A 105,067-nucleotide genomic window follows, 5' to 3' on the forward strand; every position below is an offset into this window, starting at 1 on the left:
AAATCGAGGGTTTTGTTCTTCAGCTTATGATGTTTGAATGAAGGACCACACGGAGGTTAAAGGGGAGCACGTTGAGTTGATTTTATAATGTGTTTAATAGATACCTCCCTCGATTTAAAATTTCATTTCATTCCAGCCAATTAAACGAACATCGTCCATCTCATGATTTGAATTTACTTTAAATTAGATTAGTAGATGTTACCAAATTCAGAAAGTAGTAACTGAACAAAACTATTCCACCTTAGGCAAGAGAATACAAACTGAGGGAACTTATCCCCCGTGCAGACACCTATTCCAATGATAATTTTTTGTTACTCTAATTTTTAGTGCGCGATCCAGCGGTGCGACCTTTTTTATTTAGAAAAACAGCTTATTGGTTAGTGCCTCTGTCATGAAATTTGACGTGTGATGTTCGGTGGCCTGCGGTTTGTCTTTATTATAATGAGGTGGTGACATGTTTTGGTCAAGTAGATAAAAACATAAGGTTTGAGAGGGTAACCTCTGAGAGTAGCCTCTGAGCTCCACTCCAGAAGCCTGAGTTTCATCACAAGGTTTGGACGGACGAACCGAATATCTTGCAATGTTTGATTCATGTAAATTGCCTCGCAGGTCATTGATTAAGTGGCAATTGTGCTGTCGAGTGCAACATGACACATCTTATAGAATACAACAAGCGAACTCGCTCGATCTTGATGATTAATTAATTCTGAAAATCAATTTTGGCCTCTATTGTTGATCAGCAATTTGAATTTTTCGCTTTATGATCAGTTTGGTAGAGAATTAATAGCGGATGACTGTTTACAAGAGCCCCTATGGTTTGAGAGAAAATGAAAACATCAATACCGTGACAAACTGATGGTGACCTCGTCTGAGCGGCAGTTACGGGCGATTTCTTATCGATTCACGTATCTGTGTGCCGAAATATTTATATAGCTTGGTGATTGATTAGTGAATAGAAAGTAGAAATATTTTGAGAATTGGAGGAATTCATTAAATAAATCTTAAACATCCAATTATATAGCTCTTTCCGGCACCTTATAAATCACAGCTAAATGAACAGAGAGATGACCGGTTCGATCTCATTGCCGAAATATTGATTTTCTGACTTTAAATTTTTACGATTTTAGGGACCGTTCAATTTTTAAAAGGTAGGGGGGGCTGGTGGGATCTGGGGGGTCACCAAAAAAAAAGGCCTTAAAAGGGGGGCCATCTAAAAAGAATAAGGTAAAAGGGGGGTCACGTAGAATATTTTAGTAATGCCTTGAGATGGGATATGGGGGGGTCACCGAGAAAATTTACCTGTATAGGGGGGTCATGGGAAAAAATTAGCCACAACAACAACAATTAATCACTTATAGAGCGCTATTTACAATGACAGATCAACAGCGCTTTACAATCGATCCTAACCCGCCCATCCCACCCCAGGTGAGGACATCCATCACATAGTAATCTCGTGCGTGGGAAATTAACGTCTCCTACCCCTAACCCTGTACGAGACAGGACCTCCATTTATTCGTCCCTATCTGAGAAGACTAGAATATCTAACCATTTCTTGATGTTATAGAAAGGTAGCATATTCTTTTCAATTATTTTAAGACCTTGAGTGTTGGTCCGGCCGGGGCTCGAACCCTCGACCTCCCGCACAACAGTCCAGCGCTCTATCCATTGAGCTAACCGGGAGGTTAGCTCAATGGATAGAGCGCGATTAAACGACTGAGGGGGTCATGGAACTTTTCAATGAAAGTTAAAAAAATCTCACCAGCCACCCCTACCTCATAAAACGGAACGGTCCCTTAACTAGTTCAAGCTACAGTTAGGTAAGATTTTTTGTTGATTCATACATATGTCTGCCCATAAATCATTGAAGATAAGTAATCAAATGGTGAGCCAATTCATACTTTTTTTTTCGAGAATGAGAGGTTACAGTTTTTAAAACTAGTTTAAAACTTGGACGCCGGAAAGTGCAGTGAAATATGATATCAAGATCGTTGACCGCATTACATGGAAGCTAGCAATAAGAATAACTTCCCACCCACCTTGGCGCGAAAGTTTAAATAGACTTAAAAGAAAATATGATGTGTCAGGGGGATAAGCTCTCTCAGCTTATGACTTCTTGGCCTCCAGACAATTTTACATTAGTGAACAGCTCCCGTGCGGGTAAGGCCAGGCTAAACTTTGGAGAGGCAATGGAGATACATTTCATGATGATAAAATAGCACTAAAAATCATATCAAGATGTAGGAAAACACTTTTATTTATTGTGCAGAATATTATCTTACGGATCATAAACGTTAAATTTTGTTGTGGTAATTGTTGATTGTAGGGACTTGTCCGCCAACCAATTAAAGAATCTATCTTCAGGAGTTTTTGCCGGCCATAGTTTCTCCCAGCTTTCTTTTCTCACGCTGTAAGTCAGACTCCTAAACTTTGATTTTATATTTTTTTAAAGAAAACAAAAGTAGATCAAGGTCTACAAATTTCACAGGTAAGTGTCCTGATTACATTAGAGGAGCTTAGGGTGGATGAATGCCGCTCTGACTCCTCCCCAACCCTTAAGATGTTGCTTACAGTAATGAGAGCGAAGGAGCCGAACATGTATGTGCAGTGAAAACCATCAAACGACGTAAAATTAGAATCCATCGCTTCTCTCTGTCATTAATAAAAAACATTGTTTCTTTATAATCGTGCATACCGTAAAAATGAGGATATTAGGAAACTTTACCCGTTCCTGGGTGTGATCGTTCGGGTGAAGAGAAGTATCAAAAGAGATAATGTCATCTTCTGAGACAAAGGTTTTGTGAACGTGGACGTAAGTCAACCAGAATCAATTACATATAGTCACGCGTTTTTTCAATGAATAGAGTTCGGCTCTTTAAAATTGATAATATGAGCTGACTGGCGAACGAGCACCGGTTAAACATCAGTCATTTACTTCTGGATATCATTAATGAGCAGCAACTGGCTTAATTAGTCTTCGTATTTCCTGGAAAAATGCAAGTCTAATATCAATCCAACTAGACGCTCTTGATGCGTTAACATCCTTGTATCAGCATTTTCACCTAATGCTCTGTGCGAAACATTCAAACAGACACAACGCCTTTGTAATGAAACTTTGTTTTGCATTAAAATAAACGAATCAGCTGAAAGTTGTTAGGTGCTCGCCTTTATTCCTGTCAGGTTTTATAACAGTGTAGGTAACCAGTGTCACGTATTTTTTGTCACGCCTTCTTTTTTGGCATCAAATCAATTGGACTAAAACCTTGATAGCTGAACTTCTCTTTGTGGTTTATTCTCTTTGAAGTAGCATCGCGTAGTGATACCTCATGGTGAAATAGCTCAAAGTTTGTCTAAACGGACTTTGTACGAGTGTATGACAACTAAGAAACCTCAGATTCGAAATCAGGCGTTCCGCCGTCACAACTTTCGCATTCCAGGATGTTTTACTACATTATGCCTCCGCTGTATTTAAGAAGTGGAGGGGAGATCGCATACAATTAGAAACTATTTCTCTCGATGGCAAGAGAAGCGTTGTTTCAAAGTCATTTCACCTTTGAAGAGGGAAATCTCCGATTATGAAGTCGTCCTGTACAAACATTCCATTGGAGAGGTTTGGTTCAAAGGATCCTCACTTTCTCTTACATCTAGGATGAAGGCGCCAACCATAGTCTTGTTTCACACCCGCACCCGCACCATACTACTCGTAGATCCAAAAACCCAGCAATAAGACGGTGGGAATTAAAAGTAGTGAAAGAGGATTTTAAAATTTTCCTTAGCTTAATTGTAGGTAAGGAGATAAAGTTGTAAAAGAACTTCTTTTTTGATGGCATCATATGTTATGCGTCCTGTGGATAAGCCATCTGACAGGTTGACTCACATTGTGCCAACCAGTGGTGAAGAAGTTCGGAGTACTGCGCGTTTGCAATGCCCAATGGTCTAGTTGGAGGCATGTATGTTCCCTAAAGTTGACTCACGCCTTTGCATCAGCATTTTACCACTTTGAACATTGTCACAAAATATGAATGACATGCCAACGAACTTCATTACCCCGTATGGTCGTTATCGCTACCTTCAGCTAGCGCCTTTAACTTCTTAAGTGAGAAATTTGATAAGTTTCTCCACAAAGAATCCCAGTAGGAAGTGAAAGTGAATATGATGTTGTTATTCGTCGCACAGTTGATGCGGGCCATTGCAGGACAAGGATAGGAAATTCAACAATAAGAGGCAAGAACTGAAATAGATACAATTCCCGTTCCATGGCCACTTAATGAAGTAAAAATACGTCGTTTGAACTTAAGCTATTTCAAGGTTGTTCACGGTTGTGCTCGAGCACAACTTAAGAGCAACAGTCGACTTCTGTAATCTTTCCCTCATGACAGCTTTTACGAGTTCGGCTCCCAATTATCCAGTTTTTTTGACACAAGATTACTCAGGCACCCAGTGCTTCTTAAAAAGCAGAACTTTTCAAGAAAAAGACTTATTTATATAAAATCATCTACATACCAACGATAAACAACAAGGTAATGCTCTATAATAAACTTACGTATATAAGAACGATCCTTCGCAGTAAAGCACTATTTGAGCAATAGTGGAAATCAGACCTGAAAAAAATTTCAGGCCTGTACGGGATTCGAACCACTGACCTCTGCGATACTAGTGCAGCGCTCTACCAATTGAGCTAACAAGCCAACTGGGAGCAGTCCCGTACAGGCCTGAAATTTTTTTCAGGTCTGATTTTCACTATTGCTCAAATAGTGCTTTACTGCGAAGGATCGTTCTCATATACGTCTCATAACCGCAGTTCACACATATGTTTCATATGTTTGTTGTTGTTTGATTTATCATCTATGGGTTTATATCGAATTAATTTGATGGCCTGCTCCCAGTTGGCTTGTTAGCTCAATTGGTAGAGCGCTGCACTAGTATCGCAGAGGTCAGTGGTTCGAGTCCCGTACAGGCCTGAAATTTTTTTCAGGTCTGATTTTCACTATTGCTCAAATAGTGCTTTACTGCGAAGGATCGTTCTCATATACGTCTCATAACCGCAGTTCACACATATGTTTCATATGTTTGTTGTTGACTGTTGTAGGTGTTCATTAGGATTTCTTTTCAGAAATATGGTGGGAGAATTTAGGTTGGATCAAATAGCAAGATAATAGTAGTTTTGTTCAGGGATGTCCAGATTAATTAGCATTTGTTCAAAAGTGATGTTATCCACCTCTTTCATATCATTCTAATGCTTACTGATATGTTTGCAATTTTCTTTATGTTTTCTAATATGTCACTTTCAGAAACATCACTGCCAATACAATGTAAAATGCTGGTGCATTTCATTGGAGGCTGTGAATAATTAAATCTGCATTCCATCTTTGATTTTTTTACGCGAGTTGGAGAGTGCTTATGAATCGGTTTGTTGACAAGCAGTCCCAGTTCTGGATCATTGACTGATTTTTCACAAGTGATTATTTGATCAATAATACACTGGTGCATCTTCAAGTCAAATTAGTATACAAATATGTGGTGAACCTCTCTGCTGGTATTCAAATCTGAAACAAGCCTGACATTTTTCCTAAGGGAGCAGCATTGCTCATTAGAAAGCACCTTAAAAACTGATTGAATCGGTAACTAAAATGTTGTGCACATGTCACCCGGTCACTCTGAATCAACCTTGACTTTTCCTCCCAGTTTAAATTATCTAATAATTTAAATTATCTGAATCTGAATAATCTTTAACATCAGCAAACTTTCCAAGTATTTTAACGAGATGTACCCATTGTGTTTCAGCTGATAAAAAAACTACAAAAGAAGTTTTCTGGACCAAATAGTGAGATTTAAAATGGTTCAAAACGAAGGAATCTCAACGCTAACAATTATACGTAGCAGTGTTGAAACTGCCTTAATTAGTGCCCTTTTCGCATTAATTAACACAAATTAGACAAACAAGTACCTTAATTATGTGGCGCTTCTTTGCGCTCATCATTGCATGAAACACCGACAGGAGGGTCTTGGACGTTTTCAGAGGATCGCTCAGTTCGTTCCGCCATACTGAACACATGAAATAAAGCCTTCCAAGGGAACTTCACGCTCTTATTGGAACTCAGAGCGAGGTTTAAAAATAGCTAGGCCGAGATTCCCAGTGAGGAGAAATGCACGTGCCCATTCGCAACTATTATTTTGTAAATTGAGTAGATTTTAGGCCGTGTCTGATTGGAATTGTAATTAATCGGGCTTTCGTTGGAAAGCCCGAGTCTTAAATTGCAAGCCGTTGTTAGTCGCCAAAAGGGGGGTCATGGTCCCAGGCGTTCCTTGCTTAAACTGCGGAAACTGGGGATGAGAGTGTGACAACTTTAGGTACGTTGTCACGAACTCGCTCTTTGTAAATAACATAATTTACAGAATGCTGTGTTTGGTGTAGACCATGTGGCGAAGATTCCTTTCTTATACGCTCATCTCACATACAAACGCACACGCCGTTTGTGGTGGGCCCACGCTAAATGATGTCGGGCGTTTTCGGAATGGTCCGGTCCACGAATTCTATAGCTCGAAAGCTAGCCAAATGTGCAAAGTTCATACTAGTTCTTGCGAGATAACAAATGAGCCATATGTGAGTTCAAATTACGAAAACTCTGGCAAAACTGGAACAGCCGATGTAACAACAAACTATGATGCGGAGACGAACACCTCACTTGCTGATAAAGTTAGAATGTTCGCGAACACATTTTCGAAGGTGGCGCCAACAACAGCGAATTGGATTAGGATACTGACAGAAGCAACTTGAATAGTAAGGTTAACTATTTAAGTTTAGCTCTTCCGTTAAAAATCCTGTGTCTGTTATTGGTTTTTATTGGGTTCAATACTTGTAAAGTACGATTTGGTCTTTCGTACCTAACCAATATTGCTATTATACAAGCGATATATCGTGAACGTTGGTTTGCTCTTCCCATGGAGTTGTAAGTACTGTACAAATCACTCCCTTTTTAGTTTTCGTCAAAATATAAAGAATTCTATGATGGATGGTTATAATAGTGTTAAATAGTTTGTGTAAATATATTTTATTCTTAATAGTTCGTATGAAAGTAATACTCTTTTACCTAATTTATCATAACTGTATTCGCTTTGTTTGAATTTTTTGTTCTGGGACGCCCACCCAATTAGTTCTTAGAACTATTAATTTGGGTGCCCCAAACTCCACACAACTAACATATGTTTTTAGATATTCTTTTCTTCCTCTCCTTCTTCAATTGTTAGATATCCTTAGTGACAATGAATTGTAAATTATTTTAATTTTTTTTTGTGTTCTCTTATTGTATTGTATTCCTTATATTGATATTTGTAACACTTCTGTAATAGTTATAATCTTCTCTAGTACACTGTGTTCGTGTGAGTTTAAATAAAGTGATTGTTTGAATTGATTGATTCAAACCCTAAACTCTCTAGTTTCTTTTCCATATCAAGCATGGCAGATTTCAAAAGACATCCAACAAAGATTACTTAGACAGGAGAACACTGTCAAAAATCCTTCCACAACGAACTTTATTACGCACTAAAACACGCGCAAGTAAAAAAGCAGAATGTGAGAAAGTGTTAAAGGGAGATAACACACTCGTTAACAGGCGAACATTTCTGTCCACAAGATACAAATAATTATAAAAAAATTAAGTAACTAACAAATATCGCTCACTTTTTGAACCCTTGACATTTTACCCTTGAGGCTCGACAAAAACCTAAAATCAGTTTCTTTGGAGACCGAAACCTTGATATCTGTTTTTACGCGAGTTAATTTTACTTAAACGAATTAAAAGAGTATCTAGTTCTGTCATATTTTGATGAAACTTGGCCAGAATATTCGTCGAAACATTTTTTGTCCAACTTTGATAAAGATTCCCTCGGGAACCTAGAGAAATATCGAAAAAGCCTCGCATCCTTTTTTTAGCCTTTTATTCGCTGAGTGATACAGTCCGGTTTGTTTGAGTGTCCGCGGTAACCCGAAGGCTGGTAATTGAGTTCAACAGATACCCTCAGTTTTGTCTTTAAAGGCCTGCACGCGCCTACCAAAAGAAAACCTATCAAAACTTTAGTTATTTTCAGAATCTATGCGCTATAAGCGCTAGCTTTACAGTGGTATATAGTTTGTCATGGTTTGTTCTATAGAAACACGCACGGAACGATTTTTCCGGGGGGCACCCTTCAGTAACCCTAAATTAGCAATCTGGCGAAAACATCTCGCTGATTCTCAGAAATAGTCCGTCTTGACTGTTTCAGTTTTGAAGAATAGTAAAGGCTGAAAAAATCTAAAAAGTCAAAGAGCATAGGGTTTCTTTAATTTTGACCGCTGATGTAAACTTTATTACGACCTCTTACAACCTGCGTGGGTTTTTACATCAGTAAACCGATAGAAAGTGTGGTGTTTTGCAGAATCAGTTGGTTACATTGAGTATATTCATATGATATGGAAAAATAAAGTGACCCTCGTAAAAGAAAATGGACACAAATCAATAGAACAATGTGTGAAAAGCTTCAGTTTACCTAATACTCCGTTGTTAAGTCTTACATAATGTTGCTTTATTTTCATTGTTAGCAACGACAATTTTATCGATGGGATTGTAACCATTCTAGCGAAAGTGGCGGCAATAAAATATTTCACGGAGGAGGGAGTGGCTTTTGAAGTGGACTATGATCTCTAATACACTGTCGACCTCAGTAGTTTCTGTAGCTATTTAAAACAGTCGTCGATGATGAATGAAGGGGAGGGGGGGAGGATAATCGAAAACCGGTGGGTTCATATCCTTCATGATGACACAAAAATCATAAAATTCTAAATTTTCACGTTTACCTTTTGATGCACCAATCCAGGAAAATCTTGAATTATCTGTCTATATAATACTTCTACCAAAGAGGCTAGGTGTATGACGAATCCCACTTCTTATCTATCGAAGAAACCTTCCTTCAAACCTTATCGACCAATGTTATTTGTTTCAGTTGAGATAGGAAATTAAAGTTAACTGATATTCGGTAACGCTAAGGCCCATCCTTACCTATGTAACTCGAGGTGAAAATCAAATCAGCGGCTTTTTTAGCCCTCTCCACCCGGTAAGAGTCGTATAAGTTCTAAGCGATATCTAACAGTGCAAATCTAGCTATCTGATAGAACAATTTTTTGTTGACAGGGACTTGTCCAATAATCAGTTAAAGAACCTATCCCTGGGAGTTTTTTGGCGTAATTGGAGGCTCGAAAGACTATAAGTACCAACATATATTTTTAATTACTGCTGTAACATCCACGCGAGTAATGGCAGGGACAGAAACAGTCTCACATAGAATTGCATTCCTTGCAAATGAAAAATTTAGAGTCAGTGGAGAAAAGAATCAATGGCGAGCAATAAAACACCACCGGTCTAATTCTACATAACCGCCCCTATGTCCCCCGGTCCGCTGTCACAAATCTATCACCCGCCAAACGAGGACTAGAAGCTGACCTCTGGAAAGAAACTCTGCTCTATGAACGCTCGCAGTACGAAATCTATGCCATAGCTTGAAGCATGGTCTTTCTGGTTTTTTGAGTCCCGATGGTTAAATTTGACTGAAAACAAACGTTTTTATGTGGAGAAGGTTCCCACTTCTAAGGTTTCATCAAGGCGAGAGAAATCGATAATTAAGTATCGTATTTCTCGTTTGATTTGTAAAAATCATATCAGAAAAGTGATTTTGACGAAGGTTTGCACTGTCCAGAGCCAAGTTTTATTGAACGTAGAACTGCCGGAAGCGATCACTGACTGTAACCATACAGTGGATCTGACTATCACTAGAAATGATAACCACATCGGCATGTGTCGGCCGCAATCTTGGGATCGTAGTCTAACAAAGAGCGCACAGCACCTACGTTATTGCAATTTATAACTTAAGCGAAACATTATTTTAACTCGATAAAGAACCTGATGGAAACACTTGCACTGTGACATGGTGCTTCGACAGCTTTCTTGATTTTATTGACAACATTTAGATTGGGGTGAATCCCAAATAACTGCTGTTTAGAGTAAATGGAAACTCAAGTCGACGACCTTATGAATTTCATAAGTCACTTTACTACACAATGACAGTCCCATTCGTAAAAGCGAAAAAAGTGAACTGATTCAGTTGTATTTGAATAATCTCTATTTTTTTTTAGTCTAATAAACTCCTTTCTCATTGTGATCGCCATCTCAGTAATAATTTAGTTCGGGTGCAGTACAAATATAACCTGACAGTGACATTCCGATAACAGTCCGATGTGTAAAAGCGAAAAAAAATAAGTGAACTAATTTAGTTGTACTTGAGTAATCTCTAGTTCTTGACCGCTTTCTCAGAAGTTCTCGCTATGTATGAGTATGTTCTTCATAGTCATAATGCTTAAACTACAATAAAACTCGAGGGGTATTCAATGACAAAAAAATGTTTTATGATTTTAAATGGTTTGGCAGAAAGTCGGACGCAAACGGCCGTTGTAGGCTTTAGCTTTTTCAATAGCTAGGTTTTAAAACTCGCGGGCAAAGTGTGATAAAACGAAACAGTAGCACAAACAATAACTGGCGAGGCCTTTGTTTCGTAACTCCGCCCTGACAAGTTAATGAGCTAAAGTAGTATTCCCTGTGGGTGAAAGGGCGCCAGATCTCGTCCAATAAAAATCAACCAGTTTATGCTTCGACGCTAAGAGTACAGATCTATAATTTTTCGCTACAAGTTCGGGTGCAGTACGAAGATAACCTGACAGTGACATCCATTGAATTGTTAGACCGGGCTTCAAAGATCAGAGTTTTTCATTTAATTACACTTGTGCAAGTGCTTCTGGCACTTTTAGCGATCGTCACTTATCTAGCAACAAATTTGTATGAAAACGATTTGGGGATATAGAATAGAGAATCCAAACCGCCGGCAACTCAGTCCCAACTAATACGCTGACGCCTGGTTTTAGTTTTAAAAAGTGGCTGATTGACACCCGTTCCTATCGACATATTAGGTGGAGCCTCTTGTTTGCTCAAATCAGCAATCCTTGAAAAAAAACAAATCTTGCTGATTCTTGGAATATTTCCGTCATCGACTGTCTCGGTTTCGGAGACTAGCTAAGGGCTGAGTTAATTTTAAAAATTAGATAGCAAGACGTTTCCTTTAATACCTAGGAGAATGAATGAATAACACCTTTATTTAGAAATAAATAGAAATCCCAACATCAGGGTAGTCCCATCAGAACGTAAAGCTCTGCTATCATTAGGAGCCCTGGTGAATAGGATCCAAAAATAAATATAATAGAATAAAAAATCTATACAATACAATTTTGCAGAAAATTATAATTAACGTGACTATTATAAACAACACATCCATGATAAAAAAAAAAGATTTCATGGCTGTTTCAGTTCTAACGCGAGGCAAATGAAGCAAATTTCCCTGTCTTGTTCTGGTATTATTAAAATTAAAATATTGCTTAAAAAATTGAGGACAATTACCACATATACATTTATTAACCAGTTTAAAAGTATGTTCGTCTCTTTTCGACTGTAATACAGGCCATTTAAGATCCATTAAAGCTTGACCACTATCCTTGGATTTTAAACAATTTTGGATGCCCTTCCTTAAAAATTGTCCAGCAGTCTGGCATTGCTCACTCCACAACAATTCTATACAGTGTCGCCATAGTCAAATATTGGACGAATAAATGATAGATACAAAGTGTTAGCAGCACGACAAGTTAAATCTCTTCGCAATCGAGATAGCATACTTAGCCTTTTGCCATCTTTAGATATAATTTGCTGAATGTGGGGAGCCCAAGAGATAATAATAATAATAATAATAATAATAATAATAATAATAACTCTATTTCTATAGCGGTATATACAAAAGCTCTATATCGCTTCAGTTTACAATCTAATAAATATTTAAATAACAATCTTACCAAGACAAAATCAATTAAAAGCAAGTCTGAAAAGATAAGTTTTCAATGTAGATTTAAAGACGTCAACTGATCGATTTAGTTTAATGTCTAAGGGAATATCATTCCAGTGCTTTGGGGCAGCGACCGAGAAGACCCTGTCCCCATAGCTCTTCAGGTGCACATTCGGTACTTCTAATAAATGTTTGCTAGCTGACCTAAGATTTCTTGTAGGGCTATATGGGACTATAAGTTGACTTAGATACAGAGGTGCCAGACCATTGAGAGCTCTAAAAGCTAACGGTAATACTTTAAAGGTAACTCGCTGCTTCACAGCTAACCAGTGTAGCTCCTTAAGGACGGGGCGAATGTGTGCAGTCCTAGGTTGCCCAACTGCGAGGCGTGAGATAGCCTCATCAAATATAATACCAAGATAAGTGAACTTGTTCACCCGTGTTAAACTTTGTCCGTGAAAATTAATAACAAAGTCGTTATGTTTAGACAGCTTAGAATGAGTTCCAAACAGCATGGCTTCAGATTTGGTGGTATTAAGAAATAAGCTATTCACTTGAAGCCATTCACCCAATGTATTTAGGTCTTGATTCAGATTATCTTCGATGACTTTAGAATTAAAACCGGCACAAAACACAACAGTATTATCAGCGTACATGAGCACATGACAAGACTTAATGCAGAGGGAAAGTCGTTAATATAAATAACAAAGAGTAAGGGGCCCAAAATAGAGCCTTGCGGAACACCAGATGTTATGTGTAGAGGATCAGACAGAACACCACCAACGCCAACAACTTGGGTGCGGCCAGACAGATAGTCCTGAAACCAGTTCAGTTCTTTGCTTTTGATTCCAAAAGTGCGCAGTTTCCTCAACAAAATAGAATGATCTATTGTGTCGAATGCCTTACGCAAGTCCACAAAAGCTGCTTCCGTCATGAGACCCAGATCAATATTTCGCCGGATTGTGTCCGCGAAAGACAGAGCTGCAAATGCTGTTGAGTGTTGTTTGCGAAATCCACATGGGAATGGACTGAGTAGATGGTTTTCTTGCAAATAGCTCACTAGTTGAGTATGCACCACTCGTTCAAGTAACTTAGATATTGTAGGTAAGATAGATATGGGGTGATAATTGTTAACATCGTCTTTCTTCCCTTTCTTGAATAATGGAATAACGTAGGCAGCTTTCCAGTCGTCAGGAACTTTGCTCTGAGACAGTGAAGCATTAATTATTACTGTAATAGGTTTTGTGACTATTGCAGAGGCGTCCTTTAGAAGTCTTGGTGGAATATTATCTAAGCCCACAGCTTTTCCTGATTTAAGTCGTTGGATTTCAGACAGAACAGCAGTTTCAGAACTATCAGTAAACAGAAAAGTAGCGTTCGTAGCTTCTGTTAAAGATATACTTCAGGAGAGTTTCGATGCATCATTTACAAACGATTTGCAAAGGTTGACAGCTTTATTTACGAATGTATTGTTGAATAATTTGTAGTTGAGCTCTTTTCATTTATTACTTGACCGTCGACTTTGAGTTTTGGAGATGGTTCTTTGCTTTCGGGGGGAAGGATTTTCTTAACTGTTCGCTAGAATGAGTTGGGATCGCCAGTATTCTCGTCGATAAGCCTTCGATTGTATTCTTCCTTTTCCTTTCTTATTAAATTGGTAACTCGATTTCTTTAAAAGCGGTAACTTTTCCAATCTGAGGGAAGTCTGGTAGTGTGAGCTTTTTTCTGTAAATAATCTCTGTCTCATTTGACGTTTGATAGAAATATTGAGCCAAGGACAATTGTTTAAACCCCTAACGCGTTTAACAATAGTGGGGGCGTGACGTTATGCTGTGGTGGTAAACTTCTCTTTGAAGGACTGCCAAAGCTCATTAACTTCCTTGTTGCTACCGTGGTCGTTTGGAAGAACAAAATCTGTGTTTTTCAAATCCTAGAGGAATTTATCTGGGTCGTAATTTGCATAATTTCGAAATGTTTTGAGTTGCGGTGGAGCTTTTTTCCAATTGATCTTTCTCACACAAAAAGTCATTTCATGATCGCTTAAGCTAGCACCAGTGACGATCCCAGAGACTTTAATGTTTTGCGGATGGTTTGTAGCGATCAGATCAATCACGGTTCTAGATTCCGCGGTGACTCTTGTGGGCTCCTTGATTATTTGAGTAAACTGCAGTGATTTAAATAAAGATTTAAGATGTTTAAACTCTGGGATAGTTGTGCGTTTCGACGCGAAGTCGGTGTTCCATTCCCCAAGTCAAACTACTTCTTGACCCTTTGAAACAGTAGTGTTTAGGGTGTTATTCATTTTTGAACAAAAATCTTTATCATAATAATTAGATGAGTTTGGAGGTCGATAGAAAGAACCAGTTAAAAAACTGCTTGACTTTGGAGGGAAAACGTCAAGCCAAAGTCCTTCCATGTCGGGCCTTTCAAGGTCTTCTCTTCTGTCCACCATAACATCATTGCGAACGTAAAACGCTACGCTTCCACCAAGAGACGTGTCACTTTATTCGCTGAGTGGATGCTATGCATCCAGTCTGAGCGATTCTCTCATATGCTAGGCGAGAACATTCCAATTGTAAGGGGCGTAAAGATAGAGCGTTTCTCAACCATTTTCAATAAAATAAGTATGTGTTTGGGCGAAAAACTGTAATACTGAGAATGACTTAAAAAGCTAGTATATTTATAAACAGTCGGAGACTGGCCTCTCAGTCTTCAGATCCAAAGAGTCCTCGAGATCCAGAACTGACGAGCAGTAAGAATAGCGAGATCTCAAAGACCTCAATTGAAGCTATTTGACGGTCACTGATAGGCTCAGATGAATTATACTAGCTTACTTTTAGGTATAATGCTGTGGTCAGAGGATCGACTATAATTCCGGCATAATTACTAAAATCTTTGAGCGTAGATACGTCAAACTGCGTTGCAAAAATTCAGAGAAATCCTGAATTATTTGTAAATGTAATAATCTCATCAGAGAATTTTATCTTGACATGTTGCATGGCTTCTGTGAAACCTAATCAACCAATTCTGTTGAACGTACCTCTTTGAATAAGCACCTGCATGGGCACTTCTTCAAAATCTCGGCTGAAAAAAGGGGAGCTCATTGAAATGAGGGTGCTTCATAGCAGTGGCAACTTATTAAGAAACTATCAGCATGTACTGATTCAGCTGCAGTTGAAGCTTAAAAAGTTATACAGTAGATAAGGTGGCTATAGAAACAGGTTTTCTTCGTATTTAATAAAGCGAGGGAGGAGGGAAGGGGAGCGAGGGAGTTCAAAGCTTTATCTAACAGCGCATTTCAAACTTTCCCACTTGATGATTCCTTTTTAATTGGGTAAGTTTGTATTCCTCATGATTAATCCTTATCGGAGCTTAGTCACAACATGAAGATCTTGTCAAATTGCTCACCCAAGGTTACGCTTTAAAGAAAATTGACGGTGTAAATAAATAAAAAAAAAATGAAAAATATGGGTCAAAAACCTTGTGAAGCATTTTCACTCCCTCAGCTTGTGGTTACATTAAGAGCACTGCGATTTGGTTATTTCAATCTATTTCAATTCAATTTGCGGGGAGATTAAATAGGTTTCGGGTGGATTAATTATTACTTGAATCGGTTTAATTCGTCTAGTTTACTTGGTCACACAAAGTTTCTGTTTTACTACATATAAAAGTTAATTGATATCATTTAATCTGGGGGTCAGCTCAATGTGCACTCTACTGTTATGTCTGTCGGTTTGTCATCCTGATCCGGCCTGGGTCTTTCTACTAGAACTATTACACTTCTCTGACAATTGTCTCGCCATTTTATGTCTAGAAGTGAATTATTTCAGTTAAACCTCCTTCATCATATAAACATTTCTGTAAGCTACCTTAGCAACGCAATATATCTGAGAACTCAATCACTAAGTACAGAACAATATTGGCTCCGAAGGTGCAGCATTGCAAGCTTATTCGACCTTCATTCAGGTGATCATTGTCAAACTCACTCCAATCTAGATACCAAGAAAGCTTTGTTTCATGGAGCTGCATCAGTCATCTTTTGGTGTCCGGAGCAACCATGGGTTCGCTATTTATAACGGAAAGAGAGAAACTTGAATTGTACCGGAGGTTGTTGGTTTTGGAGGGAAAGTCGCACGTCTTTTTCGTTCATCACCGGCAGCGAATTTGCGATCGGAGCCTATCGGGTAGTCGAATGTCGAGGCGTTGTAAGAGTTGTAAAGTGTTCGAACACTATGGATTATAATGCAACACACGGACGACAACATTTTGAAATACGAGTTCTTACTGAGCACGTTGGACACCACTGTTCAAGTATCATTACTGAAGCACTGTTCAAACTTGCTGATTGTGGGCGCTTTTAGGAAAGTGTGAATTTTATGTAGAAGTTCAAAATTGGCATTTGCTAAGTATATGATTCGGCAGTTCTCTTATGCATAAATTCTTCACTGCTTGAGGGTTTGTTTTGAATACTTAACAAATGGTAAACACCACAGCGTACACTATTGAGTTATGGATGCACGCGGGCGGTTGCTAAGCACGAAAGAAGCGTAAGAGTCGCTCGAGGCGATAGCCTCGAGCGACTCTAGCTTCTTGAGTGCTTAGCAAACCTCCCAAGTGCATCCATAACTCAATAGTGTACGGTGTGGTTTTTACCATTTGTTTCATAACATAACATTGATACATTGTAGCTAAAGAGTTCCCTTTTATTTAACAAATCTTACGTGACCAGAAAAAACAAGCGCGCGCGGAAAAATAGTCTTTGCATTTGCTCACGTCAGCAGCGTACACCCATGGGCAAATGGGGGACGCTAAATTGACCAATCAGAGCGCGCGCTTTACTTTGGTTATGTTATAACATTGTTTGCCACATTCGCGCCTTAACGCATAACACCTTACTTAGACAGAATAAACGACCGGGAGGTCAAAAGCTTGTATTAAAAAACATCACAAAATCTCCGTTACGACCTTGAGTACAAAAAAATATGAAAACAGGATCAAGTTGTTCTATGAGAGTTCTATTGCATAAGTTGTTCTATGAGAACAGGCGACGAAAAATAGCACGCTGTCACTTCTTGAGGGAGGGGGGAAAGGGTCTTATTAGAGGGGGGGGTGGCTATTTGTCATTTTGGCCAAGGAGGTGGGCGCTTAAAAGGGGAAGGGCGCTTATTCGCGCGAGGGCGCATATTCGAAAAAACACGGAATTCAAATAAACGTATTTAAATTGCGTGAAACAAATAGGTTATATGCACTGTACGACTGGTTGAGTTTACTCACATTCTATAGTACTACTGACAATTTACAGAGGGAGCAGTTTCCCACGCCATGTGCGTTGCTCGTAAATTTTTGTCGTTTTTGGCGAGTTTAGTTGTTATTTCAAGTTTTTAATGAAGGATCTCGAGGCTATCCTATAAGAAGCAGTAACTTCGAATCCTCACCGGATAGGTCCTCGTATGTAAATTGTTGTGGTCGTTATTTACAAGGAATCTGGACGTATACGAGTTGTGCTGTGTTTATTCTCGCCAAGTGAAGCTGGCCCCTACACGGACTGTTGAATTTTTAGTGTTTTCGCGTCGACTCTATTTACCATCTCTGTAAAAACAAAAAAACGCTCTGTTATCTTGAAATGACTTTCAACGCAGTTTTAGACGCAGTTCTAAGCGAGATTTAAAAAAAAGTGAACCCCCCGTCACGTATTCTTTGTCGTGACCATCATTTTGTTACAGAAAGGGTTGAGGAGTACTCCTGCTAATGGACTGATGTCAAAAGCGTTAATCAAGCGCGTACGCGATACTCATAGGGTACGCGGCAAGAGGGTGCCTTCGAAAATAGGTGATCTTAGTAAAGGCACTCTTGGACAAAAATTATTAGATTCCTTTATTTTCTTCCCTAGCTATCGTTTCTACTCTCACGTTGGGTGTTTTCGGTGTCCCAACATTCAACTGAAACAGAGCTCACGTCGATTTGGGTCGTTATTTAACCGTTTATCTTTTCCTTTCACAAAGTTGCGTTTTCAATGGACATCCAACTAATTCATCAGTACTCTATAAATGTGCGTAAAAAGTTGCAATACATGACAAATTAGACACATCGAATATATGAAATACATATATCTGAACTGCAGTTATGAAACGTATATGTGCACGATCCTCGCAGTAAAGCACTATTTGAGCAAGAGTAAAAATCAGACCTGAAAAAATTCAGGCCTGTACGGGATTCGAACCACTGACCTCTGCGATAATAGTGCAGCACTCTACCAATTAAACTGGGAGCAACTGGGAGCAAGCCATGGATCAAATTAATTCGACATAAACCCGTAAGATAATAAATCAGACACAACGAATATATGGAATACATATATCTGAACTGCGTTTATGAAACGTATATGTGCACGATCCTCGCAGTAAAGCACTATTTGCTCAAATATCACACAGATCATACCAATATGGCGATCGTGAGTACATGAGACGATCCGTTAAGAGCCATGGTATTGGACATGCATGGATTAGACTCGTTCAATGATGGCCAGTGTCGTAAATGAACCAGGACGAGTCGCTAGAGATGTTACGAGTGTCTCTCAATTTCTGCAACTTGTGAAAACACGTGTGAAATTGATCCTTAATTGTAGTCGGCCCCATGCAATTATCTATACAAATTATAAAGCTGCAGACAACCCACCCGTACATATGCAAAGTAAATGTGAATGGTGCATCTATTACATATGAGGAAGATAGCTTTCTTCTGTCTGTATCGTAAACGTGTCCTTACATCTATAGTTTAATCAAGCTACTATACTATGTTCAGGGCTAAAAGAATCCGCATTGCTAAAGTTGTACCATTCTTGTTCGTACTCGTAATATCGGAATAAAGGTGTTGTTTGAAACTGAAAATAGAAATATGGCAACAGAGATTAGAATTATATAGAAAGATACACTTCCTGATAAAATATACTCAAAGTAGTTTTGCATTGATGAGAGAGCTATGATTTCTTTCAAGAGAACAGATAAAGCATCTAATTTGCTGTTATTTAACAGCATTACAAGACTCAGCAGGTTAAAGACGGTCATCTGCATAGAAAGTAAAGGCTTCGTCTGAGATTCGTTGCAGATCAAGAGATTGTAAACTGCAATTTTTAATCTCCTAGAGCAGGTTACATCCCAAGGCAATTCACGCACTGCATAAGCAATGTTTTGTTCAAACTTGTTTTGAATCAACTTCAAAGCTTCTTTAGCTGGAAAACATTCGTTCTCTTATGTTTATTTGAGTCTTTTAGTCAAATAGCGCTGATTTCGTGTTGCTGGGTTCATCTTGTTTTCTTTTTTTTTGTAGTGACTTGTCCTATAACCAACTGGAACAGCTGCCTCCGAGTGCTTTCTCTGAAAATCATCTTCTTCAAGAACTGTAAGTAGAAGGGTCAATACAGCGATTATTAGGCTAATGTTCATATGCATATGACTCTCCTAAACGAAATACTGTGTTATGATGTGCGTGAAAACTATATGGCCATGTCTCAAAAGGAATGGATATTATCAAACTGATGTATATGATTGGCTAAAATCGATATTAACCATAGTCCACAACGACTTTCTAGATCGATATGTTTGTAACATTTAACCTTATAAAGTGACATATAAAAGACTATGGGAAAAAAAAAAGTTATTAAAGTCCAGAGATTTTAGCCCTAGTTTGAAGGGCACCAAAGTAAGCTTGTTTCAATCTAAAAATCAAGTCAGTGTTTCCACTAAAACGGGAATATGTCTTCACAGTTAAACAGTTGTAACCAGAAGCAATTTTTTAATTTAAGTGGTGAAAATTCAGCGTGGACGTTTTCTGTGATGATCAGTAAAAGATCACAAGGCTCAGACTGACAACTGATAGCTGGTCGATGGAGGCACAAATAGGCACCAAACGTTCGTTGTGAGCCGAACAATAATAAAACAGCCCATAGAACTTACGATAAGACGGTTTCCTGGTTTATTCCACTTCAATCTAATTCACGAAACACTCACTAAATTCGACGAGAAAACTTCCCCAAAAACTCGCGCTCTCACAACCTCCTTTTTTTCTTAACTCGACCTGTTCTCCCTTTTTTCAACATGCACGTGCTCACTACCTTATTTGGTAGCGCTGCTCATGGTCTTCTTTGTTTTCTTCCACGTTTTCGTCCGTTTCGACCAATTTTTCAAAAATTACTTCTAGTATTCCATTCTTGAAATTGGGAAACTCTTCGCCGTCCATATTTTTAACATTTGCAAATGTTTCCACACGAAGAAATTTTTCTTCGACAGATTGCTGAGGATTGCGTGATATGATACGTCGTTTTAGGATCTATAACCTTATTGACGATGGCTCTTGACTTATAAGATCGTGAGAATCTCTACGCTTATTGTAAAAAACTTAATACTAACTGACTTGCCGCTCTAGATTTTTGGGGTCATTGGAGTCACGTATAAGTTGGTTAACTCTAATGTTGGCGTCAGCTCTTGAGAGCACTGTGCACTGCACAGTTTCAGGATTTAGTAATTTTTCCTTTGCTCATCCGGGTTTTATCTCATACCACCTTCCAGTTATGACGCAAGACAATATCAGACTCCAGCTGGGTAGAAAGATCTAAAGTCATATTTACTAAAACTGATGAGACGGAAATTTTAGAAAGAAACCTTAAGTCCTCTCTTTCATCATTTTTGAGAGCTCAGCAGAGACATTGGATGATATTATGGGGCTGATCCTTTCTGAGTAACACAAGCCTTTACATTTTATCATTTTTGTCATGTCCAAGCTGGTAGATGCTTGTACGGCGTAAGCAAATGCATAAGCGTCAGCAAATGCTTTTCCAAATTAATCACCAACACTCAGTAATATGGGGTCCTTTCCTCTGATTCAGCAGTACAACTTATGTAATGCACTTTAGATCAGTTAACTTGACTTAGGCAAATTACGGGCCGAATAAACTATCGTCTTTACTGAGCTGAATTGCTGACCTAAAATCGGCCTTTTGAAAACGTGATTTCCAGCCACAATCGAACCTTTCATTGATTGTTTTCATGCATCATATCAGTCTGACAAATCATTTTAAAATCAGGGAAGAGGATTAAGATCTAATCTATTTTAGAATCAAATAACTTTTTAACATCCCTTTGAATATTATGTGCAGTTAGGCACAAAAATACCCTTTTAAATGTTGCACCTCTCCTGTTCCCATGGTGTTAACGGATATATTCTCATGACCGTGGGCATTTTTTTTAACCAGAAAATCGCGCTGTAGCTACCTTAAGCTCAAGTTCATTGAAACACGATAGTCTCTCTAACAGCGGTGTGGGGCATTTAGGTTCAAAGAATCCACCATTTCTTTAAAACTTTCCCCATGAATTTTTTTTTAGGCTAATAGTAGTCGAAACCACCTTGGTTTTTCCAAACGCTGCAAAGCAGCTTTTCTTCTGAGCGGCAATCGCTTCAGCGCTCAACGAGGCACATTTCTAACAGCGCCGATGTAATCAAAATGTCACATATTACAAGCTCATATTTTCACCAAATTTGTTTTGAGGAGTTTATTTTTCTCCGCAAATGTAGATCAATCGTTTATGAGGACAAAGCACATATATTTTGCTTCATTAACAGCTTTTATTGCGAAAATAAGTTTTCAGTTTGACACCTACTTCTCCACTGCCGCCATAGCAATAAATATAAAATATTTTTCCTTTTTTTAACTTCCTTCCCTCCCACCTCCTTCTCCCCATTTAGGGCGAGAGGAATGAAAACACTGGGTATGACACAGCACTGATATGTTCCGATGGGGCTAAACACACTGAGTCCCGATACGAACCTGGGGCCGTAGCTTTTCAGCCTTTGGTCGATTGCGATTAGGTTGTCAATTGATTTGCTGATACTAAGCATAAACGATTGAGTAAGTGTGATGTTTTCGGTGACTAATCATCACACTTGCTTGATATACGTCTTTGTGTGGTTTAAAAAGTTATGCCAGTGAGGAAAAAAGATATGTTACACTTTTTTCAAAGATAACTGTTGAAAATGCTGGAAACGTAACAGAATAAGAACAAGGAAAACTTCGTAGATAACTCACCTGATCTAATCGGGAAAACCACTTCACCAAGTTTCAAGATTTTTCGTCATTTTTACATCCCTACTCTTTGATGCTTTACAACGGCGACGTTGGGTGGGCTATTGCCCTTCGTTGTATTCTGTACATCCCCTTTTTATTTCGTAGCCTTGCATTAGGCACATCCTTATTTCGCTGAGCTTCAAAACTGGCAAAATAAAAGACCCAGTCCTACTAGAATGAGTTCGTACCCGTGTAACATTCCTCGAAATAATTGTCGTGAGCTGAGATCTACTGTTAATGTTTCATCAAAACTTTTAAGGCTCATCTAGGTAACACACCTTGAGCTACCACCTGTTTCTCCATATTTTAAAGAGCAAGATAGACATGATAGAGAGAGAGGAGTCCCCGTCTCGTGGTTCGCTACTCGTGAGGCAAATTCAACTTTGTGAAGCAGTTACAAGTTCCAATTGCCGTGGGGTACATCATGATTACATTACAAAATGAAGTATCAATCGGACTTAACAAAGTTTCTTTGCAAATTTATAGCGGTAACATTTGCTTTATGTCAGAAAACTTTTGAAAAGTTACAGCTTATCAAAACAATTAGCTGGAATGTTAATCAATATTAAGCAACTTGCTTAACGATAAACCACACTTTTTGTTGGTTTACCGGTGTAATAAACCACGTGGGATGTTTGGAGAACAAGAGAAAAGTTTGTAAAGCACGAGGAGCAGCGGAGTGGTTTGCAAACTTTTCGAGTATGAAGTTAAGTATTCGGATCCAAGTTTGTCAGAGAAAATGGCAATTTAATTCTTATTTGTGATCAAATCGTTGATTCTCATGGAAACCATCAAGAAGCGCGAGAAACCAAACAAAGCGCCGGAGACTGAATAAACTGCCGGTGAGAAGAGCAAAAAGTGAAATTAGTTTCTCAATGAATGAACGCAATAGCACCAAGAACCCCAGCATAATAATAATAACAATAATAATAATAATAATAGTTTAATATTTATATTGCGCAAATTAACATGTGAATATGATCAAATGCGCATCACAACACTTTTCGGGAGACTTTGGCCAGACTGCATCAGCAGTTTACAAACAATCGAAGGAAGCTTATTTGAAGATGCCCCCTCACGCCCAATTCCCAGTAAACAGGCCAGACCACATCACAGTAATCTCGTGAGTGGGTTCTTTAACGTCCCCTGCTTAACCAAATTAACTAATTAATAGACGCAGGAGACGGGACCTACGGTTTATTCGTCATTATCCGAGAAGACTAGAATGTCTATCCATTTCTTGATATTACAGAAAGGTAGCGCATTCTCCTCAGTTATTTTAAGACCTTGAGTGTTGGTCCGGCCGGGGCTCGAACCATCGACTTCGACCTCCCGCACAACAGTCCAGCGCTCTAACCAATTGAGCTAACTGGGAGGCGGTTGTAAAAAGGCGGTTGTAAAAGAAAAAAAAAAGCGAACTGGCTTTGTGGCCAGAATTGGCCTACCACTACGATTGTGATCTGATAAGTTCGCAAAGTTTGCAGGCCTAAGAGGCAGAAACGTATTTGTGCACGATCCTCGTAGTGAAGAACACTATTTAAGTAATAGTGAAAATCAGACCTGAAAAAATTCAGGCCTGTACGGGATTCGAACCACTGACCTCTGTTATACCAGTAGCAGCGCTCTACCATTTGAGCTAACAAGCCAACAAGTCAACTGGAAGCAGGGCATTAAGTTAATTCGACATAAACCCGTAAGGTGATAAATCAAACACATCGAATATATGAAATTCCTCTATCTGAACTGCACAAATACGTTTCTGTAACCGCAGTTTAAATATATGAATTTCATATATTCGTTGTCTCCTAAGAAGCAGTTTTGATATTTTCCGGAGCTTTTTTATTGAAATAAAGGTCAGTTTCCTAGAATCTTTGCCAGTGAGTTTTAACTCCATCTGAGGTATAAACTTCATTAGACCGCACTAAGACAAAAGCAGCAATATCGGAAGGTAACATTGAGCCATGTGCACTTGTTCAAGCGCCGTTCAGCATTTGTTTCTATTGCCTCCGCTTTGATTAAAGCCCTCACGGAATCCTCGTTTAAATGTAGAGACGACAGAACAGTAGAAGATTGATACCAAAGCACCCGTTACCATAGCTGCCACAGTCATAGGTTTTTGCTGAAAACTCCCTGGCTTTTCCCGTAAAATCTCCCTGACCGACTGAATGAACAATTCACAAACGAGTCGTCTATTCCAAAGCCATTCTTTCCACCCATAAATTGTCTCAAAGGTGTGAAACTGAAAAATAATTTTCAGTGTAAAAATAGTTGCTAAATAAGGCAGAACTTAAGTGCTTAGTTATCAGAAACGATTGATCTAAAGAAGCGAAGCAGATGATATTCCACAAAACTGCCTTTTGTTAAAAGACGAGCCGGCGAGTCTATGAGCGCTGTAGCGATTTTGATCGAGTGATATTGGCTTTCCTTTAATAAATAAGGAGGATTCGAATACTTTGAAAACGGAATTTTTTTGTCAAATAGTGTATTTAGTGCTCCGTTTTGAAACTTATCTACGTTGTATCGGTCTTGCCTCTATATTTATATTCGTTATTTTGGGCCGATTAGATCACAAGTCAGAGTAGGATTATCGTCCACGGTTGCTTGCTGAATATTTCACAGTTATTTCGTAACCTTTCCACTGATATATAGTTTATGGTGGTTACGCTTCAAATAATGCGCTAACGCTTTTTTTTTCGTGAAGAACACCCGCGAATGTCTACCATAACCATACGACGTCTAGTGTTTTTCTTTGGCTGACAAGACTGTTCAGCTGGTTTTGAGTACAGCTGCTCTGTCTTCTATAGAAGGCAACGCCGAGATAAGCGACTTTAAATCAGCCCAAGAAACTCACACGATACGGACAAACATCCGGTCTAGTTAGGCGAGGAAATTTGTCTTTTTTTTTCAAAACAATTTCAGACTTTAGCTCGAGAGAGCGACTGTTTATTCCCATGCAAATCCTTATATTTTGGCCACTGCATAACGTAAACTTATCATAGAGCTGGTAGCGCCCGTGGACAATAGCAAGCGAACCATGAGTTTTGATTGGCTACCCGAGTTGAAAAGATGGGCCCATCTTGTACGCTCGAGATTGCCCACGCAAAAAAAAAGGAGTGCGTGGACTGGACTTGCAAAGATCGTAACTTCTGGACAACATCAGCCATGCAGTCGTAAATAGCGGCAGGCATGAGACAGTCAAAACAGAGAAAACATACATGTAAGCGACCATCATGGGTTTATTTTGCTACAAACATAGTTGTCTTTCTTTCCCGGATCTTGAAATAATTAACTCATTCTTGATTATTTAAAGCCCAATTCTTAAACTATATAAAAAATTATTCATTGACCAAGCTTGTTCGGTCATTGTTTTTTCTTTCTTTTTTTTTTTTTTTTTGCGTTTTTAAGGACCTCGACCTCGTCTCGGATTCATAAAAGCCCAATAAAAGAACTCGGCCAATATCCTGCCATCCTGACGGAACAGGCTTGGTTAATAAAGCATATATTATATGAGGTGCATATTCACCAGGACTCATTTTGCGAGCTTGGGCTACCTGTGATAATAGGCACGGCAGATCCAGAAGCAAAACTGCTCATTGGGCAATTGCATAACAAAAAGAAAGGTGAAATCCAATGAAACCATGGCAAATGAGCTGCCAAATATGTAGAAAACATAACCAATTGGCAGCCAAACAGATGCGCGAAAAACAGCTTGAATACAAGAATTGAAATCGCACTTACATGGCACGACGAAATATAACCATATCTATCGTTGGGACTGTTTCTGTCATCGATTTTAAGATTTTGAAGCCCTTTTCTTTTCATTACAATATTCGTCAGTCTGTACTTTTGCTCTTCGGATGGAAAGGATGGAGCTAAGATGAGGAAAACCTGCAAGATCATTTTAGTACGGCCCAGCAACAGGCGTTATTTTGGAATTGTTCATTACTCTATCCACTCGGGCAAAAATTTCAGGCATTGTGTACCACCTCCGCCGCCCCCCCCCCCCCCCCTTACTGCCGGATGAAAAGAAGCTTCCGTAAGCATTGTCCTCAGTTATTAGTGTGAAGATGAGAATGATCTTTGTAGTGTATTTCGCAGAGGGTTTTAAAATCTCCACCAAAAAAGGAGTGCTGAAAGCGAGTACTCTTTTCTCTTCTGATGTCAGTTTGTTTCCTTATTTCTTTTGTTATTTTCATATAATTCGAATAAATTCTATCTGCTAGGAGAATGCAAGAAGCCAAACAGTCTGAGTTCGACCCAGGTGCACGTAGATACCGATTTCAAATCTCTCATCATAATGGATCAATTATTCATTTTATATTAAATAGTCAACGTGGGGTCTGCGTTTGTTTTCAGTCCTTTCAAGTCTGTATCAAAAGCAGTAGATAAATGTTTTACTAAAATTGTTCCCTTGTTGACCATGCAGATTCCTGAATAACAACAACTTAAAGAATTTGTCCTCTGGCCAGTTACCTCGATGGTCGGCTTGGGGCGCATCAGAATTTCAGAACCTGTAAGTTAAAGTGCCCTTGAGACGAAAATTGACTATCTTATTTTGTGCTAATTTGTTTACAGAATGTTGAATTGGGTCAAGTCAAAACCCTTTTCGCCATTAGAAACTCAATACAAACCTTCGATGACCAATTTTTATTACTTCAAAGTCGTCCAAAAATCGTCCGGACGAGTTTTCCGGACGAGCCCCGAAGTGGCGAGAAATAACGGGGAGTGAAACATGTGGGGGCGTGACCCTTTTCAACCAATCAAAATTTAGTAAAGCAAAGGGGCCGTGTACTTCTAAGGATGCTCGTTGTACTTGCCATGGCAACAAAATACGTCATTTGGTGGCAAATTTAGCGCCAAACTAAGCTCGCACAGAATTTTGGTCGAGGGCGCGAAGCGTTAGAAATATAAACAAACAAGTAACAATAAGAATTTATGGCGATTTTAAGTGAAAATCAGCGGAAAATGGAAAGAGTTATTGAGGAGAGTTATAGTGTTTTTGTATCTGGAAAAGCCGGCAGTGGAAAATCGTTCATTCTGCGATATATTATAGGGAAAATTCGACGGAAAGGACTAATTGTTTTGTAACAGCACCAACTGGCATCGCTGCACAGAACATCGGCGTTATAACGATCCATTCACTCGCTGGTATCGGTACTGGGTCAAAAAGTATTTCTAAACTAATCTGTACCTTTAAAGCTAACGCAGAAGCAGAGAGTATATTCGTGATGGTATAGTTGCAGAGAGTATAGTTGGAATAGTTGCGATGTTCCTGTTATCGATGAAGTGTCGATGCTGAGCCGCGAAGTGTTTGAAAAGTTGGAGGCTATCGCTCGAGCCACTCGAAGCTCGCAACCCTTTGGCTCGATACAGCTGATTTTCAGAAATTCTCTTCTTCTTTTCCACGACAGAAGGTTGCTGTGTTTTGAATAGGCTGGCCGTTCTTCTTACATTCAAGTTGAAATTTTTCCTATATATTGTCAACAGTAACAGTGTGACCCGACTTTTCACAAAATTTCTCTAATATTCTGTTGAATACAAAAAGATTTTAAGTTTACTTTAGCCTGAAGAATTCAAATTAAAGGCTTGTCATAATAGCTTGTCATATTAGCAGTCATTCCAACGGTTTTCATTATAAATTTGCTCTTGCTGTTGCATTTCTGTTCCTGGAAACGAGCGCTGTTCCTTGCAATTTACAACACGTTTCTAACGGCTGAATTCCAACGGTTTCACTCCCCGTTATTTTTCGCCACTCTGGGGCTCGTCCGGAAAACTCTCGCGCCTTCGGCGCTCGCCTGCGATACAAAGCGTCAGCGGTAGACAATACTAAAAAAAAAATGGCGGAATTCAAACTGGCGAATAAACAACGAATAAAACCAGGTAAAAAATAACATTTTGCCGTGTTCCCTTGTCTTAAGCTGTTTGTTCTACTTTCGCTGATTTTAAAGCCAGTTTTTTTTAGAGTCAGAGCACACAATTATATTTTTCATCTCTTTTGTATAAAAGTGAGTTCTTTGAGGTCAGAAATCTCATTCCTCAATTCGACTATTTTATCATTCTTATTTACAATGTTCACCGATTACTTTCCTTCGTGTAAGTTATTCTACGAGAGAGTTGTTAAAGGCGGATACTGATCAGCTCACATGTATAGGTGACAAAACTCGTGGAGGTTCGTAGGCTTCCCTTTCGTCGAGATCGCACTGAGGACGGATTTTGTTGTCCCTTTTTTTCAACGGTAGACACTGAACCCGACAGAATTCTTCGCCTAGATTCTTAAAATTACACAGATCTCTCGAAAGTCTTTCGAGAAGTGTTTGGAGCATGGCCTGCACGATTACTTCAGCTTTGAATTACGCATCGATGCCTCGTCAATTTTGTATAGTTTTTGTAAAAACAGAGTAAAGCACTCTGTTTTGTTCGCTTGACATTTTGCCATGTGAGATTTTCGCGCTGTGCCTTGACGTCACTTCCTCTTCAGAGTCCTGCGATCAACTTCCGGAACACGGTCAAATAATGCGGACGCGAAATCGCGAATTTAACGGCCCGAAAAAGATATTTTTGATGCTCGGTTTAGACTGAAATTTAGCAGAGTATGTGAAGGAGACACTGAACACGAAAATGAAAAAAAGTGATGTACGAAAATTTTGATCTCAGGGGCACTTTAAGTAGGTTTGGGTTTTCATTCCAATCTTAATGTGTACGGTGTAAATACGCTAATACTGAGGTTTCTTAGTGTATTTATCACCACACCCTTTTCCAAGACGGGGACTGAAAGTTAAAGCCACTGAATATTAAACTGCACAGGAAATTTTCACTAGTGCTGTAAGAACCATTCTTTATTTGACGAGGCATGTTCATGGTCGAGCAAGTGAAAATTGAAATTAGAAAAAGAAAAAGGATAAAAATTGCTTCCTGAGTCTAAGAAAACAAATAAGTTCTACAAATATTTCTCTCACTGATAAATCGAATAAAATTATTTTGAATTTTTTTTCATTATTCACTCCTTAAGCCATATTTTAAGTCTTCGGACAACAATGTTCCAAACACAATAAATTGTGAATTTGAAATACATGCTTGGACAGTTTTTTGTGATAGCTTTAGCTCAATTAATGCAAAGTTCAAAAGTGAAAAACGTATAAAGTTCAGTATTAAAAAATTAACCTTGAGATGACAGACGAACTGTTGAGAAGTGTCTTTCAAAATTCAAAATGTTGTGTCATCTCAAGATTTTAACTTGTTCACTACTTCTCAATTGTCGTTATCTTTTTACATAGAACTCTGGACTTCAACAAATTGGAGACTCTACCTTTTGATATATTCAAGCCCTTCAAGTTAATCGATCTGTAAGAAATTGGCCCTGAAGCTTTAGACAGTTGACTGCCGTTGACTTAGATCAATTTTCCACCTTCCCAAAATTGTTTTGAGCCTTTTGTTTGAAAATGAGGATGAATGCCAATTAACCACCTGAATTTTTAAAAGGACAAGTGCTAAAATAAATCATCTTGAACAAATTGGTGAAGACAGGAGGTTGACACCTCCCGCCCGACAATACTATTTCTCGTCGGAAGGTGCTTTGTTGAAAAGAAATCTATAAACCACTTCAGATCTCTTCTCCATGTCCCGTAGTTCATTAAGATTTATCATAATCAGACGCGATTTCAATTAAAATCACAGAATAGATGACTTACCAAATCAATTTTAAGTTCAACGTATATGATATGATATAATCTTAGAATCCTCTTTGTTAAAGATATACAATAGGTAGATTTCTAGAGCTTGCCTTCAGTGACAGAAAATTATCTGGTTTTGACAGACTCAAGCTAAGAAAAGAATTGTGCATGGTGTTTTACAGGTGGCTGGGAAACAACAACATCAAAAAGTTGCCTGAAGGCTTGTTTGTTGAGCAATATAAGCTGAAATACTTGTGAGTGGTTAATTTTTCATTCAAATATGTATAAATAGGACCTTAACTACAGAAATGAACCCCAAAATTTTAGTATGAAAACTTCGTATCAGTTAGTGCAGTTACACCACCCGGATACTGGTTGCACATTCACCTGTAACAGGCGCGCTTGAACGTCGAATGCAATATCTGATCAATAGTCGATCAGTACAAACAAAAGTGCAAGACACAATGCATCTATCACTTATTCCTCATTAATTGCTGACCTTTGTTTTCTTTTGTGTCGTCCTGAACCGCAGGACCGGTCGAAAGGCGAAGAAAACAACTTAAAAGAGCAGAACTGATATCATCAATCCGATTTGACTTTGCCAAAAACTCCATTCAACCCAAGAGCGGGTTATTATCTATAAAATCATCCCTTTGAATGTAATCCCGAAAGGAACTAATGTATGAATGATATCACTGACTTCTCGGCAAGCTGAGTGCAAATCTTCATGTGAGTCAAATGAAATATGCCTGTCGCATTTAAAGCAGAAAGTCATGATAAGGTGAGCAAGGGTTAATTTGTGGGCCTCGACTGGAACCGCATCGCGCGGCTACACAGCCAAGTACTGAATGTGTACCATTGGGTTCAAGTCCCATCTGGGGCTCGGATTTTTTTCTATTACACTAAAAAATTGTTTCATCTTTACATGCTCACTTTGGAGGTTGGTTGGCCGCATCTTGATATGCCTTAATGTGACAGCGTGATGCTGTTAGAGAGTCTTCACAGGTGCTTACCAGTACTTGGCTGTGTAGCCGCGCGATGCGGTTCCAGTCGAGGCCCACAAATTAACCCTTGCTCACCATAGAGTCTCCAGTAGCTCAGTGGTTAGAGCATCCGACTAAAGTCATGATAGAAATATAAAATACGGTAAGTCACAAACTGAACCTCTTGCATAAGCCTCAATAAAGACAATATTGCCCTGTTTACCACTGGATTCTACTTTTCAGGCTCCACTCCCTACAAATGCTCTTATTCTGGTTTTTCAGACATGATCGATTCATAGCCAAATTCTGGTTTACTAAACTAATAATTTTTCACATGAAATTCTAACACGGCTCTGATCAGCTTTATCGAAATTGACCTTCTTGTAACAATTAGAATAAGGTGTGACGAACAACGGATTACTTTTGCGCGCAAAACAACCCGTTCCAGTTAAGAGTACCTCTTCCTGGTGTTACGAGGATCGAATTATTCTCAATGAATCTGTCACGCAATCCCAGACTTTTCTAGAGTTATCTACAATCTATAATATTCCAGAAACTTCTTTCATGTGACTCAGCAGTTTCCAAAAATATTACAACTTGTAATACGCTGGAAATAGTAATAGAACATTCTAGATACCTAAAGTAAACGTATATAAACTGGCTTGTGAGAAGCACAAAAACAGATTTGCCTGAGGGCTTACCCTCGTGGTCGGCTGACTGAACTTGTGGAAGCGATGTTGTGACGAGGCTATGACCTTTTGACCTTGCGATATCCGGAGAGAAGAAAAAGACGATAGCCGAGAAGGAAAGAAGATAAAAAATACAGAGTTCACTATGAAGTCCTTCGGAAGAATTTGTGTACACGGAAAGAAAGCCATGAATCAAGAAAGCCAAGCGCTGTGGTCTTCAGTCGGCGGATTTTGGAATTGGAAGTTCATCAAGACGACGAACACTTACACGGCATGAAGGATGTAAGCCTGCTTTATGAACTGCTTAACTTAATCTTTAACCTAAGTAGATTAGACAGCGTAAAACTAATTAAAAAATAGTTAAAATGGGTAACTGCTTGTTGTTACATTTTTGTTGCGTGCCTTATATCGTTCTCGGGAGACTATTTTCATATATGATACTTTGTTAGAGGACATCTGTTGGTCATTCGTGCACGTAACACTAGCTGAATGTGCGGAAAACGCGGCTTGAAGAAAAAAATTTCGACAACAGAATTGAGGGAAACGAGCCAGAGAAACTGAACTAGTCTCTCGAAAGTTTACAACCAAAAATGATTGAGATAGCCTAAGAAACTCTTAACATTGATATGGCTACACTCAAAAGGCAATTATATAAAAAACAATATAAGTGCCAGAGAGTTTAGTTTAGCTTGGTTTGATTAATTTAATTTAATCACCTAACCCGTTTTGTACTTACCATCCCGCCCCGGGGAGGACATCCATCACACAGTAATCTCGTGTGTGGGAAATTAACGTCTCCTACCCCAACCCTGCAGGAGACGGGACCTCCATTTATTCGTCCCTATCCGAAAAGAATAGAATATCTAACCATTTCTTGATGTCATAAAAAGGTAGGAAATTCTTCTCAATCGTTTTAAGACCTTGAGTGTTGGTCCGGCCAGGGCTCGAACCCTCGACCTCCCGCACAACAGTCCATTGCACTATCCATTGGGCTAACTGGGCGGCGTTCCATTTCCATTCTTCCAAGCAAGTCTTGAGGAGAAAAACAAGGCAGTTGTGCCATTGTAGTATGGGCCAATGTCCAACTGAAGTGCAAAGTTTAACTGATGAAGAAGAAGAATAGGTATTAAGGGAGGCAGAAATTTTTGGTTCTCAAACTCCACACGCTCTTCTTTGCTCTGTGCAGTAGCTTATAATGTTGTCCTTTGGTTTTCGTGGCCGCCGAGAACATAATGGAATAGATAATTTCAACATTGCAAAAATGACAATGGCGTGGAGTTCGTAACGTTTACAGAAGGTCCAACAAAGACGAGACAGGGCGGGTTGCGGAGTAAGAACATAGATTTCCTACCACAGCTGTTTACAGCACCAGTTTATGGAAAAAAGGTGTCTGGTAGCTCTCTTCAAGCGGTTTGTCCAGTGTCAAAAGGAACTGAAATTTGAATGCAAATGTTGGCTTTAGAAGTCAACCCTTGAGTGTAAATACCATAAGAAACACGATGAAAAAAGTTATGGCGGGTATTGGTCTTAAATAAAGGGAGGAAAAGGTCATGAATCACAGTTCAGGAGCTGGTCCATGATTGGCAGCGTCGAGGTAAAACCAACCTGTACTTTCACATTCGCGTTTGAAGTCTGAATTTCTTGATCAATGCAGCCACTGCAACTATGATGAGGTATCGAGCAGAACAGACCATCATGGAAACACTTAGAAACTGCTAAGTTTCTCTCTTTCTTGGCCGCTTAAAACGCGCATCTAAAGTTTGAAAGCGACAGTCGAGTTTTTATGAAAGCCACGCTTTTATGGTCGTAGATGACTCCGATAAATAAGTTCAAGTTACTTTTGCAGATTGCTGTAGAACGAGTGTTCTTCATAACGTTTTTGAATTACCTAAGATGAATCGTACACTTCTCCAAGCTTATAGCTAAATGACTTGTTGAAGTAGTCTTGTTAAAGTTTGTTATCTGTTTTGGCCAATTATTTGAATGCATTTCATGTGAAATAATGGCGTGCGATGTTAAAATCTCACTTATTTTAATCTTTTTTCTGCTATCTTTTTCGTAATATATGTAATTATTACGTATAAATTTTTCATATTAAAAATTGTGCTAGTCTAACTGAAGGTCAGATTTGAAACCAATCTTTTGTTCTTCCAATGTAGGCGGTTGAGCGGCAATCATCTAGAAAAGCTACCACGCGACATATTTCTTGAGTTATCTGCTTTAGAATTACTGTAAGTAATACTTGTTTTCTAAACATTACTATCAAATATCACTATCCTGTACATTAAGTTTGTATGAGGTCCATTGTTATGTTAGTCAATCAATCTTTGCAAATTTCAAATAAAAAATAATATCTATGAACCTCCAATGAAAATGATCGGTTAGTTTTTAACGATTAAAGTTTATTCTGTGTATTATCAAGGAATGAAAAGCCGGTTGGATGACGGGCCTGGTGAGGTGTGAGGAGGGGGGAGGGGGGAAGGGGGAGGGGGGAAGGGGGGAGGGGGGAAGGGGGGAGGGGGGAAGGGGGGAGGGGTGGAGAGACTTAATCTTCGCATTTCTGAACCTCTAATTTTTAAAGTTGTCAACACAAATCAAACCTCGAGCCCCAATTAATTGGCCACCAACGGGGATTGTTTTCTAACACCTTAGTCACCTTTCACATAAATAAAGAGTAAATGTTGTCGTGGGTCTGTTCTGTAAGAGGTCACAAATGACGTCAAACTGTGATAAGAACTAAAAGAAAGGACGCTAGAGACGCAGGCGAGTGTCTCAGTGCCTTTTAGTTTTGTACATTTTGATGCTTTCTGTAATCCTTAAATGAACAAGCAATCAACAACTTGGGACGAATTTGTGTGACAATAAAGAAGCAGAAATTTTTAAATGGTGACGTCAACGTAGCTGAAATAATAATTAACTGGCTATGGAATTGGAAGAAGGATGCTTTAAGTTACAAATATATAATTAAGTTGATGATTAAAATTTGGAAACAAATACGAGTGCCTTCTCACGAGGTGAATCAAACATCTCTCATTCAAAATTAAATTAGTCTATAAGCTAGCGTGCATACAACTTTTTAACAGGTATTATGATGAGTTATTTGGTTAAGTGTTGTTAAATAGATTTTGTTAGCTGTGAAATATTTTCAAAATACAGTCATTTACGATGGAAAGGTCAAAATTGACACTCATATCAAAATGAGTTTCCCGATACGGTTCAAATGAAGTCGATACACATATAACGAGAACAAATCCCGATACGGTTCAAATGAAGTCGTTGCACATATAATGATGAAATCACTTAGTTATTACGTCGCTCGCATCGCCCGTGGGCAATATGGAGCGAATCTTCCGTTCTGATTGGCTACCCGAGCGGGAAGGATGGGCCAATCTTCCCGGATCGCTCGAGATTGCCTGCTTTGATCCCGCGTAAGAAAAAAAATGCGCGGAGTGGACTTACAAAGTTTGTGACTATTATACAATGTGGGCGATGAAATCGCAAAAAGTGGGAGAGGACAGTCCGAAAAACTTATAAGTGAACCTTGAGGGTTTATTGTGCTAAAAACAAAGTCTACTTTCTTTCCCGGCTCTCGAAATGATTAATATTAAAGCGAAATCTCTTTGCTTTACAATAAATCCTTTATAAACAAAGCTTGTTCAGTCAAGATGGCTGGATATTAGCCTAGGCCTCGTTCTTTTTTCGCGTTTTCATGGACCGAGACGCAGAAAAAGAGCTCGGCCAATATCCACCCATCTTCACCGAGTAAGTTTGGTAATGACGCATATTTATAGGACTTGTTCTATTCTCTTAGCTGTAAATCACTTCATTCTCTAATTAAATCATCGTTAGGGACTTGTCCTACAATCAGTTGCAGTCTTTGCCTCAAGGGATACTTCGCAACAATACCAAGATGAAAGAACTGTAAGTAAAACTAATTGTAAAATTAAGAAAAAAGTTACAGGTCCAAAATAAATTTTTGATGATGGCGGTCCTAAACTACTTGAAAAGATCGCTTGTTAATGCTTCGACTTGAGCCGCTGAAATAATTGATGATGAAATTGATGATCAGATGAGATAATTGAACAAAGTGTTATTTACTGTTAGATCTCAGAATGTGGTCAGTCGTCCAACTAATAATTAGTCGAAAACGAAAGGTCAATCAGTCTACTTCGAGATATATTTTGTTCAATGAGCCAATCTGCTGCATATTAACAATTTCTGATCATTGTTAAGGTTTTCAGGGGCATTCATGAAAACATGTTTTTAATTGTTAGTTTACTCTTTATTTCAATAAATACTCTAAGGGATTTGTCAAACAACAAAATTCAGCGTCTGCCCGTGGATGTTTTTGGCAACCTTACTGAGATGAAAAGGCTGTAAGTGGCACTCAGTACAGACTCCACTGTAAAGCAACCAATAATGTATAGTTTTTCATAGAGCTTTAAGTAGCTCAGGGCACTATGACCATTCTAAAAGCAAAACTTCGCAGATTTAAATTTGGTGGCTATCAGAAGAGTGTCTTCAAGTAAATTAAACTGAGAAGTGATATCATGATATAGAAAAGGCTCATGTTATCAGTGGACGCGCAGATGGCATCTTTTTCCTAAATTCTCAAGATCAGGAGTAAACAGTTTGTATACTCAGCTAGGACGCGTAAAGATTTGTAAGTTCTCAAAACAATGCATCCAATTAGGTTTTATTTTGATAAATTGAAGTCTTCTTTTTTCGAAGAGAACAAGTAAAACTTTTCAAGAATCTCAAATGGCAATTAAGTTGCCTTTTTTTTTCATTTTACATATTTCTGACAGCTTTCTCTCCAGTAACAAACTTCAGCGCTTGCCAAGCTTCAAAAATCTCTCCGCGATAAAAACATTGTAAGTGATTAACGATTGTTAATAAAACCAGGTTAAATCACGTAACTTGTTTAATGAGCAATTATACGGGGAAGTGTTGGCAAAAGCCTAATGATCAGCTTACCTACGGACTATTTCTCTGGCATCTTCTTATGACATATTATAAGTTTTTTTAATGAGGTTAACTAAATAAAACGCGAAAAATATACACCCACATTGGGAACACATGTCGTCTACTAAGAATAATCAAGGGCAAATGTGAAAGGTGATAGAACACAATGTAATACAACACATCCTAAAAAATACTCTAATAACACCCCTCCCTTGGGGCTTTGCGGCAATACTATGGTAGTAACGATGACTGATGATTGATGACTATCCCAAATCAAACACAGGACGAATGTTCTTATTTCAGTGCCTTTAGGCAAAATCTAAAGCAGTCTTAAAGGTTGAGTAAAGCTTTAATCGTCTTTAATTGTCAAATGAAATATCCGAAAGCTAACTCTAACCTTTAATTAATCTTTAATTGAACATAAGTTTAACTTTAGTAGCGCAAATCTTTCAGTATCCTTTAATTGGTTTCTTTTTTGGCACAAAAGAGGGTGTTTCATTAAAATACATTTAAGTTGACTTTAAGGTGAGATTTAAATGAGTATAGCTGTTCTGACATCTTTAATTCATGCATTAAAGATAGTCTCATTGTAATCTGAACTGTCAACAGAAAATTCATCACAAATCAGCCAACACTTGCACTGATGAGCCAGAAGAGCAAATTTTGTTTTACGTGCAGCAACGTGAGCTCACAATTCTTTCTGGGGTCGAAACATCTTATTGAAAGCGACGGTTTCATTTTTGCATCTCCTTTAAAGAGCGCATGGAGTGCGATGACAAGAAAGGACATGTTTTCTGCGCGCGCTTTAATGGCTTCGAATCACGTTCAACTTTCGAAAGGCATAAGCGGAAAGAAATTAACAGATACTTTCGTGGCGACTTCAAATACCCGTGATTTCACGAAATTTCAAGTTCATCTGACTATGAAGGTTAGTTAATTTGAATATAAAAAAAGTCATGTGTATGTATTTATACATACCTACATATATCTTTACGTCTTTAATTATTACATGAGAACATAACTGCTATTGAACGTTGCTTGAGACGATTAACATTGAAACTTCCTCGCACTCAGTCCCTGAAGATTTTTTGAGGTCGGAGTTGTCTACTGGCTGTGGGGGCATGGACGCCCCATTGAGAAAGTACCTTCGTAGACTATTGCGGCAAGTTTGTAATGTTTCTGGTTCATATTATTTGCCTTTGTTTTCTTTTGTCGTGTGGCTTATTTCTTTCTCCGTATTAAATGTAAGGCTTACAATCTTTCTCCTTTCCAGGAATATTGATTAAAAAGCCTGAGGTTTGAATCCTCACATGCGTCCACCCAGAGGTTTGTCTTTCTGCTCTGCTATAAGAACGTTTGGTAGCGATGTTAAATAAATTGAGGTTTGAATCATCACAAAGGTCCACACAAATTTCTTCCTCTGCCCAGCTGATAGAGCAGATGTTCCTTATGAATATTGACCCAGCTCTTACTTTTTTTTGTCTTCCAGCTGATAAGGTGATGCGCAATTTTTCTGAGATAATTGATTTTTGACTGATATGATATAAACAATTAGTTCTCGTGGCCCCTCTCAAGTTAAGCTACAGTCACCATTCCGTTCTGCAAATGCCATAATTTTTTAATGTTGTTCAGTTAAAAAGCAGATACTCTCCAACCTGGCTTTAGTCTTTTTGTATTCCTTTGACTTTGAATGTCAAGGGTGCCGGAGAAAAGTAAATCCCCGCTTGAACACAGACACAGTCCTCTGGTGGTTACAGCCGAGAACCGACTTGTCTAGCCTCCGGGTTTGAGACCTATTTAACGGCTCAGTGCTCGTATCAATCAATGAAAATAAAAAAATCATAAAACATGAAAATAAAAACGATACAGATACATCATTGCCGAGGTACCAGAGGGTAAGAACAAAGTATGGGCAATCTGCACTGCACCTCTCCTCGAGACGCGAAAATAGACAAGCACTGAGAGGAGCGCACGAAACTCTCCTCACAGCTGGGATCACCTTCTCTAGGCTGACTGCAGGAGGTTCGAATCCTCGCAAGGGACACAGATTGCAATGGTTTTTCTTTCACTATCCTATAGATGATACCATTAGCTTTCTGTGATCCATCTTGTCTGCTGGGAGTGAAATGTCTTCTTCTGAAACACTATCCTCAAGCTGAAAAAGAAGTGTGCTTGAACTAAATTTGCAATAGCTATAAACTGAAGCTAAACTCAAGTATTTGTTCCTGACAAAATTCCATGCAAGTGTGACGTAAATTTGACATTTGCTTTACATTTACCTTGCTCATTGAGCAAAGCTGTTCATTTGCTATAAATTTGCATTGGGATCTAACAAAAAAAGAAATAAAAACCCTTATTTAGTGGCCATTTGCCAGTTCCCTGAGGGTGGCCCATTTACTGGGTTCAACTGTATTCAGAATAAAATTTAATGTAAATGAAACTGGAATTAAATGTGATTGATCTATTTACCTTTGCTAGAAATCCGAGGGAAATAATAATTCAGGCCACAGGCCTGCCAATCATCCACTTAGAGGCTGATTACATGAGTCAGGCTGGCCTGCCCACATAATGCCATCCTAGCAAACAGTGAACTCGGCTCATGTAATCCACCCTTACTAAAACAACTAATCGGACAAACAAAAGTGGCAGGCCTCTGCCTACCACAGACATAACATTTTATTTTCATAAACACTGCGAACATATATTGCACAAAACTAACAAATTATTTTGACTTCGGCCGAACAAATTGTCTACAATATAAATAATGTGTTCTATAGCTCATGTCTCCAAAAATCAAGTCACAATAAATCCTAAGAAACTGTCATTTACAATTAAACTGAATAAATAGCTTTATTAATCAAAAGCATTGGTATGCAATTAAAGAATGGGTAAAAGAAAGACTTCTGTCACTTGAAAGCACTGATTTACAAGATGTGCCACTTTTTCACCTGCCAACTTACAAAATGCCATTGAGAAAGCTTTCTACACCCATGTTACTGTCACAATAAATGGGAATTTCAGAGAAATAATTCAAACAATAAAAATGAATACGTAATAGTTTGTGTTTCCAGCACTCTATAAAGGCAACAAAAAATAATGTCTGTATCAAGCATTACTATAATGAGGTTAGCACTTTTGGTTATTCTCTGTAGTTGGTCTTTTTCTTTCTTTTTTTTTTTTTTGTATATGTATTGTGAAATTTTTATTTTCATGGATCAGTGTAAATTTTGTTTCATATATACAAACAATGTTATTTGTGGAAATCTCCCTATGAAGCTGACAGACAGTATTGATTTTACAGAAATACATATTAATCTGTTGACTTCGTCCAAAGCTTCAATTCATACAGGGTGACAATTTTACATACACATTGGCAGTACAACAAAAGCACTGACTGACAAGATGTGCCATCTCATCATCTGCCAACCTATGATGTGCCATCGAGAAAGCTTTCAGTGCCCTTGTGGCAAAAAGTCTTGGCAGGAAAAGAGCAGATTCCTCACTCCCTGAAAAAAAAAAATACAGAACCTAAGAAACAGTGAACAGCTTCAAATATTTAAGCTAATAGCGCTATCTACTGCGAGGATCGTGCATCATACGTATCTAATACCGCAGTTCAAAATATATAAACTTCATATATTTCATTGTATCTGATTTATCACTTTCACGGGTTTATTACGAATCGACTTAACGGCCTGCTCCCAGTTGGCTTGTTAGCTCAATTGGTAGAGCGCTGCACTAGTATCGCAGAGGTCAGTGGTTCGAGTCCCGTACAGGCCTCATTTTTTCAGGTGTGATTTTCGCTATTGCTTAAATTAGCGCTATCTACTGCGAGGATCGTGCATCACACGTAAATTTCCTTTGTTACAAGATATCCTTGACCTACACACGGCTAGATTTTCAGAGATATTTTTAACTAACCCTTTTGAAACTTTGGTATCGGTATGAAGCTGTTTACTTGAACAAGTAAAGTTCGAACGTGTAGTTCGTGTTTTCCCGCCTTTCTGTTTCCTTGCTTCCAATTACACTCGAGTCTTCATTTGTACTGGCCAGCGTTAGCTAGGCACAGTACGATAAACATCACAACGAGGCAATATGTCAACAGGAGGTCGTTGTTTGGTTTTAGAAATATTAATTCGCGCGCTTTTTTGAACCTCAATATTCCGTTTGACTACTTTGTTAACAAAGCATCACAAAGCATCCGAGAGAAGCACTTGTAGTGTGGTTATTTTACCGTTAATTCGTAGTTAAAGCAAGTAAGAAAAGAATATGGCGGAAAGACGATTGCACGATCAAAACCATGATGTGGTTCCAGCGGCGAAAAAAGGAATAAAGTGTCCGACGATTGCATTGTGCTGCTGGAGGAGTTGATCCGGAGCAATCACGCTCTGGCGAGCGAAAATGTAAAGCTTCGGCAGCAGCAAGAGCGCAGCAACAAAGAAAACTCTGAAGCGCTTCAGCGGATCGAGGGCCGTCTTCAAACTGTTGATAATTAATGCAGCCAACGTCCGTCGGCGCCAAAACAGAAGACAAAGGCGAACGACGGTAGTAGTTCCACCGGCTTGTCGAGTGAATAAAAAAACATAACTGATAAGCATGAATAATGTGATATGTGTTCATAATTTGCTTGAATCAGTTCTGTTTCGTGGAAGATTTTCTTTTATGTTGAGTAGATGTTTGGCGCGCGAATTATATGCATAATTAACTTAATTATTTCGGCGGTAATCATTTGACATGATTAGATGTGGTTACATTTACTTGATAATCCTTTACCATAAACAGGTCTACCAGAAAAGTTTTTTTCCTCCCTTTTGTTTCAACGAGAATTATGTAGTATGAAAATTCATTTAATCATTTTTTCTCTTGGACCCTTTTGACCTTGCCTGTTTTATTCACATAGATGGGTAAGGTTAATTTTTAATTGTGCTTGTGTCGATTGCTCTACATCATCTAGCCTTCAAACAACCAGGGTTTTTAAAAAGCGTGAGAGTAGAAATAGGACATACTTGACAAACCGATTGTTGAATTTTTTTTCATTCTTTTAGAGAACTGTGAGGAGAATGTACAAACTCCTTTTGAAAAAAGATGACTTTAGTGGTTTCTATCTTGACGAAGAGTGAGTAATATGTTTTTAGATTCAGAGATATTTTACTTTATCTTGATTGAGCGAGGAAATCCGAGTCTAAGCTGCTGCTTGAAATATTGAGATGTTATGTGAACACCTTATGGTGGTTACAGTCGAACCTCGATTATCCGGACTTTTTCTCTGGTCCCGTTTTTTTCATGATTATTAATGAGCTTTGATCTTCCAAACTTTATGGGGTAAAAAAATTCAGAGATTATGTCTAAATTCAGGAAAAGTGCGTTTAAAACATTGCCTCCTCCGCTTTCAAAAGATCGAGCACTCGGAGAGTCATCGAAGCAGATTTTTATCTTTATTTCTTTTGTTTACATTATTGTCTCATTAATATTCATATTTTCGATTATCCTGACTGATTACCTAAGTCCCAACAGGTCCGGATAATCGAGGTTTGACTGTACTTTTGTCTTAGTGTTAATGTTGTTACTACAGAATACCAGGCTTACTTGTATTTTTTTTTGTCTTAGAATAAATTCTGACAGCAACAAGATCCTTTTTGAGCGGACAATAGAGCAGGCAATACATCAACAAGGAGGACCTGAAAAGTGTCCTTGGACAAAAGAAGTCATAGAAGGTAGCTACCAATAATCATAGCACATGCATTTCACTTTTACTGGGGTGTCATTACATTTTGTGGGTGAGCATAAGGATTTTGCACTCAAGCATATTGATGCATATCTCCTTTATAACAACTTGAGTTTTATTGAAGGCCTTGGCTTGAAAACATCCAGGCAAAATTTTGCTCAAAGTTGGTCGATTTGTCTATTGTCCAGCCCTTAATGATACCCCTGCTTTTAGTCTCTACCATCAATTCGTGTCTTTTACCACTTTCCCCTCAACATAAATGTCATCATAAAACTAGCATTCAAAAACACAGTTAGATACCCTGAAACCTCTAATGAGCACCTTCATTACATGGTCAAATTTAGGACTGGGGGGGGGGTGCATTTTATAGTTTTTCCTAACTTACATATTAACTTTCCCAAATGTTACAGAAATTTAAATATGTTGCAAACTGAAATTTTCAGGTTTATTTCTTGTCTCTAGATCTGAGACACTTCAGTGTGGATCCTCAAAAAAGCATACTTTACACCTTAGCAATGAATCACTAAGGACATACTAACTTGGCAGATATTCTAAGGTGGCCTGCCATAAATTATTATAAATTTGAACATTGTCATTAATTTATGTGGGAATCTTTTTACAATCAGCTTCTCATGGCATTTTCATAATCATTTCTTTAAACAGCTGCTTTACAAATATATTTCAAATATGTGTGAAAACACAGAAACTGAAGAGTGGTAACCACTATGAGGCTCATAAACAAAAAACCTGGAAGAGTGGTCTCCAAAGAGAGGTATTTATTGGCTAGGATACTATTTTGAACATTTTACTTTTCATATACCCTGCTGTTCACAAATGATGGGGTCCGACAGATGTTCAATGTTACCAGACTGAGTACACCCTCAAGTACACTTGATCAATGGGAGGGAAGCTATTTCCCATTGAATGTCTTTATTTTGGCACTTCAAAATTGGATGGCTTTGAATATAGACACATCTAAGGGACTATGTTCTTATTAGAGAAATTGTTAAATAAGTGAGGTATTCTGGTCTGTATCTAGAGCCTCCCAAGAAAATCTTTGTAAAATAAATTTGAAAAATATTAAAATGTGATGTGAGATAAATGATAGTTTGTATGCACCATTTGATGGAAAAAAAAAAAAGGACAAAGAGACCCTATATTATAACATGCTTAAGAATTCCATTCTTACAATGGGTACACACATATATATATATATCAAGAGAAATTAGTGATTTGGATCATATTTTTCATTTGAAGTCCTATAACACCCTTCTCATGCCTGTTTAATTTTTTTATTTTTTTTAGAAGTTAATGAGACAAACTACAGCCCTGGAGCTGGTCAACTGGGCCAACCAGCATGAAAAGGGGAGAGCAGCAGAGGTTCTTGTCATGGAGGCAATGAGCAGTGAGGAAAGCTGCTACGAGGATGACAATGGAAATACCTCAAAAGTAACAAAATACTCTGTGCATCACCTTCAGTGGGAAAGTAGGAGAATGAAAAAAATTGAAAAGAAACTTGACAAGGCTTATAAGAAAAAGCTCACTTCAAGAGCTAAAGAGAGAATCTGTCCAGGGTTTATGGGCAACCTTTTCTGAGATGCCCACCTACTGAAAATTTTCCAGAGTGGGCAATAATACAGTGAGAAAATTGTTTTACTAATCAATGAAATCGAAAATGTACAAAATATCAAGCCAAGTCTAGAATGAGGTTATTTTGCATGCCTGCACGAGGCTTCTTTTTCATTGAATAATTATGGTCTCATCTAAAGTAAGTGATCGTGAATTCTTCAATGTTAATAAATTTCCTCCACATGAGATACTTTTTTATATATAGATGTACACATCATTTTTGTATATCAAAGTTTCAGCTGCATTTTAGAGTAAGAGAACTGTTTTCTATTACTTGTTTACTAAAAGAAATTAAGGTATATGATCATATTTAATAAGTATTACAGTTGTAATAATGTAGCAAATAACTGAGAGTTATTGCAAATTTAAGTCGATTAAGAAAATTTTTCTGAATTTTAGATTGATAGGTTGAACTTATATTTTTTATTGTTAGACAAGTATCATTTCAAATCACATTTCTTAGTAGCTGGATTTGAGAGTACAATTTGTGAATCAATATCTTTTTGTGTAGTTTGTTACTACAGCTAGTTATATAATTTGTGTATTTGTCATACTTTTATAGTGGTAAATATTCTATTACCTGCTTGACGAAGATTATATTATACATTGACAAAAGTGAAACAGTTTTAATAAAGTATGTCAATCAGTAATTCAAACATTTGGACATCTCTTTTTTTAATTATTTATGGGGCTCGACTGGGATATCCTCAGCTTCATTGTAGGTTTATGTTATCTCAGGGGAACAAATGAGTTTTGAACGAAACTATTTCATCACTGCAATTTCAAACACTTTGTTATTACTTGAATGTGTGATGCTTCTTTTTCTATCAATTGTAAGGTTGCCCAAAATATCATAAGTTATTGGGATATAAATGAGGGTGTGATTAAGCAAATCAAAAGTCAGTTGAAAGTGAAACCTGCAGCCTTTAGAGGCGCTTAAAGGTCACTTAATGATGAATGTTAACAAAACTTGAAATTTAAGAGAATCAGAAAGTACAACTAAAGATGAATTACAACAAAACCTGTAACTTTAAGCAGTACTTAAAGGGAAACAAAAGATTGAAGAAACCTTTAAGATGCATTTACAAGTGGAAGTTTTGGTTGACTAAAGTTGACTTTACAAGAATTAAGAGGATTCCTAAATTCAATTAAATGGTTATTTAGGTTTGCTTTCATGTGATCTTAAAGTGTTCATGAAATGGTTATTTAGGTTTGCTTTCATGTGACCTTAAAGTGTTAACTAAATGGTTCATAAGGACACTTTAATTGACTTCGGAAAGTTCAATTAAAGATACATTTCAGAACTTTCGTATGTCACCTAAAGATGACTTAAATACTTCTAATGTTAACCTTTAAGTTACCTTTAAGGAAACTTAATTTAGTTATTTCATCCTGTGAAACTTTTCTGAGAGTAGAAATTAAAATTTTTTAGTGGCTATTAAAACACTATCAATCTATCTTGAGTTAACCTGGGATTTCAATGAAAACAATGGATCTAAATAGTCCAGTTTCAAGCTAAAAATTTTTCTGGCAGCTTTTCTGCATGTTCCAGGAGAGGGTTGCTTAAAAGCATAGAATTCTGGGCACTGTGATTAGGAATATGAGTTCTATTTACTCGATCGATTGCAAAAGTAAATGGGCGCGCGTCTGATCACGTATTTAAATGTTACAATAGCGTTACCAAGGTATAGACATTGTTTAACCGACAGCCAGCATAGTTCTTTCGTTAAAGGCATGGCTTGATAGAACTTACTTGTTCTTGTCACAATGCACGCGGCAACGTTTTGGTCTGAATACATTTTTGGTATGTTTTTTCAGGAAGTGTTGGAGTACACTGATGGGAATTAAAACAGTTTGGTAGATACCAAAGCACTAATTTAGTTTGGAAGGAGGTTTCGCCAAAATAAATGCATGTTTAACACGACTGACTCTAATAACTGATGAAACAGTTCCTATAATACGAGAGAGGTTGCGGGACAGAAACAGTCTCGAGGTCCTTGACAAATAATGCTGGATCAAGGTTACTAATTAAAAGAATCTCTAAGTTTCGTAATCAGCTGCCTGCTGCCAAAGACCATTAAAGTCAACAAATACCTCTCCTTATCTAAGACTCTATAGTTATACCGATCGCCGTGTGCATTTTATTGTTTAGATACATGTATAATAACAGCCTCGTAGCCCTGTCACCTGATCAGTTCCAAGGCCTCTCCAATCTGAGCGACCTGTAAGTAAACATTTCATGGAAACCACACCTGACAGCACAAGTAGCTAGTATTGACCATGTTAATATCTAGGCATCTGTGATTGGTTATCATTTGCTCGCCTAATCGCTTAGCTCCCTTTATTTACTCTTGGTTTGAGAACGTCCATCTGAAAAAAAAAAGGGAGGAGTAACTCTCGAAAGTACAGTCAGGAGCCCATCAACCTGTGTGATGAGCTCCTGGTACAGTTTATTTAATATTTTTGCAGAGGTACAGAGGGTCAGCGGGGCGAATAGACTCCCCTTTCCTCTTTCCACCACTTTTACTTAAAGGTTTTCTAAAATAATCAAGGTAGTGCTCTTTGACTGGATAAACCTCAGAAAGCTCGGCAGAATTCTAAACAAGATGCTACGTCATCCAAGATAGGAACTGCTACCCCGAAGTTCTCTAGAAAAAGACAGAAAAAGAATAGAACTAGGGATGTAATAACTCTCTCCCTTACCCAAAAGGATTCACATTTTTTGAAAATCGGGAAGTTTTTGAAGATATTTCGGGAGAAAGTATTGAAGAATCAATAGAGATTGTGGAAGTTTATGAAAATAAGTGTTTACTTCAGATTTTTTTTACACTTGTGATAACAATGATGTGTCTTCTTTGTTGTTCAAGGGCTGTTTATGAAAACAACATTGACTACCTACCGCGTGGAGTTTTTGAAGGCATAAAAAACATGATGTCTATGTAACTATCTGTTTTTCAATCTTTCCTTTAATTAACGGTAGCGAGGTACCAGTAAATCAATTAGGGAAATCATCTCGGAAAGATGCAATCGTCGGAATCGTAGGAATTTCCGTTATCTTAAATGAATTAGGCTCAGGAAGATCAAGAGGCTCGTAAATGTCCACACCAAAAACGTGGACGATCTTCCACCCCTGAGGACTAGTCATATCGTATGAAGAAAACCATTTGTGATTGGAATACGTAGTATTTACGAAGCAGAAGTGAGATCCGGCTGAATAAGAGATCTTTTAAAGTACTAGAAAGAACCACCAGAAGACAAAGCAGACAAAACCTCGGGACACCCCAGGTCTTTTAACCACCGAAACCAAGGTCCTGACAAGGTGGTCCTTCCAGATTCAAACTTTGAGTGTTCAAAGACACATACCATGCAAACCACACGAGGAAGATATGAGGCAATACTCATGGGGATATTCAAATCAAGCGGACAGTCATGGATCAACGTTTGTGAACATATGAAAGTCACATATTTGAACTGTGGTTAAAGAACGAGTACGAGAGCGATCTTCGCAGTAACGAACACTAAGTAAGAGAAGATGTTACCAAAAATCAAACAAATTCACAAATCAACAGCAACAGTCAAAAAATCGAATTGGCTCATATACCAGTATTAGGTAGGCATATAGGTAAAACAAACCAAGACTCATATAGTTTGTTTAAAAATTCTTTTGTTTTCGAGAAAGTTAATAAAACTCAATTTACGCATAATTAGCGTCGTTCGAAGGTAAAATCTAGCCCAATTTTGGAGGCCTTGCTTCTACTCGTAAAAGTAGTGAAAAACTTACTTATTCACAGACTTTTAGAACAATGTCTCCCCTAAGTTTTCACAAAAAAGTAGAATCACATGCATTTCAATTTGAAATAAAAAACGGATTTTTCTATTTACTTAAGTGCAGTGTGAAAAGTAGGGTAGCTTCAAAAAATTATTTTTATATGTGTTAGGTGAAATAAACATTTAATATTTGAAGCAAGAGAAGTAGAAATGATAAACTTACCGTTTGAAGAGTTGTTTTTCTGGGGTTTTTGTGCTGCTATGCATACGAGGGCTTTTTAAATTCATAGAAATTTCGCTCTTCGGCGAAATCGGCGACATAAAAGATGACACTGACTTTGTTCATCATTTGAAGTCATGATCAGAGGTAATAATGAATGCTTAAATGATATAAATAACGTCTTCAAAGTACTTGCAATACAGTAGAAGTTGTTTTTGTCTTCTCCGAAAGCATTCGTTTTGTAGAAATGAGTAGACATGGTTTTCACTGCGTGACTTATGTGTCACGCAATTGTCAGATCTATATTCTTTACGCAAGTGGTTTGAAATCTCTTAAATCGAAAAGTTGCAGGAGATTTTTAATCTGAAATCCAAATGAGAGGAATAAGATATGAGGAAGCTTCTTCGCTTTTTTCCTGGAAATATTGACTGGCACTTTGCATTTAGTATTTTCCCCTCGAGTCAATCCAAGACCAAGTCTTGAGCGATGAATTGGGCATATTGTTTATGTTTCAGCACCGTTGGGTCATTGGAAAACAGTTGCTGGACTTAATATCAAGTCATGCTCGGTGAACACACCAGTGAATGAAAAATAAGCCAAATACCCTGCTATTCCCTTGTCACACGACAGTAAAGGTACTATTTGCCTAGCCCCTTTTCTGTCTTTTGGATTATGGCCACAATCATCCACAGCAAGAGATTCAAATGAACAAAAAATCTCCATTCAAAATATTTAAACTCGGTTGTTTACTTGTTTCGCACTAAGTTTACCAGATGTTATCATATGGCTGTGTCTCACAAGGACTGGGAACTACCGAATTCACGAATTTGATTGGCTGAAATCAATATTGGAGGCGGTCTAGATTTTCCAATCTACACCGGCATCTGGCCGGTCTAAAAAAAAAAGGTACAAAGTATATAAAAAATTGGCATATAAGACACAGGCATATAATAAACATCTTATTAACCGAGCTAGGTCGGTCTGTATGGGAGAATCTTGACCTCGGTCTGTACTGGCGACCTCGGTTAAGATTCTCCCATGCAGTTCTCCTGCTCGGTCAATAAGAACTAAAAATGAACTGTGACGTTACGTTTTATTGCTAATTGCCTATAAGTAGTAACAACTTAAAAAAAATATGAATTTTTATGCGAAGACAAAACCTCTCATTCCTTCTATTTGAATTTCATACAAAAAATTTCCTGCAAATTTTCGATTTAAGAAATTTAAAACCACTTGCGTAATAGGAATATAGATCTGACAATTGCGTAACATAAGTCACGCAGTGACAACCATTGTCCACTCATTTCTACAAAATAAATGCTCTCGGAGAGAACAAAAACAACTTCTCTCATATTGCAAGTACTTTAATACGATATTTATATCATTCAAGCCTTCATTATTACCACTGACTGCAAATGATAAAGAAAGTCTGTCTGTTCTTCTATGTCCCCGACTTTGCCGAAGAGCGAAATTTCTATGAACTTAAAGCCCTCGTATGCATAGCAGCCCAAAATCCCCAGAAAAATAACTCTACAAACGGTAAGTCTATCATTTCTACTTCTCTTGTTTCAAATATTAAACTTTTATTTCACTTAGCACATATAAAAATAATGTTTTGAGGCTACCCTACTTTTCACACGGCACTTAACTAAATAGATAGAAAAATCCGTATTTTATTTCAAATTTAAATATTGATTCTACTTTTTGTGAAAACATAGGGGAGACATTGTTCTAAGAGTCTCTGGAATAAGTAAGTTTTTCACTGCTTTTACTAGTACAAACAAAGCCTCCAAAAATGGGCTAAGTATGGTGGCCCATTGTTATCATAGCATTGTTATCATAGCATAATAAAAAAATAAAAGTAAAATTAAAAAAAAATAAAAGTAAAAGCAATCCAAAAAAAAAATTGAATTTAAAATAAAACATTAAAGAAAACAGGAGCTACTGAAGAAATTCAATAAAAAAAAGTAAAGGAAGATTAAAAATTAAAAAATACATAAAAGTTAAAATTAAAGTGAAAAATAATTTAAAAAATAAATAAGATAAAAACCTTTAGTACAAATGCAAAATAATTTTAAGTTTACTATGATAACGCTGGGCCGAAAGGAACATCACGATATTTGTTTCCAAAATGAAATGTTCGAAAGCAGCCCATTGTTATCATAGCCTGCGACACGTAAGGTCAGTGGACAACCTAGTTCCCAGCTTCCTCTCTCTTTCTCTTCTCTCAAAATGGCGGTCCGCATTCGTTGCTCAGAGTGGGAGAGTGACGAGCAACTGAAGAGCGACCTTGAGCGCTATGTGTTAGCAAACTATTCCAGGCAGGAGATACTGGATTTTGCTAGTCGGGACTTCCCTGAGTATGCCTGGAGTCTGCCTACACTTAGCAGAAGATTACGTTTTTTCGGCATCAAATACGTTAGGTACGAAACCAACGTTGAAGATGTAAAGAAGGCAATCGAAGAGGAAATGGAGGGTCCAGGGCAGTATCTAGGGTATCGAGCAATGCAGAGAAAAATACGAGAGCAACATAAATTGGCTGTCCCTTGCAATCTGGTCCATGATGTTATGGGTATGGTGGACCCCGAAGGACTGACTAGGCGAGGGAATGTTGGTCGAAAAAAACCACAAAGAGGAGCTACTGGAACGTTCACATCATTGGTAAGTTCTCCCACCTTTTTGTGGCAGGTGCCCAAGTATGTAAAATTCATTGAAGCATTTCCCCTGATCCCTTAGAGTAAGCCGTTGCAAAGTAGAGTAAATATATGGGATCAAATGGCATGTTCTGGCAACCTACCTCGAACCATCCAACTTATCTGCCTGTGCTTTTATCATGAATTTCAATCTAGTGTAACATGTTTTTAGGCATCTGGAAAAGACATTTTAAAGGCAACGCAAGTAACTGGGGTATCTGTGTGCTAAAAGCTCTCATTATCTTGCTTGTCCTTTTAAAGATTGCCAAACAAAATCCATATCAGGACATTCTGGTGATAATATATGTTGATCTCAACTTGCTTATGCATGCCTGCCTATAGGTACAAATACTTGACTGATGGTCCAGGTCTTTTTGATTATCCAAAACATGGTGGATTTGGACACAAGCAAACCTGCTTCCCTTCCCATTTCTTTTCGTCTTTCAGTTTGGTGAGTTCCCATAAATTTTCTGGACTTCCCTAATCCGATCAGCCAAGGATCCCCCTTCTGTAATAGGCTTATGGTCATAGTGTCATGTCATAGTAGTTATTTTGTGAAGGTGTAGTCTGATCGTCCGGGTGAGTGTAGTCCTGAGAAGGACTGTTGTCGGTGGCAGTGACTGACGTTTCGACAACCTGTGCGGAAGTCATCATCAGAGTCAAGTGAGTGATTGTTGTCAGTAGAATGTTCTAAACATCACAAACGACCGAAAAAGAACAACCTAGCTTTACCGACAGACCGAAACAGACCAATCACGAACGACTTACGTCACTTGAGTCTTACAGCCAATAACATCACGGCAAAACCAACCGATCATTTCACACGAACTGGAATAAGAACATTCTACTGACAACAATCACTCACTTGACTCTGATGATGACTTCCGCACAGGTTGTCGAAACGTCAGTCACTGCCACCGACAACAGTCCTTCTCAGGACTACACTCACCCGGACGATCAGACTACACCTTCACATGTTACCCCCGGGTTCAAACCATTTACTGCAGTAGTTATTTTATTATGTTATCTTGTATACAGGGACCTAATCACACTCATTCTGGGGATGGCCACGACAAGCTAATGGGTTTCATGAATAGCACTTTTCCTTTAGCTGTTTACGGCTTGCAAGATGCCTTTAGTGGATACATTTTGTATCTGAAATTATGGACCACAAACTCTGACCCTAAGCTTATTGGTCGTTGGTACATGGATCATCTGTACAAAACAAAAGGTAACATTGGTCCTGTATGCAAAATATATACAATGGCAATTGCAGACTGATCATGATACAGTCAAAGCTGAACCATAGTTAACTAAGGTTAAGCTCTACATCCCGGGGAGGGGTACTCCCATACATAAAGCTTATAGGTATGTGCTGCTGTGAAGGGTAGGGTTTTTGAGCAGTTTAGTCTAGGATAGGGTATTAAAAATCAGAGCATTTTGGTCTGGAATAGGGTATCATTTACCGTATAAGCAACTTCCTGTGACAGAAATAAAGTTCCTGGAGACTAGCAAGTCTGGAATAGGGTGGTAATTTTACGCATCTAGTCTAGAAGAGAGTCGCAAAATTCAAACATGATCTAGTATAGGGTAAGGGTCTCAGAGTCCCAGCGACACACCCCTACCCAAAATATCCAGAGCCCCCCCTGGGCTCTACATACATGTACGATTTTTTAAGCTTTATTTATTTATTTATTTACTTATTTTATTATCTTTTTTTCATTCAAGTGATCAGTAAATATCTGAGGCTGGATAAAGGAACTGAGACAGGGCACATGGCTACTATTCACGCTTTTTTAAGGCAAGAGCAAGATGAGGAGGCAGATACAGTTTTTTATGGTCCTTCAACAAATAACAAGGTAAGGCAGTTAACTAAACACTTTCCGACAATAAAACATCAGTTTGGTGCCCACTTAGGCTTTTCTGAATTTTTGATGTAGATTTTAATGATGGTAATGAAAATGCAGGAATCTGTGCTTCACATTCCAAAAACCTTTTTTCTGACCTATACATTTAAGGGTAATAACTGATTGTTTACTTTTTGAATTGCATTATCAACACAGATTTGAACCATTTTTCACAGATAGAAAGATGGTGGCGAGACCTGCACAATAGATTTGAAAGATTTTTCAAGAGGCAGCTCACTATGTTACTGGAACAAGGCCACTATGATCCAAGTGATCAACCAGACAGGTATTAACTATGTTTTGAAATACATTACATGAACAGTACCAGTTCTATTTAATTCATTTTACATACCTTATTACATGAATTTTTCGTGACACGTTAATTTCGTGATTTTGAGGTTCAAATATTTCGCAACACTTAAATTTCGCAATTTTTTGGAAAATTTTGTGTTTTAGGTCACTTTATTATATGGCTGCGATAGTACGCGCGTTCTCATTGGTTAATTAGCGTTCCATACTTTCCTGGTAAACGCCTACGGGCATTACAGATTTTTCCCACCACCGTTTTCGTTTACAAAACCTAGCTAACTTTGTGACTTTCGCTGAAAGAAACTTCATTAAAAAAGCAAGAAATTTAACAAAACACGTATCTTGGTCTTCTTTAACTATGAGTTCTAAAGATTTCTTATCTGAATTTTATTATCCTGACAAAAAATGAAAGCAATTTAGAAGTTCTCTCTATTTGGCGTGCTTTGCCCGTCGGAAGCCATATAATAAACAACTTAATAACCTTGTTTGCTCAAGCTTTACTGTAAAATTCCAGAGTTCGGGCTGAAATTTTCTATTCATGGACCTCGCCCAGAGGCTCGGTCCATAAAGCAGAAATTTTATCCCTCAGTCTGGAATTTTACAGCAAAGCCCTCACACGCAGTTATTAAGTAGTTATTAATTTTGAGTAATGCACCGCCCCTGGGATAAGGTATTTTTCCTTGACAAAGTTAATGTAACCAGCCATTGACGTGAATAAAAGGATAAAAATTTATACATTTCCACCAACCAAGTTGTGTGAATTAGTTTGAAAACCAAAAGTAACGTGAAGTCCACTATTGGCTTGCTTTTAGACTTGTAATGACCTCAGTGGTAATAAACTCATCCTTTTTATGATTATTTACATGAAGTTTCACTTAATTTTCACGTCATGTAATTTTCGCAACACTTATTTTTTGCATCTTTTTCATTTTGCGAAAAATCGCGAAATTTTCAAAATTAACATGTTGCAGAAGCTTCATGTAATAAGGTAACTGAAAACATGTGCAGTTAATTTCCAAGTGCTTATAATTTTGATGTTATACTGATTTCACCTCTCTTTATTAATTGACCTGACACATAGCCTGTGACTTGTAGTTAACACCTGCCACATTTAAATATCATGGATCTGCATTCTTACTATGCTGTCTTTGCATTTAAACAGGCACCTATTGGCATTCATTTTTATTCCTGTCATCCAGAAAGAAATGGATATCTTTAGGGAAACTGTGTGGAATTCACATAGAGTAAGGAGCCAAAAGGATGCTCAGATGCCTAAAGGGATACCATATCACCTGTACTCGTTCCCTGAGCAATACAATGCAAATGAGTGTGGTAAGGGTATTTTACTGAATATTTGTATGTTTTAGAATAATATTTACAGACTGCACAACAAAGCATGTCTTAGAGAGCCAAGTGTTGCATTTCTGAAGAAATCTTAAAATTTAAAAATTGTTTTAAGAAACATGATTTCCTGAGTTTAACAGATGTCTAGAACTTTCCAGGACCAGTGTTCTTTTTCCAGGACTTTCCAGTCCTGGCCAGTCCTTGAAAATAAGAAAATAAAATTCCAGGATTTTTCAGGTTTTCCAGGACCAGTACGAATCCTTTTTTAATTAATGACCCACCACTAAGTATCGATTCAATGAATTCAATGAGAAACAATGTGTAAAAAGCGGGGATGGTTAAATTAATTTATGGACAGCTTGAGAGATTAAATCATCAATATTATACTTCAATAGAGAGAGAGAGGCCAATACAGATATTTTCAGGGCAGACATGATGATCCACTCACTAACAAGTTATTAAGGGTTAATGTTCAAGTGCTCATCAAGTGCAATTTCCTGTATTGTATAGGTTTGCAAGTCACTTTAGAAGCACTGGATGAGGTTGCTTCATTATCAGGTGTCAAGTCAGTTGTAGATGACTACTTACCAAAAACTGTGAGAGAGAGCTGTGAACGAATTATTCCCAATATTGATGGGGTGAAGCCAGCCGAGGCAGCAGATGCCTATCTTTTCTTAAAGGAGAAGTACAAAGAGTCATCACCATCAGCATCATCATAAAAGTGCATTTTATTGTAACTTTTTTTCCTTATACCGGTAGTTCAAATGTGTAAAAAACATTGTCCAACAAATGGTCCAAGGACAAAGAACTACAGACTTAGTAACATTCATGGACGTTGTAAAAAATGCCAGTGATAAAAAAGATTTGTTATCTTAAATGAACTGTTCCATGCCGTGTTCTCCTCCCAATGGTCTGTGAGAAGCATGACGTAAGGTTTAAACTAACAACACAACACTTGAAAGGCAGTCACTGAGCTGCTATCTTGATAAAAGGTGGAAGGTGAATTATGCTCCAGTAATCCATTCTCTTACTGACTTAGGTCCATCATCTTACAGTAGGCATTGCACTCATGTTCATTGAGAAAGCATGTGATGCCCACGGATGAATAATTTCCATAGCAGAAATAGTATTCTAAGCTGCTGGCATCCATGATATCATTTGTTGCTATTTCGGGATCATATAAACAGTAGCCAGATCCCTGTATATCAAGTAACATGAGTTGTTGGTTGGATGATTCATAGGTATAGTGAACCAGGCACTCTGCTTTGGCCAACAAATCTTTCAAATCTTTATCTGCATCTTCAGGCAGATCGGCCTTCTTGCCATTATTATTAATCAGTTTGGCAAAGAGGCCTGGAACAAATTCCTCAACTGTCGCTGGTTTCTCGTCTATTGTGGTGTAGTATACATGGTTGTACTGAAAACACTTTCCCATTTCTTGTGATGCCTGTGACTGGAACTTCTTTGTTAAGTGCCTAGCTACCTCATGCATTTGTACTTGCTTACGACAATGGCTCTCTATATTAGTTTTTAATTGAGTACTAATTACTTCTTTGGACTTCTCGTTGTACGTTTTGATAACCCAGCGATTTGAAATGTTTTGGCCCGCAGATTTGCCAGTTAGCTTGCAGTGGTAAGCATCACGGAATCCACCTGAGGAAAACTTCTCTGAATCTACTGTACACTCTACCTCCATTGCATCTGTCCATTCTTTGGAGGCAATGTCAAATTGTTCAAAGGTTAGGAGACACTTGTTTTTGGTGACTGGTTTGATGAGCTTCCCAGCATCCAGCAATGAGGCAATGGATACGGATGGAGGAAACTGGGTTGTCACTGAGAACCTTCTATAATCTGCTTTTGGTTTTGGCGCAGCTGCCTTTCTCACTGGTGCTGATGATGCAGAAGTTGTTCTTTGGAATGAGGAGTTATCCGAGAAACCTTCATGTACATGTGTTGGGTCAGAGCTATTGGAGTCCTCCCCATAATCTTGGCCAACTACAAACCGCACCAGATACACCTACATGTTTGTCAAATAAAAATAACAAAACCGATCAGATTTCATTTGGGTTGGGCATCATATTTAACATATGAAATTCATGCTACTATCACTGTTAACTAGTTGGTAATGCTATTATAACAATATAAAATGTGAAAATTCTTATCATCAAGGCCCCAAAACTGCCAAACATCAGTGACCTTTACCTTCCTGTTGGCAATTTTTTTACATTTAAGCTAAAGAGTTTATGTACCCGGTATTCGCTGTCTAAATAAATGTATTTCAAAGGTAATATTACAGTTTCAACAAACTTGGAGTAACATGAGGAGGACTGAGGGTAGTGACAGTGTCATAACTGACATTTTTCAAAACTTAAGCCAAGGAGAGTTTGTTCAGACCTCTCATTCAAACTCTTCAAGAATTTGAATCCTGTGTGAAGAACAGAAAACCTGATGTCAACCTAACTTATATTTGTTGTTTTTTTTTTACATGGTGACAAGTCAATATATCATGCCCTCTTCCCAAAAGAAACATATAGAGATACAGTCAACTCTCATTACAACAGACACCCTCGGGACATTGTTTAGTGTCCGTGATAGTGAGAGAGTGAGAGTCAGTAATACCAGGAGTCATTCCTAGTCCAATCTCTTTTGGAGGGGATCTGAATTTTGTCCCTAAGAGACTGGTCATCATTTAGAGGGGGGGGGGGGGGGGCTGGTACAAATAGGGGGTGGGTAATCGATTTTTATGCAGGGAAAAAAGGGGGGGCCATATAAATTTATGCAAGTATTCAATGGTTCTGGGAGGAGGGCTATTCAGTTCAGAATGTGAAAAAAGTTACTGAATAATGCATTTAATAAGTACCAATAGACAGTTATATGTGTTGGTGTACTAAAAGTGTGTGTGTACGTGCGATTGTATATCTATCGGGGGGGGAGGTCAGAAAAAAAATGTGCTTCATGAAGTGGGGGGGTCAGGAAAAATGAAACATGGCATACCTAATTTTGCACCAGCCCTCCCCCCCCTCTAAATAATGACCGGTCCCTAATAGTTGAGAGGCCTTGTCAAGCGCGAATATAGTCGGACATTGGTCCTTTAATACAGTTTACCTCTAGTTTTACCCGAGAATATTTTTGCGCCATTGTTTATTTACCTAAGCTTAAATGCTTCGTACACGAACTCACCTTGTCCTTTCTATGAGGGATTTGTTCCATGCTGGTACAAGAGGGTCCCTTGTTTGTGACAAGAACATCACATAGGCTTGCTGGCAAACTGTAATGGTCAGCGAGAGCCTTCTTCAAGTTTGCTAGCGTAAGATCCTCGTATGGAAACGCCACAAACTCTCTTGGTTGGACTGGCCTAAACGTTTGTTTGTTGTCTGGCTCAGATGCTAAACGTTGCACGATTAACTCGTGCGGAGCGGAACCAGATTTCTTGCTTTTGCCTTTTCCGCGAGGGTCCGGTCGCTTCCTCTTCGCCTTCATTTCATCTTGCAAACGGTTCCACGTTTGTTGTCGTCTATTCATCTCGATAAAAGGACTTTTTACTGTAGTTTGAACGAGAAAAGTGCAAGCCACAACCCACACGTGCACGAGTTACCAATCAGGAAATGCGAGCAGCCCTTCTGAAAGTAGTCCACTGACCTTACGTGTCGCTGGCTATGATAACAATGGGCTGCTTTCGAACATTTCATTTTGGAAACAAATATCGTGATGTTCCTTTCGGCCCAGCGTTATCATAGTAAACTTAAAATTATTTTGCATTTGTACTAAAGGTTTTTATCTTATTTATTTTTTAAATTATTTTTCACTTTAATTTTAACTTTTATGTATTTTTTAATTTTTAATCTTCCTTTACTTTTTTTTATTGAATTTCTTCAGTAGCTCCTGTTTTCTTTAATGTTTTATTTTAAATTCAATTTTTTTTTTTTGGATTGCTTTTACTTTAATTTTTTTTTAATTTTACTTTTATTTTTTTATTATGCTATGATAACAATGCTATGATAACAATGGGCCACCATAGCTAAGTTCGACCTTAGAACGACGCTAACTATGCGTAAATTGAGTTTTATCAAATTGAGTTTTATGCGCATTTGATCATATGTAAATGGAATTGGCGCGATACAAATATTAAACTATTATTATTATTATTATTATTATTATTTTCTCAAGAAAAAAGAATTTTTCAACAAACTATATATGTCTTGGTAATTTGGTAATATCCACTAAGTTGAAATTGTAAATTGGCCACTGTAAAGAGTTAAAAAGCTGACGTTTCGAGCGTTAGCCCTTCGTTAGCCCTTACATCTTCATATATGTCTTGGTTTGTTTTACCTATAGGCCTACCTAACACTAGAATATGAGCCAATTCGATTTTTTGACTGTTGTCTGTGAATGTTTGACTCTTCGTGACAACCTCTGTTAAGCAGTAGTGAAAATGACGACTGAAAAAAACTCAGGCCTGTACTGGATTCCAACTCATGACCTCTGGGATACTGGACTGCACTGGTTAACTGGCATCGCAATGGTCACGGGCTCGAATCCCGTACAGGCCTGAATTTTTTTAGGCCTCATTTTCCCTATTGCTTATGTAGTGTTCGTCACAGCGAAGATAGCTCTCATACTCAGTAATGGATAAGTTGCAATTTAAATCCGACTTGCATAAACAATTATCTTTGGAAAAGTTTCCGTAATTTGAAGGTAATTTTAAGCTGGTCATCGAGCAACAATTGCGCAGTGAAGGTCATGAAAATACTTACGTGATATTATTGTACGACTTCATGGCCTCATGCACAATGAGGCTCTTTTCAATGCTTGTTAATTGACGCTTTACGCTTTTAATTACTTTATCGTTCTTCAGGAGCTTTTATTCCAATAAGATCCGCACAGTGACCAACGAACAATTCAAAGATGTCGCCCCGACTATTCGATTCTTGTGAGTTTGACTGAACTGATAATATTCCAGGTGTGTTCAAACTACACCAAGAGTTTGTTTCAAGTTCACAGGAGATAGAGATTGTAAGACTGGGTGCAACTTGCACGTGCTGAGAATTCTCGGATTAGCGCCCATGGGCGTAAGATTTCTAATGAGAATTGGACAGGAAAAAGGAAAAGAGAGAGCTAAAAGACCGCAAGTGGTTTAAACATAGGGTAATGATAATGATATTATCATGAAATAGCGGGCAAAGTTTAACTGAATTACCTGAATTTTCTTTAATTTGCAGGTACTTCCATTACAACGAAATGCGAGAACTCCCAGAGGAATTTTTTTCCAACATGAAGAATCTAATAACTGCGTAAGTCAAGTAGAATATTCACGATGGTAGAAGTGGAACAATTGAAAAATTTCTCTTGTCTGAAGACGATTATGCTACTCGTAGAATGTTACAACCACTCATTAATTTTCCTACCAGTACAGATCCTGTGACGAATGAAATTTCCGCTTTTTCTCTTTTTTTTTTTATTCATTTGAACTCTTTTTATGTACCGTAGGACTGTGGACACCAACCTGATGTGTTGCTATTTGACGAAGGAGGACGCAGATTGCGACTTTGCTTATGTCGACAGCTTTGCAAGTTGTGAAAGGATGTTCAAAGATCGAGCTCCTAGGATTTGTCTCTGGGTTGTAGGAATTATGACATTGGTTGGTGCTGTGTTTGTGATCGTGTGGCGGTTGGTGTTTAAGGAAACAAAGGAGAAAAACAAGATACAGGCTATCATGTTGATAAATTTGGCCGGGTCTGATGGACTGATGGGTGTCTACCTGATCATTATAGGTGTGGTGGATGCCATTTGGGCAGGGCAGTATTTCTTGCATGACTACTATTGGCGTTCAAGTTTGCCATGTCAGATGACAGGTTCCCTTTCCGTATTGTCAAGCGAGGTGTCCTTGATGCTCATCTGCTTGCTCTCTGCCGACCGGCTTAAAAATATTCTGTACCCCTACAGCGGAAAGTCCCTTACAATTAAGGTTACGCACTTTCTGTGCGTCTTTATCTGGATTGTTGGTGGTATAATTGCGTTTATTCCCACGGTGGGCTTCGATTACTTTGGTAGTCGCCAGAAGGGTCATCATTTTTATGGCAGATCAGTTGTTTGTCTCCCATTACAGCTTTCTGCTGATAAGCCCTCAGGCTGGGAGTACTCTGTTGCCATGTTTGTTGGTCTAAACTTTTCCCTTGTGTTTTTCGTCATTGTGGCCTACTCAATGATAATCTTTAAGTCCTGCGCATCAAACCGGCGCCTGGCTAAGCAAGGAACCGAAAGAGAGAGGAAAATGAAAGCCAAGCAGAGGGCAGCCGATCTGAGGAGGGAGGCCTCGCTCGCCAAAAGAGTGTTCTTCATCGTTCTTACCGACTGTGTCTGCTGGTTGCCTATCGTGGTGATTGGAGTGAGGTCTCTCCTGGAAAAGTCCTTCCGTGTACGTGGTGACCTGGCAGTTTGGATCGCAGTCTTTGTTCTGCCGGTTAACTCTGCCATCAATCCCATTCTCTACACCTTTTCTACCCCACAGGTACACGAGGTCATTATTTGAACGGTTGAAAAATACATCTTCGGCGATTAAGTTTAATTTTGCCATTTCTATATTCATTCGCATTCGAGGGGAAATCAAAGACTCGAAGGTTTAATATGGGGAGTGGGGAGAAAGCAATGTGTACTGATTACAACTGTGTGTTTTTTGTTTTTTTTTTCGATGTATTAAGGTTCGAGGTGTCATCAATGCCAAACTCCGACCGTTGTGGGATTATCTGATAGCAAAACTCGGCCGAAATCAAAATGAAGGTAACCTTTAACAATTTTAACTAATCTTTCGTCATTTTGTATAGTGTTATTCCCCGTTCTTTCATTTTTTGTTTCTGTTTCATGTTATAAAGCTACGTATAAAACAGTTCTAAGAACAGATATGCCGCGTGTTTATAAATCAAATTGACACATAAGTCAAGTGAATAAGAAATAGACAGGTATCTATATTTAATAACAAGCTTGTTTATTTCATGTTAACACTTAGTTAGACTCAGTCTCATTGAAAAATATGACTACCTCATGAGTGAACAATATGTTTGTTGCTGACGTTTTTGTCGCTTGTGTTATTATTTTGTGCCAGCTGAAGACCAGGGAATGGAAATGAGAGTTATCGAAGAAGGTACGCACTCAATTCACTTATCCACAGACTGCAACAAATTTGAGAATGCAACATCTGGCAGTCAAAAACCAAGAACAGAACAGAATGATCAAAGAACAATGAGGAATTTATGTAGCTGAAAAAGTTCCAGCTGACGTTTTTTTTCCAATTTTTTATATCCTAACGAAGGTGTAAAAAGAAATTTAACCTTTAGCTTGAAGTTTACAATCATCCATATTTTGAAACACTTTAATGACTGCAATTTTCCGTTGTACATGTATAGTAAGTTTGAATCTAATTTAATTGATTCTTGGTATGATCTAGAGAAGAAAATATCCATAGACAAAGTCACCATTGACAATATTTCTATTTTTATTACAAAAACAAATAGATTCCATATCCGTGGGTTTATTCTGAAATTGCTCACTGAAAAATGGGCTTCGAACATTACAGACACTCCGCGCTCCGTATATCATCGTTGAACAGACGCATAGCAACATAGAATTTACTTGTTTGTTCGACAGTTAAAATTCTAGAAATAATGGTTTTGATAAGGTATTAAGAGCAAATGTGGCCAAGAATCGCACACTTTCGCAATATCGTGGCAACAGTCAAAAAATCGATTCGGCTCATATTCTCAAGTTGGGTAGGCCTTACAGTGAAAGAAAGAACTGCCTACTTCGTTTGGCTGAATATCAAGTTATTTTCGAGAAAATCGATAATAACTGAATTCCACCAAACGCCGCTTTAGAAGCTCAACATTTTTTAGACGAATCTCGGAACGTCGCGCCACGATGAAAAGTACCAAATCTTGTAAAACAACATCAAAACATATGTTGACAGCAATTTGAGTAGTTGTTGATTGTTTTGTATACACAAACTAATTGAGTTTATCCGACCTTCATCTAATTTGATTAAAAATAGATCAAGAGTAACCCGTTATTTAACTATGTGCTAAACAAAATTATCCACTGAAAATCTGGCTTTTGGAAGGTGAAGTGTAGTTCTTTTCAATCTTCGAAGGAGTTTTTGGGGAAATGTTTCAGTGCGATTTCATTAAATTTTAAAATTGGATGAAATGCGTTGATTTGACAGTGCCGTCAGTTAGTGGAAAATGTATACATACACACGCGAACCCGATTGTTTCGCATTTCACCACAGTTTTTTCAACATAATATTCATTCATCCCTCATGTTGCTGTATCACAATAGAGTATTGCAGTTCTGAAATTGTTGCATCGCTCTCACAATAGTGATATAACTCGGAAGAATAGTCAACACCTCCTGATAACGATTGTTTACGGGGTTTCTCTATACCCAATTCGTTGAAAAGGAGGCTGTAATTACTTCAAGAGATCATTGTTTAGATATAAGTCTTCAACCGAACCGCGAACCAAGCGGAATGTTGCCGAAATGCACTTTACCGCTTTTAGAGAGACTGCCTCTCAATGATGTTTAGAACAAGGGAGACGTGCTGAAATGGACACCTGGCTGTGTTCAAACGCTAGTCTAAACAAAATCTCGTTCCTCTGAATTTCTGATCTGGATGAGTTTACGGAGAGTCATCTAGTTATTTTAAGTAATATTTGCCATTTTGACCCCAATTTATGTGAAAACCAACCTGAAGTAACTCAGTTGGCTAGGAATTACTTTTTACTTCCTTTTCTATAACGTTCCTCTATGTATCAAAGAAACTTATTATTAAGAACTCGTGGAAACCTAGAGAAAAAGTATTTGTAACGTAGAATTCTTGTGTTTTGGCCCCCTTAAATCATGTTCATGGTGGTATTTATCCTCTGTTCATCCATCCGTTTGTTCACTTAGGTTCTGCTGAGTTAATTGCTCAGCTTCAGCAGATGCAACTCGATGCAAGCAAAGCCAATGAGAAGACAGACCTAAATACTGAGTTGAAGAAAATTGCTTCAGACAAGGGCTTCAGAATCGTCGACAATGAAGGATCAGGAGATTGCATGTTCTCTGCTTTGTCAGATCAACTGGAAATTGCTATGAGAATCAAAATCAAGCATGACGAATTAAGGCAATTATTGGTCCAATACCTCAGAAAAAATCCTAAATTAGTAAGTTGATGTCTTGCACTCTGTTACTTTAGGAGCACCATAAAGGTTGGATCCACATGTGGGCCAACTGGTCAACACATCACTACTCGTTCTGTAGGGGATGATAAGGATCATAAATACCTTGAAATCATCGTTTAGTATAAATCACACCGCGCGCTCCTTGGTAATTGATTGGCAAGTACAATTCACCGTATTCTGGTATAGACGTAGATTATTTTCTACATAAGCGTCGGTGAAAGTGGTGGATAATTAACTTGCCTCTTTGCCTCGGAAGATACTCACCCCTATTCACCATTTATTTTGGAGAATAATTGTTCAATACTTCTGGATTGCTCGTAAAAAAAAACGCTGTGTTAATCAAGTGTGTTGTTTTATAGACCTTGTCCGGGTCACGGATGAATTCAAACCTCCTTGATAAAATGAAAGGGCTCTGTCTTGTGGAGAAAGCGGCCAACCCGAGGTTTTTTTAAAAGTACTTCACACTTGAATCTCCCCTAGAAGGGACAATCCTAATTGGATAACCTTGACTCTGGGTAAGGTGGACATTAGATATTTGATGTTTCGCAGGGCAAATTCAGGAGTTGAGACTGCTACATCCAATGCAGATCCTTGTGATCATTACTCTGATGTGTTATTATCCGTTCTTACTGTTGTTTAGTATCTGTTATTTTCTCATTCGATGACTCCTTCCAACGTACTCAACCTGGTCCATTGTACAATTAACTTTACACTCCAAGTTTCGTTCTCTCTTTTTTGCTTTTCTCACAGCCGAACGGAACAGATCTGTTTCACTTCGTCCATGGACATCAATCATGGGCTGATTACTTAACGTACATGGAGCAAGATGGCGCATGGGGTGACCATGTTATTCTATGTGCCGCAGCAAACTGCTTCAAAACTTGCATTCGTGTGGTCAGCAGTCTTAACGCTTCTCACGATGTTATCTTACGCCCACAATGCCCTGTTGACAAAGGCAGGACACTTGTGTTGGGACACGTCCCTGAAGCACACTATGTCAGCCTTTACTCTACACAAGGTACAATTCTTTACATTACACCCAGTAAATGAGGTGTGAGTTTATCATGATATTTTGTGTAATTATATACATCATCAAGGAGGAAGGGGGTGGCTCTATCGCTCTCTGGTATAAGCCGCCGTCAAATGATCACTGTTAATATGACGTCACATACCAACACTGGAAGCGCTAGCTTCGCTAAGTTTGCTCAGTAGAGCTTGAGGACAGCTAACAAAGAAAATGCCATTACAGGCTCCTAGCGGGTTATTATTGACTAATTTTCAGTGAGTGTACAAGCTTCGTTATTTCTATTGTGAATTCAACAATGTACTGTCTTGTGAAAAGGTTTGTTTGTAATTTCGTCAAAGAGAACTCGGGACTAGAGCGGCTGACCGCCATATTTACTTCCGCGCGTGTCAAAACAAACCAAAACGTACGCCGTTTTTTCTGTAGGCTTTGAACAAATCGGCCTCATAAGAGGAGGTTTTATTCCTTACTTATTTAGGTTCGTACCTACTGCTATTTGGGGCGAATCTAATGAGTCATTTTTCTCCTCACGCCTTTTAAGTTTGAAGTTATTGTATTACATAGTGGTGAGCCACTATTACATACTTATCTTGTCTGCTAGTGTTGTAAAGACCTTGATATGAACCAAAGATTCTAGTTAAAAAGCTTGCTGGCTTCTAATTATCTTTCTGCTTGTGGCTCTTTAATTTAAAACGCTCTCGCTACTCCTGTGATTAATTTTTCCGGGCTTGTATTGTAAACTGCTATTATGGCCAGAGTGTTGACTTGTGTCCTTTTTAGGGGCAAATGTGGCCAAAGATTGAACAGGTTCGAAATGTGGCAACAGCCGAAAAATCGATTTGGCTCACTTTTTCAAGTCAGGTGGGCCTTACAGTGAAACAAAGCACTGCATACTTCGTTTGGCTGAATATCGATTTATCTTCGAGAAAATCGATAATAACTGAATTCCGCCGAAATGCCGCTTTAGAAGCTCAAAATTTTACACGAACCTCGCGTGACCAATCTAAAAGACTTGGACCGATGAAAGGTACCAAATCTTGAAAAACACTCAAATTTAAGTTCTTGATTGTTTGTAGACACAATCTAATTTTTATTATTATGAATAGTTTTCATCATTATTTATTAAGTTACATGTATCATCGTGGAAAAGAAAAACTTTTATTCACTATAATCTCTAAAAGTATATACAAAAATTATGATAAACTGCTTAAAAATCGAAAAAAATGCGTGAAAATGTCTAGTAAAAATTTAAGTAAAGCTCATGGATACACACTTCGTTTAATAACAATATTAATTCAAGATTATTTACAAAAAATATAATTAATAAAACTAGTATACAAAAACTACATAAACAGAGTAATCGACTGAAAATCTGGCTTTTGGAAGGCAAAGAGTAGTTCTTTCAAACAATCATTATCAGGAGACTTCCTTATTAGTTATATCGCTACTTTGAGAGCGATCGATACAAAATTTCCAGGATTGCAATCCTCTATTGTGATACATCAACAGGGAGGGTAAGAAGATATTCTGTTGAAAAAGGTGTAGTTTTGATGTAAAATGCGAAACAACCGTGTTTGCGTGTGGATACGTACATTTTCTGCTAACTGATGGCACCGTCAACAAATCACGCCGAATCATATCCCCAAAAATTCCTTCGGAGATCGAACAGAACTACATTTCGCCTTCCAAAAGCCAGATTCTCAGTCGATTATTTTGTTTAGCACATAGTTTAAATCAGTAACGGGCTACTTTTGACCTATTTTTGATCTAGCTAGAAGATGATCGGATAAATTCAATCAGACTGTGTATATAAACAATCAATAATTGCTCAAATTGCTGTCAACCTATGTTGAATGTTATTTTTCAAGATTTGGTACTTTTCACTGGTCCAAGTGACTGTTTTCAATTTGTGGCGCGACTCTCCAAGATTCGTGTGAAATTTTGAGATTCAAAAGCGGCATTTTGGCGAAACTCAGCTAATATCGATTTTCTCGAAAATAAGTCGATATTCAGCCAAACGAAATATGCAGTGATTTATTTCTCATTGAGACCTACCCAACTTTTAAATATGGGCGAAATTTGTTTTTCAGCTGTTGCCACCAAATGTGTGACCATTGGTAACAGTCACTCTTAAAGAGAAAAGCGATATTCGGAAAGAGCAAAAGCGGAACGCAAATGACTAGGGATGGAGAAGTTACACGATACGGTTACCAAATGCAAAACGCGCAACGTGACTTATTCAACAAATCTGGCGATCTAGCGAACTAAAGCCACGAGAGAGAGCACTTTGTAATCTTATTCCCTTTTTGTGTTTTCTTTATTGAACACAGTACAAAATCTAGAAGAAATGGAGAGCGCTGTTGATAGTGAGGATGAGTTGCAGGAAGAACGGGTAGAGAGGGAACAACATGCAGGATCAGGCGAAGAAAACGAGGAACCCACTGAACCCCAGCAAGTTGAGCCTGAACAAGACGAAGAACCAAAACAAGGCCAAGACGAACTTACTGGACAGCAGCAAGTTAAAAGAGAAGACGAAGAACCAAAACAAGGCCAAGACGAACCTACTGAACAGCAGCAAGTTGAAAGAGAAGACGAAGAACCAAATCAAGGCCAAGACGAACTCAGTAAACAGGAGCAATTGCAAGTTGAATCAAAACGAGACGAAGCACCAAACGATGAGCACAAAGAACCTAGCACAAAGCTGGAAGTTGGACCTGGTCATTCAAAGGGAAACAAAGAAGTTAGTAAACAGCAGCCAGTAGACCAAGAGCTGAAAGAAAAACATGAAAAACCTGAGCGTGAGCAAGATGAAACTGTTGAAGAAAAGCCAAAAGGGAGAGGCCAAGAATCCAAACAGCAGCGCACTTGGAAAGAAGAGGAAAAAGAACTGAAAGTCGACCATGGGCTAGAGGTTGGTTCTAAAAAAGACGAGAAGTCGAAAAGAAATAAAAAAGAAAGTGAACAGCAACAAGAAGAAAATGAGCAAGATGAACAAGAGCAAGAAGAGATACATGAAGAAACCGAAAATCAGCAAGTTGATTCTAATCAAGAATGGCGAGAAAAGGACCACAAAGGTCCAAAACAGGTAGATATTGAACAAGAGAAACCCAGAGAAGTGTCTGAGGAAGTAAATCAAGTTCAACTGCAGGACGAAAAACAGCAGTCAAAACGAGATAACGAGGACTCCCGACATCGGGGTGAAGAGTCTATGGAAGATGAATCACCACGACACCAGCAGACTATGGACGAAGGTATGTTTTACCCGGCCTCCGTTTCCGCTAATTTCTAAAGTTTTGGGGGAATTAATTTTTCGTTCATCACGTTGGGTGGAAGAAAACCTTCTTCGTTATTCCAAAACGTATTGTTATTTTTTTTGTAAGGTAACAATGTATAACTGAAGTGTCTTGATAATTGGTTACCTTTATTCAACAGAGCAAGACGAAGGAGATGATATGGTGCTGGACACACGTTTGTAACGGGTAGCACTGACTTATCCAGTCCTTTTAGTTCTAATTATTGCAATAGAAGTAGAAAGATTACATACTGTTGTGTCATGGAAATAGTTCATTTACTTAACCAAGAACATTTTCAGAAAAAATGATCGGAAAAAAATCAAAGTAACTAACTCGCACTCGTGATGTTTGTTCGGCACTGTTTGATCGTCCAGGGTGTCAGAAAGGGAGGGAATTTGGTATGCGGAGTAAGATCTCGTTAAAGCATGCTTACGGTTACATTGCGCCGCCCGTGTTGTCAGAAGTTTCCGCAACTTATCTTATTCCTATATTATTAAGTTTACAAGTACTTACAAACATGACTTAACTATTAACTCAGCATCCAGTTGCATGTCTTACTTATTATTTATTGACTTAAGTCCTAGTGTATTATTTACTAGGTGGCTTCTTTGTTATGACAATGCTAAGCCACTAATCGTATTTACTCCACCGCACATATGTATTAAGTGCACAGGTCAGATAATGCATGCTCATCTGCCTCATTTATTTACTCACATTTGCTGTTAATGTATGACTTAAGTTAATTTTGTTGGAGCTTGAACAAAAATGAAAGAAAAAAGTATTAGAAAAGTGTAACCCAAGTGAGGATGTTTTTAGAAGTGTTAAATGTTCTTTAAGTTATTGTCAAGCCATTTAGTACCTAATTAAAAAAAAATTAATAATCTTTCATCTCTCATTTTTTTTTTTTGTTATCTCAATAATTGAACCATCCTGGAGTTCAATAGTTTAAACACAATCTCATAGCTGAAAGGTAACTTTGAAACATTTCAGTTATTGAAGGACTGCTGAAAACGATTTCAATCAGATTTGTCGGTTGAATGATCAACAGACCATACGGGAAGTGAACCCCCCTAAAGAAAGGTTGAGGTTCAAATAGAGAAACGATAGTAGGAGTACGAGTAGAATGTAAAGATTCCGTGAACAAGCTTTTTTGTCTCTCTTTAATTTTTAAAGGAAGATCGTGCTCTGTGGTCTCCAAGTGTCAGTCTTAATTCCCGGCTCAGTGTCGCTTCTGACTTTCCCCGTGGAGTTTCAAAAATCTTCCATTCCGCCCTAGGTACAAATAATTGGAATTAGTCTTTTAGTAATTTTTTTTCCGGTTACAGGTAGTTAGTACTTTAACTAGTCTCCCGCAAATTTCTCTCTCGAATTAAATTATCAGTTAAAAAACCATTCATGTCCAATACACCAAACAGATTCTGACGGTTGTCTGATGAAATAGGCAAGTCTGAACGCGAGATGGAAGGATGAGTCGGCAGACAAAAGGGCTGGAAATCCTTGCAAAACACTACACTAGTCTTTTAATAATAAATAATGTTACCGTGGATGAATTGGAAATAGGTTTTTACGACTGAAAGACCAAGTACGAAACTTCTTCCCGGTTAGCTCAATGGATAGAGCGCTGGACTGTTGTGCGGAGGGTCGAGGGTTCGACCCCCGGCCGGACCAACACTCAAGGTCTTAAAATAATTGAGAAGAATATGCTACCTTTCTATAACATCAAGAAATGGTTAGATATTCTAGTCTTCTCGGATAGGGACGAATAAATGGAGGTCCCGTCTCCTACAGGGTTAGGGGTAGGAGACGTTAATTTCCCACGCACGAGATTACTGTGTGATGGATGTCCTCCCCTGGGGTGGGATGGGCGGGTTAGGATTGATTGTAAAGCGCTGTTGATCTGTCATTGTAAATAGCGCTCTATAAGTGATAAATTGTTATTGTTGTTGTTGTTCATTATTGGAGGTTAACTGGTGTTATGCTGTTACTATGAAATTGCTTAATTGCTTATTGTCTCGATACATTTCCTGTGGTGCTGGCAGGGAGAATTGGTGTAGCAATCAAGAGCTTCTTTAGTTGGTAATCATTTCCATAATTCTCCTGACCTTGATGTGTGATTCAGGGATGATATTGTAAGGAGAAATTAGATACTGGTCACTCTTGGGTTTAAAGGGTTTATGTTTGCAGAAGAGTGTGCAAACATTCAGACTGAAACAATGGAATGGGAGTTCTTAAATTTCCGCTAAATTTTGACTTAGAAAAGTTAGGTATAAAAACTTCCAAAAAAGGAGTCAAAGGAAACTTCAAAGAAGAACTCGAAAAAAAGTGTTTCATTCCAAAAAAAAGTATACTAGCACTTCAACACAATTTGTAACACGTACCTGACAAATGATTGGCTTGCAGCGGTGACACTGAGCGACGTAGTTCTTGGGGACGAGAAGAAACTCAGTGACTGAGTTTACACGTAGCAAGATCTTCCTCAGCTTGTGAAGCATTCCCGCAAGAATTTGAGCCATCTTCACTGAACAGCCTTCAAGGAGGCGAGTTTGGTGGAAAAATGCAGAAATCACTCAAACAGTGCAAGGTAAATACGTTATGGAATGCCATCATTCAACTCTGATTCCTCCAACAAATGAGGCGAATATTTGAAACTTCAACGCGATATTTGCATTTTTAGCTTACTTTGTGTTTGCCTCCACGCGATGAGATTTCAAAAACAGTTTTTTTCGGTATAAAAGGTACTACTCTTGTTATCATATTGATTTCGTTTGTTGTGTACAATACCCCTTAGTTAACCTGAAAGTATTTTCCTCACGTGCAGGCCTCACGTGCACTTGTCACCGCACGTTTTGTTGACTCGTGCTACTCTTCCCGCGGCCACTCGATAGAATGCCTGACAGATTTCATGGATGTCTCTAGCTGCAAGAAGATATGCCAGGACGTAAGGTACAAAGCAAAAACCTTTAAGAATTTCAATGCCTTATGAAGGCGAAGTCCAACATCATATCACAATCTAGTACCTCTTCGCGTCAATTGAACAATGATCGAAAGTAAAGGTGAGGATGCTGACACAAATGCAAAGAGCGCCGAGGTGAGTCTGCGTGATGTTCTATTTTCATCGCTCGAGACGATCCTTCAAAAGTTTCAGTACCTTAAAAACCTAGCTCGTGATAAAGAGGGCATGCGCGTTGCTGGGGAGTTTTGGGCTGAAGTTTTTTGTTTATAGACGAAAGCACTTTGTGGGTAAGTAAGCTATGCCTTTCTCGAGAGGTCGACTATAGAAGTAGACAAACTGACTTCAGAAATACATCATTTGCATGTTTAATATGACCGTTCAAAGTACATAATGAGAAGTTTTAGGAAACAAACAGCATTTCCTTGTCATTTACTTTTTAATATGTAGTCAGGTTTGGTGAATTTTAAAGGGGGTGCGGTGCATTGCTATGGCTAACTTTGATTGCAGAAAGAGGAAAGTGGAAAAGGAGCATGCATATATTTGTCCTCAGCAAAAAGTTCAGATTCAACAACAATCATCTACAAAATGCTGGAGTCCTTAGGGTTTACTGTTAACAAGGAATCAAGCATTGCATCAGCTGGGAAGAAAACAAATTCATACAGACTATCAAGTAAGTGTCATCTTTTTAAGAAGTCTGTCTCTTTTATCGTGAGTGCCAAATTAAGTACAATTAAATACATTTTTATGTACATGAAAAAATTATGCGCTTCCAATTGGCTGCAACTGAGTGCATTTTTCATGTAACACAAATGTAGAATTATAAACAAGTGCAAAGTTGGAACACAAGACAGTGTTAAATCATAAATGGTCATGTGTCTTGACTCTCTTTGCTGCTTTTTTCATGTAAATTACTGATAAGTATAATACCATGATTTCTCATGCAATGTAGCATTAATTGAATTAAGCACTTGTTAAGTTTTCAAAGACTACAAATTACACTTGCTTTTTGTTCTCTAATGCAAATGAATTTTGTTTTCTGTGAAGAATTTATTAGTGCTTGATTAACACCAAATTACTCTCACTTGAAAATATCATTACCTGAACATGATTAATTCAAAATGCTGTTAAGCCTTGGATTAAATAAGAAATGACTAAGTCTTCTGGGCATTTCTTATGATCAACATAATGATTTATTGAAGTCCTGAGATTTTTCTCCTTTTTTCGAAACTGCGTGAATTGGTATTAATTCAAAGATTTCCTATAGTAGACAGTAAATTAGTGATTACATAGAGGCTAATTTGCACTGCCCTTTTAAGACTTTAAAGCCCTACATAATTATTTCTGAATATTGTTGTAATTCATCTCTCTTGATGTTCCAAAATTTGTCACTATGTATTTCGTGTTATTTGCTAATTAAATCCCAAAACTAAATAAACGTTAATAATCTCTCCCTCAGACAGTTGTAGCCTCTATGGCTTCTTTGATGAACCCTGTTTTGTTTCAAAAGATCACCAAAGGCATGTAATGAGCACACACCCATCATGTTTATTTCCTCTGGATGTAGGCTGTCAGGTAAACCTGTCCCTTTCTCTTTGGTTACTGGACCCCTGTCAGGTAAACCTGTCCCTTTCTCCTTGGTTACTGGACCTCTGTCAGGTAAACCTGTCCCTTTCTCCTTGGTTACTTATATCACAACGGTTACTGGCCTAACCAGCCTTCCCTTATTCATTATCATCATGACAGATTAAAACCAATTATATGAGTTCATGGAGACAGAGCCAGCCTCATTGCGGACCTTATTCATTATCATCATGACAGATTAAAACCAATTTTATGAGTTCATGGAGACAGAGCCAGCCTCATTGCGGACCTTATTCATTATCATCATGACAGATTAAAACCAATTATATGAGTTCATGGAGACAGAGCTGCCAGCCTCATTGCGGACCTTATTCATTATCATCATGACAGATTAAAACCAATTATATGAGTTCATGGAGACAGAGCCAGCCTCATTGACCAGTGCTTTAAGAATTGAGGCCCTTAAGAAATTTAAATATTGTTAAAAATAAACGAATCTCAAGAAAAAGAGATTGGTTAAAAGTCTATTGTTTAATAATATACCTGTAATGATGGAGCTAATTGTCACTGAAACTTAAGAAGAAATTAAATCAGGTCAGTGACTTTCCATCCCCTCTAGTAATTCCCTTAACTTACATGGGTTAATGGAGTCTGTAGTAAATGATGGGAAAATGTGGTGTATTGCTTACCTAAAACAACAACTGTACAAAGTCATGTACATGTAGGTATAACTCAATTTCCCCTTCTAATAATTGGCTCAAAGGCTTCTCTGTTTTTTAATGTTTCTTATGATATAGCTGGAGATGCAAATTAATACTGTAGCAGAAACCAATGTAAATTAAAATTATAACTTTTTTTATAAAAGGTATTACTCAGCTATGACTTTCCTAATTGACAACTAAACGATTGAACCAATTAAACTGTTCTCAAATATAAATTTGATCCTATTTTTTTAACTCTTTGTTACACTAGAATGTAGTATGTTATTTTTCTGAGTATTGACTCATGGTAAAAGTCGTCTGTTGCAGTTAAGTGTTATAACTAAATTTAGAAATTTCTTCTAGATTCTGTAAGATACTTGATGCAAGAGCAGTACATTGATGAGCTTGTGTTCAAATGCTTGACATTGGAATGTGATTTGGGAAGTGCATTAAATCGGCTGATAACACAACCAGGACAATTTTCCAGTATCTATCACAAAGCATTTGGGGAATTCATGCTAGCTTTTTTTTTTTCAATGTCTCACATTATTTTTCAGAGTGTTTTTTTATAGAGTCAATTTATATAGTCAGAGATACAGGGAATTTTGGATGGTGTAATCTGCCTGAATTGCTCTTTAACTAGTTCCCAAAAAAGGCATATTTAAAGAGAGGAAAAAAACCTGGACAGTGGTCTAATTGGGATGTGTTGTGGGTTTAGATCCATTACTTACAATAACTAAGCAATGGAATTAACTGCAAGCAAATCAAACCACCAATTAACAATTTCTTTTCTACTGATTGGTGGCTCATTTTGTGAACATGTTCGTTCTGGTTTTGACAGTTTCTCCCTGGACATAGTCAAGAGCTTTTTTGTGGTGGACACTAAATGAGTATCATCAAGCAGTGAAGCTGTGTGCATAATGAGAATGTTGTTGGCAGAGCCATACACAATTTAGCTCCTTTCAAAAAATTGTAATGTCACCCAAGTATTATAGTCTTCTAATCACTTGTGAGAATTTTCTTTAATTTTTTTGTAACTTAGTGTTGACTTCAACTTAGCTCATTTTCTATTAATTTTTATTACTGAACATGCATATATATATGGCCCTTTTCAGTCTGGTGAATACTTGTGCACCTTGTAAAAACAATTATCATTTATGAATGCTAGATAATAATTTTATAGATTTACAAGGTAGACATTGTCTAAAAATTTCTTCAAAATGTTGTTGCAGTTACTCCCAAATCAAAGAGGCCTAGCATTGTAAGGAAAAGGAAATTTGACACAGCTTTCGTATCATAAAGTAACAACATGATAGTAAAGGTATATTTTATTATTGCTCTATATGGAAGAGGTTGGTGAAGGAGTGAATACATTCATCATTTGTAAGCCTCTGCCTGCATATCACTTGTTTCCTCAAAATTATAGTTTTCCCAGCTCATAACCAAGTTGAAGATCAGAGTAAGTGGGCTCATTAATTGTAGAAACCTGTCTGCTAAATGTGTTTAGCACATGTTTTGTTTACTAACAGATTGTTTCAACATGTAGGAAGCGACTGAGAGTGTAGAAGTGTATTTATTTTAATCACCAAATAAGGTAACGCCCAAATACGGCAAGTAGCACATGGCGTGTCACACAACATCGTAACATCTCCCTTTCTTTGTCAAACAAAGCTGAACATGGCCATAAACTAAATTTCAAAAAATAAATAATAGAAATGCAAAACGAACTTAACCCGACACAACGAGGAAACGAAGTAAAAAAAAATTAAAAAGGTTCACTGAAACTAATGTCTCTGTACAGTCCTAAGCCTAAGTTGCACTTTAAGATCCAAAGACCTAAGTTGAGTAGTCACTTAGCCTAGCGGGAGGTTTTATTATTCTGGTCCTTGTTCTCTTGACTGCTGGTGATATTGGCTTGGGTCTAGGGACCATCGCTGGCGGTGAGCTGTGCTTTGAAGGCTGACTTGTGCTGAGATCAACTATCTTAGATGAGGGAGTCGGCGCAGCTGGTTTCTCAGCTGGTTTTAGGAAAGCACGGTTTCGACGGACCAGGTGGTTGTTAGCCTCCGTCTTCACTACATAGGACCTGTCGGAGAGTTTCTCAACACAGGTACCTCTCTTCCATACGTCGTTCTTCTGTAGAGGGGCCACCCTGACGTCCTGTCCTATTTCAATTTCGGGTAAGGGACGGGAGGAACGATCATGATAGAACTTGGCTCTCTGTCTTTTTAGCCGGAGTAGTTGATCCACATTTCCTGGTACTTTCGGGTACAGGAGGTTAGTGGCAGTTGGAAGTAGAGTTCTTGTGCGTCGGGACATAAGTCTCTGTACTGGACTTGAACCTATTGACTCTGTAGGGGTATTTCTTTGATCAAGCAGTGCTAGCCAGGGGTCTTTGTGGTCCTTAAGGGCTTTTTTTAGTAAAGACTTGGTCACTTTCACGGCTGCTTCTACCTTACCATTCGACTTGTGATGGTGTGGCGAAGAGGAAACATGGACAACTTCCCAACTGTGTGCGAACTGCCTGAATTCCTGACTTGTAAATTGGGAACCGTTGTCAGTGATCAAAGTGTCTGGTATCCCATGTCTGCTAAACTGCTCTTTTAGAAACTCAACCACAGCACTTGATGTGTTCTCTTGCAACATCTTCACTTCGATAAAATCCGAATAGAAGTCTACGAGGACTATGTAATCTTTTCCATTAAGCTTGAACTGATCCGCCGCAACTCTACTCCAAGGGCGGTCCGGAATCTGATGACTTTGCATTGGTTCTTTTGGATTTTGGGATTGCCATTCACTGCAGATGGAACACTGTGAGACTTGGTCACGTACATCTCCAGTCATGTTTGGCCAAAACACGGAGTCTCTTGCTTTGCGAAGGCAGGCTTCTATGCCCAAGTGACTTGAATGTATCTTGGACATAACTTCAGGCCGCAAGACACGTGGAATTATTACTCTTGAACCCTTGAAGAGAACTCCATTGTGTATTGACAGCTCATCACGATAGTTCCAATATTCTCTGATGTTAACAGGTGCTTGATCTTTCTGAGCTGGCCAGCCACTGAGGATGGTGGTCTTTAGAACTTGCAAAGACTCATCCTGTCCAGTGCAGCGCTGTAGCTGTTCCAGTCGTTCAGGGGATATCTTCAAGGCTTGCATCGGGTTACTTTTCTCCAAATCCACTGAAAACACTTGAAAGGTATCTTCGGGCACTGTGTTTTCATGTTGTGCTGCTCTTGACAAGTGATCTGCTAGTAACATCTGACTCCCAGGTTTGTAGCTGACTGCCAGATTGTATTTCTGTAGTCGTAACAACATTCTCTGTAGACGGCACGGTGCTGCGAGCAGAGACTTCTTGAAGATGGACTCAAGGGGTTTATGATCCGTTTCTATGTAAATCTTCTCTCTGCGAGCCAGATACTGATTGAACCTCTCACATCCAAACACAATTGCAAGGCACTCTTTTTCGATGGTGGCATATCTTTGCTCTGTCTTAGAGAGAGTTCTGGATGCAAACGCTACGGGCTGTCCATTTTGTAGGAGAACTGCTCCTAAGCCTTTGTCACTGGCATCTGTCTGAATAGTTGCCTCTTCTTCTTCATTGTAAAATTTCAGAACTGGGTGCTGGATGACTAGCTGCTGTATGGTGGTGAAAGCTTTATCATGTTGTCTGGCCCATGTAAACTTGGCTGGACTGATGGTAAGTTCTCTCAAAGGTGCAGACACATCCGAGAGTTTGGGTAAGAATTTAGACAAATAATTGACAAAACCAAGTAGGGTCTGAACTTCACTCGTGGATGTTGGCTTTGGCATGTTCTTTATGGCTGTGACCTTGTCTGGATCAGGTTTTAGTCCCTCTTTAGAGATTACATGACCCATAAATTTGACCTCGGCTTTTCTCAGCTTGACTTTGGACTTGTTAAGCTTTAGGCTTATTCGTCTTGCTCGCTCCATTAGGCGTGCGACATTTCGATCATGATCAATTTGAGCTTCTGCATCTGTTGCTCCGTATCCTACCACCAGGATATCATCTCTGATCACTTTGACTCCATGAAGATCAGCTAGACATTCTTGAAGTTTGCTTTCAAATATTTCAGGAGCAGGACTTATCCCAAAGGGCATTCTGAGGAAACGGTATCTTCCAAGAGGCGTCCAAAAAGTTGTTAATTTACTGCTTTCCTCATCTAAGCTCACTTGGTAAAAACCATCCTTTGCATCAAAGGAGCTAAAGACTCTAGCTTTACTTAGATCAGGCAAAAGTTCCTCTAAGGTTGGCATTTGGAACTTTGGACGCTGTATAGCCTTGTTTAAATCTTTGGGATCTAGACAGATTCGGATCTTATTCGGTTTAGCTACTACCACCATGCTACTTATCCACTCTGATGGTTCCTCAGCTTTCTTAATGATCCCTTTTTCCTGAAGCTCGGCAATCTTCTTCTTCACATCTTTTCGAAGGGCTACCGGAACACGACGAGGAGAATGCTGTACCGGTGTAACATTCTTGTCAACCACTATTTTTGCATTTCCAATGTGTCCCAGGCCAGTGAATACGTCCTGATACTTGCTAAACAGGCCTTCTTCTGACAGCGGCTTCTCTGCACTGTTAACTTGGTGCACTGTCTGGGTGAGGGAAGAATTGAGCTTGATGAGTTGCAACTTCTCACAGGTTTCGGCTGACAGCAGAGGTCTACACTTGCCTTGAACCACTTGAAACTTGAGTGTCTGCCTGGTACTATGGTGCTTCACATACAAGTCACATTCCCCGATGGGCTTCAGTGTTGACCCCCCAAATAGCCTGAGCTTGACCGTTGACCTTTCAACTGAAGGATCTCCTAGCTGGGTTATGGCTGACAGGTCATCTAGGCAGAGTACATTGCATGTGGCTCCAGTGTCCAGTTGACATGTGATTGATGTGGTGAAGTCATCTTTTGGAGATTTGAAGAACTGTATTTCTGTAAACCATTGTCTGGCCTTCGTATCAACTAGCGATATAGTTTCCAAGGTTAGGCACATTTCGTCGTCACTTGACGTTTCAATATCTTCAAACTGATTTACTTTCTTCCTTGCGAGACACACTGACGCGAAGTGGCCTTTTTTGTTACAGTTGCTGCATGTTTTTCCGGACGCCGGACACTCCGTTCTCTTTACATGACGTTCTGGGCGACCACAATATTTGCATTTGAAACCAGGGCGTTCTTCTACGCCCGAATTCTTCGGTTTATCATCGGATTTCTGCTGTTTCTCTGGAGCTTTCTTGAAGTGACGTCTTCTTGGAACCTTCTTTCTGTCAACAAGCTTCTTAACCTCCTCGGCTTTGTCCTCTGTGTTCTGAATTTTCTTCATTTGCTGCGCGGCTACTTCGCTCGTAGTGCACATTTGGATGGCTTTTTTAAGATCCAGATTCTTTTCTCTCAATAATCGTACTTTGTCACCATTATTCTTCAGTCCTATGACTAGCCTGTCCCTGATAAGATCGTCAGTCAGCTCTCCGTATTCGCAGGATGCGGCTAACTTTCGCAGTCTTGTTACATAACTTTGAGTTGACTCGTCATTGCCTTGCATGCATGTGTTGAAAACGTACCTTTCGTAAACTACATTTCTTGTGGGCTTGAAATACTGATCTAGCGCTTCTAGACATCTATCGATATTCTGTTTGTCGTCTTCTGATAGGTTCAGGTTTAGGAAAATTTGGAGGCATTCTCGGCCCATTGCAGATCTCAAGGTCGCTAGGCGAATGGTATTTTCACGGTGAATGAGGCCCGTGGCGATTTCGTAATCGCTCCATTGATGTTTGAAAAACTCCCAGTTTCCAGCGACGTCTCCACGGCAATGCATTGCGTTTGGCAGCGGAAAATTGTGCGGTATTGCTTGTGGTATATATGCCGGCGCTAAAGGTTGAATACTGCTTGCGCTGGGTGTCTCCTCGTGGGCACTTTCTGTCGACATCTTCTTTCGCTTGCAAGGAGCGAACTGATTCAGAATTGTGATCAGGCGAAGGGAACAGAATTTGCGGGTAGCTTCCACTGGTTTTTCACTCAGACGCGAGCGAAATTTAGGCAAGTAAAGCGGAGTTTACTCCTGACACCATGTTTCAACATGTAGGAAGCGACTGAGAGTGTAGAAGTGTATTTATTTTAATCACCAAATAAGGTAACGCCCAAATACGGCAAGTAGCACATGGCGTGTCACACAACATCGTAACACAGATTAATTGTGAGGTTCTGGATTTTTAGCTCCTTTAAATGATACTTCTTCAATGTGAACCAAGAGTCAGGGTGCTAGTTAGACATCAAAGTGAGTTGGCTGCTTGTTGATATAATGTAGTGTACTTGAAGATTTACAGGATAGCTGGGGCAGCTTGTAAATGAAACATTGCACCAGGTTAATACATTGTGACTGTTTTGTTTGCATTCAGTTGGCAATATTATGTTGACTGCACAGTGTTAATAATACTGCCATATACTTGAGAAGAACTTTTCAGATTACTCCTGCCTGTAGTTTTGCAGTGTACATGTATGTGATGTTTTAAGCAATACAGAATCCCTCTAATTCCTTGTTTAAACCAGGTGCTGGAGCAGCAAGTCTTAAAGATCGGCAGAGTCCAGCTTCAAGTAGGGGTTTACCTTCAGTTTCATCATCTTTACATGGTTATGATAACACAACAAGTGTACATAGTCACATTCATCCACTCTTGATTTCTTCATCACCTAGGCTATTATGAGAAGTGTACTGTGGCTCACTTAGCAGAACAGCTGATGCAATGTGGTTTGTATCACACACAGCTGCTACCAGAACATCCATTTCACTTAATTATCCTCATGTTACAAATGGAAATAGTAATGTTCATGTAAACAAAGACAGAGGTGACCCAGGGAGCACTGTTATGTCTAGTGGGTTTATGCAAAGGGATAACTGGCAACCTTCTGTGCTTACAAAAGAAGAGGACAAGAAGCAGGCCATGGATGAAATTCCACAAGATATTTCCTGCAGGAAACAAACAGAGGCAGAAAAAAACTGTGATGGAGCCAGTGAGTGCTAATTCCAATGATGAAATCAATCAATCTGGAAAAAAGACCCCACAGACAAAAGCTGATAAAAGTGATTGGAGAACCCAAGAAAAGAATGTGAATGAAGAAATTTACTCCCAATGGTAAGCTCATTCTCAGCTTTTGGTACCATAACAAAACTGAAAATTATTTATTGGAAATGTTGGTAATTTTCTTAAGATGCAAGACTGCATTCACATTCCAGAGCTTAGAGCTGACTGTATATCCAACCCACACAAATTTTGTGTACTGGTATATGCTAAGTTTGCAAGTGAAAAACTACTCAAGTAAAATTTACTCCATGTTTGAGCAAAAATGAAAGTAGCTGCCCTATCAATGAAAATTCAGCATAATAATTCAGGTATCTCATACTATCAACCCTAATACTTTTACTCACTGCCAACAGTTTTGAAATTAGTGAAAATGCAGCCAGTGCCAAGGGGGTATTAGTAGGACCCTTTAGATACATGCATCTAATATATTAAATTACACATATATGCAGTGAGTTACTACCGTGGTCTCAATCTGGTTTGTTCTGACTTTTTTACAATTTTTTTCTAGTGGGATAAGGGTGAATACAATTGACTTCTGCCAAATCAAACTTGGTATTTCTGGTGTTACTTTGAGTTCTCTTTTCCAATCCTTTTTTGTCTTCATACATGATAAGAGCTGGAAACTCAACACCACATAGAAGGGTTTCACTGCAAACATGGAAGAAGTCTGGAGAAAATTGGGATGGGCATTAGATATGGAAATACTAGATTACATGCAGGAAAGTGTTGGCTATCAATAAATATCAGACACTATTGAGCAGTGAAGTACTCTAAGTTACAGTAATATTGGTTTCTGATCAGTGAGTACTGACTGATTGTACCTAGTAAGAACCTGATCTTGGTTGTCCAACTCAGTCGTCTTCATTGTGTGAACTCCAATGATATCATCCTATTATTAACTAAAACAATAAGCTGACATGTTTTTGGTTAGTTAGTAATTTGTCTAAAGCTGAACATTAAATAAAGGTGATACTTCTGGACTGAAAAGAAAGAAACCAAGGTCTAAAATAACAACTGTAAGATCAGTCCTCCTGTCCTTTTTTATAACAGCTTTTTAATTATTATCAATAATTAATTGCAACTTTTTAGAAGTCAGACCCCTAGGTACTAACTTTTCTGGTCAAATATAGGGAGCGAATCACAAAGTCATGGCACTGGTTGCGGCAACTTGTGCCAAACTGTGATCCTTATGCAGACATTAGGCCACTGTATTTGAGATGTGTGTTGCATATTTTCACCACCGCTGGAATTACCATGGTCCCCTCCTACAACAGATCAACAAGGTATGCACAGTTGTATGAATGTTATGGTATGACCAAGTAAAAAGAAAGTTACATTTGGTTATTAGTTAAACAGATTACATTCAGAAGTCTTAAAATGATCAATGTATTCTCTCAGAGGAGACAAACCCCAAGAGGAAGGACTGAAAAAACGGAGAAGGAACAAGGATGGCCACATGTTAATAGAAGAACAAACCTAAGTTTGACCTACACAATACTACCCAGCAGCATGAAATATGAATTTTTTTTTTATCTTATTTTGAGGAAATTAAAAAGGTCTTTAGCCATGGTGTCTGTCACTGTTATATTTCATGAAGAGTATAAGCCATGTAGTGTTAATTTTGAAATTTTTGACATAACTTTAAATTTTCTTCCCTTCAAGCCTTCTTTTTACATTTTGTTGACATTCTGACATGGGCTGTACTTTTGAATTTGTCAAAATCCGATAAACCAGAGTTCTCATCGACAGCAACTGCAAACGAGTCCTAGAACGGATTGAAAGAAATGGGATCATCATAGAATTTCTTTAGATCAATCTTCGATAGTTTTGACTTTCCGATTCCCAGACTTTCAGTGAACGAATTAGAATTAGAGAGAGGCATTGACATCACTGTATTTGCGGCCCTTTCCAGTTCAACTGCGTTTTATGGTCTCGTCAATTTCCACTATCATTTGATAAATAGATTCCCTGAAGTTCCCAGTTTGCTGGATTTCATCTTCGCTATGCTCTTCTGTCATTAAAGCCAGAATTTCGTCGTCCAGGGCTCCAAGGACATTAAATTTTTCGTAAGAACAATCCGATAAGTTTTCAGTTGATTCGCCAGAGGAGGTTCAAATTCATCGAGTAATGCTTTTTATTATCCAAATGTGCTTCGTAGAGTACAAGTAACGCGCGAGATGAGTACAAATGTCACGCGATATTTGCACTCCAGAAATATCCACGAAATTCTCCCGCACTGAAATAACAATTTAGCGTGTCGGATAATAAATCTCTTATTAGACATAGTATTTGCAGTATCGCTGAGAATTTTTACTCGTTGTTTGAATTTTGATGAGCCCGTAAGGCGAGTCAAAATGGAAACAACGAATAAAAATACTCAGCGATACAACACAACAAAACATCTAATAAGATTTAACATGTGATGAGCAGAGAAAAATCAACTACATCTCATCCCTACAGACCTGTTTCGTTGTTGCCCACTCACCAGGGGATTTTAATGACATAATTGATTCGGTGCGAAAAGTGTTAAGTCAGCTGTTGCGTAGGAGGGCTTTGTTTCTTTGTCGGCAGGAAGAGACGAGTTCGTTACGTTTGTTGAGTGTATAGGTTGCATCGTTTGCTTGAGCTGTTGAAGGGCAGATGTGAAGATAGAATGCGCCAGCAGATGGAATAGCCGATGTTGTTGTCCTTAAGTGTCCAGATGTGTTTACTGAGTTCGGTAGAGTTGCGGTGCTTAGTGTGTTGGAACGATGACGTGTGGCTGTTGTAGCGGGTCTTGAAGTCCTTTGCAGTGAGTCCGATGTATGAATCCGTCGAGTTGTTGTCTTTACGTATGACGGTAGCTTTGTAGATAACAGATTGTTGGAGGCAGTTTCCGTCTAGCGGGCATGAGTTTTTCTGTCAGCAGTTGCATTTCTTGAGAGAGCAAATTCTTAAGTGAGTTAAATTTTCGGGTCTCGGCACCATGTAAAAAATCCAAAAGTAAAAGAAAGAAACGAGAATCCTAACTCCGTCGAAATAATGTAATTGAAATTCACAATAGGTAGTTGAATTAAACTCCGTAAACTTGAAATTCTAAACTGAGGAATTAGACAACAACAATCCAAACTAAACTCCGTACTGAAAATAAGTAAAAGAGACTAAGGGCCTGATTACATGAGCCGAGCTGGCCCGGTTAGCCGTGCTGATTTCTTTTGTTTTCACGCTTTGGCGAACACCAAAACAAAAGAAATCAGCTCGGCTAACAGGGCCAGCCCGGCCCATGTAATCAGGCCCTAAGATACAAGAGCACAATGTACACGCCAGCCTCTTTCCAATATCAACGCCAAGCCCAAAGTCCCCGACGCGATAAACCAGTTCACAAAAAATCCCGCGCGCCAGGCGTGAAAACAAAATAGCGGGGAGGGGAGAGGGGAGAAGCGAAATTAAAAGTCAAAAAAAGAAAGAAACTTCTACAGAGAGCCTTCGTGAACAGCTGCAGTTCTGCAAATCCCTCTCTGGATTTCCTAAAAGACGTGAGACATAGAAACCCATGCGATCCGGAATTGGATTTTTCAATTGAAATCCAGCTTGAGAACAGTTTTCTCAACGTCGTATTCCGTTTCTAGATTCCAGGAATTTACGGAGGAGGATCCTGATTTAGAAGCGCTAGAAAATGAAATTGCGCTTGAGAATCTACGTAGAGCAGTGAACCTTCAAGTGACTGCGCCTCAGCATCCTATTGTTGTCTGAAATAGGAACTTGTGCGAACTTTCAAAAGCGAAGAAACTCAACATACTGAAAGTAGTTGAGCTGAGAGAAATGTGCGAAAGTCTTCAATTAGAGGTCTCGGGTTCACTAGCGAGAAAGAAATCATTCATCGAATCCCTAAAATCGTACGCTAAATTAATGTTCCACCTATTTCACGCCTGCGGAAAATAAGCGTTAACGCGAATGCCATCGTTGATTCTACGAATCACTCTCTTGATTTTTTGCAATATATGATTAAATATTACGGATTATGGCGCAGCCTGCAATGGAGACCTGTGGTGTCTTTCGAAATAGCCCTAAGCAGTAAGTACTTTGTTTACAGTCAGAAGAAACATTGAGTTTTACCTTACTTACAATTTACTTTCGTATTTTCAGAGATAAAATGTGATATCAACCAGACAGTAGAAAGCAATTTAAGTCTTGTTTTATTTTGTTTGCATGCAGTTTTCTTCCAATCAGAAAAAAATTCCGATTCCATTTGTTGTTAACGGTGTCTGATTAGCTAGGGGACTCTGCAAAGCGCGGACCGGATAGATGCGGATGGCGGATGCCGATAGGAAAATGCAGATGAAAAATTGCGGATGGGAAAAATGCGGATAGAAAAAAAAATCGGTTGGAAAAAAAAAAAAACAAAAGCATTAAACATGTCATTACAGTCGAACCCCGCTATGTCGAACTCGGTTAAATTCAAGTCCCAAATCCCGCTATTTGGAACAAAAATCGACTTCCCTAGGATTTACCCTTCCTTTACGCTTCTCCGGTGTTATTTCGATAGCCCGCTACCTCGAACTTTTTTCTATTTCCCTTGGGGCTTCGTAAAAGCGGGGCCGGTTTGATTATAAACTTTTCCAACTTTTCTCACTTTTTCCTTCCAGATCATTCCATTAAAGACATAGAACTCATCCTATTAGAACTCATTAATTCAGACAGAGATAGACCCTATGGAAGGAACCGAGGCGTTGAAATTTAATCTTATGACGAGTATTTTTATGATACCTCATTATTACTAGTTTTTTTTTTTTTTTTTTTTTTTTATTTTTTTTTTTTTATTATATTCCTCCACCTATCATTTTTTTTTCTTAGTTTTGTATTATTTTTAAACTGTTACCGTCTTTTCCATTCTCACTTAGTTTTCGTCGGAGGACTAGTTTTGTCTAGTCGAAATATTGGCCTGATATATACATCTTATTAACCAAGCGCGAGGGCGGTAGTGGGAGAATATCGGCCCGAGGTGTTGACAGTACGGACCGAGCGCAGCGAGGTCCGTACAAAAAAGAGCGAGGGCCGATATTCTTCCAGTACGGTCCCGAGCAAGCTTGGTTAATAAGAGATTTATTACACGACTGAAGTTCAAAGGGACACAAGTGCGGTATCATTCGGGAACATTCGGGACAGTGCCCGGTCCAATACTTAGAGAATATTGACCGGTAATAGAGCATTTTGATTGGTTGATTTTAGTTATTGGCCCTCTGACTTCCCGAGTCGTGTAATGAAATATATTATTAAAAATCCATAGCTGTCCGATCAGCCTTGCTTTCAATTTCAAATATTACTTTATATCGCTGATCCTGATCTACAAAAAGATCCGGCTTTCCCTCGCCGCTGATTGTCCGAGTGGTCTTTCCAAGAAGTCTTCGGATTGTAGACGATGGATGGAAAAAAATTGAGGGTAAACCAAAATAGTAAGAATAAAACGAATGGCAAATCCGCAAAAAACAAATCGCAGATTTAAAATGATACAGTTTGCTCAGGAATTTAGAAAGCACCAGCCAAATTGAAAATGACAAAACCATTAGTGTAACAGTAACTCACCATGTGATCTCAAAAACAGGCAACTCTCCGCTTTCTGAACCAGAACTTTCCACCACGACTTCCATCATGACAGGCGTCAACATGAAAGAGTGGCAGCGTTTCATGAACGAGAGCATTGATTGATTTGTATTGTGACACAGGCAGCCCAAGCTCATTACTAGAAGTGCGGACGTGACTCTTGCAGTGTTGCGCAATGGTTATTTATAAAGGTTTGAAGCTTTTATCGGTTGGAAGATGTTATCGGTTTACCTTAAAAGAGAGAAAAAATGTCATGTTTTGAAATAAAATTGACTTGCCTTGTTGTATTTTTTGTTGATTACCAGCGTCTCAGGCCATTTTGAGGCGTTTTCGATCGGCGAGTTAGTGCTATTTTGGTGTTTTAGCAGTGGAACAAGGGTAAATCCGAGGGAACCGAGTTCGACATAGCGGGGTTTGACTGTGATGACATGTTTAATGGGCAGTTTTTTTCTTTGTTTGTTTGCTTTTTCCAACCAATTTTTTTTATATCCGCATTTTTCCATCCGCAATTTTTCATCCGCATTTTTCTATCCGCATCCACCATCCGCATCTATCCGGTCCCCGTTTTACAGAGTCCCGATTAGCTAGTATAAGCATAGTTAGTAAAGGACTTATTAGGGGTGCCGTTGAGAATGAAATATGCGAAAAACCTTTTATAAAGCACGTGGCCTTGGAAAGTTTAACTAAAGATATTGGGTGAACTCACTTGCAAGAATAGGAAGTTTTGCTTGATATGTCATCTGTTATTAACGACAATGTCACTTTTACTGCCAAGCTAGTCGGTAGTGAAATCTTTGTTACGCTTTAACAATCGACACTGACTAATTTTCTTCTTCGAAAAAAAAACAAAAACAAAATATAACAATAGTTAATCTTAAGTGTAAAAATTGTGTGTTTGATAGAGTTTGAAGACTTACTTTTGGGTATTACATTTATTATGAGGCAACAGCCAGTGAAAAAAATCACGGATTAAAAATAGTTCATAACAGTTGGCACCACTACAGATGTAAACAAGACGGCTAGTCTGATAAATTTATATTTTTACCTTGCTGAATTGACACAGTTTTTCAGATCACCCTCATACTACTAGCTTTGAATGGTTTTTCTTATCCCTGTGACGGTCGAGCTCTGCGGAGAATAAATCTGCGGAGATTCACTGCCGCGTGCCACATAAGTTATTTTTAGCGGGGGAAAAAATCAGTTTTGTTTAAGGGATGTTTCATGTTTCAAGTGTTTAAACGCTTACTTATGTCGATATTTAGAAGTAAATACCGTCCACCGGTAATTAAACAACCTGCTTACCCTGCTGAGCACTGTCCAGTAAATTTTCGATTTATCGTCCAGAAAAAAAAATTTGTATTATTTCTTCTCTCAAAATTTGGCGGCCGGCAAAGTTTTTGCTGAATGGCATTTTCATATAACTTTCGACGTCGGCCTTAGCGATTTAAGTTTGCTGTATTTTAATAAAGGCACAACAGGCTATTGATACAATAATTTTCTTTAAAATTAAACCACGCACGTTTGACAAGCAGCACTGCGAAAATGGCAAAAATTTGGCTCACATTCGTTATCAATTCAGTCCTAATATTAAGTGCGACATTGAAAACACAGCGTTTAGCAAAAGAAAGATTGTTAGACTTCTATCAGTTCATTGTGGGTTGAAGGTGTGAAAAAACCTATGGCAAGTTTTTCTCACTTAACGTTGTTTCATATGGGGTGGACGAAAGTTGGCTGAAAATCACGCCATTTTATGCCCGTGGAGAGCCCTGACTACAGGAAAGATTTTATCTTGAGATAAAAAACCCACCAACTTCTGAAAGTACCACCCTTGATAATCTTTTCAGGTAGCTTTTCTATGGTAAAAAGGTGGAGGTCAAACGCCGACCTCGAAGTTAAGCTCCTGCCCGGTTTTCTCTGACAATGACATTTAAGATCATGGGAACTCGAGCAGAAGCTGTGGACATTTATTCAGTTGTGCGCCGCTCCTTAAGCGGACCAAGCTACTTAAATCTCAGTTTGTAAGATTTCTTTCAAAATCAAGATATGTATTATAACTAAAAAAATTAAAAGATCGTCTCTTGATTTTACTGTCTTTGAAACTCTAAAAGAAGCACTTTGCTTGAAATTTATGCTCCCCTTTTTTGAGTGCGGAACATTACGCGCAGGACAATCGGTTAATACCATATTAATGCAGAAAATTCTTTTACACGCTTAATGAAACGGTTGTTACAATAATAATATTCATGATGATGAAGATGGAAACGAAGTTTATTAAAGTGATGTTTATTCAAGTGATGGAAACGAAGTTTATTAAACAGGACTTGCCAAGCGAAGCGACAGAAATCTTACACAGAATACAGATGCGCTCACGCATAGGTTGGTGATAAGTAACTGTGGTGCACATTTTAGTAATATGACATAAAATGTTTATCGCTTGGCACACAGAATGCAAGGCTCTCTAGGAAACTGTACTATTTTCTCCCTTACAAAAATTTTTCAGTCTTGCTATTAGACTGAGCCACCAATATTGCAGAATCGTATCTTAGGCTTATAACAGAAAGTAACACCAGCGGATAGGAAATATCAGTACTTCCTCCGAATTGCATGATACATATACTCTATAGTCCATTGCAGGTTCAGCAGGGGATCGCTGCAGGTTACCAGTAACACTGGACTTCATCAAGGGCAGTGCAAAGGCCTAGTACAGACGCAGAACCTCCCAAACTACCTCCGGTCCCCTCGCACGGCCTGAATGCATCTGAAAATTCATCAACGAGACAGAAAAAACGCCCTGTAACCAGCCAAGCTATTTAAGTGGCTTAGCCTAGCTATAAGGGTGAAGTGATTGTAAGTGGGACAAAGGAACATTATTTAGATTTATATTTTCATGCTTAGCTGTTGTTGAAGGGAGGTTGGTAGAGATAAACTGTAGTTTTCACCCTTTCGATTAACATCATTATCAGAGTGAAAGTACTTAGCCTCTTATAGAAAAGGCGGAAAGGGTCACATGACGGCTTCTCAAGATCAAACGGACGCTGCAGAGAAATCTAAAGCTCAACGATTCATTCAGAGTAGCTTTAAGTGCCATTCCTCTATCCCCTTCCCAGTCCTCGTCGGGCAAGAACCTGTACATTCCAATCTAAGAAGTTTTTGTTATTCAAATTTTTAAACCTGAAAAAAAAAAAAAAAAATGTCTCAACTGCTGTAATGTCATAATGAAGAAGTAAGTGGCCCTTCACCTTAGACCAGACGTAAAATATCAACCTAGACGATCAAATCTTCCCTCCCCTGTATTATTTGCCCCTCGGATATGAAACTATGGGAATACCTACACATTGCGTCTCTACATCTTTCATGAAGGAGTTTTAGAAGTATAACAGAGCGGATTTCAAATCGTCCCAAATATATGACTGGCTGATACGGATTTTACCGATATTTCTTAAGACATGAGCAATTGACCTACCAGCGGGTAAATTGGAGTTTCCATTCGATCGATACTTTTACGGGTTTACCTTAGACGTTTGTGACAGCTCATCAGTTGCTACCACAGAAAAAGTCTTCAACCAGGTTACAAGTTATTTTAATTGCAAATTGACTTGTAATCCGAAGTTAATCGTACTCGTACTCTCAGGGTTTCTACCATCTCAGAGAAGACAGAGTATGTCTCTAGTTAGGAAGACCGTTACAGTTAACTTGCGTGGAGTGTGACTTGCGTGAAGTGTGATTTGTGCGCGCGTGTTTAGGGAGATTTATAAGCACGTGAGTGTCTGTCTGTAACATTTTAGCGTGTTACCTTTTCGCGATTCGCGTTAGGGTTATAGTGAAAGGTTATTGGCAACCACAGGTTAAATATGCTTTATCTGTCCTCACATTGAAATATTTGTGTCGCTTGAAGAGGCGTTCAAAAGCAGTGGTGCCCAAACGTGATCAATAATGCACGCGCTTCCATAAGCAGGAATCAGTTGTTGTCATTTTTCAATACATATATTGGCTGAAAGCACGTCAATAAAAGCCAAACAATGCAAATGTTGGGTGGGAACTCATTTTCTCTGTCAACTTTCATACTTGCCACTACTCTTTGACAATTTACTGGGTGACGATGTTATAGTATTGTAGCGATACTCACTTAGTAAGTAAGAAGGTAAGTAAGTAGCTTTATTTAATGTGGGTGACACATGACAGCACTAATGAATTGATGACCCGGTGGCCCTCAAATAAAACAAAACAAAAACATATATCATATGATAAATATAGAAGTAAATCCAAAATGTATAAATAGGTCGATTTAAAAATGTGAAAATGTAAAATATGAAAAGGTATCACAATAATTGAAATAGAAATTAAGAATTATTATTCATTATTTATTGAAAACTGGATCATTAGATAATGCAATTGAAGACTTTTTATTGGCTCAGCCATTATGGTATATGAGCCAATATACCATAACCTAATATCTGTACATTGTTCAATCCGGTTTCCTCTCACAAAATAAAGTCGAGAAGATTTCTCTAATATCTTGGGGGCATTTTCTTTTAATAAAACAATTATTCTACTTGCGCTTGTTGGATATATGATGACTATAGCCAGCTACGCGCCTCGTTGGCTATCTATCGTCTCATATCCAACGCACGCTCGTGGAATAATTGTTAATTATTAAAAACTAGATCATTGGATAATGCAATTCAAGACTTTTTATTGGCTTAGCCATTATGGTATATCAGCCAATATACCATAATCTACCAATATGGTAAGCGTACGTGTCAGCTTAAAATTAAAAGGGAGCTAAGAATTTAATAAAATCTTATAATTTAATTTAACGTTTTTAATAAAACAATTATTCCACTCGCGCTTGTTGGATATGAGATGATTATAGCCAACTCGGCGCTACGCGCCTCGTTGGCTATCTATCATCTCATATCCAACGCGCACTCGTGGAATAATTGTTAATTATACAATCTATAAGCTACTATAGATGGAGGTTGCAGAGACCTAAAAGTCATATGGAAAACTTAGAATGGCGAATGCCTAGTGTGTTGAAACACATAGATATCTATAATCACATGATTTGGAAAACATTAAATCAACTTCCTATTTACTTAGGATGTCCTTTTTTAATGGTGCTTTAGATCCTCTAAGTGCTTTAGGAGAGGAATTCTATTCCCTAATTGAACGCACGGTAAAACTTCGGCCATCCTCAGTAACATTCTTATATATCGGCACCTTAGATTTAACTTGCTATATCGAGTGTTCCTATTATGAATATCTGAGTTTGTTTTCAAAATATCGTTCATATATTTAGGAGTGTTCTCTTATAAAGCAGTAAGCGTCTGTTGAGGTTTGAGTCTTGGTAGAATGGGATCCAATTTAGGATTTTAAATGGGTCCACGGGTCTTGATTTGGGAGGCAGATCCAGAATTACTCTTGCTGCTTTCTTATGAAGTCTTAAAATGTTGTCCAGATTAACCTTCTTTGTAGATGATCATACACTTGATCCATATTAAAGAGTGGGTTAGATTGCTGCAGTAGAGTACGTTTCCCGCTGTGGGCGATTTAAAAAGGGGCTGAGTTGCTTCAGAAGCCTGATTTTCTTAGATAGCTTTTTAAATAAAGTACCAGTAAGTGCATCATAGTTCAACACCCAGGAGTTTATGGGTCCTAAATTGCTCGATCTTGGTATTATTTAGGTGGATATCAGGACTTCTTTCTGCTATGTCCGACCGCTTCCTTAAACGCTTGCCAGTCGATAGCATGGATCTTTTTTCGTTTCACTGAGGAACATTTTGTTTCTTCTAGCTCAATTTCCAATGTTTTCTAAATCCTCTGAGATATACTTTTCCAGTGATGATTTATCATTATTCCAGGTTGTATCATATGAAAGGGTTGCGTCATCCGCGCAAATATCAATGTTAGAATTACTAGCATACAGCGGCAAGTCATTAACAAAAATCAAGAACAATATAGGTCCAACAACTGAACCCTGGGGTACTCCTTGTTTAACTGACATAAGAGAGGAAATAGTGCTATTAACCTTAACAGACTGACTCAGATACGATTTAAACCACTTGAGAGATCGAACAGGTCGGCCGTATATTCCAATCTTATCTAATGGAACTTTACGGCTTACCAGGTCAAAGGCCTTTTTGAAGTCAATAAAAGATAAGGCCTGATACTTTGTCACCATCCACGTCAAATAGAAATTTGTCAGTGAGCTTGATGAGAGCCGTCTCCGTCGGGTGATTTGGTCGGAATCCTGATTGCACTCGGAAAATAAAGCCATTATCTTGTAAGTAAGCAAGTAAAGAGTTTGAAGCGTGCCTTTCGAAAACTGTATAAATAACTGAAAGGACCGAGATTGGCCTGTAATCGTTGCAATCATCCCGAGGTCCATCTTTATACTTAGGCCCTTCGTGCAAAGATAAAAACAAAACAACAACAGCAACAAACAAAAGGGAAAATAGCGATTCGAGGGAAAAAAGCGATTCGAGGAGTCTGGCAACGGCTTGATCGCGTGCGTTGGGGCCAGGATCATACTCAACTGATGCATGCTTGCGTATGCTGCATTCTCTCCTTCCGTTTTGTTTGCTGTAAAAAATCAAATAGCGAAAAAACAAACTACAGTCCGAACTCCGTAGAAAATATGTAATTAAAATGATCACAACACTCGGTTTGAATAAAACCCCTTTCACTTCGTAAAAATTCCGAACTGAGGGATTTAAAATAAGCGCGAGTTAAAACTCAAAGACAACAACAACCGAACGTAGACTCGTTGACTCGTCTCAACTCTTAGTTAGATAAACTGCTGCCGCATACGCAACTTCTGATCCATCTCCAAAACCGTGTAATTGAATTGAAATTACGCTCTCGTCTGAAAGATAACATCTTTGGATCTGGATACATTCGGCCATTGACAGATCCGATAACCATTGCGAGTACCTCAAGAAAAGTCCCTCATCGAGAGGGGCATCCCATCCTAATCTTTCACTGAAGTAATTTGTGGTAATCTTTACATCTACATTTAGTTAAAGAGATACCTTTGTTTTTAGACAGATAGAAAATATTCCAATCCTCTAACATATTTCTGTTTCTGTCTTCAAATAGTTTGGGATTGCAGCGATAAGTTGAAAATATTTTAAATAGTTTAGTTCAACATTAAATTTCCTTTTAAAATTTTCTTCAGATAAGAACTTACCGTCTCTATTTAGTAAGTCCTGTATGAAATAAATTCCTTTTTCAAACAAATATTTCCATAAAATAGATTTGCTTTCTATTGTAATTTCTTTATTGTTCCAAAGAATAAATTCACTAATGTACACATCGGGATAACCACTGCGTAATTCCTAGAAATAGTCTAACATTTCGTTATAAAAAAAAGTGGCATTTTCTTGTCAAAGTGCTTAGAGTTGTAATTTCATTTCAGTAGGAAAGATAATCCTCAATATTTATTAAAATAACTATTAGGAATAACTTACCAGGTCTCATTTGTGAAATTTGGAAACCTGCCTAACCAGCTCAAGTGTAGTGACAGAGTATAGTGATTTTACCACAGTGTGGACATTTAGGAAGTTCACACCACCATGAGAGAGAATGGCTGACATATTACTGCTCTTTTTAATTCATCATCTTTTTTATTTTTCCACAAGAATGCCTCAGCTGCAACTAAACTAATTGGCAAAGCTGGGTTCTCCACTAATTTCTTTGCATTAGCTTACTAATGACAACATTATCTGTGCTTATCTCTGACAATAGTGTTTTGTTTATTATTGTCCTTCAACAACCTGACTAAAAAAAGATCATGCTTCCTCTACATTTTTTTATTTAAGCTTACTAAATGTACCTTTCAAACAGCCTGAGGAAAAACATGTATGACTTCAACATACTTTCTCCCCAATTTTCTAAATTTGAAAGTTAAGGAATAATAGGGGTATTAGTTTCTAAAGAAACTGTGGTGTTGCGTCAGTGGGGGTTACCAAGGTAATTTGGTTTTATCAATTAAGTTGAAATTGTAAATTGGGCACTGTGAAAGAGATAAAAAGCTAACGTTTGCAGCGTTAGCCATTCGTCAGAGCAAATGGAGGAATTGTGGGTTGTGTGTGTGTTTATGTGCAGAAAGTGGAGCTACGCTATTGGTGGGAACATGGTGACGAGAAAAACGAGAATGAATTAATGGAATGGAAAATGTTCGTTGATAATATTTCAACTGAGGCATCAGAACCTTTTCAGTACAGTTATTTCAGTCCTAATTAATCAGACCTGACCTTGATTTACATGTTTGTGAGACATTTAAAGTATACTCGTACCCTACATCAACAACAAAGAAAATGATTTTCACTTGAGCAGTATACTTAAGTGTACTTCAAAAATGGTACTGCAGTTGTACTTAACTAAGTGCAGAACTATTGAAGGGTTATTGAAGTATGATTGCGGTATAACTGTTATTGATGCAGAGTGCAGTATGCTTGTAGAATACTTGAAGTTATACTTCAAGGTTATCTTTTATGGTAAGGGTGCGGTCGGAATTTTCCTTCTGTGACGTTTGTAGTGCTGACTGTCGATCAATAAGTTGGGCGCGGTAGTGACCCACTTGAACGACAGAAACAGTGTGACCACGTTTTTCGAAAAAGTGGCACAGTGACCTTGATTTGTCGACAAAATCAGTCATCACTACATAAACGACTAAGTCTTAAAAACTGAGAAAAGGGAATGGAATTCTTGAAATAAGATGGATGCCAAGATACATACTAACCACTTCCCGGTTAGCTCACTGGATAGAGCGCTGGACTGTTGTGCGGGAGGTCGAGAGTTCGAGCCCTGGCCGGACCAAAACTCAGGGTCTTAAAATAATTGAGAAGAATATGCTGCCTTTCTATAACATCAAGAAATGTTTAGATATTCTAGTCTTCTCGGATAGGGACGAATAAATGGAGGTCCCGTCTCCTACAGGGTTAGGGGCAGGAGACGTTAATTTCCCACGCACGAGATTACTGCGTGATGGATGTTCTCCCCTGGGGTGGGATGGGTGGTTAACAGGACCCACGTTGATACCAGTGTTTAGCACACTGAAGGGGCTATCCTGTATAAATATAGATGTCTACAGCAAGTAACTATGCGCGCCTAGGTTTTTAATACACACTAGTGCATAAATCGTTGCCCAAGGAGTTGAACTAACACGTCTCTTTCTCATTGTTGGCAATACCATAAGCCTGAAAAATTTTCTCAGCGTGACCCATACCGTTGGTTCATTACATGGAAATCCACAGGACACAGCATTGTAATGTAATTTTTGAGAAATTGGGTATATAAGCGACATACTTCAGACTCAAGAAATCAGGACTCCCCGGTGTAGTTGTTGCTTTGCGTGTGTACATAATTCTGTCAGTGCGTGCTTGTCATGCATGCGTATGTTTATACTTAAAATATTGAATGCTGCACATTAGCACCAACATAAGCAACAATACTCCAAACTTGGGAGACATGACAGACAAATTTAGATAAAATAAAATAAAGAAATTATACGTTAGCCCAGTTGTGGGTTTTTGTGTTCTGTTGTAATTCTTCTTATTGCGAGGAAAACATATAGGTAACAACACTGACGAATGTGTGTTGTTAAATTAACTTAGGCATGGAAAAATGGCTGGGGTCAATGGCTCTAAACGTAACTAAATATGAAGATAAAATCTCGCGGAACCATGAACAAACAAGAGGGAGATAAAAAAAAAAACCGACTGTAAGACCTTAACTTTTGTCTATTTTCCTCCATTTGTTTTCTAAATCGGAGTTTACCTTTCTGAGGAAGTGTCTTCACAAGAAGCTCACGCATATAAAATGCCTCGCAATTCTCGATAAAGGAGTTGTTTTATGGCATTGAACATTTCATTAGACATGCATCAGTGACAAAATTAACAATTTGATTGCATTCCGCAGCCCATTCAGTTTGCTCAAGAGGCCATGATATCTTGCAGAACGCTTCATGGTGTTTATTCAAGTGTCTCAAACAAGAAGGTCCTTATTTTTAAATATACCCTTTTAGAGATTAACACCAAGAAGAAAACTTGTTACTGAGGGTATATGTAGGAAACTGTAGTAATGAACGTTTTTGTTAATTCTACTTCGAATGAAATTAAGAGAGAGTCTTTTGAATGGAAACTACGATAGAAAGAAAGGTTGGTGGCATGCACGAGTGATAATGTTGGAAAGCTATGCCTTCTGACAATTATCACTAACTGCTGTAAGGTTGTCATTAGACCTTGTTATTTTCTCATAATAGAGCAGTCATTTGTTACTGCAAGGTAGATAATTACATGAGTAATTAAAACATAGCCTAACAATAAGCGTATAAATGCAGGTAAGCACAGCTTTCCTACTCTATCGCTGGCGTACGCAACCAAAAATTGTGCATCACTAACTTCCTATCCAAGTACAATCGTAATAATACTTCGTTGTAGTCAACATATGTTCAACGCCTATGCAATAAATGTAATTCCATCTTGAAGAGTCCACCGAAAAGTTTGTGTAAAGTGCAAAACAACACACTGAGTACAGTATTCGTTAGAAGAAGGGTGACTAGCAAAGAAATGTCGGTGACATATACAAGTTTTAATGTTGGAAAACTAACATCATCACTCGGGCTTGGCACCAACCCTTCTTTCTTAGTCACGTTTCTTATAATGAAAACTGTTGGTTTGCGCACTACAGAAACTTTTTACCATGCTCGTCAAGATCATTACTTGGACAGCTTTTGGAGAATTATCAGAGGTTATCACCTACTGCATAAGGTTTAAGCTGTAGGACCTTGTTGCTTTATCACAAAAGAGCAGTCCATTATTGTTACTGCAAGGTAGATAATTGATTGCGTTCTTTAGAAATAGCCTAACCTAATAAAATGATAAAAATAAGAAAGCAAATATATATATAGTTTTCCTATTCTATCACTGGCGCTGGGGAAAGCTGTGCTTTCCTTTAATAGTTACAATTAGCGAGCAGAACTTACTTATGTGGTGCATTTTATAATTCGGTGCCATTCATGGTCATTCACTTGAGATTTCTTTTGCACGTGGCTGTGTAGATTGAGTCCAATCGACATGCATCAGTGACAGAGTTGGAAAGCTGTGCTTTCCTTTAATAGTTATAATTAGCACACCGACAGAGATGGAAAGCTGTGCTTTCCTATAATAATTATGATAGGCAAGAAGACCTTCCTTATCTTTTTCTGGGTTATCACTCGAGGGAAACAGAGAATTTTAATTTTTTGAGATAATAACGCGCATGTGGACAAAGATAGAGTGGTAGAAACTTCCTCGTATAAAGCCAGAAAAAACTGCGAAGGGACAGATCTAAATAATCTACAAACTTGAGGCCAGTTTCTTAAGAAATTAAACTCAACTATAACGTAACCAAAGTAAAGCGAGCGCTCTGACTGGTCAATTCAGCGTCCACCATTTGCCTATTAGTGTACGCTGCGGACATGAGTAAATGCAAAGGCTAGTTTTTCGCGCGCGCTTGTTTTTTCTGGTCACGCAAGATTTGTTAAATAAAAGAAAAGTCTTTTGCTACAATGTATCAATGATATGTTATAAAACAAATGGTAAACGCTACAGCGTTCACTGCTGAGTTATTAATGCACTTGGAGAGGTTTGCTGAGCACTCAAGAAGCTAGAGTCACTATCGGCTATCGCCTCGCGCAACTCTTATGCCTCTTTCTTGCTTAGCAACCACCCACGTGTATCTATAACTCATTATAGTTCACCTCATTATAGTCAAATTTTCTCCGGTTCTTATTGGTTTAAATCGATCACGTGACACGATAGTGTTTATCCGTGGAGAGACACTATCAGCCCATAGTGCCCGCCCGCGGAAAATACCCGGATGGATAGTGCCCATCCGCGGAAAATACCTGGATTGATAGTACTCATCCGTGAAAAGTTTTGAATAGTTTGACGGCCGCGAAGTTAGGCAGATCGGAAAAACAGTGACCTTTCAATTCTGACAGGTATAACGTATTATCTAGCCAATGTACGGTTGCGAATTATTGACATTTGTGACCAGCTGTAGGCGCGGAAGAAAATTTAGAGGTGAACAATAAAAACAATAGAGTGTTTGTCTTGGAACTATCGGTCTGATAGTTGCCCCTTGGAAATTTGATGCTCTTAAAACTAGCATATTTCTTTTAAGAACCTTAACTTTCCGCGGGGCAACTATCAGCCGATAGTTCCTCGACAGAAATACTCTATTGTTTAAATAGTGTACGCTGTGGTGTTTACCCTTTTTTGATTTGTGTTCGTTTCAGGTTTCATGTTTTTTCCATCTTAAATCTTGTACTGAATTGAAAAGGAGCCACCAGTACTCCGCTCTGGTATAACTGACCCAAACTGAATGCAGAGTAGATTGATCTAACAAGCGAAGCATTGTTTCACTCTTTGAGCATAATTATAAGTTTAGATAATCTAGGTAAGCAAAAATTTCCGACTTGGGGCCAGGTGCACTAGGAATTTTTTTTTCTTGCGAAAAAATCTATCATCTGTTTAGTGAGACAAGAGTGTCCGGTGCATTATTCTCACACATTTTCAACATGGTAGTCCTACCATGTGCTTGCAGCGTCTCGAAGAGAAAAGTTGAAGTCCATTTTTTTTCTGTAATGCCATGCGGCACTTCTTTAATGCTATGTGAACTAGAAAAACTGGGAATTGAAAGATTAACCTTGACTTTTTGATATACAGTTTCTATTTTTGTATTTTATGTTAGAATGAGAGGACCTTTTGTCGAGGGTGTAGATCACTATGAATCGCACCACTTTCTCTGATTTATATTTTTACTATTCCATGCTTCCACCGGACCAAGAGGTAGCCTAATTATTCCCTTAGATAGGACTTTCATGGAAAGCATCAAAACTCCCCTATTTATCCGAGAACTGCTTTTGAAGTTGAACAATTTTTGTTTTACGAAGTTATGTGCTCGCGCCAAGTCGGTTACAGAGCCTTACAGTTCGGAGAAACTGTAATAGATTTGACTGAAAATTGTTAATCCCCGACTTAACATAAGCAGCAATGAGCAAAACGATTGCTCTTTTGTTGATGCATTTCATTCAGCCAAATTTTTGTTACATCAGCAAAGATATTCCATGTTGCCATGCATTTTCCAGATCACACATGACGTCATAATGTAGAAGTTGCGCCACCGAATGAGTTACTGGTATTCTTATCGCATTTTGCCTTCTACTATGATCTCTTACTTCTCAAGCTCATTAATAATTCATCAAGTTACAAACCAATTACAATACGCAAATTTGGCCACATGTGTGCATTTAGAAACCCTGATGAAACACTGAACAGAGGCTTTTCCACTATACTTTGATGAAATATCAAACCCTAGAGCTTGATAAAATGTCAAACCCCAATTCCCCGTAAGATGCCAAAATCAGTCAGAAGAATTTCATTGTTCTTGGCTAATAATGCACGATTGAGAAGCAATTTCAAAAACTCGTGGTTCGTGTTTCATCGGGGTTTTCAAACACTCGAAAACAATAAAAGCACTCGGCCTACGGCCTCGTGCTCTCATCAGTTTTCTCGTGTTTGGAAACCCCGATGAAACACTCGCACTCGTTTTTGAAATATTACTCAACAGACACAAGCTAAAGTGGAATCTGTTTTTTTCAGTATGTACTGAAAAGCCAGTTCTTGTTTGTGGCGACGTCATCTACGCCTCAGTCCTCTTATAGGTCACTAGTTATAACCAATCAACATGCAGGAGATCAATCTGATATAATGATATTATCATCAACTGGCTAAGGCTATTTCCTTTGTGGTGAACGTTTCTAGCTTTACGCTGGGAAAGTTCTTCCACAATGCCTTTGATCAAAGACTCGTCTCAGAAATAAAACGAATTTCCTGTTATTTCAGGAAATGTGATAGATCAGCTGCTTTAAAGTGAGTAAAGTCACCTTGCACAATAAAGCATGGTTTCCAACTTATTAGGCACCAAAGAATATCGCGGGACGAACGCTCCTTCTGTAGACTTTTCAATAGGAGTTCTTATCGAAGACATAGAGACAGGTTGATTCTATACACAAGCAACAGCAAAGAAAGCTATGCTTTCTTCCAAATCTCAGCGAATCAGTAGGTTCTTGTGACTGTGGCGTCAGTAGACATGCGAGGAGAGAGAAGTTATGCTTGCAAAAGCGTATAAAGGGTATTGGGAATTTCCCTGAGGACTTCTACGGCCAATAGCATTTCAATCACGAGAGTGCGGAGTTATCCGATTTACTAATTCGACGTGCGGCAGCCTCAAGTTTACGAAAATGAGAATAGACTGCTTATTTCAGTCTATAATTATCTAGGTGATGTTAAGTCGGTCAACTTTGGAATACTAATTTTGGTGCTAATGAGAATGTACAGTATCTGATATTGTACCTGTAAGTAAAGACATACTCACGCTCATGTACACAAACACACAAACGAAATTTCACACAGACGCTCTGTGCACAATGCTTATGCTGAATAATCCCCCTTTTCTTTTTCGAATCTACAATTTATCAAGTTTCTTGAAGATCCCAAGCTTGTATCACTATACTATCATTATTTTGTCTCGGACCCAAGGTATAAGAAAAAGATAAAAGAAAATTAATTCAAGATAACTTGAAACTGATCAGAAGACACCATTCGCGTCTTAGCTTTAGAACTCTGAAACATTTTGAGTATCAAGTGCTTGTCATGTTGGCAGAAGCTTCGCTCATCATTGCATACTCTCGTTCGTTCGCAGATAAACGAATACAAGGACAAACATAACGGAAGCATTAGAATTAATATAATATCCATTTCTCCTTTTCTATGACTTATGACATTTAAAGTTAGTTTTTAAAACTGTGCGATAACTTCCCCCCCCCCCATCGTTTAAAGGCAGTGAGAAGCAAAAGATTATAAACCGTATTCTCTTAGTGAGAAGCTTTTAGTAACGTTCAATTAGAAACTGTTAGTGAGAAAGTGAATAAGGGCTTGTTTACATGGAGGTGGGGGACCCCAGGTAGGTGAGGTAGCCTGCCTAAGTGGAGTGACCCGCTTAAGTGGGATGACCCGCCTAAGCGGGTAGCCCGGTCTACCAGGTAGGGTAACCCTGTCAGCCGAGGTGACAATTTGCCACGCAAACGCCTCAGGATGGGTTAACCCGTCTAGCCAGGGCCACGTTCAGGGTAAAAAGCTCAAAAACGAAACAAGCGTGTTGTGAAACTTTCCTAGCTGTCCCATACAGAATTAAAACGTGAAAACACCAAATTTTACGTCCTCTCACCAATGAAACCTCGGAAGTGATTAACTTACATTTTCACTTTGAACTCAACACTGCCGCATTCATATGTTATCGACCTATTGGTGAAAATCTTATGGAAAAACAAATGACGTCCCATTAGAAGGTGTCTAATAGGAATAACACTGATGGCAAAGCAAGTCCAAAACAGCAGAAATCACCAGAAATTGCAACGGACACACAAGGAGTCTAAAATATTCACATTTCGGAATAATTAGCGTTGTAAATCAACCATATTTTGTTATCACTACATTTCCATATAACGTATCAACACAGGCGACCCAACCGTGCTTTGTGATCTTGGGGTCTAAAGGTCATTAACGGCAAGACCTAAAATAATAAGATGGAATTTTAAGCGTAAGCGTGAGCCGTTAAGAAAGGGAAAAAATTATAAAAAAGTTAAGTAAAAATTAAAACGGATACATAACATATTCAGTCTCCTTATCATATTTCCGTGGCCGCTCTATCGCCAACGGTCGTTTCAACGCTGTTTTGGCGACGTTCTTTGTAACTGGTGTGATGTTACCAGTCTTCTGTTTAAAGAAAAACAGGAGGCTGATCACTTCAACCTGTCTCGAACACCAACCATCTCCACTCGAGGGCTGATAAATTCCACAAAAGTCGACCGATATCCATCAAATTTCGATCCATGAGAGTGCTTTATCAATACCTAATAATAATGCTGCTCATCCGAGAATAAGTCTTTCGTCTCTCTCGAGACGTCAGCTTGGGACGCCTATGCTTGAAGTCCTTAATTACAAGCGCAACAACAACCTCCACAAACTTCACCCCGGCACCACAGAGTTGTAAGATTGTATGTAAAGGCATTTTATTTTCCGACCACGGCCAGGCGGGTTACCTCACCTACCTAGGGTCCTCCACCTCCGTGTAAACAGGCCCTAACTCATAACTTTATCTGTGACCTGTGACAGTGTGAATCAGTGACGCTCAACTTATCCCGTTTAACGTCATCATCATTTCGTTGCAAGAGAATATTAACTCTCAGCTGATATTCTCATGTGCGTGATCCTCACCATCAATTTTAGTTAATTTTATCACCCTGTCCGTCAAAATCAAATACAGAAGGAAATTCCATTCATCGGAGTTATCGCTCTCTCTATTGATCAATAGTTCATTCATTAAAAATTCATCTCTTTACCTATCTGTCTAGTTTTTCTTTTAGTTAAATTCCAAGGAAGGAAAATCTTAGCAATTTTAAAGAGGATGCTGACAGACATTATTTTCTAATGAATAAAGGGGTAAGTTTCTAAAGAAACTGTGATTCTGCGTCGGTGGGGGTAACAAGGTCATTTGGTAATATCAACTAAGTTGAAATTGTAAATTGGCCACCATAAAGAGTTAAAAAGCTGACGTTTCGATCATTAGCCCTTCGTCAGAGCGAATGGAGGAATTATGGGTTGTGTGGTGGTTTTATGCCGAAAGTGGAGCTACACTATCAGTGGGAACATGGTGACGAGAAAAACGCTAGACCTTTTAAACTACCTAATCATTCTGACTAGCATATGGCAATCTGCGGTATTTCCTTACATTTAGGTAGCTCGGAGAGCCGCAAAACTCTTGAACAAAATTTTATCTTTCAAATGGGCACTATTAACCCCATAGGTATCAACGAACGCTTTTCATTCTACTAATCTAATCATGTTTATCTCGTCACCATGTTCCCACCAATAGCGTAGCTCCACTTTCTGCATAAGACCCACACACAACACACAATTCCTCCTTGCGCTCTGACGAAGAGCTTATACTCAAAACGGCAGCTTTTTAATTATTTTCTATTGCCTTTTATTACTTATTTAATCATCTATCAATATTCATTTCGTAGAGTATGTCTGTCAGAATAAAGATCATCGTCAATATTGGGAGCGGGCAGCTAAGTACGAATGTCATACCAACCCTAAAGCCAGTTCATAGATTGCCTTATTTCCTGTGGTGCTTGTTAGAAAGTGTCTGTGATCGGTATCTTTGCTTCCCCATCTGACCAAACTCAGTTTATACTAATGTAGTGGCTTTCAATTGCCTGGCCTCGACTACTTTGCTGTGAGCAGTTTCTCTTTGCTTCATTGAGGCAGGCATATACTTTTTTATGATATTTGATATAGTTAATGAAATCAGAATTACTTTTTAACGAGCACATTTTGCTCTAAGCCTTTTAGGGCGTCGTGAGCGAGGAAAAGTCAAGTAATAAGACACTTGCAAACAAATACGTGTTAAATATGTTTCCAGTCTTTGGCTAAACAAAGCGCTAAAAATATATGACTCTATGGGGACATTCAAGAGAAAGAGAACACGCGTATAAGAGAAAAAGCATAAACCATATTTATTTACAGGATTCTCTCACCAGAAAGTTTCAGTGGAAAGTTATCGCTGCACACATTTTTCCAGTAAAAGGAACGTTTCAAAGACACTTTTAGAAAACTTGTTGAGGAAAAAAATTTGCTTAAATCCCTAACCATTGTCCTTGCCAAGTCATCTTGAACGCTTTTTAAACTCATCATTCACCTGCAGGTGCACTCTTCACATTGGCAACGGAAAATAAGTCAGTTTTAATAAAACGCCTTTCACTTCGTAAAAAATTCCAAACTGAGGGACTTAAAATAGGCGTGAACGAAAATTCAAGGAAAACAATAACCAAATGTAGACTCTTTGTCTCGTCTCAACTCTTAGATGAACTGTTGCCGCATACGTAGCTGCCGATCCATCTCCAAAATCATGTAATTGAATTGAAATGACGCCCTCGCCTGAAAGATAACATCTTTGGATCTGGATACATTCGGCCTTTGACAGATCAGATAACTATTGCGAGTATCTCAAAGAAAGTCCCTCGTGGAGAAGTTCGTCCCAGCCATTTTTCAGTTTGCATAGATCTTGGAAGTGATCGTTGTGAAAAGAGGTGAAATTTCTGCTTGTTTACACGTCAGCAGGCTCCTAAAGTGGGATATTTTTCCATGGTTGTGCGTTAAAATTTCGAATCACCTTCATCAAAATTTAGCCTTGGTAACTTGAAAGACACAAGATTTTCCTTTGAAATTAAAACTTCTTTTATTAAAATAAGCAGTATTACTTCATTTTAGCTGTTTTTGATTGCCTGGTTGTGGGGATTTTGCACTATTTCGGACAGTTCCGTTCTTAGCTTGAATCCTGACCTTGGCCAAAATACACCAAGTACGGAACTATTATCCAAAAACAAAAAATTATGTTCTACTAAAAAAATTTTTTTTTCTTCAAATATATTCTTTGTTAGACTGTTCTTAGCGAACACCTGAAAAAAGAATTGGGTGTCACCGTGCTTGTTTCCTCACAAACAGCCGTGAAAGGTAGATATGGTTTTTAGATCGTAGTCATCCCCTGTGATATGACGCTCCTAGGCTATCCCCAAATTTTCCTTTTCATTATCCTCTTTCCACAGGTTTCTTTTGCTTTCTAAACTTTCCAGACATGATTCCTTTGCCGACTTTTCAATTTCGGGCCCTACTTCCCTCTCGCGAGCCTTCAGCGTGGACTCTCCAAGTGATGGTGAGTAGGACCTACGCTTGCGTGTAGCATCCCCATAAATATGTCGATTTATAAATCGACATAATAAGTTAAAATTTATTTTAAAATTGGCTAGATGTTAAATGGGTGCTTTTATTGTGGAAAACAATATTCTTAGCAACATTAAATGTAAACAAACCCGCAGCGAGCTCCGTGTTTACATCAAAGATTGCTCTCCCTCTCGTTGTTTCGGTGCTGCCTACGGTGGGTCTTATTTCTTGGACAGATATTTGTCTCTCCACACTCGGAGTTTGAACAGTTTATGTAGAGTAGTGATCCTAGCCCAGAGACTGTTTCTTTTACGCAGTCGGAGAGCCGTAGAGCTGCCCCACACGCTTCACAGCTCCCGTCCAAAGCCTCAGTGAGGACATTTAATTCTACAACTCGGCGGCCGTGAAGTGGAAATCTACTGCAGACTTCCGGATCACGCACTTCTTTTTCATTTTCTTTTTTTCGAGAGCAGACCAGGAAGCTGTCAGCCGATTTGCGGCACTTCTTATTACGAATAAAAGTTTTGGCTCCGCCAAAGGGTCCCTTGTCTGTTCTTTTCACGCCAGCGGGAAGACCGGCCGCCATCTTGGATGTCGCAATGTTATGAGCAGAAAAGGTTGCCCAGTGTAAAACGAGGGAATCACCCTAAAATCCGAAATCTGGATTTCCAAAATCCAGATTTTCCAATGAAAAGCATAGATTTCTTTGAACGCGGTTTCTTATTTCTGATTGGTCATGACTTCCTCTCGACTCAGTTTCCCAGCAACCACATTCAAAATGGCGGACGGCTGTGGATTGAATACTGAAAGTATTGATGTCGCACTGTATAATCAGTACGGTTGGTTTCGACAGATGTGTTAC

General features: G+C 38.5%; 3 protein-coding genes, 2 long non-coding RNA genes and 1 pseudogene across 9 annotated transcripts; 4 read left to right on the forward strand and 2 right to left on the reverse strand.

Annotated features, from left to right (window-relative positions):
- Window positions 1-18,352: 18,352 nt before the first annotated feature.
- On the forward strand, window positions 18,353-68,341 carry LOC148742638 (uncharacterized). The gene is made up of 20 exons (XM_088748020.1): window positions 18,353-18,361; window positions 18,942-18,985; window positions 19,237-19,308; window positions 26,454-26,540; window positions 29,302-29,370; window positions 29,880-29,951; window positions 33,529-33,600; window positions 35,219-35,290; window positions 35,674-35,745; window positions 36,178-36,243; window positions 45,841-45,912; window positions 46,556-46,627; window positions 58,785-58,859; window positions 59,149-59,220; window positions 59,417-60,437; window positions 60,628-60,706; window positions 61,029-61,067; window positions 66,496-67,199; window positions 67,230-67,416; window positions 67,598-68,341. Exons 1-20 carry the CDS (start codon window positions 18,353-18,355, stop codon window positions 67,639-67,641), a joined length of 3,000 nt encoding a protein of 999 aa, XP_088604146.1. The 3' UTR covers window positions 67,642-68,341.
- Window positions 38,968-40,389, reverse strand: LOC148742639 (uncharacterized). The gene is made up of 2 exons (XR_016000341.1): window positions 40,256-40,389; window positions 38,968-39,840 (listed from the first exon to the last, which is right to left on the reverse strand). It is a non-coding gene; the product is annotated as an uncharacterized LOC148742639 (long non-coding RNA).
- On the forward strand, window positions 40,273-44,166 carry LOC148742640 (uncharacterized). Of its 4 annotated transcripts, none has more exons than XR_016000338.1 (5): window positions 40,273-40,903; window positions 41,380-41,450; window positions 41,957-42,048; window positions 42,723-42,831; window positions 43,365-44,166. It is a non-coding gene; the product is annotated as an uncharacterized LOC148742640 (long non-coding RNA). The 4 variants fall into 4 exon arrangements; XR_016000335.1 differs by having other exon boundaries at window positions 40,277-40,903; window positions 41,942-42,048; XR_016000337.1 differs by lacking the exon at window positions 40,273-40,903 and having other exon boundaries at window positions 40,910-41,450; window positions 41,942-42,048.
- On the forward strand, window positions 49,476-54,806 carry LOC148742641 (uncharacterized). Its single transcript, XM_088757863.1, has 6 exons — window positions 49,476-50,337; window positions 51,408-51,600; window positions 52,098-52,228; window positions 52,453-52,562; window positions 53,748-53,917; window positions 54,440-54,806. Exons 1-6 carry the CDS (start codon window positions 49,909-49,911, stop codon window positions 54,646-54,648), a joined length of 1,242 nt encoding a protein of 413 aa, XP_088613989.1. The 5' UTR covers window positions 49,476-49,908; the 3' UTR covers window positions 54,649-54,806.
- LOC148742642 (myosin heavy chain kinase A-like) lies at window positions 54,640-57,915 on the reverse strand. Its single transcript, XM_088757859.1, has 2 exons — window positions 57,110-57,915; window positions 54,640-55,946 (listed from the first exon to the last, which is right to left on the reverse strand). The coding sequence occupies exons 1-2, from the start codon at window positions 57,449-57,451 to the stop codon at window positions 54,957-54,959; spliced, it is 1,332 nt and encodes a 443-aa protein (XP_088613985.1). The 5' UTR covers window positions 57,452-57,915; the 3' UTR covers window positions 54,640-54,956.
- A 10,570-nt stretch (window positions 68,342-78,911) lies between the features above and the next one.
- LOC148742643 (uncharacterized) lies at window positions 78,912-81,360 on the forward strand (annotated as a pseudogene). Its single transcript, XR_016000345.1, has 4 exons — window positions 78,912-78,987; window positions 79,260-79,843; window positions 80,923-81,075; window positions 81,191-81,360. The product of XR_016000345.1 is annotated as an uncharacterized LOC148742643 (transcript).
- The last annotated feature ends 23,707 nt before the right edge of the window (window positions 81,361-105,067 follow it).

This window comes from Stylophora pistillata, chromosome 1 (genome assembly GCF_964205215.1).
Source record: "Stylophora pistillata chromosome 1, jaStyPist1.2, whole genome shotgun sequence".
NCBI classification, from domain to species: domain Eukaryota; kingdom Metazoa; phylum Cnidaria; class Anthozoa; order Scleractinia; family Pocilloporidae; genus Stylophora; species Stylophora pistillata.

Bases quoted from the DNA above. Each gene is read 5' to 3' on its own strand.
- LOC148742638 (XM_088748020.1), top strand. The intron at 29,952-33,528 runs GTGAGTGGTTAA...CTTCCAATGTAG, and splicing joins CAATATAAGCTGAAATACTT to GCGGTTGAGCGGCAATCATC. The intron at 36,244-45,840 runs GTAAGTGATTAA...TTTATTGTTTAG, and splicing joins CTCTCCGCGATAAAAACATT to ATACATGTATAATAACAGCC.
- LOC148742641 (XM_088757863.1), top strand. From the start codon at position 49,909: ATGGCGGTCCGCATTCGTTGCTCAGAGTGGGAGAGTGACGAGCAACTG. The intron at 52,563-53,747 runs GTATTAACTATG...GCATTTAAACAG, and splicing joins CCAAGTGATCAACCAGACAG to GCACCTATTGGCATTCATTT. The intron at 53,918-54,439 runs GTAAGGGTATTT...TGTATTGTATAG, and splicing joins ATACAATGCAAATGAGTGTG to GTTTGCAAGTCACTTTAGAA.
- LOC148742642 (XM_088757859.1), bottom strand. From the start codon at position 57,451: ATGAATAGACGACAACAAACGTGGAACCGTTTGCAAGATGAAATGAAG. The intron at 55,947-57,109 runs GTGAGTTCGTGT...ACAAACATGTAG, and splicing joins TCCCTCATAGAAAGGACAAG to GTGTATCTGGTGCGGTTTGT.